This window comes from Balaenoptera musculus, chromosome 2 (assembly GCF_009873245.2).
Source record: "Balaenoptera musculus isolate JJ_BM4_2016_0621 chromosome 2, mBalMus1.pri.v3, whole genome shotgun sequence".
Classification (NCBI taxonomy): domain Eukaryota; kingdom Metazoa; phylum Chordata; class Mammalia; order Artiodactyla; family Balaenopteridae; genus Balaenoptera; species Balaenoptera musculus.
In genome coordinates, this window is record NC_045786.1 from 99,808,377 (window position 1) to 99,951,286 (window position 142,910).

The 142,910-nt window shown below is 42.5% G+C and overlaps 5 protein-coding genes and 11 non-coding genes across 19 annotated transcripts; 9 read left to right on the plus strand and 7 right to left on the minus strand.

Moving 5' to 3' along the window:
* The first annotated feature begins 2,612 nt into the window (after positions 1-2,612).
* On the plus strand, positions 2,613-2,694 carry TRNAL-UAG. Its single transcript has one exon. It is a non-coding gene; the product is annotated as a tRNA-Leu (tRNA).
* Positions 2,695-5,458: 2,764 nt separating this feature from the next.
* Positions 5,459-5,549, minus strand: TRNAY-GUA. The gene is given in 2 exon segments: positions 5,459-5,494; positions 5,513-5,549. It is a non-coding gene; the product is annotated as a tRNA-Tyr (tRNA).
* A 673-nt stretch (positions 5,550-6,222) lies between these two features.
* On the minus strand, positions 6,223-6,295 carry TRNAT-UGU. Its single transcript has one exon. It is a non-coding gene; the product is annotated as a tRNA-Thr (tRNA).
* Positions 6,296-7,956: 1,661 nt separating this feature from the next.
* Positions 7,957-8,028, plus strand: TRNAP-UGG. Its single transcript has one exon. It is a non-coding gene; the product is annotated as a tRNA-Pro (tRNA).
* A 17,932-nt stretch (positions 8,029-25,960) lies between these two features.
* TRNAY-GUA lies at positions 25,961-26,050 on the minus strand. The gene is given in 2 exon segments: positions 25,961-25,996; positions 26,014-26,050. It is a non-coding gene; the product is annotated as a tRNA-Tyr (tRNA).
* A 1,720-nt stretch (positions 26,051-27,770) lies between these two features.
* TRNAY-GUA lies at positions 27,771-27,861 on the minus strand. The gene is given in 2 exon segments: positions 27,771-27,806; positions 27,825-27,861. It is a non-coding gene; the product is annotated as a tRNA-Tyr (tRNA).
* Positions 27,862-30,611: 2,750 nt separating this feature from the next.
* TRNAY-GUA lies at positions 30,612-30,701 on the minus strand. The gene is given in 2 exon segments: positions 30,612-30,647; positions 30,665-30,701. It is a non-coding gene; the product is annotated as a tRNA-Tyr (tRNA).
* A 9,826-nt stretch (positions 30,702-40,527) lies between these two features.
* TRNAL-UAG lies at positions 40,528-40,609 on the minus strand. The gene has a single exon. It is a non-coding gene; the product is annotated as a tRNA-Leu (tRNA).
* Positions 40,610-60,320: 19,711 nt separating this feature from the next.
* Positions 60,321-60,393, plus strand: TRNAT-UGU. The gene has a single exon. It is a non-coding gene; the product is annotated as a tRNA-Thr (tRNA).
* A 1,180-nt stretch (positions 60,394-61,573) lies between these two features.
* TRNAY-GUA lies at positions 61,574-61,663 on the plus strand. Its single transcript is given in 2 exon segments — positions 61,574-61,610; positions 61,628-61,663. It is a non-coding gene; the product is annotated as a tRNA-Tyr (tRNA).
* A 1,149-nt stretch (positions 61,664-62,812) lies between these two features.
* On the plus strand, positions 62,813-62,884 carry TRNAP-UGG. The gene has a single exon. It is a non-coding gene; the product is annotated as a tRNA-Pro (tRNA).
* A 386-nt stretch (positions 62,885-63,270) lies between these two features.
* On the plus strand, positions 63,271-78,666 carry RNASE4 (ribonuclease A family member 4). 2 transcript variants are annotated; one of them, XM_036844604.1, is made up of 2 exons: positions 63,271-63,419; positions 77,370-78,666. In XM_036844604.1, exon 2 carries the CDS (start codon positions 77,387-77,389, stop codon positions 77,828-77,830), a length of 444 nt encoding a protein of 147 aa, XP_036700499.1. In that variant the 5' UTR covers positions 63,271-63,419; positions 77,370-77,386; the 3' UTR covers positions 77,831-78,666. The 2 variants fall into 2 exon arrangements, with proteins under 2 accessions (XP_036700499.1, XP_036700500.1); XM_036844605.1 differs by lacking the exon at positions 63,271-63,419 and adding an exon at positions 69,042-69,122.
* ANG (angiogenin) lies at positions 63,298-73,917 on the plus strand. Of its 2 annotated transcripts, none has more exons than XM_036844601.1 (2): positions 63,298-63,419; positions 73,307-73,917. In XM_036844601.1, exon 2 carries the CDS (start codon positions 73,325-73,327, stop codon positions 73,769-73,771), a length of 447 nt encoding a protein of 148 aa, XP_036700496.1. In that variant the 5' UTR covers positions 63,298-63,419; positions 73,307-73,324; the 3' UTR covers positions 73,772-73,917. The 2 variants fall into 2 exon arrangements, with proteins under 2 accessions (XP_036700496.1, XP_036700497.1); XM_036844602.1 differs by lacking the exon at positions 63,298-63,419 and adding an exon at positions 69,103-69,122.
* A 5,180-nt stretch (positions 78,667-83,846) lies between the features above and the next one.
* Positions 83,847-84,287, plus strand: EDDM3B (epididymal protein 3B). Its single transcript, XM_036841497.1, has one exon. The coding sequence runs from the start codon at positions 83,847-83,849 to the stop codon at positions 84,285-84,287; it is 441 nt and encodes a 146-aa protein (XP_036697392.1).
* An 8,645-nt stretch (positions 84,288-92,932) lies between these two features.
* On the plus strand, positions 92,933-94,431 carry RNASE6 (ribonuclease A family member k6). 2 transcript variants are annotated; one of them, XM_036843701.1, is made up of 3 exons: positions 92,933-93,003; positions 93,133-93,263; positions 93,648-94,431. In XM_036843701.1, exon 3 carries the CDS (start codon positions 93,653-93,655, stop codon positions 94,115-94,117), a length of 465 nt encoding a protein of 154 aa, XP_036699596.1. In that variant the 5' UTR covers positions 92,933-93,003; positions 93,133-93,263; positions 93,648-93,652; the 3' UTR covers positions 94,118-94,431. The 2 variants fall into 2 exon arrangements, with proteins under 2 accessions (XP_036699596.1, XP_036699595.1); XM_036843700.1 differs by lacking the exon at positions 92,933-93,003 and having other exon boundaries at positions 93,036-93,263.
* Positions 94,432-106,579: 12,148 nt separating this feature from the next.
* RNASE1 (ribonuclease A family member 1, pancreatic) lies at positions 106,580-108,225 on the minus strand. Its single transcript, XM_036843444.1, has 2 exons — positions 108,138-108,225; positions 106,580-107,404 (listed from the first exon to the last, which is right to left on the minus strand). Exon 2 carries the CDS (start codon positions 107,377-107,379, stop codon positions 106,924-106,926), a length of 456 nt encoding a protein of 151 aa, XP_036699339.1. The 5' UTR covers positions 107,380-107,404; positions 108,138-108,225; the 3' UTR covers positions 106,580-106,923.
* Between the last annotated feature and the right edge of the window lie 34,685 nt (positions 108,226-142,910).

Below are 142,910 nucleotides of genomic sequence, written 5' to 3' on the forward strand. Positions count from 1 at the left end.
GCTGAGACTTCTGGCTTTCAGGTCTCTGTGTAATCCAATGAGTGGTCCACTTCTGTGGGGAATGGATCAAGGATCCTTCCCCCACTGAAGGATCCAGTAAGTTCAAGGCAGGCAGTGAGTGCTCAAGCAACATCAAGGGATTGAATAGGGGAAGCCATGCACAATGGTTAGTAAAGGAAACTCAGCCTGGGATATGAGAGTGTGGTACTTTGTCCTGATAAGAAAGTGCTTTGAAGTCTGTCAGTTTGTGGAGCCTGAACATGCAGTCCCCTGGGATCAAAAGGAGCTCTGCTATAATGACCGGGTTCTTTCTTGTTAGCTGGTTCCTTTTACTGCCTGACCTAGCACTAAAAAAAAAAAAAAAAAAAAAAATCTAGGGCTCAGGTCACTTCCACCTTATGAGAATCTCGTACTTTTTTGAATCCGTATTTTTAAAAAGAAGTCAAAACATTTACAGAAACTGTGGTTTACTGAAATGTGCATGTTTATCAAATTAGCACTAACAGAGACTTAAATATGACTATATAATCTCATTTGATCATCTCAGCAAAAGCCTCAATATGAGGCTTCCAAAGACCAACCCGTAGACCCTGAGTCTCTTGCCTGGTTCAGTACTAGACAAAATAGTTCAATATATATTGATATTTTAAATATCAATACTTGTTCTCTCTCCTCCCATCCACTCCCTACCTCCTTTCAAGGAATAAAGAGCCCCAGGCCTTTTCTGTCTTTCAAATTGATGCTTCCTCATCTTACGCACAAAAGGTGCGTAAGGATTTCTAGGTTCTCTCCAATCTGAGATTAGCATCAGTCTTTCCATTGTTGTGGCGTGTTGCAAAGACTTGCGTGTACTGCTGAAGGCAATAAGCTCATATTCGCTTTTACCTGAGGATTCTCAAAAAGTGTGAAAACACAAAGTGAAGTTTCTCAGAAGTCGTACCCTTCAGCCAAAGGGGCTGGCGATGGCTACTTGAACCCCTCCATCTCCAGTGATGTGGAACATAGAAACCACACCTTGCCCATTCCGCTAGACTAGCTGGCCTTCGCCGCTAACCATCTCCGAGCGTGCGCCTCGCTCCTGACTCCGGTAGCTTCTGGAGAGAAAGAGAACTTAGTTGGAGCCCAAGGGTCGACATCCAGCTCTGCCCCGGGAGCTCAGATTGCCTATCAACTGGGACCAGAGGGAGGGAACGAGAGGACGAAACGGACCGACCAGGTTGGGCATAACCCGGTGTGGGAGGGGGTGAGACGGGGGCGGGGTGGAAGGGACTTGGCTCAGAGGGCAGCCGGGACTGGAGGGGGTGGAGGGTTGATGGGGAGCCCGAGGAGAGCCCGCTTCCGGCCTCGCGCCCTGGGAGCCCCTTCCTAAACCGGCCCCAGCCTTCTCCCACTCGCCACGCCCACTTCCCGGCTTCGGTCCTAAATTCATCCAGTGCTCCCTGAGCCCTCTTTCCAGGCAGCTTTTCTAGTACTTCTTTTCTGTTCGTCGGCCCCCACCCCCTTCCTGGAAGCAAAGACGGGAACTAGCAGGACCTTCGCCCCGTGAAGATCCAGTGAAGAACAATTTTGCCTGTCTCTAAGCACCCCTGACCCCGACCCCTCAAGCCACCACGGGAGGACTTCGGAGAGCCCTTGGGCAAGGGGAGGCAAGAGCAGGGTGTTTTTATGAGTGATCGAGGAGGAGAGTAAGAGTTAGGAAGTTAGGAAACTTTAATTAGACTCCTAAGAGAATTTCTGCATCCGGAGACCCAGACATGGCCAATCAGAAACAGCAAAGAAGACTATATGTAACGTGTAACCCAGGACTTTTAGCGCCTAGTAGAGGTCATTGACAGGTACGAGATCCCAGTTGGGTGCTGAAGATCCCCGGGATCACTTCGGCAACTTTACTTAGCCTTTCCTCTACTCCATTCGAAAGAAACGATATGGAGCCTAGTGGATCCAGGATCCCAGGGAAGCCCGGGACCCACTCCTTTCCAGTATGGGAACGTTCTTGGATGTAACCTCCCTCTGGCAGTCACCCTGGTCCCTACATAAGGGAAATGGTTCAGAGGCTACATGCGCATGGGTCTACCCCAGAGTGCTACTTTCAAGAAAATTAGACCCAACCTCTCCATTCTGACTGAACCTGCAGGGGATGCGACCAAGGATTTTCTTTTTTATCGGTGACAGGCTTACCAGATCTGTCAACGGAAGGGGGCCTCTTACTGGATCTCCGGCCCCATTCGCACTGCGAGTTTCACAGCCACAGACCAACGACCCAACAGCGAGGAGTTCCTTATTCAGTCTTCTGTAATCACTTGCGATAAGTCGCCAGTGAGATGGGTTTTTGTTTTTTGTTTTTTGTTTTTCCCTTTCGGCGTGGAATTGCCTAGGTTAAAGAAAAGGCAGAAGTCTTCAAAGGATATTCACGCTAATATCATTGACCACTTTCTAGCTCACTGCTCAGGCCTGTGAGAATGCGATGATTTCTACTCTCTCTAAGTTTGCTCAGAACCCTAGGGGTTAATGAAAACAGTGAGGGAGATCCGACTAACCATGAAGAAATTTCAGAATGTTGAGCCTGCGGCCGGTAGTAAACAGCTCAGGGATGAAAACCTGCACTCGCATGTGGTAGTGTGGCCGAGCGGTCTAAGGCGCTGGATTTAGGCTCCAGTCTCTTCGGGGGCGTGGGTTCGAATCCCATCACTGCCAACTGTATTTTAGTCTAGCTGTAAATCCGAAGTAACACAGAAATTCCGATTAAATCCCAGGAGATCCTCTTTCCTCCCGCAAGAATTCCCCCGGACCTTCGATCAGTACCGCCCCCCGAGAAATATCTGTTACCGGATACCAAGTCGGGTTACCTCGGATTCCTCCCAACACCCGTGCCGAAACTAGCTGTATGCACTCTACTCGACTTTTCATTGTGTCCAAGTTTTTGTGTTCCCGCAATGGGGAATTCTTTCGGTCCTCCTCTTCTAAAACCCATGCTCACATTGAATCATTCTCATGACCTGGCTTAGGCACCATCCAGTAGGGAAGGCTTCCTAGAAAGTGCCCCGCAGCCTCCATCAGCCCGCCGCCCACACTGGTTTAGGAGCTGCAGCTCTGTGGTCGCGAAGTAACCTGCACAGACCCGATTTTGCTTTTAATCACATTACTTTTGTAATTGAATATGATGAATGAATGAAGGCAGAAAGCCACTTCCTACCAGGCTTCCAGCTGTCACTCAGGCATGGGGGTGGAGTAGGGCAGGTAAACGGTTCTTTTGAATTTGACTTTGCAGGTGGGTTTGTGATTCCAAAACACTTCAAAGCTGATTCTTGGCTGACTCTGCGCGTCTGGCCCAGTGGGGTGTGCTGTGAATGTTGGCTTAGCCACTGCTCTGCCCCTTCCAAGTGAATTCACTTATCTTGGAGACCGTCCAGGTCTCTGAGCAACCCAACTGCAATACCTGTGCAGAACCTAACTCAGTGTGGGAAAGAGGAGCCGGTAAACTCAGGGTCTATTTAGTGGTACCCTACCAGAATGGTTGTCCCACTGCACTTAGCCGTTTCAGCCCGTTACCCCACTGCAGTATTCACAGATTTGGCTGTACAGCTCTCTCAAGGAGGTACGAATTTCCCTGCAGTGCCTTGAGGAATGAATGAAAGGAACAGAGCAGAGAACTAGGACTCTGTGCAGGAACCAAGGTCTAGGGATTTTTTATGACACTTTTTAATTCTGCCTTCCTTTTTATGTCTTTCCCCCTCCTCAATCAAAAGCCTCTCCTGTGTCCTCCCAGACCCACCCCCATTTCACTTTGATGACTCCTCCAGACCAGTTCCTTTCATTTTTTACCCACCTTAGGCCCCTGAGGTCTTCACAAAAACAAAAACCAAAACAAACCTCTAAAGCCCATAATTTACATTAGGGTTTATTCTTGGTGTTGCACATTCTATGGGTTTTGACAAATGTATAATTATATATATCCACCATTAAAGTATCATACAAATAGTTTCACTGCCCTAAAAATCCTCAGTGCCTCACCAATGCATCCCTCCCTCCCCTTTAACCTCTGGCAAACACTGATCTTTTATCATCTCCGTAGTTTTGCCTTTTCCAGAATATCATATATTTGGAATCATACAATATGTAGCCTTTTCAGACTGGCATCTTTCACTTAGTAATACACATTTAAAGTTCCTCCATATCATTTCATGGCTTGATATCGCATTTCTTCCTGGTGCTGAATAATATTTCATTGTATGGATGTACCACAGTTTATTTCTCTGTTTGCCTATTGAAGGATATCTTTACTGTTTCCCAGTTTTGGAAGCTATACATACATAAAGCTGCTATAAACATTCATGGGTAGGTTTTTGTGTGGACATAAGTTTTCACCTCATTTGAGTAAGTACCTAGGAATGTGATTCCTGGATTTTATGGTAAGAATATATTCAGTTTTGTAAGAAACTGCCAAAATGTCTTCCATAGTGGCACAGCATATTTTTAAACTTCATTTTGTAAGGTTAAAACACTGTTTTTTTAAAAATTTAATTTAATCTGGGTAAATATAATAGACTTTTTCTCCTTTTAATTCTTTAAAATGTGTATGACTATTGGAAGCAAAAACTGTAACATTGTCATTGGGGGTATAGTGTTCATTGTATGTATATGTAATATATATGATAACTATAATAAAGTGGGAAGGCTGAAAGTAAAAAAAAAAACATTTAATTTATATATGTGGCATATTTTGAAAAAAATACCTTAAAGTAAAAAGAACACAATTTACCCACAGATAAACATCTTTTGCCATATTTCCTTTTCTCCAAAAATGAATGATAAATTTCTAGAAGCAGGAAAAGAATACCTGATCAAACACAATGTCTTTTTAAGGTTCCTGATTTATAATGCCCAACTGTCCTCCAGAAAGTAGTGCCATTCTACAAGAACCTCCTCGTCACCGTATCCTGCCCAGTACTAAATAATAAACACTCTCTAATTTGGTGGTGCAGCAAAATCCCCTAGTTTTAATTAGTATTTCTTCTTATTATTGAAGGAACATTTCCACATGCATATTTTGCCTTTTGCATTGCTTATTCTCTACACTGTTTGTTTACATTCCTTTGAAGAACAGATATTTCTACAATATTTCTCTTTAAACCCTGAATTGCCCGGTATAAAATATTCACGGTAAGGGAAAAGTGTAGGGATGGGGTGGGGTTGAGGGATGTTACCCAATATTCAGTCAACTCTAGCTGGTCTTCAAGATTAGGAGATAACATTCAAATCTAAAAGGGGAACCATTAATTTGTATCTCCTCTGTAAATCGAATCACGTATACTGCATGATCACAAAGAGGACACACAAAATTGTTTCATAGTCGGCAAAAAGCTGTTCGTTTGTTGCCTGAAAATAGAGTTAAAGTAAATGTTTTACAGTCGTTGGTTTAGGAGGATAAAACCTGGTGTGCAGCAAAATCTCACGTACCTCCTTCGAGCCGGAATCGAACCAGCGACCTAAGGATGACAGCAAGTAATTACCTCTACAGTCCTCCGCTCTACCAGCTGAGCTATCGAAGGACACATTTAACAAGAATTAGTGTCAATTATTGAGCATATAGTAACAGCCAGTGCGAGGCCTAGCTTCTTTGTATTTAAAGTTCGGGCTCAAGTTCAAGAAGTCTCCAGAGAGTTGAATCTCTGGTGAACCAAATCCAGGGAGCAGCCGGGGGCCGAAGGACGAGGAGTCTGAATCCGAGGAAGTAAGCGATAGGAACAGAACAGGAACCATCCGGATTGGGTGTACCTGCGTAGCTTCTGGACTAGGCTGTCCCAGAGTAATCTGCAAACCAATTCTCCCTCCAGGAGCACAGGAAAAACTGGGGCGCCAGGCAGACTGCAAGTGGGGAAATGCGCAGGACGCCACGCTCCAGTGGCAGCCGGGGGATCATGGCCATCAATAGGCCGAGGCTAATTTGCTCTTTTCCGTAAACACAGGTGTGTGTGGACTCCGCCAAGGCCCGGAGTGTTCTCGCAGAGACCTGAGTAATCTAGTTACTCCACTACTTACTGAATGGTACAAACACCTGGCTTTTCCCCCAGGATCATAGTGCTCCCAATACTATAGTCTTTCGTCCCAAATACTCGGGATCTGATTTTCCCTGAAACATCACACAGTGCTTGCTTGCTTTCAACAGTCAGTGGACGTAAGAAAAGGAGAGGACGCCACCCTCTCTGTGACAAGAGCACGAACAGGCCCCAGTGAGATTTGAACTCACGACCCCTGGTTTACAAGACCAGTGCTCTAACCCCTGAGCTATGGAGCCTAGCCACGATCCTAGGCCTTGTGTCGAATTCCCGAAGTTTTAAAAGCTGCAGCCAAATGGCATATCTAAACAAAATTTAATAAATACTTAAAAATTAAAAGGAATTTCTTTTGAAGGAAGCGCTTCTTTATATACGAGGAAGAAACGTGTTCTTGACTAGGCCCAAACGGGAATGTAAGTCCCTGGAAGAGCCCTGCTAGCGCCTGCAGTGCATGCTCCTCAGTCTCAGGCCTGACAAGTCACTCAACTTGGGCAACACCAGGGCCACGAGCGGAGCCGTGGGATAAAGTGGGGTAGGTGAGGGTGCCTTACCGAAGAGAAGGATGCGAGAGATGGCATCACGTCACTGTCTCCTATCTGCTTGGATTCTTAAAGTAACTGCTCCAGCTCTCGTAGACTGAGATTAGGGTTTGTTTGTTTGCTTTTAAAAGGAGGCGGCCTTCTCGAAGCCCAGAACTTACCCCTTGGACCCTCAGAATGGAGGGGGCGGGGGGCGAGGCAGTGAGGATGTGAAGGTATCCAGGAGTCGAGGCCGCCCCCTCCCACGACCTTTCAGCGGAGTCAGGTTCGGTCATAGTCAATCTGGGCCTGAGATTCCTCCAGGTTTCCTGAAGCAGAAACTGGCTTTAGAAAAGGAGTAACCTTTCCCTCGGTCCTTTAACACTCTTTGCCAACAGCTCGGAGTCTGAACGGTAGCTGCTTCTCTCTCGGCCTCGGTGCTCTTCTAAATGCCCAACCTGAAGTCCAGAATGAACAGAAAGTGGCGATACTTTGGAGGGCTGGGAAGGGAGCGCTCCCCTTCTTTTCTCTCCCGTCTTAGCCCGCGCAGCGAGCTGGCGCGGATATTTAGCCATTCATTCAACTGTTATTTATCGAGTTTGTCCCCTACGCCAGGAATGTGCTCGGTGCATGGTGAACAGGTGTGACCAAACCAAACAGGCTAGAGCCCAAGAGCGTCGTTCCCCAAGCAGAAGGGACTGCGGCGTAAGGACAACGCTCTCCCTTCCCATTCCACCCACTACCTTCTAGGTGATAGAGAAGCGGGGAGAGCAAGCTTCTCTAGAAGAGGATATTGGAAGTGGGCAACTCTCCCGGACGGTTGCCATGTTCTGTGCGCCCTTGAAGGGTGCCTTAAATCTAGACCTATAGTACAAAGTTCATTAAGTAAAGCTGCAAGGAAACAGCAAGAGCATGTTACAGGGTGTGAGATAGCAGGGCAGACTAAGACAATGGTTCTAGGATTTGACCTCTGCAGGGCAGTGGTATCGAGTTCCTTCGCTGCCGCACCCTGGGGAGGAGGGTCTTTTGACGAAATCAACGTTTTGGGGTTTTTTTTGTTGTTGTTGTTGTTTTCTTGGCCTTACTTGTCCTCCATCCCCAGACCACCTGCAATGGTGTTGGTCCTAACCTTGTAAGTACTCGGGCCCTCGCGAGAGGGTCCACAGGTGGACTAGCTAGCAGCTCAGCCTGAGTCCCATACTGAACATTCCTACCTCTGGAACGCTGTGGCTCAGGTTCCTCCGAATCTGCACGGTGACGCTCTTGGGCTCTGGAGAAAATCGCTGGACTTAGGAGAGGAATCAAAAACGGTCCTCAAATATTGTGATGCAACTAACAGAATGTATGAATATTCCTAAATAAAGGAAGATGCTTTTGCGGGCGGCTCGTTGGTCTAGTGGTATGATTCTCGCTTTGGGTGCGAGAGGTCCCGGGTTCAAATCCCGGACGAGCCCTCCCTTTTCTCTTTTTCCCCCTCCCTCTTTAGAGCTAAATGAAGCCAACACCGCCCAGCCTAGATCCACCTAGACGAAGTCCCTTTCAACCTCGACCTGATTCGAGATTAGCTTGTGAGCAAGTTGGCCACTTCTGTCGACCAATTCAGGGACAACGAAGATGCTACCGTGGGCCAAGGGCTTCGTTGTATAGATAGGGGCCCCTCGTCCCGCTATGACAGGCTTTTTTGTCAGGAATATCTTGCTCAGGCAGGTCTCACGCCGGCACTTCGCGCGGAGAAAAACTAGTGCAGTTCTCACTAGGGCATTTCACACGGAAGAGAGTGGTACCTGGAGGTGTGTTGGGGTCGCAGTGCCATACAGAGCCCTCTTCCTGAGGCCCTAGTCCGTCTACCCCAGAGTCGCAAGTGCTGTGGCAGTCTTCCTAATGCTAAATAGGGGCCCCGGGAACCCTCGGGCTCAAAGGGTGCAGATATTCATTCCGTCCAAAGGGAGTACAGTTGAATTATTTTCAGGCTTTACTTTCCAAAACGCGGTATAACATAGTGACATTCGTCTTGCCATTTCTGGCAAGAATCCACCCGGCTCTTTAGCGCTCTTTGATTGCTCACTTGGAAAACCAGCAGGCTATAGTGTGAGGTGTCTACCTGTCACCTTAGAGTGTGGTGGATCTTGGTTTGTCGAAGTTGCCCAAACTTAGAAACTACTGGTACGATAGGCCTTCAAACTTGCTAGTCTTCCTAAACTGCTTGTACAAGGGGATCCTTGACAGGATTTCTGTCTGACCTGATCATATTTGCCCTTTGCAAGGTTCGTCTCTTGGAAAAGGTACGTAGACAGGCAAGAATAAAGAGGTTTGTGATTGGTAATTGGAGGGAGGGGAGAGAGTACAATCTGCCAGGACATCCTGACTTCTAGGTTGGTTGTCTCCTGAGAAAGGTGTTATATCTAGCCTGGGTTTTGATGTATTTGCTGAATGATTACTGGTGGAGATGAACAGAAGGAAGTTGGATATAAAGTCCTGAGATTCAAGAGAAAGATCCAAATCAGAGAAAGGAATTTTAGGAATAAAAAACACAGGGCAGTGGTGAACACTGGTTTTGGAAAGAACCCACAGGGAAGAGCATTCATAGAGAGGGGAAGAATTTAAAGACAGGCCCTGGTGATCACTAGTGTTTAAAAATCTGATGGCTGATTTGGTTACTCAGGGGCTGTTGACAATCTTTACCAGCATTTAAAGCAGAAAGTTTAGGGAAGATGATAGCATTGAATGGGTTGAAGAATGAGGGGAAGGTGTGGAAACTAAGTAAATCATTCTTTTTAGGATCTTGACTGTGAAGGGGAGGACCTAGCCGGTTCACACGTCTGGCTTGGAAGTCTTAGGGTAGCTCCACAATTATTCTGTGGGGCCTTTCTTTCCCTGCCCTGAAACTTGAGCAAAGGTGTGTTGGGTTGCCAAGAGTGCACTCCTTGGCCTTGGTATGTTCTGACTCTTAAGGGATTTTATCACCAGCACAGATGAAAATGGCAGCATTACTCCTCCCGTCACCATGGTAAGAGGCAGAAATACTGGCTACAATCAAGACAGAGGGAATTCTGCAGCACTTGAAAAAAAAGCAAATTAAAGAATAGCTCATGGGGAACTTGTTGGAAGCTGAGAACTTGCTTGTTGGGGCTGAGAACTACCAGTTCATCCTCACTGACTGGGGAATGTCAGGGGTCACAGAGAAGGTCTGGATCCGGGAAAACCTGCCAAAGTCCTTACTGCCAAAATCCTTTCTGTATTGTCAGATCTTGAAATGTTTCCTATATCTGCAATGCATTAAAAAAAAAAAAAAGGGAACCCAAGGGAGATATCCATATGCAAAGTTTTGCAAAATCATGGTTTTCCTGGAACAAGGATCTTTAAGGAGGGACTTGACTGTGTATAGCTACTGAACTTACCTGCTCCAAGGCCCACTCAGGAGCTCAGCCAGTAGAGTCAGGGCCTGTACAATCTTAGCTCGAGCTGCTAAACTGTCTTCCTCACCTTCTGAGCAATAACTATGGTACTTCTCAGCCAATGTGGGCCTTTAGTATGCTATTATCAACGTGACCCCCTTTGAATTACACAAAAGTGTCCCCAGGAAATCACTATAGAGCATGACTGTTTGACACTTTTTCATCCCTTATGTCATTTGTCCCTTCAAGAAACAAAAAGGTAATGAGTCTTTGCTATGTTCTAGATTTCCAGGTACTCTTCTAGATGGCATGGAAACAAACTCAGGTATGACCCAGTCTCTGTCTTCAAGGGGTTTGCAAAATAATGGGAAACAGGAGAAATGCTGCAGCTTATTAGTATTGCAAAAGAAATTATATCATTTAGGATTCAACCAAAGAGGAACCACTATAAGTGATGAAGAATAAGAGGTTTATTATAATTCTGGGAATTGATGAAGAAGTTTATATGTAAGCCTCTTGCCTCTACGTCTAGTGTTGGGCCTGAATCTCTGTAACTCAGCAGGATGAGCAGTTGAGAAGGAGAAGTGGGCATGAAGTGAGGAGAATCAGTGCAAACCGACACCATGAAATCCACGAAGACAAACTGAAATCAAAAGGGCAGACTGGAACCTACAGCTGTCTCTCACTGTCTCCAACCTTGTTGATGTGGGAGACCTGCAGGAGAAGCTGGTTCCCTTCATTATGGAGATACCCATGTACTTGGCCTAGGAGTTGGAGGAGCTGAAGGAGGAGATTCATTTATGCCAGAGGAGTTGTGGGTCCAACTGAAGCCCCATGCCAACAAGTGAACAAGCAGGCCAGCATCAATAAGTGCAAGCTGCAACAGAGCCTGGCATCCTATGCCAACCTTCAGAACACTGTGGCTGCCGTGTGTGACATTTTCACCTTCCAAATCTCACTACAAATTTCACCATATCCATATAGAAAATTTAGATCCATACAGAAAAGAAAATTCTCCATAATGTAGTTCTAGCTTAGATAAACTGACACAGTACAAAGTCAACCTTATTGGGCACCTTCTAAGTACCAGGCTCTGTTCTATGTGTTTGGAACACATTCTTATTTTCAGCTTCCTCTTATTTTGTGATCTCTGGAAATAATCTTTTTTTCCTTGACAGCTTAGCTAATTTTTAATGGCTTTATTAAAGAGGATACACCTGCAAAACAAAACAAAAATAAAACAAAGCACACACACAAAGAAAGAGCAATTGGAAAGGTAGAGACAAAATCAGGCAAGTGTGGTCCCAGGGAAATCAAAGAATAAGACTAATTTAAATAAGAAGCCAAGATTATCTGTGCCAAGTACTGCTGAGATTAAAGTGAAGAGCAAAAAAAAATTTATGGCACAGAAATTTATAAAATAAGACTGAAAAAAATACATTCACAGATTGCTCCCTAGTACAATTTTTATTGTGATATTTCTATTCCTAATCACATTCACTTACCTAATATTTGCTCTTGTGCTTTATTAGTAAAATGCCATCTTGTTAGACCCACTTTAAATTTTACAATGATCTCATTACATTTTTGACCCACAGTCAGAGAGAGAGAGAGAGAGAGAGAGAGAGTGAGAGACATCCCTATCTCCCCCACCCTCTCTGTCTCACCCAAAAGAGTCTGTGAGTTCCTTGATGGCGGGGATCATGTATTTGTATCTCTGCATACCAACTTAGTTCCCAGAACATGGTACTCAATAAATTTTTATTGAATTAAATTGAGTCCAAAGTAATTTCCCACTATAAAATAATTTTGAAAATAGATGGTTTAACATGCTTTATTACTAAAATTTGGTGATGATTCCTTCCAGAAATGCTATAAACTCTTATATGATTTCCTCTCTTTGGCCAGTGTCTGTGATTCACTTCAGGTTTTTATGCTCCATGAAATTAGGGAGCTTTTAAGGCAATACTTCATCTGTCCTCTGGGGAACACTTCTAGATCACTCCAGAAGAATTCTTTTTCCCTCTCAAATTACTGATCATTCCTTCCATTCCTTTAGTTCTCACTCAGAAATTTTTCAGGATAGAAATATTATGTGTTTGTGTGTATTACTAATGGAACCAGATAAAAGCATTACTATTTCCAATGATCACTAAAACTTTATGGCCATCTCTTTGCATGTTAGTGCTCAGTTTTCCAATTTTGCACCATTTTTTTGAGGTGCTGTCCATACTTTCTTATTTGTTTTTTTTTAATATTGTCTCTATATATACAAACATACTTTAACATGGAATTAATTCCTGTTTAGTGAATGATAGCTTCTGAAAACTTCTCTAACAAGAAAATACTAGACAGGGTAAATCAATTTGCACATGACCTCCAACATTATTTTGTAAGCCCCCTTATCATCCCCTTCTTTTGAATTATTATTTGTCTCTTAGTCTTCCCCTCTAAGGTCGAAGTTGCTTGAGGTTAGGAATCATTGCTTGTTCATCTTAGCATATATTAGTGTATCACAGTATCCAACAAAGATGCTTAAAAGACCTTTGTTGAATGACTGAATGAATGAATAAATAAATAAATAAATAAATAAATAAATAAATAAATAATTTGTCCAAGATTCCAAGGTCACCACAAATGGAAACTCCCGTTCCCTTTCAAATATACAATGAGGTAGATAAAACATAACACAAAATCTAGTTCTTGGTAGGTACAACAATAGTTGGTATTCATAATTTTTTGATATTAAAGGTCCTCATTCCAATCCCAATTTTGCTAAAAATAAAAGACGAATGAAGACAAGAGATATAAAAATGTAGAAAGATGGACAAATGAAAGAGACAAAATCCAATGACAAAATGAGTGGATATGTCTTTAATTCACTTTTATAATACAGTGTAAATTAGAAAGCCACATTAAATGCTATTATTCATGAATTTTCTTTTTGATCTGCTTTTCCAAAGGCACCTGAAATTGCCATGGAGAAGTAAATAAGTCCCTTATTAAATTTGCTTTACCACCTGGCAGTAAATGCAATTTTTTTCAGAAAGTGTGTACAAAAATAAAATGAGTGGATGTATGGATAAAATTAGCTTGACCATGATTTGGAAATTCATGGGACTATGAGTTGGTTACACCATTATTCATTATACCATTCTATTTTTAGTATGTTTGAAATTTTTCATAATGAAAAAGCTTCAGAAATATGTAGTGACAATCAGGTATCTAGCTTTAAAAAACTCAAAGTTTTTAGAAATACAAGATGTCTGCAGTTAGAATTTAATGAATGTCAGAAATATTTCCCTAAAGATGGCAACTTCATTTCCACAAAATTAGTCAGCCAAACCCTGGGGAGTGTCAAATACCATGTGGGTTACTCAGAGCCAGGAAATGTAACGCTCTAATGAACTTCAACTCCAAGAGGAATTCAAACCTCTCAGTAACAACTTGCTTTTTGATCCAAAAGTAGTGGGGGCAATATAGAAACACATCTATTCACACAGAATCACAGTTCAGAATGGAGAGATAGGATTAAAATAATATATTGAGTACAGAAGCCTATCTTTTTCATTATTACAAAATTCCTTAAAATAAAGATTACTTTTTCTCTCCCTTGTTTTCTTCCCTTTTCATTTTTTAAAAGGGTAAGTAAATAACAACATAGGAAAACAAGACAGAGTGCCATTACCAAATTTTATATAAAAAGAACTTCCAGGAGAAAAAAAATAGCACATAAAATTGAATTAAAAGGAACAGAGAAATGCAATGCAAATCTAAAATATGAACAGGAAATACTTATTCCATAGTCCTTAATTCATACATGTTAACTCACACCCATATATCACCTGGCCTTGAGTATAACCACAATGTGAAAGAGAAGGATAAAATAGGACAAGTGACCTTAGAGGAAACAGTCACTTCAGGATTGGCTGAAGACTATCTTCTAGAATATAGAACTAAGAGATAAAATATATGAGAGAAATGTTAACTGAAAAGGTAGACAAATATCTACGAAACAGAATAGAGTGTGCAGAAAGTGACCCACATATTTATGGCAACTTGATTTTCAATAAGGGGAAAAGAAAATTCAGTGGAAAAAGTATAGTCTTTTCAACAAATATTGCAAGAACATTTGGATATTCATATGATAAAATGGACTTTACACCTTAGACCATATATAAAAATTGTCAAAATGAATCATAAACTTAAATGTAAAACTAAAAATTTTAAACTTCTAAAAATACAAAATAAGATATAATCTCTGTGACTTTGATTTAGGCAGATTTCATGGAAACTAAATCAAAAGCACAGTCCATAAAATAAAAATTGATAAATTGAACTGTATCAAAATTACAAGTTTTCTTTCTCAAATACTGTTAAGACAATGCATAAACAAGTCATCGCCTGGGAAAAATATATTAAAATCACATATCTAATAAAGGACTTTAGACTATATTAAGAACTTTTAAAACTTGTTCATAAGAAAACCAACAACTAATTTTTTTAATTAAAAAAAAGATTTGGACAGTCCTACAATAACAGTTGGAGACTTCAACATCCCACTCTAAATAATGGATAGAACAGCTAGACAAAAAATAAACAAGGAAATAGAGGACTTCAACACTGTAAGCTAACTGGACCAAACAGACATACATAGGACATTTTATCCAACAGCAACAGAATACACATTCCTCAGAAGTACACATGGAACATTCGCCAAGATAGACATTAGGCCACAAAACTAGTCACAGTAAAATTAAAGTATTGAAATTATACAAATGTCTGTTCTGATCACCATGGAACAAAACTACAAATCAGTAACAGAATGAAAAAATTCACAAATATGTGGAAATCAAACCACACAGTTTTAAGCAACCAATTTATCAAATTAGCTATCACAAGGGAAATTAGAAAATACTTAGAGATCAATGAAAACAAAGTCACAACATACCAAAACTTACAGGATGAAGCAAGAGCAATGTTCAGAAGGAAATTTAAAGCTATAAATGCATACATTAAAAAAAGCTCTCAAATCAATAACCTAGCCTTCAATCTTAAGGTTGAAGAAAAAAGTTTAAGAAAAGTTTTAAGAAAAAAGAAGAGCAAACTAAACACCAAGCAAGCAGATGGAAGGAAATAATAAAGATTAGAGTAGAGATAATGAAAAAGAGAATTTAAAAAAATAGAATCAACAAAATCAAATGTTGGTTTTTGAAAAGATGAACAAAAGTAACAAATCTTTAGCTTGACTGACAAAGAAAAAAAGAAAGAAAACTCAGATTACTAAAATCAGGAATTAAAAGTGGAGCTGTTACTACTGACCTTACAGAAATAAAATGGATTGTAAAGGAATACTATGAACTATTGCACGCCAACAAATTAGATAACCTAGATGAAATGAACAAATTTCTAGAAACACATAAACTATCAAAACTGACTCAAAACTTTCTCAAAAAAAAGAATAGAAAATCTGAACAGATATATAGCAAATAAAGAGATGAAATCAGTAATCAAAAACCTATCAAACAAAAATTCAGGATCAGATGGCTTCATTGGTGAATTCTACTGAACATTTAAATAAAAATTAACACCAATTCTTCTCAAACTCTTCCGAAAAGTAGTGGAGGGAATGCTTCCAAACTCATTCTATGAGGCCCGTGTTATCCTCATATCAAATCCAGACAAAGATATCATAAGAAAAGAAAATGATACACCACTATACCTTATGAAAGCAAATGCAAAAATCCTCAGCAAAATACTAGTAAACTTAATCCATCAGCATACTAAAAGGATTATACACTAAAACTAACTGGGATGTACCCCAAGAATGCAAGGGTGGCTCAACATATGAAAATCAATATAATATGCCATGTTAATAAAATATAAGGGGGAAACACATGATCATCCCAATTGATAAAGAAAAAGCATTAGACAAAATTGATATCCTTTCACGATGAAAATACTCAACAAACTAGGAACAGAAGGGAATTTCCTCAATATGATAAAGGACATCTATGAAAAATCTGCAGCTAATATCAATTTTAATGGTGAAATACTAAAAACTTTCCCCCAAATTCAGGAACAAGAGAGGACAACCACTTTCACCACTTCTATTCAACATTGTACTGGAAGTTCTAGTTAGGGAATTCAGGCAAATAGAATGGAATGGAATGGAATAAAGCAAAATGGAACAAAACAAAATGAAATGATACAATGTGATACTATGCCATACCATACCGTGCAATATAATGCATCCAAATTGGAAAGGAAGAAGTAAGACTGTCTCTACTAAGGGAGATTTTATGATTTTTATATCTAGAAAATCCTAAAGAATCCACCCGCCTTAAAAAACTATTGAAGCAAACAAATCAATTCAGAAATGTTGGTGGAAACAAGATCAACATACAAAAATGATTTGTATTTCTATACATTAACAATAAACAATCCAAAAATTAAATTAAGAAAATAATTCCACCATTTACAATAGCATCAGAAAGAATAAAATACTTAGAAATAAATTTAACCAAGGAGATATAGAACTTGTACACTAAAAACTACAAAAGGTTGTTCAAAGAAATTAAAGAAGCCTTAAATAATGGAAAGACACCCCATGTTCATGAACTGGAAGACTTAATACCATAAAGATGGCATTACTAACCAAAGCAATCTACAGATTCAGTGCAATCCTTACCAAAATCCCAACTGCATTTTTTGCAGAAACGTACATGCTGATTCTAAAATTCTTATGGAATTGCAAGAGACCTCTAGTAGCCAAAACAGTATTGAAAAATAAAAATAAAGTTGGAGGATTCACATTTCTCAATTTTAAAATCTTCTACAAAGCTACAGTAATCAAGATAATGTGGTATTGACATAAGGATAGGCATATAGGTCAATGAAATAGAACTGAGAGTTCAGAAATGGACCCATATATCTATGATCAATTGATTTTCAGCAAGAGTGCCAAGACCATTCAATGGGAAAGGAATAGTCTTTTCAACAAATGGTGCCAGAACAATTGGATATTCACATGCAAAAGAATAGAGTTGAACTCATCTCACACCACATACAAAATGAACTCAGAATGGATAAAAGATCCAAATGTAAGAGTTAAAACTATAAAACTGTTAACAGAAAACATAGGGGTAAATTTTCATGACCTTGGATTTGACAATAGATTCTCAGATATGACACCAAAAATATAAGCATCAAAAAAAGAAGTAGGTATATTGGACTTCATCAAAATTATAAACTTTGTACATCAAACAACAGCATCAAGAAACGAATCCCCTTAAAATCTGACAAACTTTCAGGAATTATTTTTCTCCATTTTTTCTCTCTCTCTCTCTTTTATTGATTGGAAATACAACTTTTTAAATTGATCCTCAAATGTTTTTTAACTATTCTTTCCTATTTTCTATTAGTAATCATTTGCTTTACTTTCTGGGAGCTTGCTTTTTCTCTACATTATGACATATATTAAAAATTCCTGCTATCGTATTTTTTAATTCCTAAGAGTTCTTATTTCTGAGTGAGTTTTTTGGTTTTTCGGTTTTTTTAATATTTTAATTTTATTGGAGTATAGTTGATTTACAATGTTGTGTTAGTTTCAGATGTATAGCAAAGTGATTCAGTTATACATATACATATATTCTTTTTCAGATTCTTTTCTCATATAGGTTATTACAGAATACTGAGTAGAGTTCTCTGTGCTATACAGTAGGTCCTTGTTGGTTATCTATCTTATATATAGTAGTGTGTGTATGTTTATCCCAAGCTCCTGATTTATGCCTCCCCCCGCCCCCCCCCCCGAGTGGGTTTTTTGTTTGTTTGGTTTTGGGGTTTTCTGGCAACATCACTTTTTGCCCCATGTCTGCAGCATACTATCACTGAAAACATTAATGACATTTTTTAGAAAAATAAGATGATATCTTTCCTATGTGGTCACTGTTTCCTCCAAGTTACCCTTTTCTGTTTGTTTCAGACAAATAAAATCACATTAGATGATTTCCCCCAGCAATTAGCTGATCCTTGGTTAAATGTTTATATTAAAGAGAGGGAGACTAAGTAGCTGTTTGGAAGTTCTGAGTGCATGGATGGTACTTGATTCTGGACCTCACTCTACGGTGACATGGCTGGCTTGTTTTTTAGGAAACACCAATGCCAGTATCTTCAGATCTTTCATTTTGGACTTGTCAGATAACACAAAGAAAATTCTTCAGCTTCCTGTCTAGCTGCCGAACGTGTGGGAGCTAAGTAGGCAACTCAGCAACCAGTACATATACATTTATTTAATCCCCTACTTTCTGTACAGTATTCCTATCTTTGGCAATCAAGAGACCCTCTCTTTTACCTGTGCCAGAAACAAATCATCCAGTCTCCTGTTGGAGTGGGAGAGGGACAACAGTCAGCCTGGGTAGTAAAGAAGTATCTAGAATTCAACTGCTTCTTAAATATTTTTCAATTCTTCTTAATTTAGCCTTCCATTCACCCCACTTCCAAAAACATAGAGGGACTCTATGGATTATATCAAGCTGATTCTTGTTTTTTCTCACTGCTTGAATAGAAATAATCTTTTTCCATCAGTCTTTCCATGCCAGTTACTACTAAATTATCTGCTTTCTATCTTCCAAAATGCTGTTGCTTTGTTTCCTTTCCCATGCTATAGATTTATTGGAGTTTTGGGAGGGAGAAAATTATGGATGCATGTGTTCAGTCTACCATATTTATGCCCATATTTACCAATTTCTTTGTTGATCTTTCCTTCTTGTATCTCAGTCTCTCTTTCCAGGCTCATTTGCTGTACATCTTTTAGATGTTCCTTTAATAAAAATCTGTTGGTCATTAACACTCTCAGTTTTAATTTATCAGAAAATGCCTATTTCACCCCATTCTTGGTATTCTTTCTGCATACATAATTAACAGTTATTTCCTCTCAACACTGTCTTCAGTCTTCAATTAATACGTGTTGGAAAGTCAGCTATCATCTTGTTATTCTTTGTAGGTAATGTCTTTTACTCTGGCTGCATATAAAATCTTCTCTTTGTCACTGATATGCTAGAGTTTCACAATAATGTATCTATGTTTAGATTTTTTTTTTTTTAATTCCTGCATGGTCAACATTGTGCTTCCTGTATTTGGAATTCAACTCTCATCAGTTCTCTGAATTCATCACCTATTATCCCTTCAAGTATCCTCTCTTCTTCATTCTGTTTTCTTCTTTAGGACATTATTTCTTATACAGTTTTCATCTCCTTGTGTCTGGTAAATTCTGGGTAACATCTTCAGATGTTTATTGACATTTACTAATTCTCTCTTGGTATGTGTAATTCACTAATTAAATCATTCATTGAGAGTTTTATTTTAATAGTTATATTTTTCATTTTAAAGGCTATAGGTTTTTTTCTTTTGCAAATCTGTATGATCATTTTTATAGTTTCATATTGCTCATTTATTTATATGACCCCTACCTTTTATTTCTTTGAACATTTTCTATTTAGTGATTTTGTGTTGTTTAGCTGAAAACTCCAATATCTGAGGGCCTACTGAGTTTAAGATTTTTTTCCTGCTGCTTTGTTCCTGTGTGTTGGTGATTTTTGAGTATGAGTTCTTTTCTGGTTTATCTTTATCTGTGGAAATACTGAGGACCTAAGCTGGGGTGCCCTTCTTCTGATAGTATTTGCCTCTGATTCTGTCTGCAGCCAGGACTACCTATCTTCACACACTTACTTATGTGTTACTGGCTTTTCAAACCATTGAGAGCTATAAGGTAGCTCTTTAATATGTGAAATCTAAACACCTTTGGCCCCATGATAGTTGAGAAATGCAGTTCATGTAATTTCAAGTTTTTAGACACCAGTAGTTTGAGAGTTGATTAAAGATAGTGAAATAGTTTGTGTTTCTCTGAAGTAGAAGATGATAAAGAAAAACACATTTTTTATATGAGCATTCATCTATGTTTAAAAATAATTGATTTTAGTATCCTTTTCTTCAGATATTAAAAGTTATTTTCCTAAAGAATCTAAATATTTCACGTAAAGACTTTCACGTATAGGATTTTTTAAGGCTTAAATTTTTCTTAAATTTTAACCTTTGGAACTTAAATATTTTATCTGCTAAGTTTTTGGAGAACTCATTTTCCTAGATGGAATAAAAGCTCCTCAAAAAATAGTTGAAGTAACACAATACTATATATAAAATAGACAACCAACAGGGACCTACTGTATAACACAGGGAACTCTACTCAATATTCTGTAATAACCTATATGGGTAAAGAATCTGAAAAAGAATGAATATATGTATATGTATAACTGAATCACTTTGCTGTGCACCTGAAACTAACACAACATTGTAAATCAACTATACTCCAATAAAATTAAAAAACAAAACAAAATCAAACAAACGAAAAAATGATTGAAGTAGCAGGGATGACATTGCTTTAAAAACTGATAAAAGAAAAAGCATTTGAGATGGTTGTCAGTTGTTTTTCTTATTAATTTGTAGGCATTCTTTATATATTTGGGATGTAAATCTTTTGTTGGATATACAAGTACATTCTCCCACTCTGTGGCAGGCCTCTTTACTCACTTAATGGGATTTTTAAAATGAGACGATCTTAATTTTAATGTTACCCAATTTATCAATTTTATCCCTCTACATTTGTTTGTGTCTTGTTTAAGAAATGTTTGTCTAACTCAAGGTCATCAGGGTATTCTCTTATGTTTTTTTAAAGATGTTTTACTGTTTTACATTTCATAATTAGATTTACAATTAGATTTATAATTCATCAGTGTTGTATGCAATATGTGCTTTGAATCAAGATTCCTTTCCCTCCATTGTAGTAGCCAAATGATCCATTATTATTTATTGAAAAGACAATTATCTCCCTTGCCGTGTAATCTTTGTCACAAATCAGTGGCCAAGTTTGGGTCTATTTCTAGACTGCACTGTTTGATTGGTATATTTGCCTGTCCTATATCATTACCATCCTAACTAAACTGTTGTGTCTTTATAAAGTTTCTTGGTACCTGGTATAGTTAAGTCCTCTCTATTTGTCCTTTCCAAGAGTATATTAGCTGTTTTGACACTTTGCATGCCCTTATATGCTTTAGAATTGTCTTATCAAGTTTCCCTGCCCAATTACGGAATTTTGATTAGATTTTTAAGATCATAGATTATTTTGAGGAGATTTGATATTTTTACAATATTGAGTTGTTTAGTCTATAAATGGACTGTCTTTCCATTTATGTAACTTTTCTTTAATTCTCCAATAATATTTTATATTTTGTGCCTTGAGATTTTGCACATTTTAAAAGATATGTTTCTAGGTATTTAATTGTTTGATGCTATTATAAAGGTAATCTTTTGAAAATTTAATATTCTAACTATTCTAGTTGATGATGGCATATAGAAATATAAGTAATCTTTGAATATTGACCTTTGATACTGCAAGTGTATTAAAATAACCTATTATCTCTAGTAATACAGCTGTAGATTTCTTTTTTCTTTTTTCTTTTTTTTTTGGGGGGGTTGCTTTACACAGTGAAGGTTTATTTCTCACTCATATTATAGTCTCGTGGCCTGCAGCAATGGCTTAGAGATCCAGGGTCTTCAGCATGAGGCCTGCACGGTCACTAAGGGCATTCTAATCTTGTTTCAGTCTCAGACAGAAACCTAGCACCATTTCACCATTAAACACATTGTTAGATGAACATACAATGAGACTTTTGTTTGTAAATGCACTTTATCAAACAAATTGCCTTCTGGTTTATTAATAACATTATCATGAGAGATACTGAATTTTATTAAATGAATTTTCTTCATCTATTAAAATAGTCTTCTTATTTTTTCCTTTATTCTGTTAGTATGGTGAAGTACACTGATTTTTCTAATGTTAAATCAATGCTACTTTCATCCAATAGCTCCAATTTTGTCAGATATGTAATAATTTTTATATATGTTTTATTTGATTTGCTAATGTTTTGTTTAGAATTTTTATAACCATGTTCATGAATGAGATTGACCTGTAATAAATCTTTCTCTTAATATCCTTGTCTGCTTTTGTTATAAAATTCATACTGGCTTTTTCATAAAATGAGTCATTTTCATATATGTGTGGATTTTCTAGTTATTATCACTCTGGATTTTACCTCTCTTATATTTTGACTGAGTAAGTCTTGTCATCTTTTTTCTCTCTCCAGTATCACGAAGCAGATGTTTTCATATATTGTTTCAACTTTCAGATTTCCTCAGTGATGAGGGTTAGTTTGAATATCTTACCATGTGATTCCCAGAAGCTTCTTCATTTGCTTTTCATCACAGAAAACCCTGGACTCTTTACATGGAAACTGTCACCTCTGGTTGTTACCTTAGAAGGAATTATGGACCTTTTTTTACCTTCCAGTAAATCATGTCTTTAGTCATTACTCCAGGGTGTCATTATTTATCAGAGCCTTCATCTTTCTGGAGCTGACGGTGAAATGCCTCAGGCTAGTAAATAATTTAACATGTGCTAGATGTCTGTCCTGTGCAAGGTACTGTGAAAAGCAAGGTGCTGTTGGTACCAAAATAAATATGAGATTTCCCCAGATTTCAAGGAGCTCACTCCAAAAGAGGATATTAAAGTATAATATCAGCATAGCATGATAGGCGGAAAGGTGAAAGTAATTAAGGAGTACCAAAGAGACAAAGAGGAAGAGGACAAAATTGAGACTTGAGGAGCTAGGAAAAGATTATGATAAAAGATGATCCTGAAATGAGTAAGAGAGAATGAGAAGGAATTTGATAAAAGAGGAGGCAGAGGGATCAAAGCTGAACGAGCATCTTGTTACTGTCCAGTGTTCGTAAACCCAGGAAACACGGCACATTTTGACTGAATCAAAGAGTTTGGGTGGAGGTGGGAATGCGGGGCATTGAACTGATTAAGCTGGTTACTTCAAATGTGATCCTTTCTGAGGCTCCAATATTTTCAGTAAAATACTAAGATGATAGGAAGAAAAAGCCACCAGTAAAAAGAGCAGCCCTTCCCATCTTCTAGGGCAGTGTTGACCTCCCGTTGAGAATGGGTCATGCTGCAGGGCCTAGAGGCAGGAACTCATTTGCTCTCTTTGTGACTTGGATTCCTGCCCTATTACCTGGCATACAGTGAGAGACAGTGAAGTTGCAACAGTGGGAAAACAAGGAGCTTGCCTAGTAAGATACTGCTTGTTTTTTAGCCTTTCATCCCAGGTGTGGCTTCTCAGATGCTGTTCTTCTGCCTTGTAAAAATAAAGGGGGTGCCTTCTGATCCTGAGGAAGATGAGTCACCTTGTAGTATCTTGTGGCTACCAGCCTCAAGGACCCCACCCTCCCCTCTTTTAGAGAGTTTTATTTATCTACAATGTACTTAATAATTTTGGCTTGAGCATGCTCTGATATTTAAATAAAGGGACTTTGCCACAAAATGCCCCAAGACATTTCGGTCTGTGTACAATATGGGATTGGCAGGCAAAAGGTGGACTTGAAAGGATTACACTTCTCATCCTCCATCTTGAAAAGACTGTGGTATTTATCCACACTCCCTTACCCACTACTGATTGAAAAACTGTTCCATTTGAAGCCAGGTTTTATGTTTCTTGCTTAAAGATTTTACATGCAAATGTCATTTTACCCATCTTGGACCACATACTTCTTGATCACTTGTATTAGCATGAGTGTAGAGATGGAGGAGAGTGAAAAAACTTTGGTTTCTAATTAATCTCACTATTGAAAGGTAAACATTTTCATGTATAGCCTATGTATAACTATTTAATTATCACTGGGTATGGCCTGCATAGAGGGTTTTATTGATCCAGACATCATAGAGGCAAGACTTTCTGAGAAAGGCTACCTTGGTGGTAAACAGAAGTGATGTTGAGGTTTGAGAAAGAGAGAAGACAATTTCAAGAGCTCCTGAACAGAAATTTCCCAATTCCCCAGTCCTGACAAATCTGGAAAGGAGGTAAACCCTTATACAACATAAGATTTTTCTCTCCTGGCATCAGCAATATCTCTGCCTTCTCTGTCAGCTGATCCAAGCCAGGTAGTTGCAAAATGTATGTGCAGAGAAAATGACAGTAGGTGTGGGAATGGATGCAATGGAGGTGATTGTGGAAGTACAAGGACATTATGAACCTTTCTTCTGCTGGTCATTCTGGAAAAATAATAAACATATCACATTGAAAAGCCATGGTGTCTTCTCCAAAAAGACTCACAAGGGATGTTGAGAAATCTTTCCCTTGCTTCTGGGGTGAGCAGCAACTGGAAATCAGGGGTATGATGAGATAAGTTAAAATTCCATGCACAATTATTTGTATCTTCATTTCCTGCTAGTCCTGGACTTCTCTGTATGCTCTAGTGATACCATATATAGTTACACAAAAAATCAACACTCTTCAGGTTTCTGTTTCTTTTCTGCTTTTGATCCACTCCGCTCACCTGATCACAGATCTACTACTCCTCTTCTAAAACTGAGCTGACTACAGTGCATTGCCTCTACCATGAGATCTTCCATATTTTCTATTTTGCCCTCCACCCCAGCCTGAATTAAAACTTCCTAAGATTGATTTTAATTTTACATTTACATGGAATATTCTATCTACCTCAATTGTAGTTTTCAGCACATTGTATTATAACTGTCTACTTCCATCTCTGCGTAACCTACAGTCAGAAATATTTTAGGGCAAGACCTATATTTTAACCTCTACATCCCTGGCACAAGCACAATACATGGTACGTATTAGGTGCTTATTAAATGGTTTGTGAACAAGACATACCTGAATACCACCAGTCCTAAAGTGTGGCAATTCTATTGAGTGAACACGACCTGGGTTGATGAGCTAAGAGGATGCAGGACTTACTAGTCCCCTTATTGATGCATACATGCCTTCATTCATAATTCTAAGAACACATTCTTAGTAAATACATAATGTTGTAAAAGGTAGAATTACAGGATGTCCAAGAAAGGCCCAATTCCATCACTGGTCTCACTATGTTAATTTCTGCATATGGTGACATTCAAGGCTGGGGTCTCTTTGTGGATACAGAGCAACAGAGTCTTCATATAGATCACCTGTCTGAGCTAAATAATATAAGCAGACTAGGAGATACCATTGCTCATAAAATAGCCAAAAATCTACATGAGCGCCGGGAAATATTAACAATACAAAAAACCTGAGGATTCTTAGCAGAAAAAAATCCAGGGATCAGATTGACAGACCACCTAAATAAGACACTGGGAGTAATAATTATCCATTAAACTACAGGGACCAAACAGCTGCATATTTCGGCTTAAATGTCATTTAAAAAGCAGTGAAGATTAGCAAATACATTCTCAAAAGGTAAATCCCTACAAATACCATGCTAAGAAGGCAACCATGGGAGTTTACTACATAGCTGGGTTTCTAAAAATTATAGTTCTCAGGTAAAATAAAAAATACCAACAGAAAAAGAAAAAAAACATTGAGGAAAACAGACATATACATAAAATGACATGAAAAGTTTCACAGATGCATGCCAGGGTTATCCGTGGCCCGCCTAGCGGCCGGTATGGTTGCAGACATACAGGGCTTGCAGTAAACAGTTCCTCTGGGGCAACCTGTTTGACGGGGATCTGTCCATGATTAGAGAAGCTGTGGTATCAGATAGAGACAGCGCTGTCCTGGGCAGAAGGAGCAAAAGCAAGAGCTGTAGGTGAATAAAAGTATAAAGGGCTTTGGAGGTGGCGGGTCGGGGCTGGCTAGTTGCGGCTGCCCGCTAAAGCAGGAGCAATGGGGGCTGGGCCGTTTTGCGTTGAAGGGCATGGGTCAATGGATTTCAAGAAGTAGGTGTGTTCCTTGGCGACAGCCCACAGGTGGCTGTGAAGGTGAGTCCGGAAGGGTTTTCCTGGCTAAGTTCAGCAGCTGACCTGCTGTAAGGGCCAATTTGCAGGGCTGGGCGCTAGTGGGTGGTGACGGGGCAAAAGCAACAGGGCACTTCCTTCGAGCCGGAATCGAACCAGCGACCTAAGGATATCCTCGTGTGTCAGATCTACAGTCCTCCGCTCTACCAGCTGAGCTATCGAAGGGTGCACGGTAGCTAGTGCTGGGTCCTTCATTTTTTCTGGAAACGACAGAGGCCAAGGCTCTGGAAGGCCCCGGGTGCAATATGCCCTAGGTTAATTGGAAGCCCCTTGGCAGGGAGCCGTGCACACGCCGGGGATCCGTGGTGGCCAGGCATCCCGGGGAGGCGATTTTCAGAATGCCTGGGCCCGGGCCGCCACCTGTTGACTCATTTTCTCTCCCCTGGGCTCTTTCCACAGGGAGAGACCAGGACGACAGCCCTCGGTGGCCAGAAAGCCGGTAAGAGGGTGAAGGGAATGGGGGCGTTGGTGAAACCCACACGGATGAGTGGGTCGGGTAGGGGCGGGCTTGCGGAGGGAAGCAGGGGAGAAGAATGCACCACCAGGCAGGCACGGTCGCTGAAGGGCCCTTGAGGAGTTTCTGAGCTAGCCCCCCGCCCCACCCAATCACATACCCATCCCCTGGTGCTGGGGCGTCATCACCCCCGCCATGTAACCTCGACCCGACCCTGTTGCCCACCGTGAGCTGGGCTCACTTTTCCGCGCAGTGAGACTTCCTGGAAGTGAGGGAGAAAGGATGTCCCCATAAGTACCCAGCCGTCTGGCCCGCTGCGGCCCGTCTGGGGACTTGGCTCGCGTTCTCTGCCCACAGACCCGGATTACTCTGGCAGAGGCGGCCGCTCCCTGAAGTAGCTCAAGATTCTGTGGGCTTCCTGGACAGGCAGAGCACACCGCTGTCCAGGTCGGACCTTTTGCCCTCGCTCCGCGTCTTTGACAAACGTTTCAGATCCCATCTGGTGTGTGCCCGCCACCTGACACCACTCGCTCACCCACCCAGCTCAGGTCGCACAGAAGTACGGCAAGCCACACCCAAGTCACCTGTCCTCCGATGCCTGTGTCGCCACCCCGATCGGGAGACCGGCAGGTCTGCACCTGCGAGGATGAGGGCCATGTCTGCGGAGGTCCCCTACTGCCTTCTGTGAGGCCCCAGACAGGAGGAGGTGGCCGTGCCGGGGCTCACCGGGGTGTGTCCAAGTCACCAGAGTCCACCTCCCAACCACGGGCACACCTCCCCCGTTATATCCCCTAAAAACCAAAGCTAGTTCCCCCAAACCTGGGAACCTTCTCTCCCTCTCTCGAGGATGAGGGAGAGAGAGAGAGAGAGAAACGGAAGTTGGAGAGAGAGATGGACGGAGATACACAGAGACTGCAGTTGTTGGGCTAGACAGAAGAGAGAAGCCATGGACCATCCTAGGACTAGGCAAAGTAGGAAAGAGAAATTGAGTGGGAGGATTTTCAAGAAGAACGCCTTGGTTGTCCGCGACCCATGTGATGGCCCGTGTGCTTGTTGGGCTCCAGGGCTCGCGGTGGGCAGCTCCTGTGTGGCCACATGTTTGTCGGATTGTCCACGTTGAGCAAAGTGGTGGTGGCAGAGGGGGCGCTGCTCTCCCTGGGGAGAGGTGAGAGAATAAAAGTGTTAAGGGCTTGGGAGGTTGACTGGCTGGCTGGTGGGGGCACTCTGCTAAGGCAGGAGCAAGGGGATGTTGTGGACTGAGGGGCATACATCTGTGGATTTCAGGAAGGAGGGGTAAGTGGTTCTGGAAGGGCTTTGTTGGCTTTGTCCGGTGAGCATGAGCATGCTCTTGTAGCGCAGGCGGAAGGGCCAATTTGCAGGGCAGAGGCAGAGGGCGTGGCCATCATGATGGGCAAAAACTACTAAAGCACCTCCTTCGAGCCGGAATCGAACCAGCGACCTAAGGATGTCCATACGTCATCAAGTCTACAGTCCTCCGCTCTACCAGCTGAGCTACCGAAGGGTGCACAGCCACCCATCCACTGACAAGCACTGGGTCCTTTCTTTTTGCAGAAACGGTGGAGACCAAGGAACTGGAGCCTCACCGTTCCTCAAAGGGGAACACCGCCTCTAAGCTCCTCCCCCCATGCCCTCCATCCCACCCCAAGCCCCGCTCCCGGCTCTGTACACCCCTCAGCTCGCCACTCACTCCAGACAGAGGCCGTGGTGCCCACCTAAACCTAGTTTTACTTTTCCGCGCAGTGAGGGCTCCTGGGAAGTGATGGAGAAAGGACGTCGGGCTAGGCCCGTCTGGGGACTTGGCTCGCGTTCTCTGCCCACAGACCCGGATTACTCTGGCAGAGGCGGCCGCTCCCTGAAGTAGCTCAAGATTCTGTGGGCTTCCTGGACAGGCAGAGCACACCGCTGTCCAGGTCGGACCTTTTGCCCTCGCTCCGCGTCTTTGACAAACGTTTCAGATCCCATCTGGTGTGTGCCCGCCACCTGACACCACTCGCTCACCCACCCAGCTCAGGTCGCACAGAAGTACGGCAAGTCACACCCAAGTCACCTGTCCTCCGATGCCTGTGTCGCCACCCCGATCGGGAGACCGGCAGGTCTGCACCTGCGAGGATGAGGGCCATGTCTGTGGAGGTCCCCTCCTGCCCACTGTGAGGCCCCAGACAGGAGGAGGTGGCCGTGCCGGAGCTCACCGGGGTGTGTCCAAGTCACCAGAGTCCACCTCCCAACCATGGGCACACCCCTCTCCCCTGTTATATCCCCCAAACACCAAAGCTAGTTCCCCCAAACCTGGGAACCTCCAATTCCCATGGGGGGTGGAGGGCATGGGCACATCCAATGGAAATCTTAGTATCTCTCTTTGGTCCCTGTCTGCTGGTCTCTGCATATGGTGACATTCGAGGCTGGGGAACCTTTGTGGCCACAGAACAGTAGGTTCCTCCTGAAGGACTCCTGTGGGAAAGCAGTGGCACTACTCCCTGGACCCTGGAAACTCCACAGCCCCAGGCTCAGCTCCTCTTGGTCAGCAGTGGGGCAGCGGGGAAGACTGCTGCTGCAGAGGAGACCTGGAGACGAAGATATGCGGGAAACGCAGTCTGGATGCAGAGGCAGAACCCGAACCAAAAAGGAGCTCGCGGCCGCAAGGGTCAGGGGAGGGCAGTGGCTGGGCCCCAGGGCCTGCAGAGAGCCACACTCCCATCACCGTTCCTCTGACAGTGCTTTCCAACTGTATCTCCAGCCTTCAGGAGTTTCCCTCCCACAGGAGAGAAAAGAGCAAGGGCCACTCCTTGGCTTTCCTCTCTGCACCCACATGCCCTGAAAACCCTCCCCCAACCAGCACCATCCCTGAAACCCGGCTCGGTGGAGGTGGAGGGAGGAGGGTGTGGAAGGCTGTAGCCTCAGGGGCCCAGCACTTAATTCAGCCAGCTGGTCAGAAGGCACAGGCCAGTGGCCTGTGTCAGGAGGACAGTCGGTGTGCGCCTCCAGGATCACACATCCGGCCACCAAGCCCCACTCCCTGGCCCTTTCTGCTCCCTGCCTTCAGCCACCATTATCTGCCCCCCGACCCCGGCCTTTTCCTACTCTCAGGTCTCTTTCTCAGGTCTCAGCCTTTCCTTTTGCTCACAAACTCCCTTCCTCTCCCCATCTCCCCCTCTCCCTTGCAGTCGCTCTCCCTCGGTCTCTCTCTGTCTCTATCTTTATCTCTGTCTCTATTTCTCTGTCTCTCCATCAGAAGTAGCAGGGGAATTGGTGCAGGGGTTTTTCCCACAACTGTACAGAGTGTGAGCAATCGTTGCTCTTGCAGAAGGAACTCAAACCTTCCTGCGGCAGCAAGAACAGGTGTGAAATTTTGAGGAATTTGAAGTTTTCCCGTGGCCTCAGCCTTGTTCTCTGACTGACAGGAGAGCTGAATGGGGCCTCTGAAGTTTTCATTGTGACTTCAAGCCTCCTCCCCTGTCCTGAGAGCCCTGGTGTCTTTTGCTTCTGCCAATGCCAGCAGCTCTTGATGCAGGCGCACAATTGGCAACGGCTTGGCAAACCTCAGGGTGGCAGTCCTGTCCCACAGTATATAAAGCAAATGGTGAAGAAGGTTTTCTGTCTCCCTAAGTCTATATATTTATGATCATTCAAGAGAGACACAGAAAGAGAACAAGTTTGAGAATGAGGGAGAGAGAGAGAGAGAGAGAGACAGTTGGAGAGAGGGATGGACAGAGATACACAGAGACTGTGGTTGGGCTAGACAGAAGAGAGAGGCCATGGGCCATCCTAGGACTAGGCAGAGTAGGAAAGGGAAATTGAGTGGGAGGATTTTCAAGAAGAATGCCGTGGTTGGTTGTCCGTGACCCATGTAATGGCCTGTGTGCTGGTCGGCCTCCAGGGCTCACAGTGGGCAGCTCCTGTGTGGCCACATATTTGTCAGGGATCTGTCCACGTTGAGCAAAGCAGTGGTGTCACAGCGGGCACATCTCTCCCCGAGGAGAGGTGCGTGAATAAAAGTTTAAAGGATTTGGGAGGCTGAAGGGTCTGGCTTGTTGGGGTAGTCTGTAGGGGCTGCTAAGGGTGTTTTTGGTTGAGAGGCATGTGTCTCTGGATTTGGGGAAGGGACAAGTGGCTCCAGAAGGGCTCTGTCGGCTTTCTCCTGTGAGAATGAGGGTGCACTTGTAGTGCAAGGGGAAGGGCCAATTTGCAGGGCAGAGGCAAGGCGGCACTAGGCAGTGGTGGGCGTCATGATGGGCCAAAAGCATCAAGGGCACTTCCTTCGAGCTGGAATCGAACCAGCGACCTAAGGATGTCCACACGTGTCAGGTCTACAGTCCTCCGCTCTACCAGCTGAGCTATCGAAGGGTGCACACTGGTAAGTGCTGAGTCCTTCCATTTTGCAGAAACGACAGAGGCCAACGCACTGGATGGCCCCAGGTACAACATGCTTTTGGTTGGTTGGAAGGCCCCTAGGCAAGGAGCAGTGCATATGCTGGCTCCGTGGTTGTCAGGCATCCTGGGGCGGCAATTTTCAGAATGCCTGGGACTGGACAGTCACCTGTAGACTCACTTCCTCTACCTCCCCGCCCTGTCCCTTTCTACACGGAGTGGCTGGATGACGCCCTTCCCAGGCCAGAAAGCCGGCAAGCGGGTGAGGGGAAAGGGGACGTCGGACAAACGGATGCGTGGGTTGGTTGGGGGCGGGCTTGCGGAGGAATGGAGCTCAGAAGAACGCAGCCCACAGGGTCACAGAAGACCCCTTGAGGAGGAGCACAGCCTCTAAGCACCTCCCCCCATCCCACCCCAGCCCTCGCCCCCGGTTCTGTACCCCCCTCACCTCGCCACTTACTCAAGACCGGGACCGAGGTGCCCACGTAGACCTAGTCTTACTTTTACGCGCAGTGAGGCTTCCTGGGAAGTGATGGAGAAGGGATGTCGGGCCAGGCGGGCCGGGGGTGGAGGGAAGGGGATGGGGGACGACGACGACGCCACGCCCATAGGTACCCATCGGCCCGGCCCGCTGAGGCCAGCCTAGGGACTTGGATCCCCTTTTCTGCCCACAGAGCAGAATTTTTTTCAGTATCTGTTTCTCCAGCATCCATCTTCCACTCCCTGCACCCTTCAGTTCCCTTCCTTCAGCCTCCTTTGTTTTCCCCACCTCCTTCCTGCTACCAGGTGTATTTCTGATCCCTAAGCCTGTGTTTTTCTCTCAAACTTTTCCCCTTCTTGTATATCTGTTTCTCACTTTCTTTCTATCTCTCAGGGTGTCTGGCTCTCTTTTTTGATTTTTTGGTCTGATTTTTCTCTGAAACTTTTTTTCACTGTTGCCTTCTTTGTTTCTCTCTATGTCTCTTTCTCTTGCTTTTTGTCTCTTTTTTTTCCTGTCTCTCTATATTTCTATTTCTATATCTCTATGTCAGAATTTGCAGTGTATTTGTTCCTGATTCACCTATTTTCAGCAGTCATTGCTCTTTCAGGTGGAACTAACACTTTCTGGGTGCAATGAGAGCAGTGTATAGGGCAATAGATATTATCTGAAGTGCAGGCTGAGAGAAGCCAGTGGGAAAATAAAGGGAGAGGTCCAGAAGTTTAGGAATAGTTATCCTGGATGTGTTTTTAATTATGTATGCTCAGATTCTCTTGGGCTTTTGCTGCAAGTTTCTTTTACTCTCCAGTTTTGAAGAAATCTTTAATGGCAATCAAAGAAATTTTGCTAGGATGGAACGTACGTATCTCTGGATTTACTTATTAATAAAGTAGTACAATTGGCTCACCGATTGTAACAAAATGTATTATACCAATGCAATTTGTCATTAGAAGGGAAAATAGTGGAAGAGGAGCATAGAGAACATATATATGAGAACATTCTTGACACTGTACTCAATTTTCTTTTACAGAAAACTGCCTCCAAACAGAAATAGTATTAACTGAAAAATTAATAAATTGATTTTGTCCATGTATATTCATTTATGTGTATACAACTGCTGGAAAGAATGTTCTTGGGTAAACAATAAAGGATGGCATCTAGTGCACAGTTAGAGGGGATGGTCTTAGCTAGGATGTTGGATACGTCATCCACAGTAACAGGAGGAATGAAAGTACTCAGGTGCCTGTAAATGGGTACCTTGTAGATGTTCTCCTGTGAATGCTTCTGTTTTCTTAGTGAAATAGAAAGCTGAGAGTGAGAATGTATGCTGAGGTATTGCTATTTTGAAGACACAAGAGAAGGGATGAAAGAGTAGAAGTGAAGGGATTGAGAAAAATAGTAAGATTGTTATGCATATGCACTTGAGATTATTGTCATGAATTTAAATTGAGACCATTTCAGCATCATTGGGTTTCTCTTCATTCTAGTTCAGCTAGGTGAGGGCATGTATTGCATGCTTACATTAAATAAAGATTGCTATTTTGTTAAGTGAGTTTTTCTAAGCAAAAGAGGGACAATCATATTCAGACCCCTAGATCAAGAATTCAGCCAGGAACTTGAAACTTCTCTTGGTGATTCTTTTAAGGACATGGGCCATCTTCGTTCCTTCACCACCTCCTGAAGGTGCTCCCTCCCTTGCCTAAAGATGCTCTCACCTACTAAAGGTGACCTCTCCAAAGGCACACTAAGAAAGGGGCAACACTTTGATTCAACCTGGGTTTCAATGGACATCAAATTCCACCCATCCACTCTCTGGGACCCCCAAAATATGGGCTAGGATCCAAAGTACACTGTACTTACAGTTCAAGCGGTGAAAATGTCTAATAGGAGTTCAGATTATGGGTTAAAACATTCTCGGGATCTCTGAGAGCAAACTGTAGGGGCAGTGAGCTAATTTTCCAAGTTAGTTGTCAAAGATGCTTGATTCAAGTCTGCAAGAATTGAAACATCTCCATCATCCCTGGGGCATTGCCTTTTTGCTGAGTCACATCTCGGGACAGTCTCTCTCAGACCCTCTCTGTCCTTCTCACTTCCTGGCAGAGAAAGATGCAGAGGGAAGGGTAGGAGCTCCATCAGGATATCAGAAATAGGGCTTGGGCGTGAGGAGTCAGAAACATCCCAGAGCAAACAGACCAGTGGGGAGCTGAGGACCCGAGGAGCTGATTCTAAGGTCACTGATGTACTCCAGCAACAGTACACACCCAAGGGCCTGCACCGGCACTCTTGCCAAAGGAGTTAACTCTTTTTTTTTTTTTTAACATCTTTATTGGAGTATAATTGCTTTACAATGGTGTGTAGGAGTTAACTCTTGAAGTTTGCTTATAGACTGCGCAGGAAGCTTGTGTGAGTTTCCATTATGAGGAAAAAAATGTAAATAAAATAAAAAAAACACCACTCACTGTTTTCTCCACCTTTTTATCAGTCTCCTTTCACATGTGACAGCTTTCTCTTCTGGGGTTACACCTGTACTTAAAACTTCTGTTTCTTTTTTTATTTTTTTAATTCAATGCCCCTGTCCATTTTTATTTTATTTATTTTATTTTTTTATTATTTTATATATTTATTTGGCTGCATTGGGTCTTTGTTTCTGCACGCGGGATTTCTCTAGTTGTGGTGAGCAGGGGCTACTCTTTATTGCGGTGTGCGGGCTTGTCATCACGGTGGCTTCCCTTGTTGCAGAGCACGGGCTCTAGGTGTGCGGGCTTCAGTAGTTGTAGCACGCAGGCTCAGTAGTTGTGGCTCGCAGGCTCTAGAGTGCAGGCTCAGTAGTTGTGGCACATGGGCTTAGTTGCTCTGCAGCATGTGGGATCTTCCCAGACCAGGGCTCGAACCCATGTCCCCCGCAGCGGCAGGCGGAGTCTTAACCACTGCGCCACCAGGGAAGCCCAAAGCTTCTGTTTCTTACCTAACCCAATCCTCCTGATGAACTTCATCCTTTAAGACTTATCAAAATTATCAAAACTTACTAACTGGCAAAACTTTCCCAAGCCCTATCTGGCCAGAAAACAGGAACCCGCTTGCCTTGAATCGTCTGACCTGAACCTCACTCTGGTACTCTCCGTAACTTATCTCAGCCCCAAACCGACGACTAGAGTAGTATTCCCATTATTAGACCTCAGTTCTACAACGGGCAAAGCTGTTGCTTAGCAGCGGTGGGATTCGAACACCGCACCCAAAGTAACTAGAGCTTCATTCCAGCGCCTTAGACCGCTCGGCCACGCTACTTGGCATTGTGTGATATTGCCTATTCTTTCCCATACTACCTACTTTCTTTTACGTTTCAGCTGTGCTCTATACAATGTGTTCTCGAAATCCTAACTTTATACCTCAAGAGCAAGTGGAGGAAGGGTTCAGGGAACAGCGGAGGCTTATCACAAAAACTTACTTTCCTCATCGGCTCTGAATTTTTCATCTTTCCACCCAGTGCTTAAATGGGAAGAACTTAGTGGACGAATAATGAGTGAATTGAATCTGTGCCACACACTAGGCTGTGGGCCTTCTGTAGGTGTTACTATGTTTTATTCTTTTAGGCTTCCTCTCAGTCTCGCCACAAATTTCTTAGAAAGACAAACAAAGGCTGACGCTAATTAAAGCCACAAAAATCCTATCTTCGAAGGAGCATGACTTACCAAATGGCGTTTTAGAGCATTTGCAAATGCTTGCGCACCTACTTAAAGCTGGAATCTAACCAACAACCTAAAGATGCCAACGGAGTTCTACAGCGCCGCCCCCCTCCCCCATTTTACCAGCTGAGGCATCAAAGAATGCACACATGGGGCTCTGCTGAATTATTTCTTCAGAGAAGCAGAAGCCTCTCACATTGTTTTATACTCTATTCCTAAGACACCTAGAGATGTCTTCTGCTCTCATAGAGAGCAGATGCTCACGCCGTTGGAATTTGACGGTTTTAGGACCTTAGGGGTCGCCCAGGTCGCCACGTTGACATCTCTGCGTTACAAATCCACCCTCTTGTTGCTCCGGAACTTGTGCGGGGGGGGGGGGGGATGTGGATGTGAGCAGAATGCAGCGCTCAAGTTCCCTGTTGACAAACTCTGCTCCCCTGGTGGAACCGTCAACGCACCGCGGAGAGCTCTGCCCAGGGCTCCCGAAGGATCTCCGTCTCTAGGCCTCCCTCCTAGCCCAAAGACACAACGTGCTCATTTCTCCGAGAAAAACGTTTTGGTGATAGAAGTCCTGCAGCTCCACAGAGGCCTGACTGGGGCTTCCGATTCTGGCAGCTGTCCCCTCCCACCAGGCAGTTTTTACTATCACAGAATATTCTGTCCTCATGCACAGATCACCATCGTTTAATGGTTGACGCCATTTTTCAGAAGATCATTCAGGGTCCTTCAGGTTTTTAACCTGGCACATCACATCCAAAATAATAATTAAATTCCTAAAGCAGTAGTTCTCAACCCTGGCTGTACAGGAACTTAAAAAAATTCCGATGTGGACACCACAGCCTAGACCAATTACATCAGAATCTCTATGGGTGGTATCCAAGCATCAACGTTTTGTAAAGTTTCCCAAGTGCAGCCAACATTAAAAAAAAAAAAAAAAAAAAAAAAAAAAAATGCAGTGCAGGAGGATACTCCAAGAAGCCTGTTCTATTCCTTTACGGAAATCTCACATGTCCTGCCTGTCAAGTCAAAACCTGCTTGGCCCGCAGCTCTTTCTCTGGACACCTCCTGGGACACGGCCAAGAAATGTTATTGCTGCGTTCAATGCTTGGATGGCAGCCGCCAAATGCCGCCTGGCTACTGTTGTCCGATCACGGAAAAGATAGTGTGCTCTACATCTTACCAGTCACTAGACTTTCAATAAAAACAAGGTAAGGTTGTTATAGATTACAACGAGGAACCACATATAAGAAGGGCTCTTCCCCAGTCCCTCTAAATTCCTGTCTTTCAGTCTCGTTCTTTCACACGTCTCAGGATGATCCAGGGCTTCTAACTCCCTTATTCCCACCCACACACCTAAAGTGAGCTCTGGACTTAAAGCCTTAGTACTAGGAGCAAATATATCCCCGAAATGACACCTGAGAATAGGTTTTCCGGTTCATGATTGCGCGGATCCTAAATCGTTCATTTAATCGTCAGAGGCTGTCTTAATCAACATAGTCTAAAAGTACTGGCTTCTCTTTGACCTTTGACACGGCGTATAGAAGAGATGAGACAGAGATGCTGCTCCCAGAGCCATTGCGCTCTTCCCAAAGCTTCTGCCCAGGAACTTCGGGGAATGTTGGGGGGCGGGGAACCTTGGGGGAGGGTCTGGCACCAGTCTCAGAGCCGTCTGCACCAACACTGGAGATTTTCTTCACCTGAGACGAGATGAAGGGAGCGCAGGCCCTGCTCACCCCTGACCTTGCCAGAGACCCCACCCTTGAACCACCGCTATAAAGTTCTCATCAAATCCTCCCGGGTTGGGACACATAGTTTTCGAGGACAGGAGCCCACTGTGTCCCCCTTTGCCTGGCAAGGCGATAAAGCTATCCTTTTCTACTTCACCCAGAACTCTGTCTCCGAGATTTGATTCGGTACCGGTGTACAGAGGCAGAGCTTTTGGTAGCAGGGTCAGTGAGAACGGCTGTATTTTCTTTAAGGATTAGTGTTGGACTCTTCTGGATAACACCTGAACATGCCCTCGGGTTGAGTGGCTTCGGCCTAGACAGAACTCTTCTAGCAGGTGGGGCATGGACCTCTGAGGACAACGTGCAGGGTTCCGCGCTCTCACTGTTCCTGTGCTGCGTGGATTTCCAGTCAGTCTGAGCAAAGTGGCAGGGCCAGGAAGGGAGAGACACTACTGAAACCACACACCTGTGAACTCAGGACCACAGGTTGTTCTGGGAGCTGGCTGAGTCACTGACCACTGCTGCCCTGGCTCCAGGACTTCGTTCTATATTCCTTGAAAATCTGTAGCTGACACCACACTCACAGATGAGCAGTAGCTTCAGTTCTTTCGTATGTGGGTTGATGGAGGATGGAGCTGTTAGCAGTGGGGAAATGTACTGGGTTTAAAATGTTCTGTAATAAAACTCAATTGGAAAAGTGAAAAAAAGACATGAAAGCCTATGTAAAAATCCGATGGAATCTACAGAAAGCTATAACAAATAATTGAATCTAGAAAAGTTGTAGAATACAAGATTAATATTGAAATTAATTGTATATTTACTGTTTATACTATATATACATATAGAGAGAGTATATACCATATATATGTGTGTATATATATATATATACATATATATACACACATATATATATATAGTATCTAGCAATGAACAATCAGAAATCGATTTTGGGGCTTCCCTGGTGGCACAATGGTTAAGTAATACACCTGCCAATGCAGGGGACACGGGTCCGAATCCTGATCCGTGAAGATCCCACATGCTGTGGAAAACTAAGCCCGTGTGCCACGACTACTGAGCCTGTGGTCTAGAGCCCGCAAGCCACAACTACTGAGCCCATGTGCCACAACTCCTGAAGCCCGCGCGCCTAGAGCCCATGCTCCACAACAAGAGAAGCCACCACAATGAGAAGCCCGCACACCGCAACGAAGAGTAGCCCCTACTCGCCGCAACTTGAGAAAGCCCACACGCAGCAACAAAGACCCAACACAGCCAAAAATAAATAACATAAATAAATTCATTAAAAAAAAAAAAAAATCGGGGCTTCCCTGGTGGCGCAGCGGTTGAGAATCTGCCTGCCAATGCAGGGGACAAGGGTTCGAGCCCTGGTCGGGAAGATCCTACATGCCGCGAAGTGACTGGGCCCGTGAGCCACAATTGCTGAGCCTGCGCGACTGGAGCCTGTGCTCCGCAGTAGGAGAGGCCGCGATGGTGAAAGGCCCGCGCACCACGATGAAAAGTGGCCCCCACTTGCCACAACTAGAAGAAGGCCCTCGCACAGAAACGAAGACCCAACACAATCATAAATAAATAAATTTAAAAAAAAAATCGATTTTGGATTCTTTTAAAAAGCAATCCAATGTACTATAGAATCATTAAATATGAAATACTTAGCATTAAAATGTGTACACTTGTACACCGAAAAAAAAAATGCTGAGAGAAATGAAAGAAAACCTAAATACAAGGAGAAACATTTTGTGTTTGTGAATGAGAAGACAATACTGTTAAGATATCAATTATCCTTAAATTGATTTATAGGTTCAATGCAATCCAAATCAAAATAACAACAGGTTTTTTTCCCAGAAAATGACCAGCTGATTCCAAAATTTATATGAAAATCCAAAGACATAGCATGCTCCAAACAACTTTGAAAAGAAGAACAAAGTTGGAGGACTCACTGTGCCTGACCTCAAGACTTATAAATCTGCTATAATCAAGACCGTAGTATTGGCATTAAGATACAAAAAATAGACCTATGGAACAGGAGTGCAGAGGTAGAACCACACATGTATTATCAACTAATTTTTGACAAAATTTCAAAGGCAATTCAGTAGAGAAAAGTAGTCTTTTCAACAAATGATGCTTTAAAAAAACACAGTTTTGATCCCTACTTCACACTGAATGAAAAATTAACTCAAAATGGATCAAAAATCAAAACTATAAAATATTTAGGGCTTCCCTGGTGGCGCAGTGGTTGAGAATCTGCCTGCTAATGCAGGGGACACGGGTTCGAGCCCTGGTCTGGGAAGATCCCACATGCCGCGGAGCGGCTGGGCCCGTGAGCCACACCTACTGAGCCTGCGCGTCTGGAGCCTGTGCCCCGCAACGGGAGGGGCCGCGATAGTGAAAGGCCCGCGCACCGCGATGAAGAGCGGTCCCCGCACCGCGATGAAGAGTGGCCCCCGCTTGCCGCAACTAGAGAAAGCCCTCGCACGAACCGAAGACCCAACACAGCCAAAAATAAATAAATAAATAAATAAAGCAGCTTTAAAAAAACGAATCCTTTAAAAAAAAAAAAAAAAAAAAATATTTAGAATAAAATCTTTGTCAATTTGTGTTGGGGGAAGATTTCTTAGATGCAACATTAAAAGCATGATCCATCAAAGAAAAATTAAGTACAATGATTAATTGTACTTCATAAAATTAAGAACCCCTGCCCTTCAAAAGACACTGTGAAGAGATTGAGAAGACAAACCAAACACTGGGAGATAATACTGTAGTTGCACCCTCAGTCTTTAGGGAGGATTTTGCCTCATAGGGGACATTTGACAATGTCTGGAGACATTTTTGGTTGTCAAAACTGGGACAGTACTACTGGTGTCTAGTGGGTAAAGGCCAGGGACGCTGCTAAACATTCTATAATACATATGACAGGCCCCCACTACAGAGAATTATCCAAAATGTCACTATGGTAGAGGCTGACTAAAGTAACAAGTCACAAGGACAAATTTATCTCTTGCCTCCTTTAGGGCATGGGCCAGTCAGGACTATCACCACCTACTAAAATGAACCGATGACTCCTTCTCAAAGGCTTGAGGAAGGGACAAGGCCTGGATTCAGACCTGGGGGCAATGGGTGCCAAACCGTGCCCAGTGTACCTTTTGGGTACCAAAGGCAGTGCACATGGGGCAGGAAAGTCATTGTCCAAAGGTCAGAAAGTGAGAATGTTCTTTAAAGAGCTCAAATTCTGCCTTTGAACCCATCCTAGGATACCTTGCGGGCTGGGGGGTGGGGGGGGGGGGGGCGGTCAGGGTACTCTTCCTTGGCTGGCTCAAGCCTGGGAATTGAATCACTTCCCTGAGCTGGTGAGCAGTTGCCTCCCTCGATGATTCGCTTCCTGCTTAACCCATCTCCTTTACTGGCCTGACTTTACCACCTTTACCTGGAGGGAGAGACGGAAAGAGAAATGGTGGTGGTGGTGGGGGGGTGCTGTTGTAGCGGGGAGACCAGTGGAAAAATAGAGAACATCCCGTAGGAAACTGTAGGGGTCCCAGAGGCAGTCAGCCGCAGAAACTGCACAGGGACACTTTGGATCTGCCCGAATTTTGCCGGGTTAACACTTAGGAGCAAATGATGAGACAAAGTCTCACTTCACTCCCCGCTCTCCTCCGTGCCCCACCCCAGAGTCTGTAGAGTCTTCCTCCCCAATTCAGCCCGCAGGGAGGGAGGCTGTCGTTTAGATTGGATCGGTTCCTGCTTCCGGGGAGCCTAACCCCACCCCACCCCGCCGGTTTCAAGGGTCTCCACCTCTCCTCAACTTGAACGCCCCAGCTAAATGCCACACCTTTGGCAAGTCCTTATCCGCTCCTGTAGTGAGGACACGGGCAGTGATCGCTTGCGATTAAGAAACAAAACCTTGGCAGCGGTGGGATTCGAACCCACGCCTCCAGAGAGACTAGAGCCTAAATCCAGCGCCTTAGACCGCTCGGCCACGCTACCAAGCCTACACCACAAAATTCTGTACTCTTGCTAGTTATACCTTTCTGCCTTTTTTTTTCCCGCGTTGTCTTCTACTCCCTGACCCGAAACCATGATTCTAGGTATCACCAAGGGACACTAAGAAAGTTCCTCTCCGCTCTACTAGGACTCGAACCTGCATTCACCCAACCCAAATAGCTCTTCTCACTCCAGGAACTAAAAGGGAAAGACCTTCAAAACCAAGTATCCGCTCCCGAAGCGCAGCACTTGGGATCTAGAATGTAACATCTTTCCGAAGGCGGGTCACGTCAGCTTCCGCCTGGAGCCCAGTAAGCGCTCAAAAACTGTTGAAAGGACGAATGAACTCCTTGATTTAGACTCCAGATCACTTGGGGATCGCGGTGGTGGAATAAGAAAGAGCCAACTGTCTTTCCCTGTCACCCACCGCGCGCCGCGACTTCAATTCTTTGCTAAATTTTGAGTTTGATACTTTTCGGTTCTGAAGCCGGGAGAGGAGTCTTCGAGTCTCCAGAAGGCATGCCCAGTGCGTGCGTTAAACGACTGGGAAAAAAAAAAAAAAAAAAAAGAAAGCTTGTCTCCTAGTTCCCTTTTGCTTCTCTTGGCCGAAAGCGCAAATAGCTGATGCCAATCAGTGCCCGCTCCCTAGTGTCAGCCCAAGCAGAGTCTGCAGTCTTCCTTCCCAGTTCAGCCTGCGGGAAGGGAGGCTGTCTTTTAGGTTGGATCGGTTCCTGCTTCCGGGGGGCCTCCAGTCCCTTTTGTATCTCTGCGTCTCCCATTTCTGCGTCTCCCAGAGAGGTCCCGTTTCCCCTGCGCAGCTGTAGCCATGTGGCGGCTATTATTACTGGCGACTGCGGAAGGAGACGGACTGAGACGTCCTTCCATAGGGACTGAGGCCGGATTCTGAGCCCAGACTGGTACTCAGGGCGCCCAGGATTCCTGAGAACTCTCATGCTCCCGCTCGTCATCCTACCTAGAAGCCCAAGCCTGCCGGCCTCCGGAGGGGAGCCTGGGAACGGGGCCAGAATAGGCGAGAGAATTAGCTTTACACTGTCACGCCTCTTGACACGGAGAAGGGTAGCCACACATCAGTTCTCCAAATGTTTGAGCATCTGTCTAGGGTCCACCAAACTTGAGTTTCCATGTTCCCTATGTGAAAAGGAATTCTTGCTGCTTTTAATTACAACGAAGTGGAAGTTACAGAAGGCCAAGATGCTATGTCTCTTTTGCTACTGTGTGGCAGTAGCTGAGAATTATTTCACAACTACTGCCTAAACTTGCGGGGGGCGGGGGGGTGCCAATAAAAATCATTGCAGCAGAGATCGGTTTTGTATTTTGGAATTCTAACAGGTGACTGAGCAAAAGGCTGGGTGATGGGATTGGGGGATGCTTGGGCCAATTTTCTGCCTTCTAAGGGTAGAAATTGTGGTTCCCTGGTGATATCCGATCACATCTTTCATTTGATAAAATTAAAGCTATATGGGGGGCAAATTCCACCAAGAGCTTTAAACGGGGAGGTTGTATATGTATATGTTCTGTGCTTCCCTCTCTCTTGCAAATATGCAGTCTTTGTCAGGGAAGAAGCGCCCAGAATTGGCTTACTTCCCTAAGAATAGACAATTGTCATTGTCTCTTAATTCCCCCAAGAGAAGGGAAAATTAATCCCATGGTGGTGTTGGAGGTTCCCACGACACATAAAGGGGATTTTCCCAGAGCCTCCAGTAAAATTCTATGGTCTTTGTTTTGGGTGGAATTGTGTCCCTCCAGAAGGATATATAGAAGTCCTAATTCCCAGTGCCCCAATATGTGACCTTATTTGGAAATAAGGTATTTACAGAAGTAATCAAATTAAAATGAGGTCATTAGTGTGGGCTCTAATCCAATATGACTGGTGTCCTTATAAAAAGGGGGAAATTTGGGCATAGAGATAGAGATCTCTTCCTGAAGTCCCGTAAGTTTCAACATAAAAGTGAAGGGAACAGGGATTGCAGGAAGACTGCTAACTCAGATTCTCTGTGGGATCTCTGTAAAAGAACCTCAATGTATTTTCAAGGGTAATAGAGGTAGACATATGGGGGCTGGAGCTCCCTGCTGGTGTGGAAAGAGATCACTGGGGAGGGGCATCTCACCAGTGGAAGAGCAGTGGCCCTCCAATGTTAGCATGCATCACAATCACCTGGAGGGCTTATTAAAAAGACAGATTGCTAGACTCAACTCTTGGAATTTCTGATTTAGAAGACCAAGGGCCTAAGAATTTATAGTTCTAACAGGTTGTTAGATGATGTTGATGCTACTAATTCAGGGACCATGCTCCGAAAAACACTGCAGCAGAGATCAGGTTTGTATTTTGGAATTGTAACAGAAATGAGGAAGGCAAAATGAAGGAGCCAAAGATGTGCAGACTTCTTGAAAGCAGAGTGCAGGGAAGAGATGTGTGCTCAATATGGTGGCAGTTGGGAAAAAATGAGAGGCCTTGGATACAAATGAGAGGGAAAAGCCTGGCAAAATAGTAAAGACTACTGTTAAGGACAAGGAAAAGTTCTTTCCAATACTGGTGAACAGTACCAGTCACTTTATGACCCTTAAGACATGAATAGAATGTGGACCCAAGGATGCCCAGGACTAGAAACACTAGAGGTCTCAGATGAACTACGCAAAAATGGAATCCAATGGTGCTATCTTCTGAAGTCTCTGGCCACGTGTATTTGTCTTACTGGGCATGGCATAAAGACAGATGAGTGTGCAGGAGAAACTAGGAGAAATGCTTGCACCCTTACCCTCTCCTAGGCCACATGGAAAGCTTTGCACATGTCCAGATTAATCAACTGAGGTCACCCTGGAAACTTGATACCAGAGATCTTTCTCATCTGTGAAAGATCTTTAGAGACTTGAAGCCTAGGAAGTCTGAGGTCCATGAACAATGCACCTGCAAGATCTTGGCCCAAGAACAGGGAATCTCATCTACCCTTGATCTTCTATGTCCAAGTGTATTTTTTTTTTTTTTAATGTCTGAAACATTTATATTAACATATTTCCATACATATTTCCATACAAATACAAATATAAGATTTTTAGAAATTTCATGTAATGTCTGAAACATTTATATTAACATATTTCCATACATATTTCCATACAAATACAAATATAAGATTTTTAGAAATTTCATGTAATGTCTGAAACATTTATATTAACATATTTCCATATAAATAACCCAATGAAAGTTTAGTATTAGTTGTTTTGTTTGTTTTTTTATACTGCAGGTTCTTATTAGGCATCAATTTTATACACATCAGTGTATACATGTCAATCCCAATCGCCCAATTCAGCACACCACCATCCCAACCTCACCGCAGTTTTCCCCCCTTGGTGTCCATATGTCCATTCTCTACATCTGTGTCTCAACTTCTGCCCTGCAAACTGGCTCATCTGTACCATTTTTCTAGGTTCCACATACATGCATTAATATACGATATTTGTTTTTCTCTTTCTGACTTACTTCACTCTGTATGACAGTCTCTAGATCCATCCACGTCTCAACAAATGACTCAATTTCGTTCCTTTTTATGGCTGAGTAATATTCCATTGTATATATGTACCACAACTTCTTTATCCATTCGTCTGTTGATGGGCATTTAGGTTGCTTCCATGACCTGGCTATTGTAAATAGTGCTGCAATGAACATTCGGGTGCATGTGTCTTTTTGAATTACGGTTTTCTCTGGGTATATGCCCAGTAGTGGGATTGCTGGGTCATATGGTAATTCTATTTTTAGTTTTTTAAGGAAACTCCATATTGTTCTCCATAGTGGCTGTATCAATTTACATTCCCACCAACAGTGCAAGAGGGTTCCCTTTTCTCCACACCCTCTCCAGCATTTGTTGTTTATAGATTTTCTAATGATGCCCATTCTAACAGGAGTGAGGTGATACCTCATTGTAGTTTTGATTTGCATTTCTCTAATAATTAGTGATGTTGAGCATCTTTTCATGTGCTTCGTGGCCGTCTGTATGTCTTCTTTGGAGAAATGTCTATTTAGGTCTTCTGCCCATTTTTGGATTGGGGTGTTTGTTTCTTTGATATTGAGCTGAATGAGCTGTTTATATATTTTGGAGATTAATCCTTTGTCCGTTGATTCAGTTGCAAATATTTTCTCCCATTCTGAGGGTTGTCTTTTCGTCTTGTTTATGGTTTCCTTTGCTGTGCAAAAGCTTTGAAGTTTCATTAGGTCCCACTTGTTTATTTTTGTTTTTATTTCCATTACTCTAGGAGGTGGATCAAAAAAGATCTTGCTGTGATTTATGTCAAAGAGTGTTCTTCCTATGTTTTCCTCTAAGAGTTTTATAGTGTCCAGTCTTATATTTAGGTCTCTAATCCATTTTGAGTTTATTTTTGTGTATGGTGTTAGGGAGCATTCTAATTTCATTCTTTTACATGTAGCTGTCCAGTTTTCCCAGCACCACTTATTGAAGAGACTGTCTTTTCTCCATTGTATATCTTTGCCTCCTTTGTCATAGATTAGTTGACCATAGGTGCGTGGGTTAATCTCTGGGCTTTCTATCTTGTTCCATTGATCTATGTTTCTGTTTTGTGCCAGTACCATATTGTCTTGATTACTGTAGCTTTGTAGTATAGTCTGAAGTCAGGGAGTCTGATTCCTCCAGCTCCGTTTTTTTCCCTCAAGACTGCTTTGGCTATTCGGGGTCTTTTGTGTCTCCATACAAATTTTAAGATGATTTGTTCTAGCTCCGTAAAAAATGCCATTGGTAATTTGATAGGGATTGCATTGAATCTGTAGATTGCTTTGGGTAGTATACTCATTTTCACAATGTTGATTCTTCCAATCCAAGAACATGGTATATCTCTCCATCTGTTGGTATCATCTTTAATTTCTTTCATCAGTGTCTTATAGTTTTCTGCATACAGGTCTTTTGTCTCCCTAGGTAGGTTTATTCCTAGGTATTTATTCTTTTTGTTGCAATGGTAAATGGGAGTGTTTCCATAATTTCTCTTTCAGATTTTTCATCATTAGTGTATAGGAATGCAAGAGATTCTGTGCATTAATTTTGTATCCTGCAACTTTACCATATTCATTAATTAGCTCTAGCAGTTTTCTGGTGGCAGTTTTAGGATTCTCTATGTATAGTATCATGTCATCCGCAAACAGTGACAGTTTTACTTCTTCTTTTCCAATTTGTATTCCTTTTATTTCTTTTTCTTCTCTGATTGCCGTGGCTAGGACTTCCAGAACTATGTTGAATAATAGTGGTGAGAGTGGACATCCTTGTCTCGTTCCTGATCTTAGAGGAAATGCTTTCAGTTTTTCACCATTGAGAATGATGTTTGCTGTGGGTTTGTCATATATGGCCTTTATTATGTTGAGGTAGGTTCCCTCTATGCCCACTTTCTGGAGAGTTTTTATCAGAAATGGGTGTTGAATTTTGTCAAAAGCTTTTCTGCATCTATTGAGATGATCATATGGTTTTTATTCTTCAATTTGTTAATATGGTGTATCACATTGATTGATTTGCATATATTGAAGAATCCTTGCATCCCTGGGATAAATCCCACTTGATCGTGGTGTATGATCCTTTTAATGTGTTGCTGGATTCTGTTTGCTAGTATTTTGTTGAGGATTTTTGCATCTATATTCATCAGTGATATTGGTCTGTAATTTTCTTTTTTTGTAGTGTCTTTGTCTGGTTTTGGTATCAGGGTGATGGTGGCCTCATAGAATGAGTTTGGGAGTGTTCCTTCCTCTGCAATTTTTTGGAAGAGTTTGAGAAGGATGGGTGTTAGCTCTTCTCTAAATGTTTGATAGAATTCACCTGTGAAGCCATCTGGTCCTGGACTTTTGTTTGTTGGAAGATTTTTAATCACAGTTTCAATTTCATTACTTGTGATTGGTCTGTTCATATTTTCTGTTTCTTCCTGATTCAGTCTGGGAAGGTTATACCTTTCTAAGAATTTGTCCATTTCTTCCAGGTTGTCCATTTTATTGACATAAAGTTGCTTGTAGTAGTCTCTTAGGATGCTTTGTATTTCTGCGGTGTCTGTTGTAACTTCTCCTTTTTCATTTCTGATTTTATTGATTTGAGTCCTCTCCCTCTTTTTCTTGATGAGTCTGGCTAATGGCTTATCAATTTGTTTATCTTCTCAAAGAACCAACTTTTAGTTTTATTGATCTTTGCTATTGTTTTCTTTGTTTCTATTTCATTTATTTCTGCTCTGATCTTTATGATTTCTTTCCTTCTGCTAACTTTGGGTTTTGTTTGTTCTTCTTTCTCTAGTTTCTTTAGGTGTAAGGTTAGATTGTTTACTTGAGATTTTTCTTGTTTCTTGAGGTAGGCTTGTATAGCTATAAACTTCCCTCTTAGAACCGCTTTTGCTGCATCCCATAGGTTTTGGGTCGTCGTGTTTTCATTGTCATTAGTCTCTAGGTATTTTTTTATTTCCTCTTTGATTTCTTCAGTGATCTCTTGGTTATTTAGTAACGTATTGTTTAGCCTCCATGTGTTTGTCCTTTTTATGTTTTTTTCCCTGTAATTCATTTCTAATCTCATAGCGTTGTGGTCAGAAAAGATGCTTGATATGATTTCAATTTTCTTAAATTTACTGAGGCTTGATTTGTGACCCAAGATGTGATCTATCCTGGAGAATGTTCCGTGCGCACTTGAGAAGAACGTGTAATCTGCTGTTTTTGGATGGAATGTCCTATATATATCAATTAAATCTATCTGGTCTATTGTGTCATTTAAAGCTTCTGTTTCCTTATTTATTTTCATTTTGGATGATCTGTCCATTGGTGTAAGTGAGGTGTTAAAGTCCCCTACTATTATTGTGTTACTGTCGATTTCCTCTTTTATAGCTGTTAGCAGTTGCCTTATGTATTGAGGTGCTCCTATGTTGGGTGCATATATATTTATAATTGTTATATCTTCTTCTTGGATTGATCCCTGGATCATTATGTAGTGTCCTTCCTTGTCTCTTGTAACATTCTTTATTTTAAAGTCTATTTTATCTGATATGAGTATAGCTACTCCAGCTTTCTTTTGATTTCCATTTGCATGGAATATCTTTTTCCATCCCCTCACTTTCAGTCTGTATGTGTCCCTAGGTCTAAAGTGGGTCTCTTGTAGACAGCATATATATGGGTCTTGTTTTTGTATCCATTCAGCCAGTCTATGTCTTTTGGTTGGGGCATTTAATCCATTCACAGTTAATGTAATTATCGATATGTATGTTCCTATGACCATTTTCTTAATTGTCTTTGGTTTGTTTTTTGTAGGTCCTTTTCTTCTCTTGTGTTTCCCACTTAGAGAAGTTCCTTTAGCATTTGTTGTAGAGCTGGTTTGGTGGTGCTGAATTCTCTTAGCTTTTGCTTGTCTGCAAAGCTTTTGATTTCTCCATCAAATCTAAATGAGATCCTTGCCGGGTAGAGTAATCTTGGTTGTAGGTTCTTCCCTTTCATCACTTTAAGTATATCATGCCACTCCCTTCTGGCTTGCAGAGTTTCTGCTGAGAAATCAGCTGTTAACCTTATGGGAGTTCCCTTGTATGTTATTTGTCGTCTTTCCCTTGCTGCTTTCAATAATTTTTCTTTGTCTTTAATTTTTGCCACTTTGATTACTATGTGTCTCGGCGTGTTTCTCCTTGGGTTTATTCTGTATGGGACTCTCTGCGCTTCCTGGACTTGGGTGGCTATTTCCTTTCCCATGTTAGGGAAGTTTTCGACTATAATGTCTTCAAATATTTTCTCTGGTCCTTTCTCTCTCTCTTCTCCTTCTGGGACCCCTATAATGCGAATGTTGTTGCGTTTAATGTTGTCCCAGAGGTCTCTTAGGCTGTCTTCATTTCTTTTCATTCTTTTTTCTTTAGTCTGTTCCGCAGCAGTGAATTCCACCATTCTGTCTTCCAGGTCACTTATCCGTTCTTCTGCCTCAGTTATTCTGCTATTGATTCCTTCTAGTGTAGTTTTCATTTCAGTTATTGTATTGGTCATCTCTGTTTGTTTGTTCTTTAATTCTTCTAGGTCTTTGTTAATCATTTCTTGCATCTTCTCAATCTTTGCCTCCATTCTTATTCCGAGGTCCTGGATCATCTTCACTATCATTATTCTGAATTCTTTTTCTGGAAGGTTGCCTATCTCCACTTCATTTAGTTGTTTTTCTGGGGTTTTTTCTTGTTCCTTCATCTGGTACATAGCCCTCTGCCTTTTCATCTTCTCTATCTTTCTGTAACTGTGGTTTTTGGTCCACAGGCTGCAGGATTATAGTTTTTCTTGCTTCTGTTGTCTGCCCTCTGGTGGTTGAGGCTATCTAAGAGGCTTGATGGGAGGCTCTGATGGTGGGTAGAGCTGACTGTTGCTGTGGCGGTCAGAGCTCAGTAAAACCTTAATCCACTTGACTGTTGATGGGTGGGGCTGGGTTCCCTCCCTGTTGGTTGTTTTGCCTGAGGCAACCCAACACTGGAGCCTACCCGTGCTCTTTGGTGGGGTTAATGGCAGACTCTGGGAGGGCTCATGCCAAGGAGACCTTCCCAGAACCTCTGCTGCCAGTGTCCTTATCCCCACGGTGAAACAGAGCCACCACTCGCCTCTGCAGGGGACCCCCCAACACCAGCAGGTAGGTCTGGTTCAGTCTCCCCCAGGGTCACTGCTCCTTCCCCTGGGTCCCGATGCACACATTACTTTGTGTGTGCCCTCCAAGAGTGGGGTCTCTGTTTCTCCCAGTCCTGTCAAAGTCCTGCAATCAATTCCCACTAGGCTTCAAAGTCTGATTCTCTAGGAATTCCTCCTCCCGTAGCCGGACCCCCAGGTTGGGAAGCCTGACGTGGGGCTCAGAACCTTCACTCCAGTGGGTGGACTTCTGTGGTATAAGTGTTCGCCAGTCTGTGAGCCACCCACCCAGCAGTTATGGGATTTGATTTTACTCTGATTGCGCCCCTCCTACCGTCTCACTGTGGCTTCTCCTCTGTCCTTGGACGTGGGGTATCCTCCTAGGTGAAGTCCAGGGTCTTCCTGTCAATGATTGTCCAGCAGCCAGTTGTGATTCTGGTGCTCTCGCAAGAGGGAGTGAGAGCACGTCCTTCTACTCCGCCATCTTGGTTAATCCTCCAATACCAAATACTGGGCTTGACTCCTGCTGCATGATCTTGGACGAGATGCCTCGGCTATTTCTCCATACCTCTGGGAGGGAGCTGTGAAGCAGGAAAGGTTTCCACACACTAGGAGCCCCTTCACGGGCGGAGACTGCGGGTGGCGGAGGGGGGAAGCTTCGGAGCCACGGAGGAGAGCGCAGCCACCCCAAGTGTATTTTTTATCATGTCCATTTTACGGAGTTAGACAAGGTAGAGTTCACACCCTTGTCAGTAGTGTGCAAAATACTTGCATTCTCCTTTGAACCTTAGAGACCTAAGGATGTCTACCAGGATATGCATCCTACAGTCCTTCATTCTATCAAATGAGTGATTGAAGTATGTGTCGACTGAAAAAACATGTACAATGTGAGAGTTGTGAGTTAATTTTATTTGGGGCAAAATGAGGACTATAGCCTGGGAGACAGCATCTCAGATAGCTCTGAGGAACAGCTCTGAAGAGGTAGGGAGGAACTCAGTATTGTATATGATTTTAGTGAAGGGGGTACATGCAGTCAAGCACACATTTTGGCAAGGCTTGCTGCTAGTCACAAGGAGCAGATGTCTCTGTTAATTATTTTAGTGCTTTTCTAGATGTAAGAAGATGCAAGAATTTGGGCTCGTAAAATCTTCTCCTGAAAATATCTAACTATCTGAAGGCCTGTTTTGCCAGTTTTTCCCAGAGCACAGATTGCCTCATTCCTGATCTCCACCCTGAACTCCTTTCAGGGTGTGTTGAAGGTCAGGGACTGCAGTGGCTAGTGACTTAATCCTTGTAGAGGCAGATGGCAAATGCCAATTTGTAGTTGGCATATGCATAGTAAACTTTATTCAGATTTTCTTTTTTTTAGGAATCTATCCAGTTACCTCCCAGTACCAGATATTGGTTACTGTGTTCATAAAACCTTCGAAGTCCTCACTGAATATTTTGTCTTCTTGTTTAATACTTAGTGAGAGAGGATTGTTCAAATATCCAATGATGATTGTGTATTTTTCTATTTCTTCTCTCAGTTCTGTCAACTTTTGTTTCTTACCTTTGAAGACATGTTATTAGATACATAAAAATTCAAGGATATTGTGGAGGGTTTGTTTAAATAGAATTTCTTTTCAGGGCAGTTTTAAGTTCACAGCAAAATTGAGTAGAAAGTGCACAGAGTTCCCACACACATGCACAGACTCCTCCATCTTCAGCATCCCACACTAGGGTGGTACAGAATGGTACATACGTTACAATCAATGAATCACACTGATACATCATTATCACCCCAAACCATAGTTTACACTAGGGATCACTCTTGGTGTTACAAATTCTATGGATTCTAACAAATGTATGACATGTATCTACTGTATCAAATAGAATAGTTTCACTGCCCTAAAAATCCTCTGTGCTCTGACTATTCATCCCTCCCTCACCCCAACCCCTGGCAACCAGTGATCTTTTTGTTTTGTTCATAGTTTTGCCTTTTTCAGAACATCATATAGTTGGAATCATACAATATGTAGCATTTCAGAAGGGCTTCTTTCATTTAGTAATATGCATTTGAGTTTTTTGTCTTAGTCAGCTCAGGCTGCCATACAAAATACCATAGACTGGGTGACTTGAACAACAGAAATCTATTACAGTTCTGGAGGCTGGAAGTCCAGGATCGGGGTGCTAGGATGGTCGGATTCTGATGCAAGCTATCTTCTGACTTGCAGGCAAGCACTCTGTTCTCACATGGCAGAGAAGGAGAGAGAAAGAGAAAGCAAGCCCTCTGATGTCTCTTCTTATAAGGACACTGCTCCCAGCTTGAGGGCCCCATCCTCATGGCCCCATCTAACCCTACTTACCCCCAAAAGCCCCATCTCCAAATACCATCACATTGCGGGTTAGGGCTTCAACGTATGAACCTGGGGGAAACAAAGGCATTCAGTCCATAACAGTTCTTACATGTCTTTTCATGGCTTGATAGCTCATGCTATAGGTCTTAGTGCTGAATAATAGTCCATTGTATGGATGTACCACAAGAAATATTGTGCTTTTGTATATAATTGACCCTTTTATAATAAAATATTCCTCAATATCTCATATAGTACTTCTCACCTTAAAGAATCTGTTGTCTGATATTGATATAGCTACATCATCCTTTTCCTTTAAAGAGTTTTCAATGGTATGTCTTTTCCATTTTTTTACTTCCAGCCTATCTGTATGATGGAAGAAATTTTCATATATTTGAATTCATAAATTCAAACTTTTCATAAATTTCCATATATAAATGTTTAAAACATTTGCATCATCACAAGTCATTCTGGCTTACACAATTTGGCTTGAACTTTACACTAACTAGAACAGCCTGTCTTATGACCTGTCAAGCATGCATTGTACATCTGCTTTAACAATTAAAGAAAATAATGTATTGTAAAATCAAAATGGAATAACTGTGGTTTAGGTCTTCTCTTGTAACTATGCAACCATTTTGGACCCCAGCCAATCCTTGCTTAACAAACACCCTTACTTCTTGCCAGCTCCAAACCTAAATCTTGACAAGCAACTTACATAACTTTGCAGTTTTTGCCTATGTAAGCCTCCATTTTATAGGTTGGTGGAACACAGTTCAATTGCTTCTTGAATCTGTGTCTCCTAGGATACAGTCCTCAGTTTGGAACAAATAAAGCTCTTTTCTCTTTCTATTGTTCATTGTTTATTGATTATTTCTGTCAACACTTGTCTTTACATTTAAAATGTATTTTCTATAAACAGCATAGAGTTAGATCTCATTTTTACTCAATCTAACAATTTTTGCTTTTAACTACAATATTTGTAACATTTACATTAAATGTAATTTCTGATACAGAGGAGATTGAGTCTACCAATTGTTATTTGCTTTCTATTATTCCCATCAATACTTTAAAAAAATAACTCTATTGAGGTATGATTTACATACCTTAAATTCATCTTTGTAAGTATACAATTCAATGATTATTTTAGTAAATTTACCAAGTTGTACCACCATCACAATAATCAAGGTTTAAAACATTTGTGTCATCACAGTAAGATCCCTCTTTATCTGTTCTTTGTTTCTTTATTCCTTGTTAACCAAGAATTCCAGGAACAGAGACCTGGTTGAGACAGAGAATAAATGCTTTTACTTGGGGTTTGTTAGGACTGCAGCCCAGGAAGCACAAATTCAAGGAAGCACTTGAATTGTGTTCTATTGGACTACAAAATGAGGGAAGCTTACAATGGCAAAAAACTGTGGGGTTACATAAATTGTTTGTCATGAATTAGAAGAAGTAAGTGTGCTTATTAAGCAAGGATTGAATGGGGTTTGAAATGGTAACATAGTTGTGACATGGGTGGGGGACATTTTGAAACTACAAGGTTGTAGCTAGCAGCCGCTAGCAGATATATATATATATATATATTTTTTTTTTTATTGGAGTATAATTGCTTTACAATGTTGTGTTAGTTTCTGCTGTAAAATGAAGTGAATCAGCTATATGTATACATATACCCCCTCCTGCTTGGACCTCCCCCCCATCCCACTCATCTAGGTCATCACAGAGCACCCAGCTGAGCTCCTTGTGCTATACAGCAGGTTCCCACTAGCTATCTATTTTACACATGGTAGTGTATTTATGTCAAACCTAATCTCCCAATTCATTCCACTCTCCCCTTCCCCTCCGTGTTCACACATCCATTCTCTAGGTCTGCATCTCTATTCCTGCCCTGCAAATAGGTTCATCTGTACCATTTTTCTAGATTCCACATATATGAGTTAAATCGACAGATGAATGGATAAAGAAGATGTGATATATATAAATATATACATATACATATAATGGAATATTACTCAGCCATAAAAAGGAACAAAACTGGGTCATTTGTAGAGATGTGGATGAACCTAGAGTCTGTCATACAGAGTGAAGTAAGTCAGAAAGAGAAAAACAAATATCGTACCAGATATTGTTTTGAAAATGACTGGTAATGTCCTTGAGTTTGATACAGTTCAGAAAGTTCAAGTTCTCAGTGATTTGGAAACGTTTCTGAAACCACATCCACAATGGGTACCTGGGTCCATTTTGGATACCTGAAACAGTTACTCCATTTTGATTTTTAAAATAATCTTAAATATATCATCATTGTCCTTTTCTGACTTTCTTTGTATTAAACAAGTACTTTTATCATTCCATTTATCTCCTCCATTTTGTTTTACTTTTAGTTATCATTCTTTAAGTTCTTAACCTTAAATTTACTAAATGCATCATTTTTATTAGTCTACCTGAAATTAACATTTTAATCATATCCCAGACAATGCAGAAAACTTACAATGCAAGAAATGTATTGCAGATGGCAGAATTTCCTTCTTTTTAAAGGTTGAATAATACTTCATTGTATATATGTATACCATATTTTCTCTAACCATTCATCCATCAACATTTAGGTTGTTTCCATATCTTGGCTACTGTGAATAATTCTGCAATAAACATAGGAATTCAGATGTCTGTTTGAGATACTGATCTCATTTCCTTGGGATATAAATCCAGAAGTGGAATTGCAGGATCATAAGGTAGTTATATTTTTAATTTTTTTCAGTATCCTCCATACTCTTTCCATAATAGCTCTACCAATTAACATTCCAACCAAAGTGCACAATGGTTTTCTTTTGTCCACATCCTCACCAACAGTTGCTATCTTTTGTCTTTTTGATAAAATCCATTATAGCAGGTGTGAGGTGATATCTCATTGTGGTTTTGATTTGCATTACCCTGATGATTAGTGATGTTAGTACCTTTTCCTTTATCTGTTGGACATTTGTATGTCTTGTTTTAAGAAATGTCTACTCAGGTCCTTTACCCATTTTTTAATTGGTCATTTGGTGTTTGGCTATTGAGTTATATGATTTTTAAAAAAATATATTTTAGGTATTAATCCCTTATCAGATATATGGTTTGCTAATGTTTTCCCCCATTTGGTAGAAAATATTCACTCTATTGATTGTTTCCTTTGATGAACAGCAATTTTTAGTCTGATGCAATCCCCCTTGTCTATTTTTGCTTTTGTTGCCTGTGCTTTTGGTGTCATATACAGAAAATCATTGCTTAAACCAATGTCGAGAAGTTTTTCCCCTATGTTTTCTTCTAGTAGTTTTATAGTTTTAGGTCTAACACTTAAGTCTTTATTCATTTTGAGTTGATTTTTGTATAAGATATGAGACAATGGTCCAATTTTATTCTTTTGCTTGTGGATATCCAATTTTCCCAACACCATTTCTTAAAGAAGCTATCCTTTCCCTATTGTGTGTTCTTGGCACCCTTGTCGAAGATCAGTTGAATATACATATGAAAATTTATTTCTGGGCTCTCTATTATGTTCCATTGATCTATGTCTATTTTATGGTAGTATGTCACTATTTTGATTACTGTAGCTTTGTAATACATTTTGAAATCAGAAAGTATGTCTCCAGCTTTGTTCTTCTTGCTTAAGATTGCTTTGGCTAGTCAAGGGTTCAAAGAAGACAAAGAGATCAAAGAGAATAAATCCAGTCCTTGTAAGAGCTGTAAATAAACACTGATATTTACTAAAAAAAAAAAAAAAAAGGATTGCTTTGGCTAATCAGGGACTTTTGTGGTCCCATATGGATTTTATGATTTTTTTCTATTTTTGTAGGGAATGTAATTGGGATTTTGATAAAGATTGCACTGAATCTGTAGATCACTTTGGGTAGTTTGGATATTTTAACGCTATTAATTCTTCCAATCCGTGAACACAGAACACTTTCCACTGAACAGATGTTTAGAAAACAAAGGTTGTCCTGTTATGCAGGTAAGTTTCTTAAGTGGGGCTTCTTTCACTAGAAAGTGTGTATGCTTGAGGGTCTGAAATCATGAATTGGCCTGAAAAAGGAGGTCAGAGATTTTTCAGAGGAAATCTGCCCCAGCAGGGCTAAATGCACATGCCATGTTAAACTGTTTCTACCCAGTGTTTTGTTATGAACATTATCTTAGAGATTCTCAGTCTCAGTAGGTAACCATATGTTTATTCTTAGGTAGCTTCTCCTTTTTCTGTAAGGATACTCTGTGTGTGTTGGGTGGGTGAGACATTCATCTCTGTGCTGGTGTCAGGTACACCATTCAGTGACCACATAAATATGAGAATTGGCACCTGAATTCAGACTAGTTTCCTGGAATTTATGCTTAAATTGGGTGACAGCTAGAAGTACCTCAGAGATTTTCAGTGCTTGTTTTACCAAGAATTTCAGGAAGAGGAAACTAAAAGAGTCTATTGTATTCCAGATTTCTGAGGGTAATAATTTCCTTCACTCGCTGCACATATCTGAGTATTTGTTTGCTCTCCATTTCTAGTATTTATTAATGCCCTGATATGTGATGGTCACTTTGCTAGGTATTTTGGAGACCCAGAAGTATAATCCATACAACCTTCCCCCTCAAGGAGCTGTATAATATATAAACTGTGGGTGGTGTACTAATACACACAATTCTAAAAACAAAACAAAGCCATCTAAAGCCAAAGTGCAGTAGAGTCTCCTTCTCTTTTTCTTTTCCATCCCATTCAGTTCTTTCTTTGTATCTTTTGTAGCATTTTCCAAAAGATGGACATAGAAATAGACAGAAAACCACAACTCAGAGGTAATTCTGGAAGATTAAAAAAATTAAAATGTGCATCCTTTTGACAATATTTCATATAAGATGAAGAAATATGGGAAAGAAGACAGAATCATGATAATTTCATGATTGACTGAGTGTAGTTGAATGGGTAATGTCAGTCTGGATGCTTACTTCTGGGTGCTGGGGGGCACTTCCATTACATGTGTCCTATTCAAAATCTCGAGAGAGGAAGTGTAGAGGAAGGAATAGCAAGGACAAAAAATGGTTCATGGGTTTCAGAGGGAAAAAGAGATGAAATCTATTTGGTAAAAAGCAAAAGCATTGTGAATTAGAACATTGAGATGGTCTTTCCAGGATAAGTAGTGTTTGATAGGTATGGAGAAATGGGAAATCATTCTAGTTGAAGAAATAATAAGCAAATGATCACAACTGGAAAAGGTGTGAGTCATATCTGGGGAATTATAAGTGGACCGAGTTGACTGGAGCAAAGATCTGTACAGGGCAACCTGTTGCCAATATATAACTGCCATTTGATAAATGTTGATCCAAATATTGGAAGATAAAAGCAGTAAGGTAGAGAGACACATACTAACACCTTCAGTGTTAGTTAGGAGTCTTTTAAGTTGAAAATAATTTTTGCTAAAACAAAAAGGGAGGATTTCTGTAAGAATCCAGGGAAGTCTCATCGATTCCAAGTGGGAATACAGTGAGACCTCTGGAGTGGGCCATAGCTAGGGACCTAGAAGGTATCCAGGCTTCCTTTCTCACTATCACTGATCTCTTTTTTGTTCTTTGGCATTCTCTCCCTTATGCTCTTTCTGTAGTAATGCTTTCTCTGCTTCTCAGTCCATGTGGTAGAATATGATTGATGTTATAACTCCTACCACTCTAATTTCCTTTCTAGTAATTGTGGGCTAATTAATTTGTACCAACCTCCTTGAGGAAAAATGATAAAAATATTGAATAAGATTTTACCAAATCTTCGTAAAAGCATCAAAATACTGATATGATAACAAGCAACTAATAGGTCAGAATCTAAAGGAAAGATGCAATCTGAGAGCATTAACCTTTGTAGCTCTTAAGACATTTGCTAATTACTGCAAAATTGGGCTATAGTTTTGGCAGCATCTTTGGGTGGGAGAAAAAAGAGGGACAGATGTCAAGATCCAGCACCCACCAAAAGTGGAAATTCTAGTAAAGCACTCTCCCAAATATTAGGTTGGGACCCCAAAGAGATATTCTCACAAGATAAGGATGAACAAGAAGTTAACCTTCCACTTCCAGTTAATTGTTGTGGAGCTCAGCAGAAATCAGCTAAGCTTAGCAAGAGAAAACAGAAAGGATGAGCTATCAGCTTTTCCTGGTCTTTTCCTGGTGATCACAGGTCTGATTTGGGCTTACATCATCTTGGAGGCCCACATCATCTTGGAGGCCCAGGGAATGTCTGGCCATGAACTTTTTTCAGGGTCCTCTTGGGCTGATAATGGTCCAGGTACATGTGAGAAACAAAAGCCATATATATATTTTTTCCAGGAAGACAGCTTCAACTTGACCTCAAAAATTCACTGCATATAATTTTGCAAAGATATTGAGCAGTACACATTCAAAGATGACCAGTTACACACGGAAACAATGTGACATGAGTACGAATCAACTAAAGCAACAGATAGCATAATACAGAATTATCAGTTATAGATATTAAAAGTTATAATTACTACGTTTAAAGAGATTTTTTTTTGAAGTGGCAGATATCTGCGAGGAATGGGAAATTACAAAATTTGGCTTAGTAGTTTTAAAAAAGAAGCAAATAGAACTTCTAGAATTGAAAATTACAATTTATAATTGCAGTTTACTCAGTGGGTAGCTTTAACAGCTGATTAAACACAGCTGTAGAGAAAATTAGTGGATTATGAGTAAGAACATGTAATCCACAATGCAACTTGGAGAGAAAGAAAGACAGAAAATACAGAAGAGAGATTAAAAGAAATGGAGGACAGGGTGTGAAGGTCTAATATATGTTTAATTCCAGTTTCATGAATGGAGAAAGAAAAACAGAGAAAAACAACGTTTAAAAAGATAATGGCTGAGAATTTTCCAGAACAGAAGAAAGACAGCAATCTATAGATTTAAGAAATCTGTAGTGTTAGTATGTGTCTCTCTACCCAAGAATCTGACACCTTCACCATTGGAAAAGTATGGGATTTCCCTGTGGGATTATTTACTCCTGGTTTACACTTCTAAACTGAAATCTTCCCTGGATGCATCTGATTGGTAGACCTAGGTCACATGCTCGCTCTCAGCTGCCAGGTGGGAAAGCAAGTTTTCTAGGACAGACTTACTTATAATGTGAAATTACAAAAAGTAAGGAAAATGTTTAAAAAATGTTGGACACTCACTAGTATGACAAACACCTGCAACAGGGCTATTCAGAAAGCTCATGTTCAGATGTCTGCTGTTTTTTCTCTGTACTCTCTTCTTTCAAGAACACATAATTCTTAGAGGCTCTGACTCAATAAATGACTTATGTAATTTGATCTAACCTTGACCTATCAATCTACAGAACTCTAGATAGAAGAGTATTCTGGCTATCATAAACTCCTATATCCTCCAACCACACCTCAGATTCAGCCTACCTAAATCTGAGCACTTCTCACCCCTCTGCCTTCTCAAGATACCCATCTCTCCCTTAGATTCTTTTTCAGTATCGTCTTGTTTCTTCAAGGTATGATATTTGAGAATCCTCCCTGACTCTTTCCTCTTTGTTGTCTCATTTCTTCTCATTCATATCTAACTTCAGCAGAATCTCCCTTGCCTGTGTCTCTCTCATTCATTCCTTCCTTTCCAGTCTCATAACTATTACTCTCCTGCATTTTATGTTTGAGGATCTGCACCATGGCCCATCTCTGGTGTCCCCTTGACTCTGATTTCTCTTTCCTTCAATTCATTCTGCATCTCCAAGCCTTGTGAGTTTCCATGTTCAATTTTTTAAAAGGTGTAACTTCATTCCAGAAATTTCACAGCCTCCTGCTAACTTGTCTTACATTCCCTCACTTCCACCAGGGCCGGCATCTGCCCCAGCGTCTGCCTTGGCCCTTTAAATGCCTAGGTCTTTCTCTCCAACTTTGCTCATAAATTTTTCTCTACCAGGGATCACTCCGCCCCCAAACTTGTTTGTCTTAACCTTTCTTCAAAGCGCAGCTCAAGTCCCATCCCCTCCTGCAGGCTTGCCTCTGTGATGGCTCACTCTGCAGGTTTGTGAACCTTGACCCTGTCCACCGCCCCTCACACCCAGCACAGCTACTTTTCGTTGTTCTCTTTCATGAAAACTAACTTTCTTTAATACCACAAGACTATGCCAGTGACTTCAAAGTAAAGACCATATCTGGATGCCTCGTTCCTAAGTGCAGAGCCTAGCACAGAATTGGAGCTCAGTGTTTATTGAATGAAGGGAAGAATTAAACAGAGAATTAACGAATGCCTGCTCTGGCGCTGAGACTCGAGCTGTAAAGAGGTCCCTAGTCTAACGAACTTGAGGCAGGCGGTTGCCGGTCGGTGGATATCCAAATCAAGGAGAAAACCAAGTGCGGATGTCTGGGTTTCATGTGAGAGATCTTAATTTTCACAATCTGCAGAGGGCAGAGGGGAAGGAAGCTTTCACTACATCAGACTGTGTTGGGTTGGGCAGATTTCTGCAATTTAAAATAGTGGTAGTTCCTGTCACCGCCCCGCATATTGCTCTGTCCCCAGCAAGAGTCTACCCACTGAGTTCCAGTAGTTGGGAAATAGGTCGAAACGACGTTCAGGTTTTGGTCGCCCGGTACCTACAGACACTCTAATAAAGGCCCAGCAGGGAGAGAAAGCCCTTGCATGTGAAGGCCCTATAGCTCAGGGGTTAGAGCACTGGTCTAATAAACACTCTAATAAAGACACTCTAATAAAGGCCCAGCAGGGAGAGAAAGCCCTTGCATGTGAAGGCCCTATAGCTCAGGGGTTAGAGCACTGGTCTTGTAAACCAGGGGTCGCGAGTTCAAATCTCGCTGGGGCCTCGTCTGTACTTATTATTTTCAAATCTTCCTCACCAGCCATCCACCTCTCTCTCGTAACTTTAACCCCTGCGAAAATTCCGCTCGTATCTTCTCGCCAGTGTCCAGAGGTGCCAAATAAACACCCAAGCGGAACCGCTTCCTCTCAGTTTCCAGTACTAGTGCGCAAGTGCTGCTTCGCTGCCTAGATTGTGGCTGAGTCCATTACAAACTGCGGGGAGGGCTGCCAGCCTCCGCGGACGCCTTGGCTGTGCGGACCCGCAGCAAGAGCCCTGAGGGCGGCCGGAGCCGGAGCGGGGCTTAAGGGCGGTGGGGAAAGAGATGGGATCGAGCCCTCAGCACCCGCTCTGGGCAGATTTAGAGCCCAGAGCAAGGTCCCCTCCCCACAGGGGAAGAGCCGGCGTCAGCTGTCCAGATTTGGGGGTCCGACAAGTTTACATGTTTCAGTGGATTTTCGAACATTTAAGTATCTCAGCGGGAAAATTAGCGTCGGGACTTGGGTCACTAAATTTGTTATTGACTCAAAGAAACTGTGGCTTCCTCTTTGAAAAACCTTAAAAGTTTCTCCAAGTCAATCCTCATAGCAACATTGGGTTTAGCCATATGTATTATATACCACAGCCTCTCCCTCCCCTACTCTGTGGACGTGTAAGCGGAAGAGAGAAGCAGCTCGCATGTACAAACGCTCCTGGATTTGGAGGCGAGCGCAGGAAGTGTGGAAAAGAAAGGCCCAGGCCAGAGCTCCGAGGCCCGCCCTTCTCCCTGGCTCGCAGTTACGCGATCAGAATTGTATGTTCCACCACCTCAGCCCTTAGTTCTCCGATGCCCGGGTGTCCGCTCCCACTTTAGACACACATCATGCCAGGGAGGTCCCGGGCAGCGCACTACGTGAAGAGAACAGCCCGGGGGCGAGCAGATCGCCACGGGCCGGGGCGGCCTCGGGATGCACAGGCTCTAGGTGCGCCGGTGAAGAGCCCACTGGTTGGTCCTGCTTGGAAGCCCGTACCTGAAGCAAGAGAATCCAGCTCTAGAGCGGCTGTCCGCAGAACCGCGGATGTAGGACTTTCTCCTAAGCTGGCTGCTACGTGGTGTCCATGCACCGGCAACTAGTGGGCCGTTATACACGAACCTCTGCTTATTAATGTCCTCAATATAGAAGAGTAGGCACACTTTCTCCGTTCTTCCTTCGATAGCTCAGCTGGTAGAGCGGAGGACTGTAGTACATAACAATATAGTCATCCTTAGGTCGCTGGTTCGATTCCGGCTCGAAGGAAGGGTTGGAATTTTGAGGGTTGCAACCACCCAGCGAGCGAGTCGTTGCTTTCCTGTTTCTTACGTCGTTTTCCCTCTTCTAGAGTCATTTTCTCCAGACCTTACCCCGTCCCAAAGATAAACTCAGCCTGGTTGTATGAACTTCGAGAATCACCTCTTGAAAAGTTGGACTTGTTGGGCACGGTTCTCAGTAAAAAAGGGAGTGTGCACTAACTCTTCCAACCAACTAAGGAAGTTCTGGGTTTGATGTTCTAGCTGAGCTTAGGTTGCTGCCTGAGGTCCAAAGTTTGGAGATCCAAGACCGCTCGTTGGTACAGAATATATATATATATATATATCCTGCGGCCCTTGGGACTCTAATTTGCGGGACAAACCCCTGAGACCTTCATTCACTCTATACACATACATCCACTCAGGGGGAGGCCCTTTTAATTTATTCAGCTGTTTATAGATTTTTATAGTTCCACAAAAAACATTTTGAGCTGGAGCAGGAAGGAGGAACAGGATTTGACGTGAATTGGGATGAGACTGGGAGAGAGAATTCCAGACTGAGGAAACAATTTAAGCAGAGGCGGAGAGATGGAACATTTGATTCTCATTCTGGGAAACTGCAGGGGTCTGGACTTTACGAACACGCCCCAGACTGGTTCACCTCCAACAGATCAAAATACTGGCTCCCCGTATGTTGATGCCCATCAGTCCTGCCTCTAGGATTTTTAACTCGCGCGAAGCAGTAGCAGCCCGGCAGATACACATCCTGTGCGTCTGTCCTGGGGCTCAGGACCCTACAGTGTTGCAATCGACCCCAGCTCGGGCCCTCAGGCTCCAACTCGGTTCTCTCCAGGCTCCCTCCAGGCTGGAGCTCAAGGCTAGTCTCCTCCCGGCGGGGCTTGCGGGAGCACAGACAGGTGGCCTGACGTCTGAAAAGCTGCCTCTTCTCACCCCATCCGGCGTCTGGAGGCGTCCAGGACAAGGATCGAGGAGAATTAGCGAGGCTGGAGTCAGACGTGAGACTTCTTGAAGACGGAAGAGCTAAGCAAAGCGAAAGGTAAATGTCGCAACAGAAGATAAAACTCCAGAGCAGCCTGGCAGCCAATTGCTGACGGAGAAGTAACATTCAAAGAAAAAGTACACAAGCACTAGTGATTGTGGCTCGTTGGTCTAGGGGTATGATTCTCGCTTTGGGTGCGAGAGGTCCCGGGTTCAAATCCCGGACGAGCCCACACAGCTAACACTTTTTTCCCTCTACCTTTGCTAACCGCTGAAAAAACCTCAGTTCTGTACAAACTTTCCAGCGTTCCAAACTGTTCTACAAAAAGATTGTGCGGAGCCAAACTGCCTGGCTTCTTGGACTCTCGCCAGCGGACGCCTGGGAGGGGCAGCCTCGCTCCCGGGAGCAGGGGCCAGGGTCCCGCCGTCTGCAGCCCCCGCAGGCCGTGTCCTCACGGCCCCTGAGCGTCGGGCTCGGATCTCCAGGCTCGCTCCCAGCCCAGGTGGGGACCCACCCCCTCCGCCTGGGGCGGGGGCTGCTCTGATGCCTGCGTCGGAGGCGGGTCCTGGAGGAAAGCGCCTTCTCGGAGAAACCGGGCGGGGCCTCAACTACAAAAAGGCTCGCACCCCGACGTTCCTCTCCTCTTTGTGTCTTTGCGTTTCTACCGGCTCCGCATCGTCCTTACAGGGAGGAAGAAGCGGGTGAGAAGCAAACACTTCTCTTTCCACCGTTCTACCTGTTTCTGCAGACTTGTTCTGAGGCCGAGGTGGGTTCACACTCCTCCTCCTCCAGCTCCTCTTCCTCCATCTCCCCACCCCCCTCCTTTTTAGTAGTTTCATCAGGGGCGTTTGGGTCGGGGGAGTCGCCTCTTAGCAGAGGCAGTGTGAGGTTCGGTGGGGAGGCGTTTGCGGCACCGGACTGGAGGAGCTGAGGAATGGGAAGGAAGGTAAAAGTCCAGTTCTTGTAGAGTTAGAGATTCCCCGTTCCTACTCCGATGCTTATTTTCCGCAGCTGAGTGGAGATGCCAGCGTGAAATGCCTGTTGCCTGGAACATAGGCTCTAAGGGGGACCCCAGAATTGGTGAACCGAAGGAAATCCGGGGAGGCCTACACTTCCTCAAAACTAAGGATTCTTTTGCTTGGTACCCAGGATGATCGCCAGATCTATGAAACGGGTCTTGTCCAGTTTTTGCAACCATAACTGACATGTGGGAACTCGTGTTTTCGTTTTCCGTTTACTCCTCTGTCTCCTCACCCTTAACCCACCTTCAGCCAGAGTTGAGAAGTTCTTTGAGACATTGCCAACAACCTCTTCTCTAAGCTTTCTTAGTGGAACCTTGGGATCCTCAGCTTTCTTACTCTGTGACAGTACATCAAATGGTAACAACACAGGGCTTATTTAGGCAGGATGGTAAAAACAGTTTCAGCAGCATTCTGGGGCCTGGGGAAATCTCAAGTGAGCTGTAGGGGAGCAGAATTTGCCACCCCAAAACGTCTCTGTAGCATATTATTTTAACCTGGTTATTTCCTAAGAAACAGCAGGCAAGGGGAAAATCCTGAAAGCCTAGTAGGAGTTAACTTTTTGTAATAAGAAACATTTACATTTATAAGGGAAATCTCCATTTGTAAGAGTGTCTCCCTCGCTGTCCCCGGAAGAAGAGGATGACCAAATATCTGCAAACTCTTGCCTGCTGGAGAAAGCCAAGACTTAAGTTTGCATCACAACCCTACTTTTGTTTACTGCGCTTTTCCTGGTACCCTAACATAACTGACTCTCCCCACCGTCAACATCCTTTTTTGCCTTGAGGGGAGGATGGTATTTAAAGAGAGAGCTTCTGCCATTTTGGCGAGTTACTCAGTTTTCCTGGGTCTCTCTAATGTGTCCATGATTTTAAACATGTTTGATTTTCTCCTGTCAATCTGTCTCCTGTCAATTTGATTCTTAGACCAGCCAGAAGAACCTGGAAGGGTGGAAGAAAATGTCCTCTTCCCCAACAGAGCCAAGACCTTTCCTGTGTCATTGGGAACCTCACAATCAAGTCATAAATGTAATCACTAGAGACCCAAGTGACATAATTATCTGAATAGCACATGGCTAACTTCCCAGAAGCAGCCAGAGGTATTCAAAGAGCCACTTAACTACACAGCTACTAACTAGTTAGTGCAGAAGGATAAGACACTTTATTTCAAGCAACTTTTTAACAGATAATGGGGGAGTAAAATATTTTGGGAATATATGGAAATAACCAAAGTAGTTTTCTCTTAAACAGCAACTTTTCATTGGCACCTTTAAAATTATCTTTGATTTCCTAGAAATCACTAGCGTGGATTATGAACGCTGTGTGGTGCAGTGGGAAGCGTCTAGTCCCTGGAACTGCATATATTCACTGGGCGACACATATTCTTTTTTCGTTCCTGGTTCCTCATCTGTAAAATGAGGGGTTGATAGATAGTCCCTGAGGCCCCTCTTCTAATTCCGACTGTAGGATGTTGGTAACATGACTCTTATATGAAAGAAGGTACTCCGGTAATATAGAGAAGAACTATAGTTTGGCAGAGAGGCTGGGGAAAATCATTCTAGGAAAAGAGGAATGGCTCTGGCTATTGTTGAAAGAGCAGATGTGAGCTTATAAGCAGTCAAAACTAAGGGGTTTGCCAAGTTACTGTTGTAAGCATTTGTCAGTGTGATTCATAAATTAAAGTAGATGGCCAAGAAAGTGGACCACAGCAGGCCAGTGAAACCCCTCTTTAGTTTTTATTTAATCTTTATTTGAGCAAAGAACAATCTCTGTAAACAGCTATTCTCCGAACACATTGAAATACCTGGGAGAGAGTGAATGGGCACAGAACAAGAGTTTGTTGAAAATGGAATGTTTAATGTTTGTCTTTGTTTGGAAATATAGGTGGGTCAGCGGGACTTTGTCCCCATCCTCCCTCAATCAATAGTGTCCTTTACTTCCTGGAGGTAGAGGTGTGACCTTTATTTCCATGTGGGCTTCATCCTCTTTTAACCATTACTTCTGTTACTAAATAAGTTTCATGCTTATAGACCTAAAAAATTTTGAGTTATGAAGGAATTTAGAGATTAATCCCTTCCCTCCATCATCTACTTTTATAATTAGCCTAAAGGACAGAATTAAACATATGTGCTCTGCATAAAGGGAAAAGTACACCAGCACTAAGGCCTTAGAAGGAGAACCCATGCTTCCTGTGTCCATGTGCAGGAAAGCTATTGGCTTTAAGGAGAGAGAGAAAAACATTTCAGGAAACGGGGGATGGCTTTAAGTTCAAGCTGTCAGAACATATGAGCATTTTTTTCAATTGGCAATTGCTTCACATCTATTAAAGTTACTGACAAAAAGATATAATATTCATTAATCATAGATTATAGGTAGTCCCTCAGTATCCAAGGGGGATTAATTCCAGGACTCGCCAAGGGTACCAAAATCCGATGCTCAAGTCCCTTAGATAAAATGGCATAGTATTTGTATATAATCTATGCACATCCTCCCTATACTTTAAATCATCTTTAGATTACTTATAATACCTAATACAATGTAAATGCTATGTAACTAGTTGCTGGGGCACAGCAACTTAAAAATTTTGCTTTTTGGAAGTTTCTAGAATTTTCTTCAAATATTTCCGATCCATAGTTGGTTGAATCCAAGGATGGGGAACCTGTGGATGTGGAGGGTTGACTGTAGTTCCTCATTATAAGTATTTTGAGTAAGCACTTAGATGCATTTTAATGAAATTGTAAAACTTTCTTTTTTAATGTTTTTCAAAATCTTATATTCTGTTTCATCATAACCTCATTGTGCCAAGGTGAAAAGAAAAACAATTAGAATGAAAGCAATCATTCACCATTCACCAGCTGGCTTTTGGCATTGTCAGCTCTATGGACAGGTTGTGAAATCTCCAAAGGTTGTCGGGTGAAACCCCAGAGGAAGAGAAAGGACTCGGCTGTGTTCAGAGGCTGAAGGTTGCCCCCCAGCACTACTGCATAACTCTAAAATCAGAGGCTGATCTGTTTGTGTGAGCTGGTGCTTGCACTGGTGTTTCAGGCCATGGGACTGTATGTGCACGATTTTGGAGTGGAGTATCTAATCTCTGCTTTTAGGCGATTTATCAGACTAGGGTGGGGTTATGTTGATCAAGTCATCTTGACCCCCACAGACTGTGGGAGTTGGCTGCTTCCTGGTCCAGGACTGCTGAGGCAATCAGGGTGTCAGCAATGGGTCTGGCAGCCTTCTCTGCAACAAGTGATAACTTGTTGATAACTCTTTTTTTTTTTTGGCCTCATGAAGCATCATTGTAAAATCTTATTTCCCCAACCAGGGATGGAACCCTCGCCCCCTGCATTGGAAAGAGGAGTCTTAACCACTGGACTGTCAGGGAAGTCCTGATAACTTTTTTTTAAATGGTATTATTTGTATTAATAAATCTGAACTCACTACTAAAAGAAAAAGATCTTCAGATTGAATCACAAAGCAAAACCCAGCTGTGTGGTTTGTAACGGTTGATAACTTTTTAAAACTCAGTTCTTCAGTTTGTGTTTAAAAGGTGATGTGTGATTAATTTACAGTAGGTGCCCCTCTCAAGCAGTGTGTTTGCCCATAAAAGGAAAGTGAGTGTTTGGGCACGTCGTTAGAGCCCGTAGAGCCCCACATCCTGCAACTGCTCTTTGCTCTGTTAAAAACCAAAATTCAACCGAGTAAATTTGAAGACCTAATTGACTTTTTTGAACGATTCACGAATGGGGCAGCATCTCATCTAGTAGATAAGAGGTGCTCCGAGGAGCTCTTCAATGGAAGGCTTTTTTTTTTTTAATAAAGGAACTCCTTTATTTATTTATTTATTTTTGGTTGTGTTGGGTCTTCGTTTCTGTGCGAGGGCTTTCTCTAGTTGCGGCAAGCGGGGGCCACTCTTCATCGCGGTGCGCGGGCCTCTTATTATCGCGGCCTCTCTTGTTGTGGAGCACAGGCTCCAGACGCGCAGGCTCAGTAGTTGTGGCTCACGGGCCTAGTTGCCTAGTTGCTCCGCGGCACGTGGGATCTTCCCAGACCAGGTGCTCGAACCTCTGTCCCCTGCATTGGCAGGCAGATTCTCAACCATTGCGCCACCAGGGAATCCCCCGCAATGGAAGGCTTTTACACTCAGAAGCTGGATGAGGCAAGAAAGTTATTAGCAAAAGAAAAAGAAAGGGTTGTTTCAGTCAAGGGCCCCTGCTGTTTGATTTCAGAGTTTCCTCATAAGAAAAACTGGCTTACATAATACCCACCTCACACAGTCTTGGTGACGGTTAAATGTAGTCATGTATATGAGCGCTTCATAGAGTGAAAGGTAACACTGATTATTATAATTATTATGATGATTTCAAGTGCATTTGTTTTACTGGTAGGCAGCCTGTCTTCAGTTGACACCTAAAATACAGGGAGACTGAAAACTTGGAGGTGGCTGGATGACAATAGAAGGTTAAGGATTTTTAAGAAGATAACAGTGTCCTAGGTCCAACATCAGTGAAGGTGGGTGCTGAGGGCTTGTGAAATAGTTGGCCTCCTGCTGCTACCTGATATTTGAAACCATAGGATCTATAAGTGATCCTGGTGACCTTCAGTCCACTTTCTATGCAGGCAACGAATCCACTTTGCGAGTGGATGCAATGTCAGTGTTGCGTTGATGGTGGAGATAATCAATTTTACAACTGTGTTACAAGGAACAGAAGATTGAGTGCTCACAGTTAGTCATTTGTGGACAGGTAAAGAAGAAAGGAAAGAGAAGCCCAGGACATATGATAAGGATATTTCCGAGGGTTAGTAAGGGTTAGTAGCTGGGAGGCTGAGGTCAAAGGCAGGGTGCTAACAGCTGCCACATAACCTTCTCTGGAAGTGCTTTCCTGGTTCTGTGAAACCTACTTAGCACCCTTTCATGAAACCAAATTATGTGGATAAACAGAAAGCACAGTGGAGCAACATCCTGCTGAGAGACCCCATCTTACTCTGCAGGCTTCTTCTGAGGCAGTTCTTAGAGCTGGCCCAAGAAGCGACATCTTCTGGATCCAGATCGTTGCATGGGAACAATGAAACCTCGGTCCTGTCCTGGGCAAAAGTAAGAACCACGATGTCAGGAAAAGCAACTTTGGGACAAGAGGCCATGTTTATCAAACTTTGCCTCTGGAACACGTCTCTAATCTATTCAGGTGGATTAATATTTGGCCGGGTCATGCCCAGGGAAGAGGTGAATGACTCTCGTTGTTTGTCCAAGAGCAGTGTCCTTGGTTTGCCTGTCTCTGCAGAACTGGGGATTTTTAGATCTAGTCTCCCCACCCTGTTCATCTGATCATTATATAATCAGAACCAACAGGGGCCTCCAGGTTCACACAGCTGGAACCCATCTCCAGGAACAAACAGCTGGAACCTCTCTTCAGTTGGAGAGAAACTTCCAGGTTTTTGTAAGATTCTTCCATCTGGGTAATCTGTTGTTTTATTTATTTACTTGTTTGTTTGTTTATATACTATTTTTAGCTGTCCATCCATTTCAGTGAAACTATTTCCCCCCTTTTAAAGCCTCTGGGCCCAAGCTCATGAATTAAGAAGAAAATGAATTAGATTCCAAAGTTTAAAATGAAAACAGATTTCTTTGGGGGATATCCTATATCAGGGGTCCCCAGCCCCTGGGCTGTGGGCGGGTAGCGGTCTGCGGCCTGCTAGGAACCGGGCCGCACAGCAGGAGGTGAGTGGCGGGCGCGCAAAGCTCCGTCTGCCGCTCCCCACCGCCCTCATTACTGCCTGAACCATCGCCCCGCCCCCGTCCGTGGAAAAATTGTCTTCCTCAAAACCGGTCCCTGGTGCCAAAAAGGTTGGGGACCACTGTCCTATATGTAGATAAAGGGAAATTAGTGCGACTAGGAGCAAGCGGAGGTTTAGGAGAGACTCCTAAATTGTGATAAACTCCCCAAAGATTTGGTAAAGCTGTTTGCTGAAGGGCATCCGGAACCCCCCCCCCACCATATAGGCATTGTATGTGGCTTAACAAGAAAAGAAACAGAAAGTACATTTTAAGCTCTGTTTTCTTTTCTTTTTCGATATTTATTTATTTGGCTGCGCCGGGTCTTAGTTACGGCACATGAGATCTTCGATCTTCGTTGCAGCATGTAGGATCTTTCAGTTGCGGCCTTCGAACTTAGTTGGCATGTGGGATCTAATCTAGTTCCCTGACCAGGGATGGAACCTAGGTCCCCTGCTCTGGGAGCACGGAGTCAGCCACTGGACCACCAGTGAAGTCCCAGCTCTGTTTTCTTATAACCTTCCCTGATAATTTCTTTCCTTAAGAAAGTTTTGGGGGAATTCCCTAGTGGTCCAGTGGTTAGGACTCTGTGCTTTTACTGCGGAGGGCGTGGGTTCAATCCCTGGTCAGGGAACTAAGATCCCACAGGCCGTGCAGTGGGATCAAAAAAAAGAAAGAAAGTTTTGGGTGCTCTTTGAAAGCAAAGTGGGACACATCCCAAGATCAAAAGAAGGTACACTAACCATAGTTACTCGTCATTAAAGGCCAAGGTAATTCCCTGGTGCATAAAGTTTGGTGGATCCCTTGAATACAAAATACTGCCTGTGGGGAGAGGAAGAGAATGTTAATTTTTATAAAGACCAAGGGATTGGTTTGAGAGAGAGGATAAAGTTAGTCTAAAGAACATTTGGAACAAATTCCACTGACACTTATGTGCTTAGGTCTAGAAGGATATGTGTAAATGAGTCTGACCACCCTTGACCAAATGTGAGGCTCTGCACCGTTGGCCTAGGCAGACTCACTTCTGTACCACAAATAATCTCTCATTTGTTTTCTTCCAATTCCCTTTTACCTCTCTTTTTGGGAAATTTAGAATTGCATATATGCTTGTGGAAGGTGTGAGTGGGGGGAGCAGATGTTATATAGTGGTGGCCACTATCACCAGTGGTGTGTATTTGCTGGGATTTGGTTTCTGGATGTCTCAGGGAGTCAAGGTTACAATAAGCCTGAGCAAACTTTAGCTGAGTTGTTATAGAACGAACGTGTAAATTTTGTAAGTCAGAAACAAAGATATTCCTTTACCTCCGCAGATTGGGACATGAGGACCTTCAACCTCCCAACAAACAAGTGGCTTTTTAGGGTGACAAGCCCTGAGGTAGGGTCAGCCCAGTGCCTTAACTAGGAGCGGTATGGGCTGGACTTACACACCGAGCCTTCAGGGATGATGCATACCAGTGAGATTGGGCTGCAGACCATCCTGTCATCTCTTTCTTCCAGCTGGTGCCTTGTGCCGCCAACTAAACTTACACAAACTTATCTTTACAATTCCATGGTCACTGGACTTCTGCTAGTGAAACTAGAAAGGCTCTCTTATGCTTAATGAGAACCAGGGAATTTCAAACTTTTAGAGCTAGCAGCTCTCATTTTATAGATGAACAAATTTAGGCCTGGAGAAGAAAATGAAGTCAGTCATTAAAAAAAAATATTATTGAGGGTCTACTGTGAGGCAGGCAGTATGATACAAGGCGAATAATATGAGTCCTGCCCTCCTGTAGATTATGCACGAGTAGGAAACACTGAGAAGTAAACAGGTAATTGTTCGCTCAAGATCCCATGAATAATGGTTTGGGAATGGCACCCATGAAACCTGACAAGAGGTAAATCTTTATTTTGTGGGCATATCCTGAGCTTTGCGACTTTTGCTTTGACACTGGTGAGCTGTCCTTGGGCTTAATATCTAAAGCGTAGAGTGGTTGGACAGAAACTGTAGACAGACCTGCCAGCTCACACCCCCTTCGGTGAACAGCAATATCCCCTGTACAATACTGGCACCTCCTACAAGGACCCACTGTTTTCTCTACAGCGTGGGAGACAGCGTTCCTATCCACCACTGCCACCTAATGACTCTTTTGGGTACTACCAGCTCAGGTTCTACCCCCAGATTTTTGGACTCTGGGATTCTGGCCTCTGCTCCCTGTGTGACCTTTAAGGACCCTTCCAACCTTGACAGCCTGCCATTCTACAATTGCCTGTGACATTAGAAGGCAATATTTGTCCATCGCAGACCAAGAGACTTAACTGATTACAATTCAAGAAAACTTTGTCTTCCAAAAAACTAGAAAGAGAAAACACACCCAGGAGACTGAAAAGCACAATGTAGATGTAAAGAGCTTGGCGCATGGGGAGCATGGCAGCCCAGCAGCTGTGTTGGAGCAGCGGCCACATAGGACTACTTGTTATTCTTTTATTTGTGACTCTTCCAATCATGTACCACTTTCTTGCTAACCTCCCAAGAACACACTTTTGCTGCTGCTATTACAGATCATACTCTTATGTGCTTAATGGAAACCTTTTCAGTGACTATTTCTTTATTTCAGAATTGAGGAATGACCAAAGAATTTCTTAGTGTATAATTTGGTAATTCTTTGGCAGTATACCAAATTTGTCTACAGTTATGATAAAACAGACAAGGTAGAGAAATGCCCCATAAAAGTGATTCAAACTACCACGAGGGCATGACTCTCTCTCTCTCTGAGCCCTTCCATGTGTCTATCCACATGTACTGTACTCTTTTTCCTCCTAATAAACACTTTACTTGCTTCACAAAAAAAAAAAAAAAAAAAAAAAAAAAAAACGGAAGAAAGAGAGGTCATTTCGCTCACCCTGTCACATGCCTTCACATGTAACCAGCAGAACCCCGATCCTCTTGTGTTTCTAGAGTCACAGTTGTACTCCCAGGGCTGGTTAGCAGCACTACAGGCTCAGTGCTACAACCTGTGGCCTCTTTAAGGGCTACAAAAATATTTAATACGAAAATATGTTTATTGACTTACACACAAGAAAAGCACAATATAAAAATTAATAATTAATTTAATATCCATGACACTATACCAATTATTATTTTTTAAATAAATAAATTTATTTATTTATTTATTTATTTTTGGCTGCGTTGGGTCTTTGTTGCTGCGCACAGGCTTTTCTCTAGTTGCGGCGAGTGGAGGCTACTCTTCGTTGTGGTACACGGGCTTCTCATGGCGGTGGCTTCTCTTGTTGTGGAGCACGGGCTCTAGGCACACAGGCTTCAGTAGGTGTGGCACGTGGGCTCAGTAGTTGTGGCTCGCGGGCTCTAGAGCACAGGCTCAGTAGTTGTGGCGTACGGGCTTAGTTGCTCCGTGGCATGTGGGATCTAACCCGTGTTCCCTGTGCTGGCAGGTGGATTCTTAACCACTGCACCACCTGGGGAGTCCAAGACTTGGTGTGTCTTAATGGTCTTTGTGTTCCAGGACCTAGCATGGTGACTGGTACCCAGTAGGGGCTTATGTAGTGTTTGTTATTAAATTGGTTAATATGAATTAAAGAGTGTGAATGGATTTTGTAATGCTACAACTGATAGAAACGTAAATTTTCAGGGATAGGAAAGAGAGGTTGGGGCTGGAAGGTGTGTCCAGGAAACTTTTAAATAGACTTTCCAAAGGAATCGATTGACAAGACATATGAGACTAATGAGGAAAGGAAAAGAAAAAGATATGCTTAGGTGATGGAGGATACCTGATTCATGACTCCCTGTCAGAGGGAAAGGTCCCTGTCCTTTTAGCCTAATTTGGCAATGCTTCTGTACCCCTACTGCATCTCCTTTTGCTCTTGTCAGGAGCCTTTGTTGGAAGAGATGGTGATGGTCCTGAGCCCCCTGTTTTTCGTCTTCATGCTGGGTCTGGGTCTGACCCCACTGACCCTGGCTCTGGATGACTACAAATACAGACACTTCCTATCCCAGCACTCTGATCCCAAACCAAAGGGCCGGGATGACAGATACTGTGAAAGCATGATGAGGAGCCGAGACCTGATCAACCCCTGCAAAGACGTCAACACCTTTATTCACGGCAACAAGAATGACATCAAGGCCGTCTGTGAAGATGAGAATGGAGAACCTTACAGAGGCAATCTCAGAATAAGCAACTCTCCCTTCCAGGTCACCACTTGCAAGCATAAAGGAGGGTCCCCCCGGCCTCCATGCAAGTACAGAGCCACAAGAGCGTACAGAGTCATTGTTATTGGCTGTGAAAATGACTTGCCCACCCACTTTGATGAGTCCTTTATCCCTCCAAGGCAGTAGCCTAGAGCTGGCTCTGCCCTTTTTTCCTTGCATTTCCCCCTCATACTGTAGCAACATTCATTGCTAGGAATCCAGAAAATGAGCTGCTGATCTTTTGTTTTCTGTTTTACAATATGCTTAATAAATAAAAACGTCTCTGAAATCAGTAAGAATCAAAGTCTTCTCACTGATTCTTGGTCTATTGATCTTTCCCCATTTTCTCTATTCAGCTGTCCCCTGAGAGGGTTGGATGGGATAGAAATGCCTTTTTCCTTATCAGTCAGTTCCTTATCAGGCATTAAGGAGGTGGACTTTACCTTTCTGTGAAGGTAAGGATGTTAAATTCATCTTACAGAGATTGCTGGGAAAATTCCAGGGCTCAAGGCCACTAAGCAGAAGTTTTAGGAGAAGCAAATTGTTTTGCTGTCACCTTTAATAAGCCAGTATTACTTTTACAAATGTTAAGCCTTAGGAAGAAGAGTTTAGGACTAAATACCAACAGATTAATTACACTCTCTCTCTCTTTCACACACATACACACACACACACACACACACACACATTTGTAATCCTGCATGAATACCAAAATCCATTCAGGGTAGCCACTCTTACCTTAAGCAGGAAGTAATTTGATATTGCTTTGAATGGAACACTGCCAGGATATTCTCATGGTTATTTTATATAAAGATCAAAAAATTGATTACTACATTATTTTCTCTTTAATCTTTTACTTTATCAACTGACGTCTGGCAACTCTGAGGTCTTGGGGAGGTCATAGAAAGATTCCAAGATTATCCTTTATTCTTCTTCAACTTGATATGTTTTCAAGTAAATACAAACTTAGGTTAACAGTTTCTGTAAAATATGCTAATTAATCCACAGGTTCAGTGGTTAACTTCCTGTTACCTAATTTCATCAACAGATGCCTGGATATTTTATTTAGAAAGTAGTTAATAAATTACAATTATGTATCACTAGTTTTGCCATCTTATGAATGACTATAGTGGTCACAGTATTCCCCATGGTGGCCTCCCCTGCTGCCTACATGCCCTGAAATGGACCAAAAGCCCTGGTTCCTCAATACCTGGGTTATAGGCCAGTGTCCTGGTGCCACAGAGAGCCCACCCTCACTGAAAGTACTCAATTTATGGAGGAAAGGATGAAAAAGTAGGTTATGGGTACACACTCAACACATGAATATATCTGCCTTGAATTCATCTATTTCAAAATTGAAAACATTGTCATTTCTTTCTGAAGTAGGGAGAAGGGTTTTCCAAACCTCTTTTATTAGAAAATTTGTCTTGGGACTTACCTGGTGGCACAGTGGTTAAGACTGCGCCTGCCAATTCAGGGGACACGGATTCAATCCCTGGTCTGGGAAGATCCCACATTCCTCGGAGCAACGAAGCATGTGTGCCACAACTACTGAGCCTGAGCTCTAGAGCCCACGAGGTGCAACTACTGAGCCTGCGTGCTGCAACTACTGAAGCCTGTGCACCTAGAGCCTGTGCTCCGCAACAAGAGAAGCCACCGCAATAAGAAGCCCACACACCACAACGAAGAGTAGCCCCCCACTCACCGCAACTAGAGAAAGCCCGCGTGCAGCAACGAAGACTCAACACAGAAAAAAAAAAAAAAGTTCTGGAAATGTATAGTGTTAAAAAAAAAAAAGAAAGAAAGAAAATTTATCTTACTATAAAGTCAAAAAACCCTTAGGAAGCGAGAAATTTCCAGTGTTTGGTAGACTATTTGGATTTTTTTTTTCTGGTTCTCCAACCAGGACTATCTCCCTAATATTAGGTAATGGGGCTTCCAAACAGACTCTTGCCCACTCACGGTCTTGATGGGGAAAGTCAAAGGCATGGACCATTATTACATTGATCACATCATAGTTGTGAAAACTCACATCTCCAAACATCTACTTAGAGCATTATTATTGCATACCCTGCCCTGGTGTTAGGACACATGACACTTTCCCAGGAAATCATGTGGCAATGGGATAGGGTTCTTCCTGACCTGCTGATGGAGCTAGCAGCTGAGTAGCCAACCCTAGTAGTTTTTGCTCTTGATCTCTTGTTCTCTCACAACCAAAGGTTGTTTAGAATGAAATGTTTAGTCACAGGCAAGTCATTTAATCTCAGGTCAATCATTTGAAGAATTGAAATCCTAATCCACTATGTTTTGTTGACTTTGCAAGGAAAAGAGAAGAAGAACCCCCAAATGTCAAGTCCTTTGAAGAATGGTGACATGAAAGAAAGAAAATTCCATGCACTTTGGAGAGAAAGCGTCTGTCTAGGGACATAGCATAAATGCTAATAGCTGAGATATTTTGGCTTAAAAACAACCTTCTAATCTCTTGGGAATACAGGTTCTCTACAAACAAAGAGGGAGGGTGTCAATAATATGTGCAATTCAGTTTAGTTGTTATTATATCAGATTGAGGGAACAAAGGAAACCAAGAAAAATGGAAATTGTAAAAATGGCCATTGCTGACATTTACTGAACACTTAACCATAGGCTAGGCATTGTGATAAGCACTTTACATTGATTTTATCATTTATTCTTCACAACATTCCTAAGAAGTAGGTATTATTATTATGCTTATTCTACTTGTGAGGAAATATACTGAGAAAGGTTAAGTAATTTCTCCAAGGTCACACAGTTAGTGTGGCAGAACTAGGTCTTTGGGATCACAGTATCAAAAGAAGTTCTTACTGAGATTTGACGTGTGTGGTGGAGAAAGCCTTTGGGGCAAGCTCTAAACAAAAAGTATGTGTTGGGAGGATTTGGGGATCATTTCATTTTCTGTTGTAGGTAGAACCTTGAGATGCACCCATTGATGTCTACATTGGACTTCTGTTCATAATATTTTTCCATGTCTTGTTAAATCAGTTGGTTACTGTGGCTGAGGTCATGGGTTTACTCTTGTATGAATAGTTTAATCTACTCTGTAGCTAGTCATCTTGCTAAACCATGTTGTTGGTCACAAAGAAGCAGGATGAGAGAAAGTAGACAGAACTGTGCAAAATTGGATTTGGGAAAAGCAACCCAAAGTACATTGTTGTGATGAAGCTCTTACCCAAGTGCCAAGTGTATCTTCAGAAGTTGTATCCAGTGGTCCTGGGGTTGAGGGGTAAATCGAACATCATTTCTTCCTGCCATCCTGCTTCCCACAACTCCTTCACTTCCCTCACTTCCCAACTCCATATAGCATATCTGCGACAGCAGACACAGGAATATGACATAGAGCTTCGTATCTTTCTGTGCACAGGCAAAAGGTGGTTGTGAACTTAGAAGCTGGCAGTTAAAAGAATGATAGTTATGTTTGATCCTAATCATTATCGTTAAGGATAGGCTGTAGGTGGAATAAAGTGCAGGTCCCTTGTCAGCCGTTTAATCACTCACACAGTGTGATCCACCATCATGAAGCAGCCTCTTTGAAACAAAGGACAGTAGTAACCATATATATCAAACTAGGTGTTCAGCTGGGGCTAACCCTTGGACTGCATTGTGTAGAAATGGACCTGTCTGATGCTCCAAAAATTGTCCTTGCTGCTTCGGGTTGCTCACTTCCTGTTGAATCAGGGATGATTTTGCCTGCCCCTTGGTTTCTCTCTAGGCATCTCCAAGGTAGTGATGGCTCTCCAGAGGACCCATGCATTACTTCTGCTCTTGCTGCTGACCCTGCTGGGGCTGGGGCTGGTACAGCCCTCCTATGGCCAGGATCGCATGTACCAACGATTCCTGCAGCAACACGTGGACCCTGATGTGACAGGAGGCAATGATGGCTACTGCAACTTGGTGATGCAAAGACGGAAGATGACTTCACATCAGTGCAAGCGCTTCAACACTTTCATTCATGAAGACCTTCAGAGCATTCGTAGTATCTGCAGAACCGCCAATATTCAGTGCAAGAATGGCCAGATGAACTGCCATGAGGGTGTAGTGAAGGTCACAGACTGCAGGGAGACAGGAAGTTCCAGGGCTCCCAACTGCAGATACCGGGCCAAGGCCAGCACCAGACGTGTTGTCATTGCCTGTGAAGGTAACCCAGAGGTGCCTGTGCACTTTGATAGATAGATGCCACCCAGCAGGGGTTATGGCCCAGCTGCTGGCCTTTAATTTACTCCTTAAATAACAATGAGTAATGCATTTGAGCTGTCCCAGGCTCTGTCTCCACTGCTTCTTTCTTTCCTTTTTTTTTTTTTTTGTTCATTATATAACCAATTCTGTTAAATACATTGCATGAAAGAGAAAGATGAGACATAAACTTATAATGAATCTGAGCTTTTCTGTAATAATCTTCCTTCTATAATATTGGTCAGCTTTGCTCTCTCTAATCTTATCCTCTGGAATTTAGTCATTATTTAGCACTTCAAGAATTTCAAGGTGCTTTCATCTAAGTTATCTCATTCTAATACCATAGCACCCTTGGGATGCTGTTACCATAGCACCCTTGGGATGCTGCTGCTAGTGTTGCAATATACAAAAGCCCAAAGTTAAGAGATTTGCTAAGACTAAAAGGTTAGTAGAAAAACTGAGACAAAAGTCTAGTTTACATGGTTACTAATCCAGGGCTTTTTCCACTTCATCACAAGGAATGTTTTGAAAATATCTGGTTTCTGTTATTCCCAAATGTCAGCTGTTGGGGGAAGCATTACAAATTTGGAAATAGACACTGGCAACATGAGAGCTCTATCTGTATAATGTGGCAACCTTGCTGTGTTTGGATCTAATAAGATCAAGAAATGATACAAGGGATTTTCTTTTCCTCTTCCCAAACTTTTGAGTCACTCTAGTAAGTCAGAGTATTAAAATGTACTAGATCATTAAGACTCTTCCTGACTGAAAGATTTTTCAAGTTTTCCTTATAATAAAGGAAATAAGATACCTTCAATTCCAGGTATTTGAGAAGACTATGGTCTTGTGTGTGAGATTTTTTTTTTTCTCCCTCCTATCCTCTTTTAATTCTTCTCTAGTTTATAAACATGCACACACTTTAATATCCTCATAAACTCTGGCTCAAGACTAAAGCTCGTCAGATCAATGACCATGACACAAAAAAATTTGTCTCATTTGCTCCAGAGAGAATGATTCCTCTCAAGACAATTCTCATACCCCTTCCTTCTCCCTTTAAATATTTAGGAGCAAACTGGGGGACAAAGATGTATAAAGACATTAACTGATAAAGAAGGAAAGTGTGTGTGTGTGTGTGTGTGTGTGTGTGTGTGTGTGTGTGAGAAAGGACTGAACTGAAAGCATTTGAATTATAGCAGACATATATTATTTATATTTAAGATGTACAACTTCATTTGGTATACATATACATTCTGAGATAATCACTATAATCAAGCTAACAAACATATCTATCATTTCACATGGTTACCCTTACGTGTGTGTGTACGATGCGAATCCATAGGGTTTACCCTGTTAGCACATTTTCAGTACACAGTACTATATTGCCACCTGTTAAAAAACTTAGGGGTTCAGAAGAGGCCTCCCCAAGATGTGCTACTTTGGCATGCGGATTATTTTGAGCTAATGGCAGTGGAGACCCTGTTAACTCAAGAGAAACTACTGCCCCTCACTTAAGTTCCTAGAAGAATTTGAACTGGGGATTTTTCCCAGAAAAAGAGTTATTAGCAGACATAAATTGGATCTCTTTCTTAGCTTGCCACTTCACACATGAGCCCTGGGAGTGTCTCCCTCCTGCCTCTACATTCCTTGAGTCACTACTTGATTTAGGTCTTCAGTAGATAACACTAAGTTGCTGGGAAGGGCTCGAGATGTATGGGCACATGATGGCCATCTTATCTTTTCTTAGAGTCATCTCTCAAGTCCTCCATACCCAGGTGCCCAGAATTCCTGCCTTTTTACCCCCCCTCTTCACCCAAAGAACTAGAGTAGTTGGATTTACAGCGTCCTCTGAGACAATCCCTGTCTAGACTATCAGCACATGATTCCCCGTTATTCCAGGAATACTTGACATGAGCTAGGGTTTAAAGTGCACCAGAGTTACTGTAAATACCAACACGTCCGCGTCTAATCCTGATGACATATTTCCCATTCAAAGAGAAGAAACAGGATGGCATTGCTACTAACATGCTTTGAAGACAAGTTCTGGATATAAACTAAACATTCTGACTATAGGACAGGAAAAAGAATTTTCCCTCTATCCTTCTAGGTTCTGAGACCTGTCTGAGATCCCCCTGTAATAAGAGATAGATTAACAAGAGAAAATGTTGACCTAAAACAAACAGACTGCCAGTTATTTCTCCAGCAAAAAATAGTTTTATTTGGGATCAGCAAAGAATTGCAATTTGAGGTCTACAACCATGGTGAGCCACATGCAAGTCTCCAGCAAAAATGGAGAGGAGAATATTATAGAGGGGAAAAGGAAGTTGGGAGGGCTATAGTAAACAAAGAGAGCATGGCTTTTTGTTGGCTGAGTTGTGACAGTCTCTTAATGTCTGAGCCAAGAAAGAAGAGGAAATCTTTCTTCTTCCTGTTGGCTCTGCTATCCTCATAGAGCATGAGAGCTCCCCCTTCTGGTCTCCTGACTCTATTTAATTGAGATTTCTATTTATTATTATTATTATTATTACAAAAAACAAACAGAAGCTTAACAAAATGTATATTTCCTGTATGCTTGGGAGACACCCAAGAAAGCTGACTACAACTCCCCCCAGTGGCCCAAGCTGATACCTCAAATACCATTTTCAGCTAAAGACAAAAGATGATGTTGGGGATAGTATTACAGGAAGGAAGGCAATTCACCAGAAGTTGAAAGGAGCAAATGGTGGTAAACAAATATTTGTTGAGCCTTGCAGAGACAGTAAGACAGAGAGAAATTTTAACAAACAGACTTTGCTAGGTTCCTCCCTGTCTACACACCTAGTTCATATTATACTATAATTCTCCATGGTGTAACTATCTTCCTGGAACAAGTCCCCTACCTACATTCTGTCGACTGAAAAAAATGCACAACCTAAAAGGTGAGAATTATGTTTTATTTGGTGGACTTACTGAGGACCTAAGCTTGGGAGACAGCCTCTCAGATAGCTTTGAGGGGCTGTTTTGAAGAGGTTAGGGAGGAGCCAGGATATATAGGAGTTTTTCAAAAAAAACCCAAACAGGTAGTTGGAACATCAAAAGATTACTGTTAATTAAAGAAAAACCAGGCATCTTAAGTTTAATGAACTTAGCACTTTTCTATGTATAAGAAGATGCAAGAGTCTGGGCTCATTGAAATCTTTCCTTTGAGATGCACCTTGACTTGGCTATCTAGGGCCAGTATCCTGTTTATCTCCATCCTGAGTTCCCCTCAGGGGGCACCGTTGCGGGTGGCTGCAGTGGTTGCTGGCTTGATGGCTTCAATATCCTTTGTTTCCTGAAATGGCAGGTGATATTCTTTGTCCATAATTCTTTTAGGTAGTTAGAGGGGAGGTCAATGGTTCTTCCTGAGTCTTGTATGCCATGATTGTTTTCAGCTCAAAATAATCCACATGCCAAAGTGACACATTTTGGGAAGGTAAATGTTGCTCCCCTCAGAGGCATATTTTGGGATGGCATATTCTGCTACCCTTTATGGCATTCTGATAACAAGGTGGCCCAGTGAGAAATTCAACCAAGGAGGCTTAGCTAGGACCAGCCCTTGAAGAAATATGTTGATAGAAAACACATTCAAGGATCTCACTTTATCCGCAAATTGTGCCTTTGACTAGATACTTTTCACCTCTCAATGAAAGTCCCACAGTTTACAACTCCTGATGTGGTTTTCCTCACTGAAGTTCCCATGGAACACAGCCATCCAGGGAATTTCCCCTAGAAGTTTGTTGGGAAATGAGTTTAGGAGCCAGATCTCTGGTTGTCTCCTGATAACTCTAGATAACCCCTCTCTGGTGTTACCCAAGGCCTTGTAATTCCTTTATGCCCACAGGTCAGTCTTTGGTGCTTGACAACTTTGCTCCAGGCTATTCTCACAGTGAACCCAAGTATTCTAGATGAGAAGCTATAGGAACTGGTTCTCTTAGTGAGGCTGTCCCTCACCCCCACCCCACTGCCAATCAGTTGGAACACTGTACCTCCCACTGCTATTCCTTCCTTCCTTCACTGCTGCAGACTTCTTGGCTCTAAGAAAAGGGGAAAGACACAGACTCTCTGCCCTTCACATCCATAAACCGATCCCTACTACAACCGGTGACAGGCGTGTTGGATCTAAATAGGGTGAGTTACGTTTAGAAGGGTTGGTGCTGAGGATGCTTAGAGGGAAAGGCCCAGGAACACTGGAAGGGGCTTGGTTGGACTTCTAGATGGTGGAATTAAGAATAGACAGTGACCCAACTTGTAAGAACCAAAGACCTGGATTCAACTCAGCGTTAATCTCACTGATACAGTTCTTGGAGCCTCTCTCCACTCTTCCACCCCTCCCCACTTCCTCTCCACTTCCTCCCCAATCTTCCTGAGCATAATACCATTGTCCCTTGGTATCCATGGGGGGCATTGGTCCAGGACCGCCCCCATGCCCAGGATACCAAAATCCAAGCTTGCTCAAGTCCCTTATATAAAATGGCGTACGTAGTATTTGCATCTAACATATGCGCATGCTCCTATATACTTTAATCATCTCTACATTACTTATAATACCTAATACAATGTAAATAGCTGTAAATACAATGTAAGTGCTATGTAAGTAGTTGCCAGCACACAGCAAATTCAAGTTTTACTTTTTAGAACTTTCTGGATTTTTTTGGGGGGGGGTGCTATTTTTAATCCACTGTGTGGTTGGTTGAATTCCAGGGTGCAGAACAAATAGATACAGAGGGCCAACTGTACATTGAAGCAGCTTGAATCCTGGTCTTCTCTTCATCCTATTTAGGCCTTTTGAGCCAGGGGTAGGGTGCCACAAATGAGAACGTGCCTACCCCTTGTGCTCTGTTTGATGGAGTACTTGACATTCTCAGATATGCTCTCAGTACACGTATCTCATTAGCCTCTTACAGGTTTGTGAGGGAGTTATTATTAAGCCCATCTGAGGACATCACACTCAGAGAGTTGAGAATCAGGTTAGAGATTCCACAGGGCCAGGTATACTCCTCATGGTAAGTGACGACAGAGAGCTAGTTTAACCGGAAGACTTTTTCAAGCAAATCTCTGCTCTAATTTTGACCAGAGTAGCTCTTGTGAGGGCAGTTTCAATTTTGGTACTTGATTGATTAGAACAATATTTCAAAACTGGGGTTCCTTTATGATGACATTCTTAACAATAAATCAAGATCGTTTATAATGATGATAATTAGGGAAATGGCCTCTGAGAAGGGATGTGGGTAGTCACAAGTGATAACATGTTTCACACAAGCTTTGGGGAAGTGTTATAACGAAGTCAAGATCCTGGTAAGCACCATCTTGCAGAGTCAGCGTAGTTGCAGCCTCAGATTTCAAGGAACCAAAGCCTTCCTGCTTCAAAAATATTTCCCAAGTCTCTATTCATCTTCTGTATGCCCTTAAAAGGCAACAACACTTTCCACCTCACAGACATAGAGCTTAAAATACCATTTTCTTTAGGACACATGCTCTTTTGAGAATTGATTTGGGGACTCCCTGGTGGTCCAGTGGGTAGGACTCCGAGCTCCCAATGCAGGGGGCTCGGGTTTGATCCCTGGTCAGGGAAATATATCCCACATGCATGCTGCAACTAAGAAGTCCGCATGCAGCAACTAAGACCCGGTGCAGCCAAAATAAATAAATAAATATTAAAAAAAAAAAAAGAATTGATCTGGACTGCAAAACAGCTAGCTAGAGGGTGATTTGTTCCTCAGTTCAGGTGGAAGAGAGGGCAGACAGGAGGTACTTGGAATTCTCAAAATAAACTTCACCAGTTTTTTACAACTTTGTGCTTATCTCACTCAGGCTGTAGCATATTTTCAGTTCTTATAAACTTTATTATCTAATGAGAGTTATCACCTTCTAGCCTGGGAACCAAATGATAAAATTTAGTTGAAGGGCCTACGTTGGCAGAGAAAGGAATTTTAAGGTAGAGCTCAGCAGTGTTTCCTCTCTCTTCCCTGTACACACACAGGTGGCCCTGGTGACTGAGATGGCATCCTCTCTAAAGGTCCTAGGCCCTCTCTTGGCCCTGCTGTTCCCTCTATGTGGGCTCCTTGTACACAGCCAGAACATTTCCTGGAGGGAATTCGTGAAACGGCACCACCCTAGCACAAACTGGGAATTCAGCAAGTACAAATGCAGTGATCTGATGAGGGAAAGAGGTGTTTCAAAAGACAAGAACTATCACAGCTTCGTCTATACCGTATGGCACAAAATTGAGCATATATGCATCAGGAACTGGAGAGGTCACTACAGAAATGTATATATATGGGCCCCATATCCCTTCAAAACACTCAAGTGCTACCGGGAGAATAGCAAAAACAACTACAAAGATTACAAGAGCTACAGCTACATTGAATTCCATTGTGGCATGAACGGGTTTGTTGATGGCATAGAGGACATGCAGTTGTTAGAGGATATCAGCAACTAGAAAGTTGACCCACACCCACAGGTTTTGGTGTTCAGTGCTTCCCAAGTTGTGGCCCCTCCCTGCATCAAGAGCCCTTGCATTTATTTGCCAATGTTTTGCAACTACTGAGAGTTATGTTTCACGTGGTTTCTTACTATCGTAACTTTGCCTATGTTGTTTCTCTTCCTGGAATACCCTTCTGTCCTTATTTACTTGATTTACTTCTACATTTTTGAAAAGATTCAGCTCATATGAAATCTCTTTTTGACTAACCCAGGAATTTTCCTGATATTGACTCTCCTTATAACTTCGCAAGTGGAATGATCTTCCCATCCCTAAATAAATTTTATCATTCCAATGTGTGTGAAATTTATTTATGTGTCATGTGATTAGCACAGGTGTTATAACTGTGAGTTATATAGCTTATGCTTGAATGTGATTTGTGCTGTATGTAGGTTAAAAGTGTATTATATGTGTGTGTCTAATGTGTGTAATAGACTTGTGTGTATGATGAAAGTATAACTGTTTATGTGCTAAGCTGGGGAAAAGTTGTGACCTAGGCATTGATTGTGGGGACATGCTGAGTTCCCATACCCACCCAGATTGGTGGGTGTGGCCAGAGCTGATTAGGTATAAAATATGTAGCATGTCCCTGGCACATAGCAGGTGCTCAGTCAACACTGATTTTCTTCCTTTCTCATCCTTTGACTTGGTATTTTAATTTTGACTTTGACAAAACAAACATGACGAGTGCCCATCAATTGTCTCCTCTCCCTGGATTTCATTAAGAATGTCTGTAAGGAGGCTATTGCATTTTAGATGAGTTACGGTAGTATGTGTTTCCTGATGAATAATACATTAAGTAGAAGATATGAGCACAAATGAGTTTATCTACTAAAAACCATTTTCACTTGGCAGAGATATAGGGTAGGGCTAGAGGACTTTAAAATGAAACTCTCTTCAAAAGTGGGGCTTAGGGACTTCCCTGGGCACAGTGGTTAAGAATCTGCCTGCCAATGCAGGGCACACGGGTTCGATTCCTGGTCCGGGAAGATGCCATATGCCGTGGAGCCACTAAGCCCATGAGCCACAACTACTGAAGCCCGTGCCCTCTAGGGCCTGCATGCCACAACTACTGAGCCCGTGAGCTGCAACTACTGAAGTCTACGCTCCTAGAGCCCGTGCTCTGCAACAAGAGAAGCCACCGCAATGAGAAGCCAGCGCACCGCAACGAAGAGTAGCCCCCGCTCGCCGCCACAACTAGAGAAAGCCTGCGCGCAGCAACGAAGACCCAACGCTGCCAAAAATTTAAAAAAAAAAAAAAAAGAGTGGGGCTTAAGACTTGCATTTTGTTGTAGGAAAGAGGAAGTAGATTGGAGAAGGAAATGTTGAGACACAAGTAAGTAAGGTCCACAGAAATTCTGTTTGCTAAATGAGAGATAGAGATAATGTTCGCTTCGTATAATTTTTTTAAGAGAAATGTTTGCTTAGTATAATTTTGCCTGGGGCAGGTATGCGAAGGAGAAATACTGAACATTAAAGGACCCTGTGTTCTTCAGCCTCCTGCATCACTGAATGACTCAAGCCTTGAAACAATTAGAAAAAAGACCAGGGTATAAACATTTTAAATTAGATGACACTTTAAATTAAGCTGCACACTATAAGGGAGCAGAATTTTCCACCCTAAAATATGTCTCTTTGGCATAAGGATAATTTTAGCCTGGTTATTTTTTTAAGAATCAGCAGATATGAGAGGAGCTCTGAAAACCAAATAGAAGTCTCTCTTTTGTAAGAGACATTTACAGGTAAAAGAGAAATCTCCATTTGTAAGGGTGTCTTCCTGCTGTACCAGGAAGGCGGGGGTGGGGGGGGGGCGGACTCATTCTCTAGAAACTCTTAGTGGTGGACAAGACAATGATAAGTCTGCAAAACAACGTTATCCTTGTTTCCTGTGTTTTCCTGGTCATCTCCCATAGATTTCCCTCCCCAACATCTCCTTTTGTCTTTAGCCGAAGATGATATTGAAGGTGATGGCCTCAGCCATTCTGGCGAGTTACTCAGTTTACCTGGGTCTCCGCCATGTATTATACGTGGTATTAAACTTTTGTTTGTTTTCTCCTGTCAGTTTGTCTTATATCATCGAATTATGAGACGAGCCAAATATCCTAGAAGGGAAAAAAGGAAACAAATTCCTCCTCAACAACACCTTCCTGGAACTCGGGCCTCAACAAGTAGGCCAGTGAATCTAGATTGGTCATTGTGCTCCAAGCATAGCTCCTCAGCTTTGCCATTTTTTCAGTGTACTTGGGAATGAGCAGATACCTGGGAGATGATGACCTATACCAACCAAACTCACAAGAGATTAGTGTTAAACAGCAGTTCTGTAAGCAGATAGGGTAGGGGGTCCCTGGAGAAAGAGAACCCGGAAGGGTTTTCTTGACATAAGAGAAGCCATTTTAGCCTAAGCCATTTTGTGGTCTAAGCCTGGCCACAAGATCTTAAGGGAAGTAAGGGAATGCAGGAACAAAGGAAAAGCAGTCAAGAAGCAACAGTTCAGCAATAAAATAGAATATTAGTTCCTCCTCAAGGGACATACATTACAATCTGATAAAGTCTTTGAGTTCTGTAGGAACTAAGGCCCCCACCCAGGTGGAGGACAGAATGATGCTGTTGACCTTCCTGACTTCAGTCAGCTAAAGCTTGGACTCTGTCAACCTTTCCCCAGTTCTATGCTGAATTCTCCTCTGCTCAAGCCCCTCATGAACATGCATATACCCTTAGCTTAAAACTTCCCCAGTTTTGCTGTTCCAGGGAGACTGCTTTGGGAAAGATTCCCAGTGTTCTCCTTACCTGCTGCAAGTAATAATAAATCCTTCCTTCTCCTGATCTTTGGCTTGGTTGTATCTTTTGGCTCGACATCCACCAAGAGACAAACTCAGTTTTTGGGTAATAGTTCTTCATCAACGATCATTTTACATGTGGGAAATACTGATTGTTTTTCTCACTTGATAAATGCTGCTTCAAAATGTACTGGCATATTCTGGTCTCCTAGAGTAGTATTTTAGGATTGTCTCTTCAGGTCTCCTACAGTAAGTTTTCACAAATACCTCATTTTAAAAACTCTTTAAAATTTGCTTTTAGGGACTTCCCTGGTGGCGCAGTGGTTAAGAATCTGCCTGTCAATTCAGGGGACACAGGTTTGAGCCCTGCTCTGGGAAGATACCACATGCCGTGGAGCAACTAAGCCCATATGCCACAACTACTGAGCCCACGTGCCACAACTACTGAAGCCCGTGCACCTGGAGCCCTTGCTCCGCAACAAGAGAAGCCATGGCAATGAGAAGCCCGTGCACCACAACAAAGAGTAGCCCCCATTCGCTGCAACTAGAGAAAGCCGCACGCAGCAACGAAGACCCAATGCAACCAAAAATAAATAAATTAAAATTTAAATTTAAAAAAAATTGCTTTTATTAAAAGGTTATAAGATGATGGTTCAAAACAGTATAGGAGGAAAATGAATTTAAGCACAATTTGTTATAAAAAATTAATAAACAGAAACCTTAATTAAATAGAGTTGGAAGACCAGAAGGAGGAGCTCTCACACCCTGTGACCATAGCTGAGCCCAGCTGGAAGAAGAAAGAGTTGTCTTCTTTCCTGGCAAGGACTCAGCCAATGAAATGCCATGCACTCTTTGTTTACTATAGCCCTCCCAACTTCCTTCTTCTCTCTATTAAAGCAGTCTCTTTCCCTTGCTGTGCAGGGACTTGCACATGGCTTGCCATGGTTGCAGACCCCAAATTACAATTCTCTGCTGATCCTGAATAAACCTATCTTTGCTGGAGAAATATCTGGCAGTCTATTTGTTTCAGGTCCACATAGGATAATAGCCTTGTGTTGTTGCTTAGACTTTCTCACATCCACTTCCCCTGTTTGGAAAGATGCATATTCATTTCCCTTAAGGAACTATCTTTCCCCTTTTTGTGTGCACATTGGTGGGGCTGTCCTTTAAGGTTCCCAGTCTCCTCTACTGAGTCAAACAATAGTAATGAGACCCAAGGTAGGCTAACTGGACTCTCTCTTATAGGAGACCAGAATGTACCTCTTTGACATAGGATTATTTTGAGAATCAGTAGATAAAGGAGAAACTTTGAAAACAGAGTATAAATTACCCTTATGTAAGGGAAATTTACAATTACCAAGGAAATCTCCATTTGTAAGGGTGTTTCCCTCTCTGTACAGGAAGAAAAAGATGACTCTAAATCACAAGAAACTCTCATCAATGGAGAAGCCACAGACTTAAATCTGTATAACAAACCCTACCCTTGTTTACTGTACTTTTCCTGGTCACCTTCCCATAATTTGCCTCCTCCACACTCTTCTTTCTTTGTTTTAGCTGAAGATGGAAAGTAAACCCAAGTTCTAGCCACCTCCTTGAGTTACTCACCCCTGAGCTTCTCCCATGTACATGTGGTATATTCATGCTAATAAACTTCTGTTTGTTTTTCTCTTGTTAATCTGTCTTTTGTTATAGAGGCCCTAGCTGAGAACTGAGAAGGAAAAAATGAAAAGATATCTTTTTCATTCTCTACACTGTCTTCAGAGTCTAAATCTCAAGTAGTGATGCAAGGATTTTTTAAAAATTTGAAGTGGATTCATGCCTATTTGGCACTGCTCTGCAGCTCACCCAAGCTTCTTGGGTTCCAGCTATTTCCAAAGACTGATACTTCTGCTGTATTTTTTCATATTGTAATCTCTCCCAGATTCTTCCAATAAATCTCCACCCTATTCCTACTACTACTGAAACAGGAGGGAAGCGGACAGGGCACAACCTCTAAAAGAATGACGTAGCCCTTGAGGATATGACATAAACTGGTTAGACCCAACTAGGTCCAAGAGAGTGGAAGATTTGACTTCCAGTGGACCTTGAGCCTCATTATACACTCACTGTAATACATTAGCATCTAAATGACACACCTACAGGTGCCATGACAGTTCCAAGGCTAACCATAAAAGGTCAAAAAGTGGGTGGTGGCCCAGTTCCTAGAAATCTCCACCTCTTCCCCAAAATGGTTGGCATAATCCTCCCACTCATTAGCCTGTGAAATTTCCCAGCCCATAAAAACTAACCACCCCATATTTTGGGGCCTCTTGCCCTCTTCCAAGATGGCCCACACTCTGTCTGTGGAGTGTGTTTCTCCCAAGGCTGTTCTCACCTTTTGAGACAGACCACGTTCTGTCTATGGAATGTGTATCTCTCTAAATAAATCCACTTCTTACCTATCTCTTTTTTTCTCACTGAATTCTTTCTGCCTTGAGTCATAAAGAACCTGAGCTTCATTAAGTCCTGAGACCAAGTGTGTGATCTCAATTAAAAGACAGTGGGTTCATGGGACTTCCCTCGTGGTCCAGTGGGGAAGACTCTGTCCGTGTTCCCAATGCAGGAGGCCCGGGTTCAATCCCTGGTCGGAGACCTAGATCCCGCATGCATGCTGCAACTAAGAGTCCGCATGACATGACAAAGATGCTACATGCCACAACTAAGACCCAGGGCAGCCTAAATAAATAAATATTAAAAAAAAAAAAAAAAAGGCAGTGGGTTCAAGTCCCAACCTGGGTTGTGCAGTTTCACCACCACTTAAAAATTTCTGGGCTTCCCTGGTGGCGCAGTGGTTGAGAATCTGCCTGCCAATGCAGGGGACACGGGTTCAAGCCCTGGTCTGGGAAGATCCCACATGCCGCGGAGCAACTAAGCCCGTGAGCCACAGCTACTGAGCCTGCGCGTCTGGAGCCTGTGCTCCGCAACAAGAGAGGCCGCGACAGTGAGAGGCCCGCGCACTGCGATGAAGAGTGGCCCCCGCTTGCCACAACTGGAGAAAGCCCTCGCACAGAAACGAAGACCCAACACAGCCATAAATAAATAAATAAATAAATAAATAAAATTTAAAAAAAAATTTCCCTCTCAAATTTGCTCAAATTTGTGTTGCTTGCAAACAAAATAAACCTAAAGGATAAACTTTATCAGCAACCTTTGTGATCCTCATCATGCCTTCCAAATTTGGGGATCTGCCATGCATACTAGGTGCCTATCCTACAGGAAATACTCACTTTCTTTAGCCCAGCATGTTGTCAAACCCAAGTTGTTGTGCCTGATACACAGTGATGTCAAACAACCTGAAACATCAAAATTTGGAGTAGAGAAAGGTTTATTGCAGGGCCAAGCAAGGAGAAAGGGGTGGCTCATGCTCAAAAGACCTGAAATCTCTGACGGTTTTCAGGGAGGAGTTTTTAAAGGCAGAATTTGGGGTGAGGGCTGCAGGGTGTGGGACTTTCTTCTGATTGGTTGGTGATGAGGTAACAATGTGATGCTCCAGAACTTGTGCTCAGCTTGAAGTTACCATCCTCCACCTGGGTGGGAGCCTTAGTTCCTGTAGAAGAATTCAAATATATGTTGTTATGTATATCCCTCGAGGAGGAAGTAGGACTCAGGAGGACTTTATCTCAGGAATCAAGCATAAGACCAGTCTTAAGAACTTGGACATTGGGTGAAAATCAATGTCAGTCAAGAAAAATGGTTCTCTACAAAGAATGGGTAACGGAATCACTGTGGAGTTAATCAAATATAGATATGCAAAGACATCCATCCCCAAGATTCTGATTCAGTAGGCCTAGGATCTTGGCATTTTAAAACTTTTCATAGGCAATTCTGATGTGAGGCCAGGGTTAGGAGACCCCTACTTAAGGACATGGGTAACTCGGTATTGTTTTCCTCTGTAGTGGGTTTGGTGTACAATCAAGTTGTGGAACTGCAGGGAGAAGGAGGACTGTTCTAATACATGGGATGTAGAATAAGACACATGAGCACTAGGCAAACAGACTTATTTTTTTTACTCTTTTTTTATTAATTTTTATTGGAGTATTGTTGCTTTACAATGTTGTGAACAGACATCTTAAATTTTTTTTTCTTTAATTGATGGACTTATTTGTTCAGAGCAATTTTAGATTTACAGAAAAATTGAGTAGAAAGTACAAAGAGTTCCCATATACCTCTCTTCCCTCCCTCCTCTCCTAACCACACTGTTCACAATTTTCTTATTATTAACATCTTATTTTACTGTGGTACTTTTGTTATATTTGATGAACCAGTATTAATAAAGTCCACAATTTACACTAGGATTCGTTCTTCATGCCGTACACGTTTTGACAAGTGCATAATGTCATTGTATGGGAAGAAAGTTTTCCTCAGCACTCTTAGGGTCTCTGGCTGGGTCTGAAAATTCAACTGACAAAGACAGGTCAATAGGAGAAAAGCATACAAATTTTATTAAATATTTACATATACATGGGAGCGTTCATAAGAGAATGAAAAATCCAAATAAGTGAAAAGGGCAGGAAGTTTTTATACCTTTTAGCCCAAGAAACAAGATATTTGTAAAGAATTGACAAGACAAAGGAGTTTGGTCTATGGTTAGTAAATGGTGAAGAAGTAACTAGAAAGATAAGGGTTAGTTTCAAGATTCTTTTGCAGATTCCTCTGGTGCCCTCTCTGGGAGGTTGAGGGTCTATCTCCAGTAAAAAGAGAATTTATTTTCTGGCTTTGGACAGAAAGCGGGGAGCTTTTTCTGCACTTCATGATTCTTAATTGCCTTCAGTGCAAAATAATTTTTATGTCAAAGAGCCATTTTTGGGGGTTACATATTCTGATTTCCTTCAGCATGAACATGGAATACCTCTCCATTTATTTAGATCTTCTTTTGATTTATTTCATCAGAGTTTTATAGTTTTCCTCATATTGATCTTGTACATATTTTATTAGATTTATACCTAATATTTCATTTTTCTTTGGTACTAATATAAATGTTAGCTGTTTTTTTTTTTATTTCAAATTCCAATTGTTCATTGCTGGTATATAAGGAAGCAATTTTTGTATATTAACCTTGTATCTTGCAACTTTGCTATAAACAGAAATAATTTTTATCCTAAAGATTATTGGAGCCATTAAAACTATTGGGCAAGAGTGTTTCACTGTTATATTTATGCTCAAGAAATACTAATCTGGAAGTATTAATATGTAGAATGGATTGGAAGGAAAAGAGACTAGAGGCAGGGAGTCCATGTAGGAAACTTTTATGTGAGTCCTCTATGAGACAATAAGGTTCTGAATAAGGATATTGCAGCACCAATGGAAAGGCAAGAACAGATTTAAGAGGCAAATACCCTAAATGTGCCCTTCTCCTTCATATGTATGGGTCTCTTCACACAGTTTCCTCTTTGGGCTGCCCTTACCATCTTCTTCACTTAATTTCTAATTAATCTTCAAAACTCTGTGCCGGTGTTGTGCCCTCCAAAAATACCTCCTCTCTACTGTCTCCACACAGTTACCTGTAGTTTCCTTGATCACAGCTGTAAGTGCTATTGATATTTGTTAATATATTGTGCATTGATCCATTTACCTGACTGTCTCTTTCATTAGATCACAAGCTCCCGAATCAGAGTAGCCCAGTATCTGGCCCGATAAACATACACATAAAGGAATAATTCATTCAAGTCTATGGTTGAAGCTCACATACCAAGTACATGGCAGTTATTATATCAGATTTTCATGTATATTTTATCCTAAGGAAATGAAACCATAAAACTTCAAAAAACTGAAGCTTCAAGTCAGGAAGGAAGCACCAACTCATATCAGGAAGTGATCAGTTCCTCAAAACTGTGTTTTGAGTCTCATTGTTTCTTTAAGTAAGCTTACTCTCCCTGCATTTACAGTGTTATTGATACTAATTAAACAGCAAGTTTGAAAGTCTAAGAGTCTCATCCACACTGTCAACAAGAAGTTCATCTTCCAAGCCCTAGTTTTCTCTTTCCTAGGGTTCAGTACCCTTCCCCTGCCACACGCAGGCAGCCTCGCACATCTGGGAGAAGAACAACAGACAAAAGCCTCTGAGCCTGGGACTAACTACTGCTGCAGTTCTCAGCGGGAGCCCCAGCGTGCAGACCTGGTAAGAGCAGAAGCCCCCAGGGCTGGGGAGAGTGGCCAGTGAAGATGGCTGGGAGATCCAAGTCAAATAGATGGAGGGTAAATATTTCAGGAGGGAAGAGACAAGGTTTCTGACATGGGGACCATCAAACGCATGAGTGCAGGACAAAGAGAAGAACGAGATCTACCAGTCAGAGAAAAGATCGTTTTACCTCAAATTCCTCTTCACTGAGCTTTAGTTCTTTAGAATTGTGAGACTCAAGTGAGAAAGAAGATGGTTAAAAACAAACAAACAAACAAGAGCTATGAAATCTTAAAAGGCAGGATAAAAATCTAAATGGTTATGAGTGATAATTTTGCTCTTATTGTTTTTACTACTACCACTATTTTCTCTCTCCTTACACAGAAAATATGGGGCCAGGTCTTCTGGGATGCTTTCCTCTCCTCCTATTGCTGCTGGGACTATGGTGGTCAGTGTGTCCACTTTGTGCTTTGCCTAAGCATCTCACCAAGGCTCACTGGTTTGAAATTCAGCATATACAGCCAAGGCTTCTCCAGTGCAACAAGGCAATGAGCGGCGTCAATAATTATACTCGACACTGTAAGCCTCAAAACACCTTTCTGCACAACTCCTTCCAGGACGTGGCTGCTGTCTGTGATTTGCCCCACATCGTCTGTAAGAATGGGCAGCACAACTGCCACCAGAGTCCAAAGCCTGTTAACCTGACTCAGTGCAGTTTCACTGCGGGGAAGTATCCTGACTGCCGCTACCGAGATGACACCCAATACAAGCTCTTCATTGTTGCCTGCGACCCCCCTCAGAAGAGCGACCCTCCCTATCATTTGGTTCCTGTACACTTAGACAAGATTGTTTAAAGTTTCCATCATTTTCCCTCTCACTTGGCACGAATTCTCTTACGATCTCTTCTGATTTTTCTTTCCTTTTGTTGATTTTCCTGGTTCCCATAGAAGGAAAAAGGAGGGTATTGGAAAAATTAGAGTGATGAGGATAGACAAGAGTTGGGACAAAAAATATGTAGGATTCTTTTCTGCTTTGGAGCTCTAGGTTTTGAAGGAAGATAGTAGGGAAGAGGGCAAAGAAGGGTCCAGGCCTCCATAGTTTCAGCCTTAGAACTTCGGCCAACTTTTGTTGTATTGTGTTCACAGAAATAAAACCATTTTCTGCTGCATTCTAATGAGTGTGTGTATAAGTGTGTTTGGAAGTGTGATCCCTTTCACATCATTGCCAGCCTGGAGCTATCTAGGCCTGCATTTGCCAGCATTCCAAGGAGAACGATTTTGGCCCTAGGCAACCTTTGAGGTTATTTGGCAACCTGGGACCTCTGCCACTTCCCTCACCCCTGTGTCTCTGGGACTTTGGAGCAAGAAAGTTCTCCATCCCTTCAAACTCTGCTCATGGCTTTACATATTTCCCTTGAAACCATTGTCTATGGTTGTTTGGAGGTGGCACTGATACTCAATGTTGATGGTATTTTCACAGATTCTAACGCTGGTAACTGAGGCATCCTAGATCTTAACTATTTGCCTCTATATTTAATCAGATAATGTTTTAAATATAAACAGTAGTAGGGACAATAATCCACTGTAGCCTTAGAGTCAATTCTCCCATTATCTATTGGAATGGACAAAGAGAAAGCATAGATCAAGGGGGTTAAAAAAAAAGCACTGGGAAACTAAAAACATTCTTGCCCTACTCAAATAGTGAAATATCACGGAAACATTGGGGCTTTGGAACAGGTATTTGATTCAGAGATCGAAGGACTGGGATTAAGAATTTAGGTCCTATGTGTAGGGGAGGAAAAATAATTTTTCATAAACCCTTCTAGGTTTTTGGCTGAGACACCCCCTGTAATAAAAAGATAGATCAACAGGAAAAAAACAATTTTAGTTACATATGTACATATGGGAGCCCTACAAAGATATGAGACTCAAAAGACACAGGAAGCCCTGAGGAGCTTCAGGGTCCATGTTTATAATGGCATCCTGGGGCCAAGCCTGGTGCCAGGAGGATTAGCCCTGGCTTAGAGATGCCAAAGTTCCCAGGGAAAATGAGCTAAGTAGACAATTCAATACATATCTCTTACTCACAGCGTGTGGAAATAGAATTTGAGTATCAGGTCAGAGGACACTGTACTTTTAAAACAATTTATAGTGCTTCCCTGGTGGTGTAGTGGCTGAGAATCCGCCTGCCAATGCAGGGGACAAGGGTTCGAGCCCTGGTCTGGGAAGATCCCACATGCCGCGGAGCAGCTAGGCCCGTGAGCCACAACTACTGAGCTTGCGCGTCTGGAGCCTGTGCTCCGCAACAAGAGAGGCCGCGATAGTGAGAGGCCCGCGCACCGCGATGAAGAGTGGCCCCTGCTCGCCGCAACTAGAGAAAGCCCTCGCACAGAAACGAAGACCCAACACAGCCAAAAATAAATAAATAAATATATAAATTTATTTTTAAAAAAAACAATTTATATTGACTAGAGGGTGTGGAGCCAGTAAAATATTATGCCCCTCTTACTGCTTTACTTACTGCCTTAGATGGATACTTTAACTAGTTCCATTGGGGTAAAATAGTATACAATCAAAAACTGTTTCATTGATAAATTCAATACTGTGAATATTCTTTAAGTCACCTTTTTAATTTATAACAGTTTGTGTTTTTCTTTTTCTCTCTTTTATTATTCTTATCTTTCTTTTCCGTTTGTGTTTTTCTGTTTGGCTTTTTTGTTTGAAAATGCCATACTATCTAGACAGGGCTAATAGAAACAGAAAACGTGATGTCCACATATGAGGCAAGCCTACAGAGGAAAGCCCACATATGGGGTGGCAAAAGCAAGGCCAAACAGCCTCACAGGAAGGGGGAAGCATAGGCTCATGAGGAGGGGAATTCTTCTGGAGCTCTTCACCCTTTTTTTTTTTTTTTTTTTTAGTTGCAGTGATCGGGGGCTACTCTTCATTGCAGTGCGCTGGCTTCTCATTTCAGTGGCTTCTCTTGTTGCAGAGCACGGGCTCTAGGTGAGTGGGCTTCAGTAGTTGTGGCACACTGGCTTAGTTGCTCTGCAGTATGTGGGATCTTCCTGGACCAGGGCTTGAACCCATGTCCCTGCATTGGCAGCCGGATTCTTAACCACTGCACCACAAGGGAAGTCCCTCTTCACACCTCTTGATGGATTTTATTTTATTTATTTACTTATTTTGGCCGCACCACACAGCATGTGGGATCTTAGTTCCCTGACCAGGGATCAAACACTTACCCCCTGCATTGGAAACACAGAGTCTTAACCACTGGACTGCCAGGGAAGTCCCTTGATGGATTTTATAAAGTCCTTCCCTTGCCCTCTCTCATGGGCTAATTTCATTTTTAATGTGATGAATTACTTTTCAAAAATTAAACAATGTAGGGACTTCCCTTGTGGCGCAGTGTCTAGGACTCTGCTGTCCCAATGCAGGCGGCCCGGGTTCGATCCCTGGTCAGGGAACTAGATCCCACGTGCATGCCTCAACTAAGAGTTTGCATGCCACAACTAAGGAGTCAGCTTGCTGCAACTAAGGAGCCCACGTGCTGCAACTAAGGAGCTGGTGAGCTGCAACTAAGGAGCCCTGGAACCACAACTAAGGAGTCCACATACTACAACTAAGACGTGGTGCAACCAAATAAATAAATAAATAAATAAATATTTTAAAAAATTAAACAATGTAGATAAATACAAACCAATATATAGCACTCAAAATAAATAGTTTTTCATTTACTTACTATCTAAAATATATATATAGACATAAAAACATTGGTGTCCATTTTATTCCTCTCTCCATTCCCATTCCTCTTAACTTTTCTCAAATGAAATTATACATTTAAAGTGTTACCAGTCTTATTTTTGTACTTATACTTCATGTATAATATCTTCATAAACAAAACATAGGGTTTCCATGTGCAATTTAAAAAGAAATTTATATAAATACTATCATATAGTACAAATCATTCTGCAACTTGCTTTTTTTGTTCACTCAACAATGTTTTTAAGACTCATCGATATTAAAATGTATCTTTGTTGTTCTTTTATTTTTACTGGTATATTGTTTGTTCCTTTGTATTAATAAACCGTCATTTATTTACCAGTCGTCTATTGTTGAATATTTGGGATGTTCCCAAATTTCCACCCTCACAAGCAGCACTGCAATGATATCTTTGTACATTTCTCTGTACAAAGAAACTTGTCAACTTAAAGAAAGACACACAGCATAAGAATTGCGAGTTTAAGTTGTATTCATGGTCTTACTGAGGACTAGAGCTTATGTTTGGGAAGGTGCAAGAATCAGGGGTCTTTGAAATTATTCCTGAGATATACATCTAACTATCTAGGAACCTGTTTTTCCAAAGCACAGAGTACCTCATCCTGTGTTTCATCCTCAGTTTCCTGCAGGGTGCCCTGTCAGCGGTCGACTGCAGTGGGTTGCGACTTAACCCTTGTATAACTGGGTAATGAGTGATGTTCTTTGTTCTTCTTTGTTCACAAACTGGTTGTAGCAGATTGTATTTTTCAGAGGTGTCCATATCAACATATCCCATTCTACATGCTCTTCTTATAGTGTGATATTGACTCTTCTCTATCAGAAGGGTCTATGTTCCCTTTCCTTGAGTATGGGTTAGTCTTAGAAACTCCCTTCTAATGAATAGAATGGGGTGAAAGTCACACTGTATGACTTCCAAAGCCAAGTCATAAAAGGTGATACAGCTTCTGCCTGGCTTTCCCTCTCTGTTGTAGGACACCCACAGTTGGACCCAATCATCATGCTGTGAGGAAGATGGTGCCACGTGGAGAGGCCTTGTACAGATATTCCAGCCAACAGGCCCAGCTAAGGTATCAGCCAACATCAACAATTCAACATGTGGGTGAATGAGCTTTCAGATGATACCAGCTCCCAACCTCTGAGTCTTCCAGCTGCCGCCTCAGACATTGGAACAGAGACAAGCTGCCCCCACTGTGTCCTATCTGAACTCCTGACCCACTGGGAGCATAATAAATTATTGTTTTGTGCCACCAAGTTTGGGGGTAATTTGTTACACAGATAGACTAACTGAAGCATTGATTGTATAATTTCACCAGAAACTATGGTATGTGAGTTTTTGCATCTCAATGTCCTGTCTCTGGCAAAACGTGAGAGTATCATGCTCCTGCATTTTTGGCAACCTGATGAGTATGAAATAGCACAACATTGTCATGTAGGCAAAAAAAAAGATGTTATTTGCATCTTTAGATCCTTGGTTCCTAGTACAATGCCTGACACCAGTGGGTTTCTTTTTATTTTATTTTATTTTATTTATTTATTTATGACTGCGTTGGGTCTTCGTTCCTGCGCGCAGGTTTTCTCTTGTGGCGAGCGGGGGCTACTCTTCGTTGCAGTGGGCGGGTTTCTCATTGTGGTGGCTTCTTTTGTTGCAGAGCACGGCTTCTAGGCGTGCGGGCTTCAGTAGTTGTGGCATGCGGGCTCAATACTTGTGGCCTGTGGGCTTAGTTACTCTGCAGCATGTGGGATCTTACCAGACTAGGGCTTGAACACGGTTCCCCTGCATTGGCAGGCAGATTCTTAACCACTGCGTCACCAGGGAAGTCCCTGACACAAGTGGGTTTCTTTTTCTTTTTTTTAATGTTTTATTTATTTATTATTTATTTATTTATTTATTTATTTATTTATTTATTTATTTATTTTTGGCTCCATTGAGTCTTTGTTGCTGCGTGTGAGCTTTCTCTAGTTGCGGCGAGCCCCTACTGCTCTTCTTTGCGGTGCGTGGGCTTCTCATTGCAGTGGCTTCTCTTGTTGCAGAGCATGGGCTCTAGGGCGCACGGGCTTCAGTAGTTGTGGCACAAGGGCTCAGTAGCTGTGGGTCGCGGGCTCTAGAGTGAGGCAGTTGATGAAAGTTGAATACAGTCTGTGGATTAGATAACTGTATAGTTTCAATGCAAATTTCCTGATTTTGATAAGTATACTTATTTTAAACCCTTGTAAAAAGAATGTTCTTGTTTTTAGGAAATGCATAGTGAAGAATTTTGGAAAAGGGGCAACATGTCCAAAACTTACTCTCACACATTCAGAAAAAAATTTATGTATCTGTACATAAATATGTGACTAATAAAGCAAATAGGAAAAATGTTAATGTTTAGAGAATATAGACAAATGATATACAGGAATTCTTTGTATCATTTTTGCAACTGTTCTGTATAGCTGAAATTATTTCAAAATAAAAAGTTTTTAAAAAATTTCAGCACGGTCATTTACTACTTGTGCAAATTACCTATCTTTGCAGATAATCAGTTGCCTCATTTACTAAGATAAGATATTTTACCTACTCACTTTCATTTATAGAATCTACCAAACTCTACTTTGTCTGGCACCCTGCAAATCACCAGCCACAGAAAAATGAAAAAGACCCAGTCACTAGTAGCTTTCAGCTGAGTGGGAAAAACAACCAAGAAAACTGGAATGTTTAACGAAGAGTGATTAGTGTTAGTTCTCAGGGTGGTTTCAAGACCTGAATGACCTAATATAGATTTAAACATACATATAAAAGGGGCTTAATGAAATTCCTGGTACCTCATACAAGTAGTTCCATCTCCCCTTTGGATGATTACTTTCAAGGAAAGTATTTTTAGCTCTCTAAAAAAGACATCCTCAAATAGCCCCCTTTCTAGCCAGCTCCCAACTTCCTGTCTTTCCCCCTGGGACAGTGATGGCACCCCTGGTGTCTCTCTGTGTTCAAATTTCCTCTTCTTATAAGGACACCAGTCAGACTGGATTAGGGCCCACCTAAGGCCTTATTTTAACTTAATCACTTCTTTAAAGGCCTTAGCTTCAAATACATTCTGATTTACATCTTACGTTTCTGAGAAGTTAAAGTTTGAACATATAAATTTTGGGAGAACACAATTCAGCTTATAACAGTGACTATAAAGAGAAGTTTCATAAGAGCCCCAAGGACCTAAGCGATGGTGTGAGGCATCCCCACATTTAGGTCTTTAATTGTAGTTTGGCAACTTTTCCGAGGAGAGGATACAGTAAGGATAAGAGCTGTTCCCTGCTCTTATGACAACTGTTGTTTGGTGCCTACCAGTGGTTGTGGGGATTTCACAGACAGCAGCTTGTAAAGAAAGGTACTGAGGAAAGAACTGATTTTTTTTATATCTCCCATTGTCTTGGTTGACTGAAGGAATTGCAAGAGTACATGGAGGCTGTAAAAGCAGTAAATACTGGGCATCACACTACTGAGCTTAAGTAAAATAGCAAGGCTTGCCATAGAGGAGGCCCACACCATTCCCAAAAGCCCAAGAAAAGAAGGTGGAATGCTGGAAATGCAGAGCTACATTTCCTGTGAGAAAAAAACAAAAAGAAAAACAGATTTTCCTCCTACTCCTGAGTGACCTGATTAGCTATAACCTTCCAGGTAGTCAACAGAACCAACTATGCCATCCCTTCTGATCTTGTTTTCTCATCCCTTTTTACCTCTAAGTCTCATCCATACTTACTTCCTGACACCGTATTTATAATCCCTCTGTCTTACTTCTTCTAATCTCCTGTGCCTTCTTCATTGCCTGTTCTGTCCCAACCTCAAGGCTCCCACCTACCCAGGGTCTGACTGAGAACAGATCCTGCTGGTGGTTCCAGGACTTAGAAGCATATCATAGGTCTCTCCACCAATACAGAGCTGCCTCTGTGGAAAAGAGAGGGCAGAGGGGGGAAGGTTTAGGGTTTTGAAATTAGGGGGCTTTTGTTTGTTTGTTTGTTTGTTTTTGCATGTGGATGTTCAATCACAATTTGTTGAAAAGATTATCCTTTCTTCCTCGAATTGCTTTGCACTTTTGTCAAAAATCATTTGACAGTATTTGTGTGGGTATGCCCTGGGCTCTCTATGCAACTCTGTTGATCTATGTGTCTATTCTTCCACCAACTCACACAAAAATATGTACACAGATGTTTAAAGCAGCTATCTTCATAATCACCTGGAATGGAAACAATGCAAGCGTCCTTCAACAGGTGAATGGATAAATAAGCCATGGACCATCCACGCAATAAAATGCTACTCAACGATAAAAAGGAACGAACCACTGATCCATACAACTTGGATAAATTTCATAGGCATTATAGTGAGTAAAAGAAGCCAGTCTTGGAAGGTTACATACTGTGCAATCCTATTTGTATGATTTTTTTAAAAAATAAATTTATTTATTTTTGGCTGCACTGCGTCTTCGTTGCTGCACGCGGGCTTTTCTCTAGTTGTGGCAAGTGGGGGCTACTCTTCGTTGTGGTGCGTGGGCTTATCGCTGTGGCTTCTTTTGTTGCAAAGCACGGGCTCTAGGCGCACAGGCTTCAGTAGTTGTGGCATGCGGGCTCAGTTGTGGCTCACGGGCTCTAGAGCGCATGCTCAGTAGTTGTGGCACACGGGCTTAGTGGCTCCGCAGCATGTGGGATCTTCCCAGGCCAGGGCTTGAACCCATGTCTCCTGCATTGGCAGGCGGATTCTTAACCACTGCACCACCAGGGAAGCCCTGTATGTTATTTTGAAAAGACAAAACTATAGTGACAGAGAATAGATCAGTGGTTGGCAGGTGTTGGGGTGAGGGGAGCGTATGACTATAAAGAGATAGCACAAGGGTATTTGGGGGGTGGAACTGTTCTGTGTCCTGATAGTGTGCAATTCATTTATACAAGTTAAAAATTCATAGAATTGTATACCAAAAAGATTAATTTTCCTATATAATCATTTTTTAAAAAAGAAAAAATAAAAACAGAAAAAGAAAGAAAATGTGGAAGCAAGGCATAAACGCACACACTCTGGGAGTCAGCAGACCTGGCTTTCATCATTCCATACTTGGCTTCATGCCTCAGTTTCTCTCTTTTTTTTTTTTAATTTTATTTATTTATTTATTTATTTATTTATTTATTTATTTATTTATTTATTTATTTATGGCTGTGTTGGGTCTTCATTTCTGTGCGAGGGCTTTCTCTAGTTGCGGCAAGTGGGGGCCACTCTTCATCGCAGTGCACGGGCCTCTCACTATCGTGGCCTCTCTTGTTGCGGAGCACAGGCTCCAGACGCGCAGGCTCAGTAATTGTGGCTCCCAGGCCTAGTTGCTCTGCAGCATGTGGGATCTTCCCAGACCAGGGCTCGAACCCGTGTCCCCTGCATTGGCAGGCAGATTCTCAACCACTGCACCACCAGGGAAGCCCTCTCTTTTTTAAAAAAATATTTATTTATTTATTTTATTATTCATTTTGGCTCCACCGGGTCTTAGTTGTAGCATGCAGGCTTTTAGTTGTGGCATGTGGGATCTAGTTTCCTGACCAGGGATCAAACCCCGGCCTCCTGCATTGGAAGCATAGAGTCTTACCCACTGGACCACCAGGGAAGTCCCTCTTTGTTTTTAAGGTGAAAGTTTTAGAGCCAGATTACAAAAGACCTTCCCTGCCCTGATGTTCCTTAATTCCACAGATCTACAAACATGATCACATTCATATTAGGCATGTGCACACACACTCATGGTCCCATGCAAACAGATTTTGTCTGTATGTTACAACAGCCCAAGCTCTCCTTATCCCAGAGCCCTTCCCTTAAATAATCGTCTGGCAGTATTTATGGGAGAGGAAGGGGGAGCTTGAGGGAGGTGGCGAAGAGAAGCTGCCAAACATGTTGGCCTGAAGCAGGGCCAGCTCTCAGCCTCTATGAGGAACGTTTCCAAGAAGCTCAGGAAATTCCTGGTCCCACTCCCACATTCTCTTGTTGTTGCCTTGTTCTTGCCTCCACATTACTCTCTCCCGTCTGCGGACCTGAGCCAAGCTAAAAACCTCCATGGGCTCTCAGGTCCCAGGAAGCCTAACAAGGCCTAGCAGAGGCTAGCTGCCAGCCTTGACTCTCAGAGGCTGCCTAAAGTTGCCTGAGAGGAAAATCTGCCCTAGAAGCATGTTTGAAGTCCTCTGGGATGACCTAGACCTCTGAACATGGCTTTGCATTGAGAAGAGCTCTGAACCAAACCAGATCTCAATGATGTGACTCTTCTAGAGATGCCTACCCATGAAGAGCCAGAAACTGCATGCCAGGGCTCAGCACTCACTGCTAGACATGGATGTTCATCTAGAAGGTCCTAAGTACTTCCCTGGTGGTCCAGTGGTTAAGACTCCCTGCTTCCACTGCAGGGGGTGCGGGTTCAATCCCTGGTCGGGGAACTAACTGCCAAAAAAAAAAAAAAATAGGGAGTAGAAGGCCCTAAGCGTAAGGGGACTTTGAGATGACCAAACCCAAGCCCTGGGTTTTACAGATTAGACAACTGTGGTCCAGAGAGGGCTACAGAGTTGTCTTAGAGGCACAGCACAGGGAGCTGATAGTAGGGCAAGGACTACATTAGGTGCCCTGGCCCAATTATCCACCCAGCTGCAGACTGAGGGAAGGTGGAAAAGGAAGGAAACTGACCCTGAATACAGGCCCTGCTCAGACTTGTAGCAAGAAGAAACCAGAGGATGACATACAGTAGTGATGAGCTTTAAAGTACAGTCACCACACTGGCTAGTAAAACAGGCCTAGTGAGACTCTGTCCATTCAGATGAACAACTCCTTCTCTATTGTTAAGTAAGAAGACAATAAGGGAGTGGGAAGGGAGATAAGCGCGGAGGGAGGAAGCTGAGATGAAACCATCCCACCTACACTTGCTTCAAGCCACAAAGAAACCTAAAGTACATGGGAATTTACTGTACATGGGAATTTACTGAATGATTTGCAGAGATGTTTGAGATTAGTCCCCTAGAAAGTGGCTCCTGGGAGACAGTTTTGAGATGCTTCCAGGTATGCCACGGTTTAGTCTTCAGGAGGTACACTTTCATTCTGAAACTTCTATGCAGGACCTCCATCATGCATCATGAATCATGCATCATGAATCATGCATCATGAATCATGCACATGGAGGGCTGCCCCACATTCGTGATCAATTTCCCAAACCAATACTGAGGCGCTTTCTGCCACGGGCAGGTAGATTCAAAGCCCTTTAGTGCTCCCACTTGCTCTGTGAGGGCTGAATCAGTCTAAGGAGGCAAGAGTGGAGACTGGGAGCAGCCTTTCATTTTCCAGTTAGACAGAAAGCGCAAAGTGCAAATACTGATGAGGCAGCACTTGGAAAGAAAGAAGCTGACGCAATGGCCCTTTACTCTGTTCATTGAAGGTATGGGCGACCGATCTGTTTCAGGCTGGAAGACTATTGGCTGCTGGAATTGAAGGGGAATTTACCAGAGAGAGAGACAGGAGAAAATCAGCATGTCAGAAGAGGCAGAAGACACTATGATTTTGTCGGTACAGGTAAAATTGCAGGAGTAAGGAGGACGCTGGGATGCATTTACCTGTCCCCTGAGATTGCAGAATTCTTGAAGCTTGTTTGGTTTGAAGACTCTTCTGAAAACTAACATTATCCTTCTTAGAAGAATCACTGGATATGGTCATTTCTGTCTTTAAGCAGGTATCCATCTTCACATGTTAACACCTCAATTTTAAGATTAATCTGCCTGGGTCAGTCTCCTAGAAGAGGTTAATACTCCTGTATCTGTGGGATAGCAATAGTCGCCCCACAGAACAGACACCTCTGATTTGTCTCCCGATGACTGGTGTTTCTCCCCTTGACTCCGCCTGATGGCTCTAGGACAAGACTCGATCTTCCCCCTCCCAGAGTCCTCCTATTCAGAGCACTTTCTGCCCCACCCCAGCCCCATTTCCCTGGCTGTGCAGGTCTGCACCCGGACCATCTGCTAGCACCTATCACTTGATTCCCCGGGTGGAGACTCACAGTGGTCCCATGGCCAGGAAGGTGCATGGAACCAGTAGCCAGAGCTGGTGATTGTGCAGAATAGATGCAGCAAAGCTCCAAGTGAGTGTTCAAAAAAGATCTACTAAAGTGTTCTCTTAGCACTAGCAGGAGGGAAAATGAGGAACTTTGGGTTTGGAAACAAGAGTGAGATGAACTTAAGAAAAATTCTATCTAAAGAAAACAGAACTAGAAACTTAAATTTTCCCTTTTTTCCCTCCTCCATCCTCACTGTTTGTAAGGAGTGAGATCCCCACTACAACCAAAATAGCTGGCCACCCCTCTGACCCACAGGCCTTCTTCCTCTTACAGAGACCCCAGAGCTAAGCATTCACTTTACCTAAAAAACACACCATCACTTCCAACATTTATAAATGTAGTACACAAAGACAATGACAGAACTGGTCAAACTGGTTGGCAGTAGGACCTTTCTCTAGTTCTATGACCTTGTCTAGAGCTTGATGCAGGTGTAAACAGGGGGTCATATGAAATGATTAAGTGATGACAGAAGCCAAGTTTAGTCTTTTCAATGGATGTAAGAAAGGGTTGCCAAGAAGTGAGCAGACTCATAAGCCAAGTGCCCTGGGAACCTGTGGGAGCCCCCAGCAAGCTCAGGCAGAGAAAACCATGACTCCACAGCACTCAGTGAAGGAGGGAGACTGGGGAATTTCCTTCTTGAGGAGACTCCAATAGCAGAGAGAGCAACGACAGGGAAGCCAGGAGACCCAAGGTCTAGTCTCAGTCGAACACCAACTAGCAGCTGCCGTGAGCAGGTCACTTAACCTTTCTGAGATTCAGGTTGCCCCTCTGTAAAAGGCGGGGGTTACATTAGGTCAGGAGTGGCCAGTGGGTGGCCCACACACCCTCACCGCTCTCGAGCCTTCGGTAGAGGCCACTATTCCATCACTTCACTCTTTAGATATTTTTCTACAGCGTTCTAGGCAGGCACTTCCAATTAGAGTTGGTCCACAAGCTGAAATCTACTTATCCTCCCCCCACCTGATGATTGCTGAAGTCCTTCCTAGCTCCTGAATGGAGGGTTCCAACTCTGCAAGGAAGAGAGGACCAGCTTTCTGATTTAGCAATAGCTCCCTCAAAAAAAGGAAAATGGAAATTTAGGGTCATAAGTTCATACACTCCTCCTCCCCACCTGAGGCCGAGGAGGGTCTTCCCAGGGTCACGCTGTCCTTCCTTCTGTGCCAGAGATTTTTGTATCTGAGCTTCGCCCTCTGTCAGCTCGCCCAGCGTGACACTGTCCCAGACCGTAGCTCCTTTTTATCTAAAATAGGCCACACTTTAAAATTAATTGGGTATCAAGGAACCTACAAAGAGAGGAATTATCTCAGGTCAGTGAAAATCAAAAGTCAGAAGAGGTGGCATCTAAGGATTCCATTCGCCACTCACCAAAGCTAACCAGATTCACGGTTCTCACCCCTGTCAGGAGAGCGATCACACAGACAGCACCTGGATGGGGACAGCATCAGGAATTCAAGTGGTTGCAACTGTGTTTTATTGAAAGAAGCAGTGAAGTGGTTAACATAGGCCCCATCTCACAACCCTCTCCTCACCCCCCAAGCCACGCAGGGGCAAGCCTCAGGCCAGGGGCGCACGTGTGTGTGTGTGTGTGTGTGTGTGTGTGTGTGTGTGTGTTGGATAAGAGTCCTAATTAACTTGAGTGATTGCCCTCAAGCCAGGGAAGCATGTGCTTGTGTGTGTGTGTGCGTGGAGGAGGGGGGAGGGTAAGAGCCCTAACTAACTTGAGTTCTTGCCTGCAGGGCAAGGAAGCAAGAGGGGGAGAGGCGATGAAGTGGGGCATCTCTGGCTTCAGGTAGAGACCTACACAGAATTGTCAAAGTGGACTGGCACGTACGGGTCCCCCTCACAGGCCACGATGATGTGTTTCTCCTTCTGGCTGGTCTTGTAGGCACAGTTGGGGTACTTGGAGCTGCCCGTCTGGCGGCAGTCTGTGATGTGCATGGTGGAGTTGCTCTCATAGCAGTTGGTCCGCCCATTCTTGCAGAGGACGTTTTTCTGGGAGCAGACGGCCTTGACATCTTCCAGGGACTCGTGCACAAAGGTGTTCACCGGCTTGCACCGTCCCTGGGTCATTTTTCGGCGCATCATCATTTGGTTGCAGTAGTTGGGGTTGTTGCCTGGGGAGTTGCCGGAGTCCATGTGCTGCCGCTGGAACTTCATGGCCGGCGATTCCCTGCCCAGGGAAGGCTGGACCCACACCAGCACCAGCAGCACCAAGACCAGCCATGGCAGCAGGACCAGGGACTTCGGAGCCATGGTGGTCTCACTTTCCTGGAGGAGCCTGCCCGAGAAAAGGGGGAGAGGAGGAATAACATCGCCTTAGAAAGAGAACCCCAGCTCCCACCTGTAGCCTCCCTGGCTTACAGTCTCTAGGTCAACCAGAAAGATGTCCCTCTTCCTGCGAGCTTTTCCAAGTAACGAGACAATCACATATACTCTTCTCCACAAACATTTGATTCCCACTCCCTACAGAGAGGCCGTCCTCCCCTCTGGGTGGTGACCCCAGAAATGACCTAAAATCCTAGCAGCCCTGTCTTTGAATACAGAAATATTTTTGATACGAAATACCTTTGAAACATAAAACACCTCTGTACCCAGCGCTCACATGGCTCATTAGAAGATGCTTTGGAATAAACCATTAAATAAATAAACCAAATTTTGAATAAGCCAAATTACATCCCTGAGATAACCACCAAGTATTCATCCAGGATCACGGTGGACAGAGCCCTGTTGTCCTACAACACAAGGGAAACTCAGCCCCAGTGTTTTACACTGGCACCATAAAGAGATGCCATTGTATTCCAAAGAGAGATGCTCTCCTCCCCCAACCTGGGGGCTGCTCCTTCTCCAGCCCCATGGGCTCTCTGCAGCCTATGTGCTCCATTCCTGACTCCAGCTCTGCCCCCTGCCCACGTCTGCCTGGCCCGATTCTCAGGCTAGCCTCACCCACCCTGGCTCGCCCCTCTCCAACCCTTAAGCAAAAACAGCTCCTGTGTGCCTCTTGGGCTGCTTACCTGGGTCTCTAGCTTAGTCTCTGAGAGAGAAAAGGCAGTTTCTGCAATCACTCTATCCCAGGGGAGTGGACCTTATACAGATTAAAAGGGGGCTTGGCTTCCAGGAGGAGACGGGTGGGAGGAGCATCTTGGTCTCAGTCCATAGGAAAACAAGGTCATGTGAGGAAGGGGTGGGGAATTGCCCAGGCCACCCTTTTTTCAGGGTTGCTGGGGAGAGTGAGCCTTTGTCTATAAGAACCTTTCTATAAGCAGCAGAGAAAGCCACTATAGCACTGATGCTCGAACCCCAACCAAGTCCTTGTTATCTCTTTGCAAGCTATTTTCACCAAATAGCCCTTGGAGGTTAGCAAAATGCACATAACATGTGATCACGGGAAGGGGAGAGAAAGGGAGGTCCTCTCTTGCCCTGGGTGTCCTGGAGCTGCTTTGGCCAGAATTCCACATATCCCACCAGCTCCTCTGCTGGGGGAGCAGGGAGAGGTGGCCAGCTGCCCCCAGCTGGAAGGCTTCCCGGATCTGGAGAAGAAGGGGCAGAGTACCTGAACACGGAGGAGTAGAAAGCAGCTTCGGCCTGACCTCACCCAGTTCTGGCCACGTCAACACTCCTGGGCTGTTGAAGGAGGGTGTGTGGCCATTCCTATCTATAGTGACCTCTCATCCCGTAGGCCAGAGTGGAGGAGAGGAACTAGGGATAAGCCAAAATGCAAAATCCCCTTTAGAGAAGAAATAGAGAACATCATATTTCTTAGCAGTAAAATTTCATCCTAGAAAGAGACGTGTATTTGCTGGAAGACAATTTTATTTTTATTTATTTATTTTTAAAGTATAGTTGATTTGCAGTATTGTGTTAGTTTCAGGTGTACAGCAAATTGATTCAGCCAGATAAAATGGAGGACAATTTTAATCCCTTTGGAGTGAGAATTATCAAAATATCTCTCCATGCTCTAGGTTTACACTATCTCAGTTCAAATTCTGGTTTAGCACCTTAAGCCCTGGGCAAGTTTCCTCATCTCTAAAATGGGGATGATAATAACATGTTCCTTTTAGATTTGTTATTAAGACAAAATAAAATAAGATACAGAGGGTTTAGAACAGTGCTTAGAAAGCCAATGATGGTTCACATGGGGTGGGGTTAAGACCTCCCACAAGGAGTCTGTTTAAATAATACTGGGTGATCTCGGATTTGCTTTCCACAGGAGGCGGAGTCAAGTAACTGCCTGGCAAAACTTTTGTTTTGCTAAAATCCAGAGCTGAAAATAGCAGGCAGTTTCAAAGCCCTGGGGAGCAAAAGGGAGGGGGGAAGAGAGAGGAGAGGAAACTTGACGGGAACTTGACGGGAAGAACAGAATTATTTAAGGGGAAGTTTTTAAATTGTTTTGCCACATGAAATCCAAGACATTTTTGGTAAAGTCAGCATTATTTTCTAGTGTGTATAAATTTGGAAGTGGAAGTGGGGTCAAGGAGAACGTGGTGAGGCATGAGCTTTTAGTTTCATGTTTTTGTAGTTTACCTACCACCCAGGTTTTCTTTGCCTCTTAGTCTTTGGATCATACTCATACCATCTTGAGTGGTGTTAGAAGGAAAACTTTTCCTCTACCCATTTATGTTCTTCTCTGGAGGCCTGTGAATTAACTGACAAAAGACAGATTAACAGAAGAATTGACCAAGTTTATTCATCTGCATATGGAGGAGCACAAAAGAAGTAGTTCCCTGAACAGCTAGGGATAAAGGTTTATACATCAACTTAATGGGGGAGGGGGGGCAAATAGGGACTCTTAAGGAAATAAATGGATTTTTTTAAAGGAAAGATAAATGAGCTTTTGGGGGAATAAATGGGACATAAAATAATTTGTGATAATGTTTGTCTTTGCAAGTGTGAGTAGTGTGTCTTCTTCCAGGCTGTAAAACTCCCCTAAGGGGATTTATAGCAGCTTTACTCTCAGAAGACTCTGCCTTTATTCAGATGAGGGAAGCTCCAAAAAAGCCTCTTTCTGCATCTGCTGGGTTTCAAATATCTTCAGTTTAAAACAACCTTCATATTAACTCTGCAGATCTGAGACGGTATCCACAGTAACAAATTTAGAATTTGTTCATTTATTCATTCAACAGTGGGAATACAGAAATAAGTTACAGGGCCTGCCCTAAAGGTACCTGATAGGATAGTTTGTATTCATCAGGTGAGTCCCACCAAGGTGTTGGGCATGGCTGCATGAAAACAGTCATTCATTTGGCACCTTTCCAGTGCCAGAAGAATTTCAGGGAGTTGGTCCAACAAGAAGATTTCAGAGTCACAGTTCAAATATGAATAAGTTTTCTGTAACCCAAATAAGTTTCCTCAATAGTCTACCCCAGAGCATCCCAAACTATAAGAAGTCATTTTGCCTGTTTGTGCATGGCAATCTGGACAAACCCATGGGGTTGTTTTTGTTTGTTTGTTTGGGCTGTGCCGTGTGGCTTGGGGGATCCCAGTTCCCCAAGCTCACACCTGGGCCTCCCCGCAGTGAAAGCGTCAAGTCCTAACCACTGAACTGCCAGGGAATTCCCACCCTTGGGGTTTTAATTCAACTTCATGGAAACAATCAAAAACCCATCCTTGCTATAGCCTTACCCTTGGCCTTCTTGCCTTAGGGCAAGAGCTACAGTTGCAAAAGTTGATGCTTCTGGGCTTCCCTGGTGGCACAGTGGTTGAGAATCTGCCTGCCAATGCAGGGGACACGGGTTCGAGCCCTGGTCTGGGAGGATCCCACATGCCGCGGAGCAACTAGGCCCGTGAGCCACAACTACTGAGCCTGCGCGTCTGGAGCCTGTGCTCCGCAACAAGAGAGGCCGCGATAGTGAGAGGCCCGCGCACCGCGATGAAGAGTGGCCCCCACTTGCCGCAACTAGAGAAAGCCCTCGCACAGAAACGAAGACCCAACACAGCCATAAATAAAATAAATAAATAAATTAATTAATTAAAAAAAAAAAAGTTGATGCTTCTGCTAAACTAGCTCTAGGCTCCCTGCTTGATTCATGGTTCCTCATGCAGTAAGACATTACTACTGACCGAGAACACACAACACTTTCCAGCCAGTCCACTGACTCCTTGTAAGATTCTATTACTCTCTCCGTCTCACGTACTGTTCACCACGGAAGCACCCTGAATCCTGCCATTCTCCTGCTGCTACCAAAAGAAGGGGAGCCTCATGATCATCTTACGTTGGTAGGGAACTTTCTGTATCTCACTCAGATTTATTATAGACTCCTATTGAGAGCCCTGACCTAATTTTATTTGTTGATGGATCATACCTCAAAACTGAAACTGGAGGTTATCAAGCAGTATATACTATCACTAACCTAAACTCTTCAAAATAGAGCTTGTCAACTAGCCAAAGGCCAGCGAGTAAACATACAGATAGCAGGTATGCTTTTGGAGTAGTATATGATTTGGGGATGCTTTAGAAACAAGCACCAAAATGGACAACAAGTTAAGGAAATTTTAGATGCATTCCTACTTCCTAGAGAGTAGTTATTCTAAAGATTGAGGCCCACATTAAAAGAGATGATATGGAAGGTAAAGGATTGCTCTAGCAGATCATTATGCCAAAGAAGCTGCTTTAACCAAGATTATGATTTTATCTAAACCCTCAAAGAATAAATCTCTGGAAGGATTCAACAAGGTTCTAATAAAATATCAAAATTTAGCCCCTGATTTTTGAAAAAGAAGAATGAAAAAATTCTGGTTGTACTCTTCACTTAAATAATCCCTGATGTTCTCAAGACAGCTGCTTGGTGACTTTCATAGCTAGAGAGGAGAAGTCAATACCTGTCAAAGGACAGGCTGACTCTTGTTAAGAGGTTAATGCAGCTGGTGACTTTAAGTTGAAGCCAGTGCTCATTCCCATTCTGAAAATCCTAAGGCCTTTAAGAATTATGCTAAATCTACTCTGCCTGTGCTCTATAAATGGAGCAACAAACCCTGTTGTAAGCACATCGGCTTACAACATGGTTTACTAAATATTTTAAGTCCACTGTTGAGATCAACTTCTCAGAAAAGAAGATTCCTTTCAAAATATTACTGGTCTTTGACAATGTACCTGGTCACCCAAGAGCTCTAATGGAAATGTACAATGAGACTCATATTGTTTTCATGCCTGCTAACACAACATCCATTCTGCAGCCTATGGATCAAGGAGTAATTTTTAATTTCAAGTCTCATTATTCAAGAAATACATTTTGTAAGGCTGTAACTGCCATAGATAGTGATTCCTCTGATGGATCCGGGCAAAGTAAATTGAAAACCTTCTGGAAATGAGTCACCATTCTAGGTACCATTAAGAACATTTATGATTCATGGAAAGAGGTCAAAATATCAAATTAATTGGAGTTTGGAAGTTGATTCCAATCTTCACGGATGACTTTAGGGGAATCAAGACTTCAGTGGAGGAAGTCACTGCAGATGTGGTGGAAATAGCAAAATAACTGAGGCAGGAGATAGATGGGCCCCAGGCTAAGCAGCTGAAATCTGTCCCCTGTGGACAGATACTCCAAGATAAAGATAATGGCAGGAACAAGGAGGAGCTGAGTCCTGCCCAGATAAGAGATAAAGAGACCACATATTTCTCATTCTTGAGGTAAGGAGACCTTCCCAACTACGCATGTGCAGAAAGGCTCCTCAGAGGCCAAAAAGGAAGGGGGCACCACCCCATAATAGGTGGTGTCAACCTTCCCACAGTCCTCTTCGCTGGAATCCATCTTGGCTAAGAGATGCGTGCACACACAGGGGAGACTCTGAGTTATAACAAATACAGACTCAGAGCCAGGCAAAGCAAGATGATTGGCCAGAGGGAACCTGGAAGAAATGCCCCATATAAGTGATTCAAGCTACCACTAGGGCGTGACTCTCTCTCTGAGCCCGCCCCTGTGTGTCTATTCACTAGTAATTTCTTTTTCCCCTTCTAATAAACACTTTACTTGTTTCACTACTTTCTGTCTCTTTGTTGAAATTCATTTCTACAAAGCAGACAAGCCAGGGCCTCATCACTAGCCACTGACCCTCGTGGTCTAATGGTTAGGATTCAGTGCTCTCACTGCTGTGGCCTGGCTTCCATCTCTGGTGAGGGAACTGAGATCTTGCTTCAAGCTGCTGCCGGCTGAGGCCACTTGAGAGCAGAACCAGAATTAGAGGTAGAGCCTGAAGATGTAATTTAATTGTTGCAGTCTCATGAGAAAACTTTAACAAATGAGGAGTTACTTCTGATGGGTGAGCAAAGGAAGTGGTTTCTTGAGATGGAATCTACTCCTGGTGAAGGTACTGTGAAGATTATTGAAATGACAACAAAGGATTTAGACTATGACATAAACTTAGTTGATAAAGTAGCAGTTTGAGAGGATTGACTCCAATTTTGAAAGAAGTTCTACTGTGGGTAAAGTGCTATCAAACAGCATTGCATGCTAGAGAAATTGTTCGTAAAAGGACGAGTTAACTGATGCAGCAGACTTCACTGTTGTCTTATTTTAACAAACTGCCACAGCCACCCCAACTTCAGCAACCACCACCCTAATCAGCTATCAACATCAAGGCAAGGCACTCCACCAACAAGAAGATTATGACTTGCTAAAGGCTCAAATGATGGTTAGCATCTTTTAGCAATAAAGTATTTTTATTAATGTATATACATTTTTTTAGAAATAATGCTTCACACACTTAGTAGACTACAGTATAGTGTAAACATAACTCTTACGTGCACTGGGAAACAAAAAAAATTCATGTGTCTGGGTTTATTGTGATGTTCACTTTATTGCGGTAATCTGGAACCAAAGCCATAATATCTTCAAGATATGCCTGTATACATTTTTTTGTTTGTTTGCTTCATCTACTTTTTAAATTTGGTTTTAGAATAAGAGTTTGCTAAAAATGTTTTCTCTTAAATATAGCCAATTCAAAGGATCCATCATCTGGCCATCAGTGAATAGGATCTTATATTCATCTCAAATAGCGACTCAAACCAATAAGTCTTTCCATGGCTTACCAAAGACATGAGTCATCTCAAAAAAGAGTATGCAGCCTTCACAAGATCCAGAAAGTTCACACCTAGTGTTAGTCTAAGAAAGTAAAAGCCTTCATTGTTATAGGCGGTAAGAATGGTGTAGTGAAAATGGTGTCTCCAGTTTCCCAGGAGAACGTGGGATGCCTCCAGTTACAGACCCGCTAATCTGTGACACCAGGTAGGTGCTACTGGAATGGAATTTTTTGAACACTGAAAAAGCAATAAAAATTGAGATGACAAAGGCCCCTTAGGAACTGAGACTCCTTCTGACAAATTACCCTGAGAGCTGGTTATTAGACTGGCCACCAAGTTGCACCTGGGTAAGTGCACCCTCTGGATAGTGGAGACCAAAGTGAATATTCTCGTTGGTTACAAAGCCAAGCTATCAGGATATAGAACAAGACAAAAGGAAAAACCTCATCTTGTCTTTACATAGGGGACCCATGGCAAAGTTTGCCCAAACAGATGCCATTCTGGTGAGAACCATTAACTCACCAGTCTGTGAGGCCAGCTTGAACAGCAGGCTTATAGGGTCTACGCCTCTGTTCTGCCCCATGGGTTTTCCTCCTTATGACAAATGACAAAGACAAAGAAATACAGTGACCATCTCTGAGAGGAAAAGGAGCAATACCAGAGTCACTAAGTCCAGGAAACTAATTCTGAAAATACTTTTTCCTTCTAATTTAAATTTAGAAAGAGAGAAAAGGGACTCACAAATTTCCCTTCCACTGAATCCTGCCAGCAGATATCCAGGAGGCTGATGTGGTAAGAAAGCTCACCTTCTGCCAGCCTATCAGATGTCCCAGGATCTCTCAGCTGCAGCAGCCTTGGGGGAAAGAGGGGTCCAGGCAGCATCATGCTAACTATGCCAACTGTTAGGGACGTCAGGGATGGGGACATCCTTAACAGGAGGGGAAAAACAAATTTAATTCGTATATACAGAGGTCTCATAGAAGTGGGACCTAAGAAGTGTCCAAGGCAGGTAGCTTTTATACTTTTTAGACAAAGAAACAATAAATTGCTGAGGAATTGTCAGAGCAAAGAAACTTAGTCTTGGGTGCTTAATCGGTGAAGAACCTAAACAGAGTTTGGGGTTGGGGTAGTAAATTAGTAAAGAAATAACAAGGTTAGTTTATACAGCCTTCTTGGCCCTGATTTCCTTAACTCTGGTGATAAGGGTGTCTCTTTCTACCTCCTAGTACAGAGAGGGTACCTTTCACATGGGAGATTTATTTACTGCTTTCAGGGAGACAAAGGGCAGGATCAGAGTGTCCTTTTTGCACTGGCTGTTTCTTAAGTAAATTTAATTCAAAATACTCAGTATGCCATTTCGGCCTATTTTGCACCGGCCTATTTTGCACCGGCCTATTTTGCACCGGCCTGCCCTGAGCCCTAACAGGGTCACCTATTATGTGTCAACAACACAATTCTGGAAAAATTGTAAAGGTGGGACATGGCCATGAACCAAAGCCTCAAGAACCTCTTGGATACCTTTAGACACTTACCTAGCTTCCACCCTCCATGGAATTTAAATAAGTTTTAGTTATTGTATATCAACTTTCAGGATGAGTTGTAGCATTTCTTTGCCAAAGAGCTACAACCTTTACAGTCACTAAAAAGCTGCTGATTTAGTGTCTTCCACCTGGGGCATCCCAACTTTTATATCAAGTGATTGAGGCACAAGCTTTATGGTAGCCATTATAAAAGAACTCTCTATAGCGTTACTTCTTACTCAAAAACTGCAGGCAATTAAAGCAAACAAACAAATAACAACAGCAAAAAAAAAAACAAAACCCTCAAAAAAACAAAGGAAAGCTGTCCTTTCCACTCACAGTCCTCTGGAAATGCTGAAAGGACTCATAGCATCCTTAAATTAAAATTAGCAATATTGTTGGATGGACCTAGAGATTGTCATACTGAGTGAAATAAGTCAGACAGCAAAAGACAAATATCATATGATATCGCTTATATGTGGAATCTAAAAAAGGGTACAGGGACTTCCCTGGTGGTCCAGTGGTTAAGAATTCGCCTTCCAATGCAGGGAACACGGGTTTGATCCCTGGTCAGGGAACTAAGATCCCACATGCCACGGGGCAACTAAGCCCTCTGGCCACCCACGTGTCTCAACTAGAGAGCCTGTGTGCGGCAAACTACAGAGCCCATGCTCTCTGCAGCCTGCGCGCCCCAACTAGAGAGAAGCCCGCGCGGCGCAACGAAAGATCCCCCATGTCGCAACAAGACACGATGCAGCCAAAAAAAAAAAGAACTTATTTACAAAACAGTGACAGACTTACAGACTTAGAAAACAAACTTATGGTTATCAGGGAGTAAGGTGGGGGACGGATAAATTGGAAGATTGGGATGACATATACACACTACTCTATACAAAATAGATAACTAATAAGGACCTACTGTATAACACAGGGAACTCTACTCAATATTCTGTAATGGCCTATATGGGAAAAGAATCTAAAAAAGAGTGGATATGTATAACTGATTCACTTTGCTGTACACCTGAAACTAACACAACATTGTAAATCAGCTCTACTTCAATAAAAATTTTTTAAAAAAAAATAAATAAAATCAACAATATTGGGAATTCCCTGGCGATCCAGGGGTTAGGATTCAGCGCTTTCACTGTGGTGGAACTTGTTCAATCCCTGACTGGGGAACTGAGATCCCGCAAGCAGTGTGGTGCAGCCAAAAACAAAAAAAATTAGCAATATTTTCAGAAACGCTTGAGCTCTCTTGTCACAGCTGCTCCCACCCACCATGCTATGGCTCTACAGGCCACTCTCTCAGGAATACATAGGTTATCCCCCTATGAATTGATAACTGGGAGGCACGTGCATTTGGAATTTCACCTCCAATTCTAGACTCGTCCCGACCACACACAGACAAGACAAAATACTGCGAGGGACTCATGTGCTATACCCAGCCCTATCACCAACAGGTTAAGGCCATCCCCCCCACAACATCTTTCTAAACAATTTCTTCATTATTGTCAACCAGAGGACTTTATCTATTGGAAGAGACATCAGAGAAAAACTGTTCTTGAACCTCATTGGAAGGGACCTTATCAAAATACTGTTAACAACAAAATACAGCAGTAAAACTCCAGGAAATCAATCATTGGGTTCATAGTTTACAACTGAAGAAGCAATTCAGAATTCCATGTAATTGGAAGGCTATTTCAATACAAGATCTCAAACTGAGGATTCTCAGAGATCCTTCAGAAACCACTGATCTTCAGAAGCAGAGAGCTAGCCTAAGACCTGTGGAACAAGCAGATGACCACAGATAGTGGACTGCTTCTATCCAAGATGTTGGACCAAAACTCCTATCCATTTCTTGTTTGTTTTTTTAATCTGCTTGCTTATAATTCTTCTTCTTATTATTTTCTATAGACCTCTTGGTGTCATTCACCCATAATGAACCTTTTTCTCATTTCTTCCCTCCTTATTACAGTTGTTAGGTCAGAACATACTCATTCTAAAAAGGTAAATATGTGACGTGATGCATGTTAATTAATTCTATGGAAGGAATTCTTTCACAATGCGTGCGTATATCAAATTGTCATGTTGTAAACTTTAAATATCTTACAATTTTATTTGTCAATTATACCTCAATGAAGTTAAAAAGAAAAAAAAATACCCATTCTAATGCCATTTTTAGATTATCCCAAACCTTAGCCACTGTTCCCAATCTTACTAACTGCCGAATATACGAACCATCACCAGATCCCCATGATAAAACCCTCTGGGCAATTCTGATTTCATCAGGCAATCACAGCCAATGGCATTTCTACCTGTACCTATATGGAAAATTGACTCCAAAGAAGTCAACCGATGATTTTGCTAGTGTCCCTCTCTCCCAGGGAAAAAAAAAAATTTACAAAAATCTATTGTTCAGACCCCAGATAATTCTAAATTTGAACTCAGCAATCTTTGTAGGGTGATGAGCCAAATTCTTAGCACCTGAAAGAGACTAGTAGAGATCCAAACATGTACGACCTTGGTTCCAACCTCATGTCATAAACAACTCTTTTTTCATTGGATCTCTTTTTTTTTTTTTTTTTTTAATTTTTATTTATTTATTTATTTTTAATTTATGGCTATGTTGGGTCTTCATTTCTGTGCGAGGGCTTTCACTAGTTGTGGCAAGGGGGGGGCCACTCTTCATCGCTGTGCGCGGGCCTCTCACTATCGCGGCCTCTCTTGTTCCGGAGCACAGGCTCCAGACATGCAGGCTCAGTAATTGTGGCTCACGGGCCCAGCCGCTCCGCGGCATGTGGGATCCTCCCAGACCAGGGCTCGAACCCGTGTTCCCTGCATTAGCAGGCAGATTCTCAACCACTGCGCCACCAGGGAAGCCCTATTGGATCTCTTTGTATCTCTCCTGGATACTACTTCCTTTGCGATCAGGATGCCTGGTCTTGTTTGCCTCAGACTAACACCTCAGAAACATTAGGAATAGTATTCCAAGACTTGTCTGTAATTGACCCTGATTCCATAAATCACCAAGGCTGGAATTCCAACTTAGATATGAAGTCCAGATGAGGCCATTCTGGATTATTTAGGTGCACTGCTTGGAAGAATTACTGGCTCAATTTTTATTTGAATAATCAGAGCAGTGTTCCCATCAGTGGGAATCATACAAACAGAAAAGACTTTAAGAAACCTATTACTGGGGGGAAGGATAAATTAGGAGGTTGGCATTAACATATACACACTACCATATATAAAATAGATAATCAATCAGTACTTACTGCATAGCATTGGGAACTATACTCAATACTCTGTAATAACCTATATGGGAAAAGAATCTGAAAAAGAATAGATGTATGCATATGCATTAAAGGAATCACTTTGCTGTACACCTGAAACTAACGCAACATTGTAAACCAACTATACTTTAATATAAAATAATATAAAATAAAAATTAAAAAAAAAGAAACTGGGAATTCCCTGGTGGTGCAGTGGTTAAGAATCCGTCTGCCAATGCAGGGGACACAGGTTCGAGCTCTGGTCCGGGAAGATCCCACATGCCGTGGAGCAGCTAAGCCCGTGCGCCACAACTACTGAACCTGCGCTCTAGAGCTCGTGAGCCACAACTCCTGAGCCCACGTGCCACAACTCCTGAAGCCCGCGCACCTAGAGCCTGTACTCCACAACAAGAGAAGCCACCTCAGTGAGAAGCCCGCGCGCTGCAACGAAGAGTAGTCCCCGCTCGCCGCAACTAGGCAAAGCCCACGTGCAGCAACGAAGACCCAACACAGCCAAAAATAAATACATAAATAAATAAATTTATTTATTTAAAAAAAAAGAATCTGCCTGCCAATGCAGGGGACATGGGTTCAAGCCCTGGTCCAGGAAGATCCCACATGCTGTGGAGCAACTAAGCCCATGCGCCACAACTGCTGAGCCCACGTGCCACAGCTACTGAAGCCCACGTGCCTAGAGTCTGTGCTCCACAACAGCAGAAGCCACCGCGATGAGAATCCTGTGCACCACAACGAAGAGCAGCCCCCGCTCGCCACAACTAGAAAAAAGCCCACACACAGCAACGAAGACCCAACACAGCCAAAAATAAAAAAATAAATAAATAAATTTTTAAAAAAAGAAACCTATTACTAACTCTGGCAGAAGTTGTTAATGATACCACCTCTGCCCTAGATGGAATACTGATGAGTCTCAACTCAACAGCATGAGTAGTGATGGACAATCATATTGCTTTAGATTTCTTGTTGACTAGTCACAGTAATGCCTGTGCCAGTGCTCATACTTCTTGTTGTACTTGTCAATGAAATAGGCAAGTTTAACAGGCTATCCATTGCCTTAAAGGAGAAGCTATTTGGATGTCTAAGGTTGAGCTTCACGGCCTATGGGATTTGTTCTCTGGGCCTGGGTTGGCCAGCTGGGCTTTGTGGTTTCGAAGCACCTCAGAGAGACTATTGCTCTTGTTTTAGTGATAGTGGGCATTATGCTGGTCTGTTGCAGAATCTTAAATGCTTCTGCGCAGCCTCCCTCTCATCAGATGATCACCATGATGATACAACAGAAACATCAAGAAGATCTTGCAATACAGTTGACCATGAAGATAACTGAACTGTTTTTGAGCAATGAAGATCTGGAATTCTAGTTTTCCTTAAGTTGGTCAACCTTTTGGAAGTGAGAGAATGAACAAGAAGAGGGACTGAGACACCAAATATACAAACAGACAGCAGCCAGACTATAAATAAAGATAAACTTCTGACCCCAAATCTGTAGCAATAAATCCAGGAAGCCAACGCACTATACATAGCGAACCAGTCCAGGAAACCAAAAAACAACCCCAGTAGCAAAACAGGTTGGCTGTTTGCTGAAAACAGCTGTGACTTGATTAATAACTGAAATTTCCCTAATTTTTGTCCCCACTTCCCCAAATTAGGACCAACTGGAGAAAGCCAGATATGCGCCTCTAGCTGTAGGTTGTCCTGCTTCTAGTTAGCTCCATGCCAACAGCCTCCAATTAGGGCACATCTGAAAACTGCCCTTTTTTCCACCATAAATCTTTCCCACTTCCCTGCTTTTGAGTCTTTGCCAAACACAAGTGATAGTGGTTGACTTCCTTCTACAGTAAACTCTGAATAAATAGACTCTTCTTGTTCCCATTTGAGTGGTTTTGTTCATTTCCACATGATCTTTAAAAGAGCAAGGAAGGGGGTATGTAGAGGGTGAGGATGTTTTTTTACAGGGAAGGTTCAGAAAATCTCAAGGATGTTTTGCCATTAGGCTGGCTCCAAAGGCTCAGCACAGCCCCCCAAATACACACACACACACACACACACACACACACACACACACACACAAATATTCCAGAGTTCCTTGTCAAACTCAGCAAGTAACAAAGCAGAGAAAAATTAGAAGGAAAAAGATGGAAAAGTGGAGGCAGGCAAAGAGGTGACTAGTGATTGGAAGGGGAGGGCAAGGAGCAGAAAGGATGGAGGAAATACCCAAAGAGACATCTGAAGCCAGTGCTGCCCCTGCACTGGCTCTGCCCTGCCCCCACCCTGGTTCCCTGCAACCCAGCTGCCCACAGAGGGGAAAGAGGGTCACCGCCAAGATGACATCCTTCAACTCACCTTTTTCCATCCAGAAATCCCACATGTGATTCTAAACCTAAGATGTAAGAATTTTTTTTTTAACATCTTTATTGGAGTATAATTGTTTACAGTGTTGTGTTAGTTTCTGCTGTATAACAAAGTGAATCAGCGATACATATAGACATATCCCCATATCCCCTCCCTCTTGCGTCTCCCTCCCACCCTCCCTATCCCACCCCCCAAGGTGGTCACAAAGCACGGAGCTGATCTCCCTGTGCTATGCGGCTGCTTCCCACTAGCTATCTATTTTACGTTTGGTAGTGTATATATGTCCATGCCACTCTCTCACTTCGTCCCAGCTTACTCTTCCCCCTCCCCATATCCTCAAGTCCATTCTCTAAGTCTGTGTCTTTATTCCTGTCCTGCCCCTAGTCTAAGATTCGTTTTTAATGACTGATTATATGGAGAATGGAAAGGACAGCGGTGGAGGCTAAGCTGAGTTAATGACCAGCACTTCTCCCACCTCTAGCTCTTCCTGTCTTGTAGAGAGCTCCATCCTGGCTGCAGGGGCCTCTTCCCCGACTCTCTGCATTTAGGCCACTCCCTGTCTGACTCTCTGCATTTAGGCCACTCCCTGTCTAACAATGACTTACGACAGGTCTTAGAGCAGAACTGGGCAAGAAACTGCAGGGAGGGAGGCAGAATCAGGGATCTCCATCTTCAGGTCCCTTCGTCTGGGGACTCTTCCTCTCCCGTCCTTCCCTTTGGCCTCAGACACTGAAAGTGTTTGGAGATAAACACTTCAGAGCTGATTCTCAAACAGTCATGCCTGAGGAAGTATGCTGGGTCTGAGAATATTTGGGGGCACATGAGAGGCAACAAGGCAACTTCGACAAAGCTGTCTTCTGTCTCCAGGTCTCAGCCTCCCTTTCTGAGCTTCTTCCCCTGCTCATCTCCTCCACACATCTGTGCAGAAGCTCCTTGCTTCTTCTCTCCTTTCATCTACCTCCTTAAGAATCCAAAATCATTTAGAACCCAGTTAAATTGAATATATACTTTAAGCCTTATTTCCAAACATAGAATAAAATTTTTATCTTCTTATTAAAGAACTTCATGTGACGAGGGTGGATATGGATGCGTTTTTTTGGAATAGGGGAATGCAGTACCTGACACCCCGAAATCTCACCGAAGAGACTGTGATAAGCCCGAGTGTGAAGGGGAATTGTGTGTGGAGAGGACATCCAGGTGCAGGCAAGTGAGAAACAAGGGGATGGTGTCCTGAGCTCTGGAAGGTATGACTGCGACTGACATACCCAGGCCCTTGGGATCCTGAGCTTGTCCTCCTAGAGAAGGGACTGTGCAGCGTCAGGTTTCATAAGGCTCTTTGCAACGTCCCCCTGCTCTTCCTGCCCCCAAGCATGGCTAGGCTATCCAGGTCCCCAGTCTGCATCCTCGTGAGGGGTGGTGGGAGGACCAACTTGAGTGTTCAAGGCAGGCTCCCAAGACTACATCACATTGTGAAGATGTATCAGTGACTGGCTTGATCCCAAGCCTGGTGGCGGGGGGTGGAGGGGGGCTTGGAAATTAACCTCTGAAATCCCCTTAAATTCAAAGGCAGCCCAGGAAGGTTAGAACTATACCTCACCTGCGGGCTCCAGGCCCTGGGGAGCCTCCTTAGAGAGACTGCGGCAAAGCCCACCCACACCTCCTGCGCACTTTTCTCAGGTGGGGCATCTGCCCCTCTCCCAGGTTACGCAGTTTTCCTGGCTCCTTTTCAGGAGCGAGGCTCTGGACTCTGGACTGTCTGGAGCCAGCTCCACGGAGACAGAGGTTACTGTGGATGGCAGTAATTTGGGAGTCCCTTAGAAGCCCAACAGCGTGGCCCCTCAAGCCTGTCACAAAGCTATGCATTTATCAGCCTTAATTGAGAAACCTATTGTACAATCTTCTCCCAATTTCCTCCTGCCCATGTTGCCGAAATCTCGGCTTCTCTGTGCACCGATGCCGAACAGAAATCTGCTCACGGGCAGGCGGCCCCGCAGGGCCCCTTGGCTTGATCGGAAGCTCGGGAATCTCTCTCCATGCCAGCCTCCTTCAGGAGAGCAGAGGGTCGGAGGATATCTCTGAGTCCAGATCGCCTCTGACTCCCTGCCACAGGGCTGTGCCCGGATCGCACCCGGCCCGCCGACTCGGCTGCGGAACTCCGAGCCTGCGGTGGAGAACGGGGGAGAAGCTGACCCAGCAGCCGCCGAGGCTTCTTTTGCCTTGAGGACATCTCTTGCCCGCGCCGGCCTGGACTTCCACTCCGAGAAAATACTAAATATTGGAGGATCAGAAAGAGGGCATACGGAAGTCGCGACGCACCCGTCAGCATCTACGGTGAGTCTCCCGGAGTGCACTCCGTGACCTTTGACCGTCCCCTTATGGGAACTTCGGTTCCAGTTTGGGGATTTCCCTGCAAAGGGAAATCCTGATGTGGAATTCTCCCTACAAGGGAAAATTCTGATGTGGAATTCTCCCTACAAGGGAAAATTCTGATGTGGAATTCTCCCTACAAAGGGAAATTCTGATGTGGAATTCTCCCTGCAAAGGGAGATTCTGATGTAAGGCGTCGCTTTGGAGCAACGGTGCAGGTCGAGTGGGACTCGGAAGTCACGTCCGCCATATGTTTCTCGTTTTCCTTTTTGAGCATCCCTTTGCTGTTTCCTTTTACGGTTTATATTTTATGTGTGACTTCCAGCTGATGAGGTGAAGGTTTATGTTTTGACTTGAGCAGGCTAACATTTAACGTCTGTTACCAACTGCTCAAGCCAAAATGGGAAACGCTTCCTCTAAGGTTCCACCCCAACCTGGGAACCCTTAGGGAAAATTTTAAATGACTGGTCGACCTATAGCTATGATCCAAAGACAGAGAAAAATGGCCTGAAATGAGTCTCCTACAATTAGATCTTTATTGCCACAGGATGGGGAAAATGGACTGAGGTTCCCTTATGTTCAGGACTTTATGCCCCTTTTATTATAATCTGGCTCTAGGTGGCTCCATAAGCAAAAGCCTGAGGAATCAGGGGCTTCCCTGGTGGCCCAGCGGTTAAGAATCTGCCTGCCAGTGCAGGGGACCCGGGTTGGTCCGGAAAGATCCCACATGCCGCGGAGCAAATAAGCCCGTGCGCCACAAGTACTGAGCCTGCGCTCTAGAGCCCACGAGCTACAACTACTGAGCCCGCGTGCCACAGCTACTGAAGCCTGCGCACCTAGAACCTGTGCGCCACAGCAAGAGAAGCCACTGCAATGAGAAACCCGTGCACTGCAACGAAGAGTAGCCCCCGCTCGCTGCAACTAGTGAAAGCCCACGTGCAGCAACCAAGACCCAATGCAGCCAAATTAATTAATTAATTAATTAATTTTAAAAAGCCTAAGGAATCAGAAAGACAAACAAAAAAACCCCACAAAAACAAAAAACTCTCCTGACATTCTTTTTTTTTAAATTTATTTAACATCTTTACTGGAGTATAATTGCTTTACAATGTTGTGTTAGTTTCTGTTGTATAACAAAGTGAATCAGCTATATGTATACATATATCCCCATATCCCCTCCCTCTTGCATCTCCCTCCCAACGTCCCTATCCCACCGCTCTAGGAGGTCACAAAGCACCGAGCTGATCTCCCTGTGCTATGCAGCTACTTCCCACTAGCTATTTTACATTTGGTACTGTATATATGTCAATGTTACTCTCTCACTTCGTCCCAGCTTACCCTTCTCCCTCCCATGTCCTCAAGTCCATTCTCTATGTCTGCATCTTTATTCCTGTCCTGCCCCTAGGTTCATCAGAACCACTTTTTTTTTTTTTTTTAGATTCCATATATATGTGTTAGCATATGGTATTTGTTTTTCTCTTTCTGACTTACTTCACTCTGCATGACAGACTCTAGGTCCATCCACCTCACTACAAATAACTCAATTTCTTTTCCTTTTATGGCTGAGTAATATTCCATTGTATATGTGTGCCACGTCTTCTTTAGCCATTCATCTGTCAATGGACACTTAGGTTGCTTCAATGTCCTGGCTATTGTAAATAGTGCTGCAATGAACATTGTGGTACATGACTCTTTTTGAATTATATTTTTATCAGGGTATATGCCCAGTAGTGTGACTGCTGCATCATATGGTAGTTCTATTTTTAGTTTTTTAAGGAACCTCCATACTGTTCTCCATAGTGGCTGTATCAATTTACATTCCCACCAACAGTGCAAGAGGGTTCCCTTTTCTCCACACCCTCTCCAGCATTTACTGTTTGTAGATATTTTGATGATGGCCATTCTGACCGGTGTGAAGTGATACCTCACTATAGTTTTGATTTGCATTTCTCTAATGATTAGTGATGTTGAGCATCCTTTCATGTGTTTGTTGGCAATCTGTATATCTTCTTTGGAAAAATGTCTATTTAGGTCTTCTGCCCATGTTTGGATTGGGTTGTTTGTTTTTTTGATATTGAGCTGCATGAGCTGCTTGTATACTTTGGAGATTAATCCTTTGTCAGTTGCTTCATTTGCAAATATTTTCTCCCATTCTGAGGGTTGTCTTTTCTTCTTGTTTATGGTTTCCTTTGCTGTGCAGAAGCTTTTAAGTTTCATTAGGTCCCATTTGTTTATTTTTGTTTTCATTTCCATTTCTCCAGGAGGTGGGTCAAAAAGGATCTTGCTGTGATTTATGTCAAAGAGTGTTCTTCCTATGTTTTCCTCTAAGAGTTTTATAGTGTCTGGCCTTACATTTAGGTCTCTAATCCATTTTGAGTTATTTTTGTGTATGGTGTTAGGAAGTGTTCTAATTTCATTCTTTTACATGTAGCTGTCCAGTTTTCCCAGCACCACTTATTGAAGAGGCTGTCTTTTCTCCATTGTATATTGTTGCCTCCTTTATCAAAAATAAGGTGACCATATGTGCGTGGGTTTATCTCTGGGCTTTCTATCCTGTTCCATTGATCTATATTTCTGTTTTTGTGCCATTACCATACTGTCTTGATTACTGTAGCTTTGTAGTATAGTCTGAAGTCTGGGAGCCTGATTCCTCCAGCTCTGTTTTTCTTTCTCAAGATTGCTTTGGCTATTCGGGGTCTTTTGTGTTTCCATACAAATTGTGAAATTTTATGTTCTAGTTCTGTGAAAAATGCCATTGGTAGTTTGATAGGGATTGCATTTAATCTATAGATTGCTTTGAGTAGTATAGTCATTTACACAATGTTGATTCTTCCAATCCAGGAACGTGGTATATCTCTCCATCTGTTTGTATCATCTTTAATTTTTTTCATCAGCCTCTTATAGTTTTCTGCATACAGGTATTTTGTCTCCTTAGGTAGGTTTATTCCTAGGTATTTTATTCTTTTTGTTGCAATGGTAATGGGAGTGCTTCCTTAATTTCTCTTTCAGATTTTTCATCATTAGTGTATAGGAATGCAAGAGATTTCTGTGCATTAATTTTGTATCCTAAAAAAAAAAAAATTGTATCCTGCTACTCTACCAAATTTATTGATTAGCTCTAATAGTTTCCTGGTGGCATCCTTAGGATTTTCTATGTATACTCTCATGTCATCTGCAAACAGTGACAGTTTTACTTCTTCTTTTCTGATTTGGATTCCTTTTATTTATTTTTCTTCTTTGATTGCTGTGGCTAAAACTTCCAGAACTATGTTGAATAGTAGTGGTGAGAGTGGGCAACCTTCCCTTGTTCCTTACCTTAGAGGAAATGGTTTCAGTTTTTCACCACTGAGAACAATGTGGGCTGTGGATTTGTCATATATGGCCTTTATTATGTTGAGGTAAGTTTCCTCTATGCCTACTTTCTGGAGAGTTTTTATCATAAATCGGTGTTGAATTTTGTCAAAAGCTTTTTCTGCATCTATTGAGATTATCACATGGTTTTTATCCTTCAATTTGTTAATGTGGTGTATCACATTGATTGAATTGCATATATTGAAAAAGCCTTGCATTCCTGGGATAAACCCCACTTAATCACAGTGTATGATCCTTTTAATGTGCTGTTGGATTGTGTTTGCTAGTATTTTGTTGAGGATTTTTGCATCTATGTTCATCAGTGATATTGCCCTGTAGTTTTCTTTTTGTGTGGCATCTTTGTCTGGTTTTGGTATCAGGGTGATGGTGGCCTCATAGAATGAGTTTGGGAGTGTTCCTCCCTCTGCTATATTTTGGAAGCATTTGAGAAGGATAGGTGTTAGCTTTTCTCTAAATGTTTGATAGAATTCACCTGTGAAGCTATCTGCTCCTGGGCTTTTGTTTGTTAGAAGATTTTTAATCACAGTTTCAATTTCAGTGCTTGTGATTGGTCTGTTTCTATTTTCTATTTCTTTCTGGTTCAGTCTCGGAAGGTTGTGCTTTTCTAAGAATCTGTCCATTTCTTCCAGGTTGTCCATTTTATTGGCATAGAGTTGCTTGTAGTAATCTCTCATGATCGTTTGTATTTCTGCAGTGTCAGTGGTTACTTCTCCTTTTTCATTTCTAATTCTGTTGCTTTGAGTCTTCTCCCTTTTTTGCTTGATGAGTCTGGCTAATGGTTTATCAATTTTGTTTATCTTCTCAAAGAACCAGCTTTTAGTTTTATTGATCTTTGCTATTGTTTCCTTCATTTCTTTTTCATTTATTTCTAATCTGATCTTTATGATTTCTTTCCTTATGCTAACTTTGGGTTTTGTTCTTCTTTCTCTAATTGCTTTAGGTGTAAGTTTAGGTTGTTTATTTGAGATGTTTCTTCTTTCTTGAGGTAGGATTGTATTGCTATAAACTTCCCTCTTAGAACTGCTTTTGCTGCATCCCACAGATTTTGCATCGTCGTGTATTCATTGTCATTTGTTTCTAGGTATTTTTTAATTTCCTCTTTGATTTCTTCAGTGACCTCTTGGTTATTTAGTAGCGTATTGTTTAGCCTCCATGTGCTTGCATTTTTTCCCGTTTTTTTTTTCCTGAAATTGATATCTAGTCTCGTAATGTTCTGGTCAGAAAAATACTTGATATGATTTCAATTTTCTTAAATTTACCAAGGCTTGATTTGTGACCCAAGATATGATCTATCCTGGAGTATGTTCCATGAGCACTTGAGAAGAAAGTGTATTCTGTTGTTTTTGGATGGAATGTCCTATAGATATCAATTAAGTCCATCTTGTCTAATGTGTCATTTAAAGCTTGTGTTTCCTTACTTATTTTCATTTTGGATGATCTGTCCATTGGTGAAAGTGGGGTGTTAAAGTCCCCCACTATTATTGTGTTACTGTCGATTTCCCCTTTTATGGCTGTTAGCATTTGCCTTATGTATTGTGGTGCTCCTATGTTGGGTGCATAAACACTTACAATTGTTAAATCTTCTTCTTGGATTGATCCCTTGATCATTATGTAGTGTCCTCTTGTAATAGTCTTTATTTTAAAGTCTATTTTGTCTGATGTGAGAATTGCTACTCCAGCTTTTTTTTTTTAATTTCCTTTTGTATGGAAAATCTTTTTCCATCCCCTCACTTTCAGTCTGTATGTGTCCCTAGGTCTGAAGTGGGTCTCTTGTAGACAGCATATATACATGTCTTGTTTTTGTATCCATTCAGCCAGTCTATGTCTTTTGGCTGGAGCATTTAATCCATTTACATTTAAGGTAATTATCGATATGTATGTTCCTATTACCATTTTCTTAATTGTTTTGGGTTTGTTTTTGTAGGTTTTCCTTCTCTTGTGTTTCCTGCCTAGAGAAGTTCCTTTAGCATTTGTTGTAAAGCTGGTTTAGTGGAGCTGAATTCTCTTAACTTTTGCTTGTCTGTAAAGGTTTTAATTTCTCCGTTGAATCTGAATGAGATTGTTGTAGGTTTTAGGTTTTTCCCTTTCATCACTTTAAATATGTCCTGCCACTTCCTTCTGGCTTGTAGAGTTTCTGCTGAAAGATCAGCTGTTAACCTTATGGGGATTCCCTTGTATGTTATTTGTTGCTTTTCCCTTGATGCTTTTAATATTTTTTTTTGTATTTAATTTTTGACAGTTTGACTAATATGTATCTTAGCATGTTTTTCCTTGGATTTATCCTGTATGGGACTCTTTGTGCTTCTTGGACTTGATTGGCTATTTCCTTTCCCATTTTAGGGAAGTTTTCAACTATAATCTCTTCAAATATTTTCTCAGACCCTTTTCTTTTCTCTTCTTCTTCTGGGACCCCTATAATTTGAATGTTGGTGTGTTTAATGTTGTCCCAGAGGTCTTTGAGGCTGTCCTCATTTATTTTCATTCTTTTTTCTTTATTCTGCTATTTTATCTTCCAGGTCACTTATCCATTCTTCTGCCTCAGTTATTCTGCTATTGATTCCTTCTAGAGAATTTTTTATTTCATTTATTGTGTTGTTCATCATTGTTTGTCTGCTCTTTAGTTCTTCTAGGTCCTTGTTAAACATTTCTTGTATTTTCTCCACTCTATTTACAAGATTTTGGATCATCTTTATTATCATTACTCTGAATTCTTTTTCAGGTAGACTGCCTATTTCCTCCTCATTTGTTTGGTCTGGTGGGTTTTTACATTGCTCCTTCATCTGCTGTGTATTTCTCTGTCTTCTCATTTTGCTTAACTTACTGTGCTTGGGGTCTCCTTTTTGCAGGCTTCAGGTTCATAGTTCCCATTGTTTTTGGTGTCTGCCCCCAGTGGGTGAGGTTGCTTCTGTGGCTTGTGTAAGCTTCCTGGTGGAGGGGACTGGTGTCTGTGTTCTGGTGGGTGGAGCTAGATCTTGTCTTTCTGGTGGGCAGGGTCACATCTGGTGGTGTGTTTTGGGGTGTCTGTGAACTTAGTATGATTTTGGGCAGCTTCTCTGCTAATGGGTGGATTTGTGTTCCTGTCTTGCTAGTTGTTTGGCACGGGGCATCCAGCACTGGAGCTTGCTGGCCTTTGGGTGGAGCTGGATCTTAGCGTTGAGATGGAGATCTCTGGGAGAGCTCTCGCCGAATGAGATTACATGGGGCTGGGAGGTCTCTGGTGGACCAATGTCCTGCACCCCGCTCTCCCACCTCAGAGGCACAGGCCTGACACCAGGCTGGAGCACCAAGACCCTGTCAGCCACACAGAATTATCAAGATACTGGACATTAGCAAGTGAAACCACAAGAGAAGAGGCCCGTGCTATGCCTGGTCCTGCTGAGCAATTTTCAGACTTCAGCTCATTCTGGCAACAGGGCGACTGGGTCAGTGACACGAGGCAGGATGGGGTCTGTGAGGCAGGTAGCGCTCACCCGGTGCGCAGCCTGAGGGACCTGGTTGAAGCCCTTGGGGAAGGCCGACAGCGGCCGGACTCTGGACTCCTGCGGCTGTGGCCTCTTTGGGGTCTCCCTCCTGGTGTCAAGTCACTCTCACTCCTGCTTTGGCAGCCATGACTTTACCCTGAGCTTCTTCACGAGGCTAGCGCTCCCTGAGGTGATGCGCGAAAAGTGCGGGCCTCGCGGAAGCGCGAGAAACGGGGGCCTCTCCTGACATTCTAAATGATCATCTTCTAACTTCTCCCGGCTCTTGGGGGGCGGGGGTGGACCGAGCTAACCCCACTCCTGCAAGTTCCCTTACTCTTTTAGATTCTTCTGATCAAACTAAGACCCCACCTCCCCAGAGGGACAGTCCCTGCTGGGACAACATTTTATCAGCCAGTCTGCCCCTGTTATCAGAGCCCATTTGAGCACTACCTGGTTTAAATTTTAGCTATGAAACCATGACCACAAAAAGAGAAAGGTGATTTTTAACAATATGGTCACAATATTCTTTAGACTCTGGAGAAATTTGGTTAAAATAAAACTTTTCTTAAAATTGCAAAACCAGTTCTTTTTGTATGTGCAGTTAGAAAAAGCTTGCTTGTTAAAATACTTTTCTTCAAAATTCTGACCCTGAGAGAGCAAAAATATGCCTAGGACAAAGCTTGAAGTTAACTCTTATCATGTCCTTGAGCTACAAACACAGTCCACTTTGCCTGAGACTTCAGCCTTGGGTTAACTAGTAGAATTTCAAGCCAAGAGGAAAAAAAAAAAAAAAAAAGAGGCAAAGAGACATTTAAATCCCAAGTGGAGACTATGAGATCTCTGTCTGTCTGGATATATGTATATGTCTCAGTATGTGTTTTTGTCTTTGGATAATATTGCTGAGGTTAATTTGTAAATGAGCTCTATTTAATTGGCTTAAGTGAAAAGTAAGCACTTACAATCAAATGATTCTAAATACAAGAAAAATTAAATAAATTTCAGGTTCACGTGGACTGGGAAATATTCAATACTAAATTAATACTTGGTATTAATGTTTAAGTTTGTTGATCTAATTAATATAGACATGTCTTTAGAGCCATCAACATTAAGTATAATGCTTTTATTGTGCCTAGGTTTAATATAAACTAAATAAGATCTTATTATATGTTACAAATTTGTCAGCAATGAAAATAACTCGATGTGAAGAAACTTTTAAGGAAAAAAAATTGCAAGTGAGATAAGAGCTTTGGGTGAACATTTTAGGAATAATTATGTTTTAGGAATATTTGCTTAAGAATGATCTCTCCAAATATTCGACAACTTGAAAATTTAGAGTGTGCTAAATTAAGTTAAAGAATGAAAGCTTATTAAATAACTAGGCCATTTCCAAATAAAATAAGATACTGAAACATTAATTACTGAACATTGGCTTCCTTTTACAGAGAAACAAAAGGTTTAGAACTATTAAAAAATGTGTTTGGTGCCACACTGAGATATTTTCTATAAGAAAGCACGTTCTTCAAAAATTATTATTTGTATGTATGTTTACCAATCTACAGAGTGCTGATATAAAGGACAGTTCATGGTTGCTTAAGGAAAGTAGGACGTGTGTTTTTAGTAAAGAAGGTATGAGGAATGGAATTGCATTTTATTAAGAGAAAAGGAAGTAAGTCTGACTTAACAGGTGGCAGTTTCTGAATGGGAAAATAAAGTGATGGACACAGAAAGTGATGAAAAAGGTTTGTGGAAAGTGGACCCTGAGAAATGAGTTTTATACATGGTACAAGTTTTCTTAAGATGTTGAACTGCCTTGGATGACAGATTTTAAGCTTCTTTACCTTGTAAGTGATCAGTTCGATATTTGCGTTTAAAATCTTTTCTTGTTACTTTGCTAAGGGAATAACTATTATTTCACAGTGACATATGATCTTATCTGACTGAGTGTTCTAAACTCTTTGATTTTTTGATAAAACTTCCCAAATCAAACTGTAATGAAGTTTCTCTGACCTCTAGCTAACTTTGGGGTGCTTCAAAGGGCCCCTGAAACATCCCAAAGAGAGATATTACACTAATTAGGTTCATTTCATATGTTAAAAGCACGTGGGAAGTATTGTCAAACGTGTAATAAATCTTCTTAGGTTATATATAATAAATCTTCTTAGGTTATATGGTGATTGTTACTAATATAGATATTCTAGAAATTGTATGGAGTTTCAAAAAAATTCTGATATGTCCTGGTAAAATGTTATCAGTCATAATTCTAGTTATTATCTTAAGTGCCTTATGTTACAACAGTAACCAAGTTACCTTGTTAATTACATTGTAATCAGATTTTAAACTTCCTTAAGTCTTTTGTCATTATAGACATGGTTTCACTCTGATGCCTTTGCAAAAATGCTTCCTCTTCAAGAAGTTTTATAAAAAGGACTTTTAGATAAATACAAGTTTCTGACTTTCAGACCATAATGCTAAACTGGATATAAAGAAGCTCTTCTCAGGACTGCCCGGGTGGTGCGGTGGTTAAGAATCTGCCTGCCCAGGCAGGGGACGTGGGTTCGAGCCCTGGTCTGGGAAGATCCCACAACTAAGCCTGTGCACCACAACTACTGAGCCTGCGCTGTAGAGCCTGCGAGCCACAACTACTGAGCCCACGTGCCACAACTACTGAAGGCTGTGTGCTTAGAGCCTGTGCTCTGAAACAAGAGAAGCCACCACAATGAGAAGCCCGTGCACCTCAACGAAGAGTAGCCCCTGCTCGTTGCAACTAGAGAAAGCCTGCACGCAACTTGAAGACCCAATGCAGCCAAAAAATAAATAAATAAATAAATTTATTTTAAAAAAAAAGAAGAAGCTCTTCTCCTCAAGCTACTTATGGTTTACAACAATTTGGTAATTTACCCTTATGGGTAAAATTAAAACATTTATCTTTTCTCTCTCTCTGCTCCCTCCAGAGACTGGAAACTCTTGGGTCCCCAGCAGCTTTAACAGATAAATTAAGAAGGCTACCTCACTAACAGGTACAGAAATCTCAAGGTATTTTCAGGAACTTTAAAAGGGAGGAATTCACCTAGATCTGGTAAGTGAAATCTGTGACAAGCCCTTGGTGTGACTTTCCTGAGAGGTCTTTTAAAAGTTCAGTCTGAGACTCCTTAAAAAAGTTTCAGCAAGCAAAAAGCCTATATGATCAATTATAGTTATATAAATTATCAGGCCAAGTTTATTGAGACCAGACTGAAATTTGGTTCTCCTCTCTGTTAAGAGAACAAAGTTTTCTTGGAATGCTGCTTTAATAACAGACTATGTATATTTCCTTGCCTTTAAGTGATTTTCATTTGCTTTTAAAATCTTTTGTTACTTTGGTAAAGTAAGTAGTATTTCACAATGATCTATGAAGATTATGGCGCATGTAGATAAAGTTCATTCTGCTTCTACAAAAATTAAACCCTCATTGCCAGACTTTTGCCATCCTGATGTCCTTAAAACATAACAACAGTCTACTCCTAAATCAGGGAATTTAAAATGGGTAAACAACAGCTGTCAATCAAACAGGGTTATGGGAAATCCAAGACAGCTGCTTGGCTTTTTCCAGTTCCCTGACAAACCTCATTTTTTATTTGATGGGATAAAGCCTTCCCTGGCTGCAGGGTTAATGCCCTCACAATAAAGAAAAAAAATTATGTTTTACTGAATATTAAATTCTAGTTTTGTTAATTAAGGTCTGTGTTTACCAAGACTCACTTCCCAGATAGTTCCTTGCTATTATGTTATATTGCTAAAAAGTTTAATTGAATTATTAAAGGACACTCTAAGTTTGTTTCTAAAGCTTATCTCAGTAATCTGTCTTTGGATGAAGATCAGATGCCCCACGACCTACAACCAGGGGATTATACATACTGGAAAAGACATAATTTAAAGGACTATCTCCAAACTGGATGGAAGGACTCTTATCAGGTACTCTTAACTGGCTCATACACAGTAAAACTAATGGGAATTAACTCTTGGATTAATTTCCACTCACAAAGGGCCCCTGCACTGGACTGGCCTATAGAGAGGACAGCTGACCTCAAAATCACCTTAACGCTCAAACATAGGAGAAACTACACTCACACCAAGATGAGAAAAAGACAACATCAGAAATAGCTTATCCAAGATCCTGGACCTGACTCATATTCTCATTTAGAATGTTTTCTTGACTTCTTGGACCTTTGCATATGAATCAGATGTTTTTCTATCATAGGCACGATCCTATGCTAGTTTTAAAAATCAGTCCAATTGTTGGGTTTGTGGTCAGTTACCTATGTCTAGTACTTCTGGGTTACCTGAGCGGATTTCTCCAGTCCAAGGCTCTAACTGGTTGACTCTAGGAAATTTATCTTAAAAGGAAATTTATAGTCATGTTCAGGCCACTATTGATATTACTAGATGAGATCCCCTCACCTGACCAATTAATAATACCTGCTCTGACCCTGACCATAAATATGAATTTTCCTCTATTACTCAAAGTTCAATCAGAGCAACAAGCAAAATTTCAGCCAAGGAATAAAACTTCCCACAATTATGGGATGGATTTATGTAATTAACACCAGGCTATGGTAATTTAAAGTTAAAGGCTCCTCTATGCTGGGAACAATTAAATCATACTAAAGATAATAAGTCTAGTAACACTAGGAAACTGGGCTGAGCACCTTATGGACAATGCCAATATATAGTTTCCCTGAAGAATAGGGACTAGTACAGAGCAGACTAAGTCAGATGACCTGGGATATACTGGGCTACACCTAATGGAAGTTCTTGGCTTAATTCTTACTTATGACTTTATTAATACTGCCAGCTATGCTATTTGTATTTTGCCTATTTCAAAAAAATTATTGTTTCTTACATTACCAAATGTGTGACTGAACCGCTGATAAAATGATGATATATAGTTCCATATGAGATCAATGATTGCAATAGTCTTAACTCCAGGTGTGAGAAGTGGCAACAAGAGGGAATATTGTCCTGGACCATACAAGATTAGGAAGACAGGTGGTCCAGAGACTTCCAGATACTAGTAAAGGCCTAGTCCAGTAATAGCACATGGAGTGGCCTATCAGCAAAATCTTCGCCGGACCTGGGAATGAGCATTCCTAGCTCCATGGGACAAAATGGTCATGAAATGTCCCAAACCATGGTTGAAATTTTGACCATAAAGGGGCCCTGCTGACTGAAAACTGACACTTGCCATCTACTTCTACAAGGATTAAACCATGAGCTACTGTAGCTGTTGACTTTCAACACCCCCTACAAGGAGTTCAGGGTGGAGATCTTAAATGACGCACTCTGTGCTCTGGGAAAAACTGACAGGACAGGCCTTCAAATAGTTAAATACTTTCAGGAGAAGATTTTATGAGCCCCAATTCTTGCATCTTCTCATACCTAGAGAAACACTGACATCATTAACAGTGACACTATGGTGTGATTTTAGGCAAGTCCTTTTATTGCTAAGAACTTGAGTTTTCTGAGCTGTGTTAGATTTGGGATGCCACCAGCCATTCTCAAAACAATGTCTACTGGCAGCTGGTACCTGCAACCTTACTTCTTAAAGGTCTCCTCTTGTAACTATTACACTTTTAGATGATAACATTGCTTTAGATCATATGTTAACAAAAAGAGAAAATACATATGTAGTGACCAACAGCTCCTGTTATTTATATGTTAATACCACATCAAAGGTTAAAACCTACTTTGATGAAACTAGATAACCAGCTACCTGACTACAAGTCTCCCCAAAGCGCCAGGCCTAGACTGGGTTTCAGGCTTATTCTCCTAAAAAGAAATGAGATCTGTTTTGTCTATTAATGTTTAGGTTGTCACTCCTCCAAATACTTCTAACAGAGTCTGTTACACCTACATCAATCACACTGGGCTAATAGAAGAGGACATAAAGTTATATATATGACCAAATGGCTCGATTCCTTTAGACAGGGTAACCCAAGCACTGACTCTGTCTGGACCAGGATCAACTACTACCAAACGTAACATGGCTCTTAATCCTGCTTGGGCTCCCGGCTACAATAATTCTTTTACTAGTCTTTGGCCTCTGTTTTTTTAAACTACTTGTTAAATTCTGTCTCTACCAGATTACAATAGGTTCACATCAAGATAATGATGATGCAAAGATTCCAGCCATTTCTCAGAACAGATCCTGCCAAAACAACAACAGAAGTCACCCACCCTAGGGCCCTTAATAAGACAGGGCGAGAGCTCCATAACCCCAACTAGGTTGGGTCTACGAGCCCCTTGCCAGCCTGAAGAAGCTACAGAAGACAGGCTGTCATCCCTCATCCTCCCAATAAAGATTTCTTGGGGTTCATGGCTCTTGTGGGGGGGGGGATTTAAAATAGGAGATAGATGGGCCCCTGGGACGGACAGCTGGTGTTTGTCAAGTGGAGCAAAACTGAAGTTTTGTCCTCAGCCAGACAAGAACGATGCCTGTTTCCCTTCCTCCCTTGATATGGAGGGAATGAACTAGCAGTGGGGAATTAGTTTGCAGCAAAAATAGAAATGAAGTTTTCCCTCGCCTGAGAACAAGGAAAATAAAGGGAGCAGGCTAGAGAAGAAACATAAACTGGCCTGAAAGAGTTAATCATTCCTAGTTTTTTTGTTTGTTTTTTAACTGTTACTAACCTGTAGTGTCTGTAACTAGGTTTGTACTTCACAAAGCTAACCTATTACTCTTTAACACTATGTGGATTACATCCTGCACCCCCTTGTAGCAAATCACCCCTTGTAGCATTTGCATCTCAGAAGAAAAAGTCACAGGCCAATAACCCAGAGACAAAAGGACCCAATTACCAGGCTGCCTGATGCCAGCTGTGACTGCTTTGAGATAATGCAGGAAGAAGAATGCAGGAACTTCACTATTTTGATCCTTATCATATACCCTGTGAGCCCCACATATATAATCCTTTCTGATTCCCGAAGGAGGGGGGGCACTGTTCTTGAGGCGCTAGCCTGCTGTGTCTTCCCTTCTGCCTGGCAGAAAAATAAAGCCATCTCTTCCTCCAAAATCTCTGTCTCCGAATTTCTGTTCGGCATCGGTGCACAGAGAAGCCGAGATTTCGGCAACACCCACACCACAACACTTCACCTCACATGACAAATCAACTACAAAAGGGCAAAAAGCTTTCAAGGCTGTACAGGTTCCTGCTGATTATCCCTATTTTATAACACTTCCCATTTCTCCTTCTGTCCATCCCACCACGTACACCCAACAGCACACACTGGGAAAGAAAGGGGCTTCAACATCTTGAGCACAGGCTGCCCTTTCCCAGAGGGTGGCTCTGACTGCGTGTGAGCCCGCCAGGTGCAGTCAAGTCTGGACTCCAGAACACACAGAGACAGGCCCCAGTCTCCCACCTCCACCTCCCAGCCTTCCCACACTATCACAGGGTTCCTCAGCCCCAAGGACAGAGCGCCTTCTCCATATGTCCTTTCCCACCCCAATTACCAGCCCTGGGTCTTCTGAAATTGAGGCCAGATATTGCCCAGGGTGTCTGAGGAAAGACAGAGACTTGGGTGTCTGGTGGTTCCTGATTGGAGAAGACCTAATTACCTAATTACCTTTTAGCCTGAGTTGGTCAGTGGTCTCTTGGTTTCAACCATTTTAGGAGAGTCCCTGCACCCCCTGCTTCCCTTCTAGAGTAAGCCCCAGTGCCCTCATCCCTTACATAAGGGATAGCCCGCTTGTGCCAGCTCTTCTGGTGGCTTATCAGTGGTGTAATTGTTGACCAGGACTCCTGTGTGAAAGAAAACAGCTGAAAAAGAGAGGAGGGCAGGGCACCCGAGGGATGTGGGGACCTCAAACCGCAGCCTCTACCAGAGCTACATACCTTTTCTTCTCCTGAGAAGAGCAAACACTAAATCAAGGACTGTGTTTACGATCCAAGTGCTGAGAATTCTCTCCAACAGAAGCAGCTCTAGAGTTGTAACATAAATCAGACCTGAGAAGAGCTCCAGTAGACATGAGGATGGAGTTATTTGGAAGCAACAAGAGGAAATGGGTGGAGTGAGGGGGAAATCAGGGAAGGTTTCAGCGCAGAGATTACCTCGGGAAGACTTTTAAGGATACAGAGTTTTGTTTTGTTTTGTTTTCCCCATTAGGGGGAGGGGAAAAGTAATTCAGACAGAAAAAAGGCCAGAAAGTGACGTTAGACACATATGGCGGAGTACTGTGTGTTAGAAACTAGCGAGTTTCTCCATGTGGCTGGAGGAGGCAGGGGATGGCACAGGAAATAAAATTAGACCAGGGGAGGAGGGAAGTATCTTTTTTTTTTTTTTTCATGATAAAATCAAAGTGTAATATCCTTTTTTTAAAATTTAATTTAATTTATTTTTTATACGGCAGGTTCTAATTAGTTATCCATTTTATACATATTAGTGTATACATGTTCAATCCCAATCTCCCAGTTCATCCCACCACCACCCCCCCCTCAGCTTTCCACCTTGGTGTCCATACGTTTGTTCTCTACATCTGTGTCTCTATTTCTGCCCTGCAAACCGGTTCATCTGTACCATTTTTCTAGGTTCCACATAATATGCATTAGTATACGATATTTGTTTTCAGGGGAGAATATCTTGAATGCCATGCAGAACACTTCAATTTGTAAAAGATACTGTTCCTTGAACTCAAGGATGGACCGGACACAAGCATGCAAGAGGCCTTCCTCCAGGCATCCCATTATACAACCCGAGGAGACTGAGGGCCCAAGTGGACCCAAGGTCAGAGAGCTGCGTCTTGGCAGCAGAAGCAGAAACCAGTGTCAGGTCCCCCAACTTCCAGGGCAGCATTCTCACTAAACTGGGCTGCCTGGTGTGCCGTGGGGCCAGGGGAACCGCCCTCGGGTTGGACACCCAAAGGGCTGCAAATTTCTAATTGTGAAATAATCCCCTTCTTCTTCTAGCCTTGGATTTCCCCCTTCTAGCTCTTCCTGCTGCATCCTGTGGTGGGAGAAGACAGAGGTAGCTTTGCTGCTCCCCCTACCTGTGGAGTTAGGGGCCTGGGGACTCATACTGGGGTACAATCAGGGGCACTTCCACTGGAGCAGCTGGAGTAAGGGGACAGGAGGCAGGGGAGCCTGTTTAGGGGGAAGAGGCCCCCCAGGAAAACAGCTACTCCAAACAGTACCCCTCCCTTTCTTTAAGAGGCATCGCATGCTGGTTCCACCAAGGAGGCAAGGTCTTGAGAAAAGTCATTTGCTTAGAAATTTCTTGGGTCACACATCTTCCGTCTCCTGCTTTCCTCTTGGTATTAATCATCTGGACGGTTACAACCAGCACAATGGTGCTTCTTTACCCACAGGTGGGGGATGTTAAAGACAAACCACGTGGATCGGGAAGTCGATTCCGGAATATCAAGTGAAAAGAGTCAGCTTTATCGAGTTTAGGGGAAAAGTCTCACATCTACATAAGTGGAGTCTTTTATGGGGTCACTAAGTTCAGCCTCTTGACCTACTGGCTGACCTGCTTTGAGCTTTGAATTAAACAGTCCTGATGCATTCCCTCATGCGAACTGATCCGGCCTGCTGAGTTCCCACTCCCTGAATATGGGTTTCGTTTCTCCAGAAAGGCTAATCCTTAATCCCTCTCTGCTTTCCTGGTTCTGCCCCAAACTCAACTTTTTTATTTTTTCTTTTTAAGTCATTTTATCTCTCATAAAGAAGCTAGCAAAGCAGACCTCAGCAGGGCTATGGTTATTTTCTATGAGCAGGAGAGGGTATCCCACACTCAGTACACACGTGTGTGAGGAAAAGTGTGGGTGCCAGAGAGTCCGTCCCCCTCCACCAGCTGGGTCAGCGGACTTCTGTCACTGTACTGTGCAGTGACTGTGGCCAAGTCATGTGATCTCTCTGGGCCTTAGTATTGTTTTCTGAGAAACGAAAGAGTGAAGAAAGACGATCTCTAAGATCACCCTGAGTTAAAACATTGTTTTGTTTCTTTAAAAGTATTTTCTTCTTCTAAAGATCTTCTGCTCAATATTTCCCAGGAAGAAAGGCAATGTAAGATCTCAATATCAGATCTATTTTCTTAAGACTTTTATGTTTTTCACAGAGCCGAAGTTGCTTCTATGGATCTATTCACCAATTGCCTTCGGTCTAACTGAAGAACAACTCATTCACACACCTTAGTCCAGAAACACAGATACACAGAAAGGGAGAAGAAAGTTCTCACCTATACCCGCCATCCTCCCCCAACTGAATCCCTGTCAAAGACCAGCAAGAAACGGGTTTTGAATATTTTCACACAATACACAAATTCCTATCTTCCTATGAAAAAATTAAATGTCTCCAGTATATTCACAGATAAGTGAAGTTCAGAGAAAGCATCATCCTGTGTTTGTCAATTCCCAAATGTCTTCAGCTCAAAATAATCCTCATGCCATTGTAACACATTCTAGAACTCTTTAGGGATTTATCAAATACATAATTATTTTAAGAAAGATCAGATCCAGGTTTGCCATTTAGGAGATGAGAGTTCCAAACGTGGAAGACAAGAAACTAGAAGGAACCTTGTGATGTTGGATTGAAACTTGAGGGAACAGTGTCTAGTCATGGTTTTTGATATTGATATAAAATGGAGATGTAAATCTGTGTGCGTGAATTTACATTCATATAGTTCCTCGATCTGTTCACTCAAAGAGGCTGAGAATAGCAACACCCCAACAGTGACAAGCACACGTAGATTTTAGCCAGAACATGGCTTTTAAATATCATGTACTACCCTTAAAAAGAACCTTGGAGAAATAGCTCCTTGAAGAACTGGCTGATCCCAGGGCTAAGACGGGGAGCATAGGAGATGAGACTAGAATATCTTGTGCCAGAAAGCAAGGAAGTACCCAAAGAATGATAGGGACATGTCAAAAGGCCACAGAAGTCACTTTAAGGGGCTCCCAATGGCCAAATCTGTGACAATTTGAGCATGAAGATAAACAATGAAAATAACAGATTATATAACCTACTAAAAAATGAGAAACCATGAGGCTACACTGATACAATAAATAAATGAATAAATTGAAAGTTTGATGAGGAACAAGATATTGACACAATTTCAAAGTACAATCTCCCCCAACATTTATTAATCACAAAGGAGAAAACAATAACTGTACCAGAGAAGCCTGGCAGACACTACCTTAATAAGCGATCAAAGTGAATAACATAAGTTAATAGGGCAATAGTCTAAATGTGACGTGCCACCTAATAGGGTACAACAAGAAGAAAACAGCACCACTTCCCTGATATTCCTATCAAAGATGCACAAAACTTGAATTTAATCATGAGGAAACACCAGGCAAACCCAAATAGAGAGGTATGCTACAAAGTAACTGTAAAAGTCATGAAAGTCAAGAAAATGCTGAGGAATTATTCCGACTTGGAGAAAAAGAGACATGACAACTAAAAGCAGCAGATGGTAATCATGTACCAATATTCATTTCCTGATTTGGGTGGCTATTGATGATCATGATTAAGTAGGAGAATGTCCTCGTTTGTATGAAATACACAGTGGTGTATTGGCAAGTGTGGGAGGGTGGCAGAAGTGATGGGCATCATGTCTTCAATTTGGTTTATGTCTCAATTGGTTCAAGAAAAAGAAAGCTCTTGGAACTACTTGCAACTTTTATGTAAATTTGAAAATTGTTTTCAAAATTAAAAAAAAATAATAAAAAATATGTCACAGTGGGAAAGTCCAGACAGAGGACTTCTAAATCTAAAAGGACCTGAGTCAAAATTTCTAATGCAAGCATGCTGCAAAATATTCAAAACCAGACAGACGAATGGATAAAGAAGATGTGGCACATATATACAATGGAATATTACTCAGCCATAAAAAGAAACGAAATTGAGTTATTTGTAGTGAGGTGGATGGACCTAGAGTCTGTCATACAGAGTGAAGTAAGTCAGAAAGAGAAAAACAAATACCGTATGCTAACACACATATATGGAATCTAAAAAAAAAAAAAAGGTTCTAATGAACCTAGCGGCAGGACAGGAATAAAGGCGCAGATGTAGAGAATGGACTTGAGGACATGGGGAGGGGGAAGGGTAAGCTGGGACGAAGTGAGAGAGTAGCATGGACATATATACACTACCAAATGTGAAATATATAGCTAGTGGGAAGCAGCCGCATAGCACAGGGAGATCATCTCGGTGCTTTGTGACCACCTAGTGGGGTGGGATAGGGAGGGTGGGAGGGAGAGGCAAGAGGGAGGGGATATGGGTATATATGTATACTTTTAGCTGATTCACTTTGTTATACAGCAGAAACTAACACAACATTGTAAAGCAATTATACTCCAATAAAGATGTTAAAAAAAAAACCACCAGACATGAGAATGAACACAAGAAAGTCTGGGACAAAAGGGTATGAGTGAGATGGT

Bases quoted from the DNA above. Each gene is read 5' to 3' on its own strand.
- ANG (XM_036844601.1), top strand. From the start codon at position 73,325: ATGGTGATGGTCCTGAGCCCCCTGTTTTTCGTCTTCATGCTGGGTCTG.
- RNASE4 (XM_036844604.1), top strand. From the start codon at position 77,387: ATGGCTCTCCAGAGGACCCATGCATTACTTCTGCTCTTGCTGCTGACC.
- EDDM3B (XM_036841497.1), top strand. From the start codon at position 83,847: ATGGCATCCTCTCTAAAGGTCCTAGGCCCTCTCTTGGCCCTGCTGTTC.
- RNASE6 (XM_036843701.1), top strand. From the start codon at position 93,653: ATGGGGCCAGGTCTTCTGGGATGCTTTCCTCTCCTCCTATTGCTGCTG.
- RNASE1 (XM_036843444.1), bottom strand. From the start codon at position 107,379: ATGGCTCCGAAGTCCCTGGTCCTGCTGCCATGGCTGGTCTTGGTGCTG.